Below are 144,179 nucleotides of genomic sequence, written 5' to 3' on the forward strand. Positions count from 1 at the left end.
TATATGTGAGAGGTTAAGTATAGGAAGAACTCCCAACTTCCCTTCAACTCCTGTAGGATTAAGAAATAACTCAAATGAGAATGTTCTTGTTTGATTTAATTCGATTGTTTTGAAAAAAAAAAAGAGAGAAAGAAGGGACTTTTATATCCTTGACAGGAAATAGGAACCATGAGTAGAACTATATTGTGCTGGTATATCAGGCTGGATGACATATATTGGGCACCTTGTCTAATGAAATCTAAATTGTTTGAATTACAGGTTTCCAGGATTACTTAGGCTTCTTGTGTACAACACCTGGTATTGATGCACATGAGATAAAGAACTACACAAACTCCCCCTGCAACTACACCATGGGTCACCCATCAAATTTCAACTCTCCCTCAATCACAGTATCTCATATTGTAGGAACTCGTACAGTTACACGCACAGTGACAAATGTTGCTCAAGAAGAGACCTATGCCATCACAGCCAGAATGGCTCCAGCAATTCACATTAGTGTCAGCCCTCCAGCGATGACTCTGAAACCTGGTGCTTCACGAAAATTCTCTGTGAGTCTCACAGCTCGGCGGTCGACCGGAACCTACAGTTTTGGAGAGGTTCTGTTGAAAGGTAGCCGGGGGCACAAGGTTAGGATCCCGGTGGTAGCTATGGGTTACCAACGGTAATTTTAGTTGGGTTAATTAAGAATTTTAACAATTATGGTTGTAATATTCTTTGTAATCTGTGATAATAAGTTGTGAGGCAAGGTGTATTGTCTGAAATATGTTTATCAGTGTGTGGAATAGCTGTAAAGGTAACTGGTATGGAGAGGACTACTAGTTCTTCCGCTCATAAGTTTTGCTGATTTATTGGGTACAAGGTTTTCCCTTGATCTTGTTTCAGGGTGGTAAACATTTTGTTTTCACTGTATCCAAAAGAAAGGGCAAGTTCTGAGATTGCGATTTTGTTTTTCTAATCTTAGCTAGAACAAACCCACTTTACACACACACAAAAAGAGGAACAAACCCACTCTCATGTTTTGAGTCCATTCAGCTCCTACTGCATAATCAAATATTCACCAACTTCTTTCTAGTGAGCCATGATGACCATAACTTCATACTTCAAAAAATTTCTTAGAGTAATGTTCAAAAGGTGCATCATCGAGTGATTGCAAAATACGATTAATTAGAGTGAACTTCAATGTATTATCACCTTCCCGTCAGTCTCTGCCTCATTGATATTTCTGCTTCTCTTCTGTAAGGAACCACTCTACTCCCAAAAGCAGTCTGCCTGGAGCTGTAGGCATTGTCCTCACTATGGTTTGAATGTGGCCAGACAATCGGTTTGTAATTCGAAAATACCAAATGATGTTGTCAAGCCATAATTGTAATGTTTAGTTAAGACACCATCTAAAATCTTACCGTCACATTATCACATCTGAAATCTCAGGCAACTCATCTACCTCATCTCGCGGTGTCACCCTAACCCTGCTTTTAGGGTTGCTAGTGAAATAAGCTCAGAACAGCATAAGGCACACCACATATTCAGATATTCTGAATCATCATCCTTGCATCATATCAAAGAGAGGAACAATGTAAACTGAAAAAAGATCTAAACCAATTAAAGCTGGAACACAAACAATCAAAGACATAAATCCTACATAGCACAAAAGCTTGGTTGGACGACCGATTCCCGCTTCGGAAGCGGAAGCGGGAGCAGTGGCGGATCTAGTGTCTCAAAACTAGGTGAGCAGAAAAATATTCATGGAGAAGAGACAAAAAACTAATAGGTGGACTGCTTGTAATTTACAATTTTACCCCAGTAGAATTTTTTTTTTTGAACGTGTCCCATTTTTTTCTTCCCAGCAGAAGCTGGGCTTGCCACCTGCTAGGTCCGCCTCTGAGCGGGAGCGGAAGCGCTCGGAAGTGCGATTCTGGAAAATGTGGGTTTGGGAGCGCGGCGGAAGCGTTGGCTTCCGAAATGGAAGCGCGGCAGAAGCGTTGACTTCCGAATTGGAAGCGCGGCGAAAGCGTTGACTTCGAAATTGGAAGCGCGATTCCTTCCCTACCTCTATTTCATCAATCAATGTCTTGAGACTATTTTTGTCATCTCATCTTCTTTCAATTTCGTTAAGCGATTAAAGATGAATAACATCAATCAATCTAATATGTGTCAGAAAGAAGGGGGAGAGCTGGGGGAGATATCAAGAAAATCTAGATGAGAGAGAGACAGAGAGAGAAGACGGTGAGTTGTGAATAGATGAAAAAAATCCAAATGAGAGAGAGATAGAGAGAAGATGAACTTTTTTTTAATCAATTTCATCTAGTGATGTCTCTTTGATTTGCACGTGCCCAACACCTTCACACTATGTAGTACATTCTTTTGTTTGAATTTTGAAATGAAGCTTTAATAATGCTATAATCAAAGATAATCATGGTTTAGAAAATAAGTTATTAATAGTTATCAAGTTATTTGAACACTAGATAAAATAATTAAAAAATAAAAATAGTATATAATATATATATATATATTATTTCGACGCTTTCAAAACACACCCGCTTCCTTAATTTTTGAAAAAAAAACGCTTCCGCGTTTCCAAACGCTTTGCTTCCACGTACCCGCACCCGATTCCATGCAGCCTAGCATAAATCCACGGCATAAATGCCGATTTGCACCCCAAATTTGGCTGAAATTGTCAATTTGCACCCCGAACTTGCATTTGAGTCAATTTACCTCCTAAACTTAGTAAAAATTGCCGATTTACACCCCGAACTTGTATTTGAGTCAATTTATCTCCTAAACTTGGTAAAAATTGCCGATTTGCACCCCATCCGTTAAATTTAATTGTTTTTATCCAATTTTGCGTCACATGTCATGTATTTAAGGGGTAATATTGTCGTTATATATTTATTCATATTGAATAATGAAATAAATTAATAAAATTACTTAAGAGGAACACTTGCTACAATGTTTGTTTTTTCGAAACATGTTATTGATTTATATATTTATTATTTTATGTGATATGGTATGTTAAAAGATATTAGAAAAAATATAAATAAATAAATACATTGAAAATTAAAAATAAATGTGTGTTCCGAGAGAATTACTATTCTACCATTGTGTGTGTCTTAGCCTTATTAGGTTTCCTGTTAGAGATAGATTCGCATCTCTGTAATAGATTAGGACTCCGAATCCTACGGGATTGTGGTTATGTAATGCCTATATATTGGCCTCATTATCAATCAATAAACAGTTACGTTCTGTTCTATTACGTCGTTATTATTCTCGTTTTGTTCATCCTCCAACAATGTGTACATATAAAAATATATTTATACACAACACACTATATTTGAATGGGTGTGTATATTGAATATATAATTCAAAGTAGGGTTAAGTAGGTAGAAAAAAAGATGTAAATAAATAATTTGATTAACAAAATAATCCTCATTTTAAAGAATATTTTTATTTATTTTTAAGAAAAATATAAATAGAAAATGACAACATTACCCCTCATGTGCATGACATCTGACGCAAAATTGGATAAAAACAGTTAAATTTAACGGATGTGGTGCAAATCGACAATTTTTACTAAGTTTAGGAGGTAAATTGATTCAAATACAAGTTCGGGGTGTAAATCGGCAATTTTTACCAAGTTTAGGAGGTAAATTGACTCAAATGCAAGTTCGGGGTGCAAATTGACAATTTCAGCCAAATTTAGGGTACAAATCGGCATTTATGCCTAAATTCACCAGAACAACATTACAATAAAACTCTCTGATCATCAATAACCAAATCAAACAAAGAAAAACCAAGCTAAGGTGCAACTTAAGAAAAATCACTCAAAAACCTAATTAAACCCAATTGTGATATTGAGACCACATAATACCAAGGAAACAACAAACATGACCCTTTTAAGACTTGGGGAGTTAAGAGAGGCTTGGCACGTGCGAAGACTGCGAGTAGTTTGGTGTTGGTGAAGAATCAGCAGCTCCCATCGAACTAACAGGTTTGGTTTCTCATCTCTCTTTCTCTATTCTTCACATTTCGATTGTGCTATACCAACCAAACCCAAATCAAAGAACGCAACTTTGGCCCTCTAACCATTCTCTGCAATCAAACCAACAACGGGATACCCATAATTCCCAACTCTAAGATAAAGATTCTTCTTTCTTCTTCTACGTACTGAAGGTGTTTGATGAAATGCCTGAGAGAACTTTGTTGCATTATATCTGACTGTTTTGGTTGGAAGCTTCTTGGCTAGTGTACGAAAGCCGAATGGAGGTTCAAGGGTTTATAGTGGTGACTGAATTTATACAATATTGACAACATTTGGGAGACGAGTAGATGGTCATAACTTTTGTTGGTCTTGTGTTGAGTTTTCACTTATTGATTTTACATGGTGGAAATGTGGAATATATGTTGCCTGTCTCATGCATTGGCCAATGTCTTGTTTTTTGATCTCACAATGGAAATGATATGTAGGATACTTACTTGCCGCTGTGGTGCTCTACAGAATGGGGGAGTCATCTTCATTCTTTGATACGATGATCAGTCATCTGCGTTCAACATCCAAGTATGAGCGTCTGTTTTCTCGTTGTTGACCTTACGTTGTTGTCTGTATATTCTTGTCTGTGTGAGTTGAAAACAATTTCTAATGACTCTCAACAGTATATGACTGTTGTGTCTGTTTGATTTGTTCATCTGGTTTCATAAATGACAGGCTTACAGCTGTTTATTCCTAGTAATTTGTTTTCGTGAGTTCTAGTTTCTAAAACTCACACATAGTTTTTTCTTGCCTGTAGAGTAAATATTACTTTGTAATGGAAAGTAATGAGACTTCATGTTATAGAGTGAAAGGAAGCAATTTAGCTTTACTTTTTCTTAACTCAATCAAATTACCAAATAACATAAATTGGATCCATACAGTGGGATCATGCGACGTAATTATGAACCAACCAAGGGCCTGGTTTTTGTCTCCTTTCAATCGTCTTATTTGTATTGTCTGTGCTATAAGGTATTACACTGGTTATCCAAAGGATCTCGGGCCATCAAGGGTCATCCATTTTACATCAGAACGTGAATTTGTCCAGCTCTTACATGAAGGTTATCCTGTTGTTGTGGCATTCACCATCAGGTCATTTGGAACCCTTCCATGTCACCTTGTTGTTTACTCAGTTTTAACCCTTTTCCAGTTTTTAACGTCCACACACTCATTTTAGAGTTTGGATGATGCAGGTGTAATCTAACAAAACATCTTGACAATGTATTGGAGGAAGCTGCAGCTGAGTTTTATCCACATGTGAAATTCATGCGAGTAAGTTATGTTTGAATCGTATAGTTATATGCAACGGTCCAGTGTAATAAGATATAACTAGTACCGTCATTTTTACAAAGTATAATTTTTCGTTTAAATTTTATGATGTGAAAGTGTGTGTGGTAGACTTGTCCGATCCTGCAAACATATTATAAGCACCATGTGACTCACAGTGATGCCTTTAATATTGGTGCTCATCCCAACGCATTCATGGAATCCGGATATTGAGAAAACCTATCTTGATATAATTTTGAAATCTTCATGTTCCTTAGGTTCCCTGCTGATTCATACTCTATATGGTTTACCTTTTCAGGTTGAGTGCCCCAAATATCCTGGTTTTTGTATCACGCGGCAGAAGAAGGAATATCCATTTATAGAAGTATTTCATAGTCCAGAACAAGTAAGGGGGAAATCTTTTTGTTTTGTATGCCTCTTGAAGTAGATTTAGTTGTTTGTTAATCTTCTATATAGATCTGCATATTTGTTTTTTGGGTTAGGTCAATAATTTCTTTCTTTTCTGTTTACTGTCTTTGATAATGAATGTTAGAATATGATATAGATAGACTGAGTGAGTGAGTAATGGTGAGGAGTTGTCCACTTTTAGCTTTAGAGACTCTTGGTGCCAATTGGTGAGTGCCTACTTTGAATAAGTAATTCTTTGGTCAATAATCAATATGCTGGTAGTAAGTGCTATAAATAAATGAAAAAAGTTATTGGAGTAGGAAAACAGACTTTGATTTGTTTGTGTAGTTTAAACTGGTAAATCAACAAATAAAGGGGCCTGATAGATATTGAGACAGTGTTATTTGTGAACTGTTTTTTCAAGAGATTTTTTAGGTCGATTTCCACAGAGATAAAATGGAAACTTCTTTCATGAAGGTTATCTTGTTTTCTAAGTGGAAGTTCCTGTTCCTCTTTTTTTTTTTCAGTGTTTTTCAATGTCATCAGATATGAAATAAAGCATGCATTCATTCTGAGTTTTGAATTATATTTTTAACTGGAAGTTACGAAAACATTGTGCCAGGGGTTCCATTATCTTTCCTCGTCAAAATTTTGACGTTGATATGCCTCTCAGGCACTACACCACTACTGAAATTAAATGAACATCATCTTTCTGGCAGGCATCTAACCAGGGAAAGGTTGCTGATCCTAACATTACAAAGTACTCTGTGAAGGTTCTACCTGTAAGATTTCAAGCTCGCTTATAAAATATAATGTTATCTCCTGAAAAGGTGGACTTTATCATATTCTTATCATATTTCTGTGGTCTATCACATAGAGAATCTTGAATAGCATCCTTTACGTGCATACAAACAACAATCATTATACTTTGGGATCTTGATCATGCATCAAAAGTTGAGGTTCATTGTCCTTGAAGTATTATCTGATTTGTGCGATCTTGCACTTTTCCAGTTCCATAACGACACCAGCGCCTATGGGTTTAGAGAATTTTTCAGGCGTAATGGAATACGGTCATCAAATCCACAGTAAACATCTGGTGAGGAGTGAGTTCATGTTTATCATGGTTGATCAGATTATGCTTAATTATGTATAATGAAAAAGAAAAACTTGGCACAGATGCAACAGATTGAAAATAAAGGATTAAGTTTCGCTGCTTTGTTTCAATCTGTACAGATATTTTATGTTTTAACAACTGTCATGTTTATCAGTTCTTGCGCTGGAAGTATGTCTCTCTTTAGGTTCCCTCCAACATTTCTTGTTTGAAATTCAGATCTAATTTCAGCAGTGTGAATGAAGCTTTGTATAGTTAATATCTTGACACTGGAGATTTGTGCAATTAGTTTTGGTGTCAATAGATAAAGAAGGGGCTCGTAAAATGATACCTTTGGATCCTTTGTCAAAATCCTGTTTGTTTTTGTGAAATTTGAAGGAACTCAAGGAAACTTATGAGAAGGAACTAATGAAGTCTGAAAATATATGATAAGTCTGGAAGATATAGTGAGTGGTTGATTGGCCGAAATCAAAAACTATTTCATGTTATAATCTCCAGTTTTGTCTTCCTTCACCTCATTTTGTTTTAGTTGTTCCCCTCTCCTCTCACATCCCTTCCTCATTTCCCCTTCTACCAGCCAAATCACACATTTAAAGCCATATATGTTGCTTTTTTTTTTCCTTGAGAAGGAAGTTGCCTTTCATTTCTTCTGTTTAAAGTTTAAAAAAGATACTGCCAGAAGTAAAACAGCAATACTGTCCTTGTTTTAAATGCTTGAGAAATTACATTTTAGGAATTTGATGATCACTCTCATGTAACATACTTGGAGATCTCTACTGCTAATGGCAGGAAACTTGTACTTTTGTCTAAGAATGAAAAGGTCTAAAAGAGGGTTGAAAGTGATTTAGTTGAGACCTTGAATTGGAAGAGGACAAGGAGTTTGTGAGTTCTGAATCAAAATTACATCACCGTGATATCATGTGAATCAATATTAGAACTGACCTTTTGTTGTATTTGGTTGCTGTCTATTTTATATGGTGCAAAGTACGTTTCATAAGACTCGTAAAACCAAATACTGCATAGCTATTTGTAGCACAGAAACAAAATGTCGGTGGGATGGAGGTTGGGATATGGGAATTTGGCATTGACATCCATTTTCATCTCCATCCGTATTTGCACATGTACACACAACCTGCCAGAACGCACCTTGTTCATCATGATCAGCCTAACCTCTCTACATTGTACTGCCCAGTTCTGTTATATATCAGTGTTTCTAAAACCAGTCTAAACTGGCTTCAAATCGTCGATTATTAACATCGGCTGTGAGAGCCGAATAGGGCAGTCATCTCGAACCCCCAATTTATGTACATTAGTCAGAAATCCTCTTAGTGTGTATAGTTATTTTCCACGCCCATACGATATCATGCTATGTTTGAATTTCCTAGCGAGTATGATTAAGATAGTTTAAGCTGCAATTTGTGAGGATTCAACAAAGCAGTGCATGGCAAACCTCCATATTAGACCAATATTTTGCAACTTTACGATCTTCTGTATGCTTTAATTAAGACTAAAGATCATCTCTTTTGTTCTGAACTTTACCATGTTCATACCATAAGCAGTTAAGAAGTCCGGGTTAGGTAATGACGCAGCTAAGTAAGCTAATCATCTGTCGTTTGTATCGTGACTACATTCAGACTAAGGGTAGGAAGCAAAGTCTCGTATACCTCATCACCTCTACCTCCAATATATTCGAGTTCAACGATACTTTTTATTTGAGAAATTCTTATTGATATCTTTATGATTTCTCTCAACATGTATCAATGTTTTTCTCGCCCAAACTTTGTAGCAATGATGGTGGAAACTGGAAAGAGCCCCTAGTGGAAAACTTGGACTAAAGCAACACTCCACAGTCAGGTCCTAATAGAATATCAGTGACCATGATAGCTCACTTAAAATATCAATGATCATGTCACTTGGTCTCAATTGAATATATGTGATCGCGCGAGTTAATTACACTCGGTTCTTAATTACAGTCTGTCTCTTACAGACTAGCTAAGTGTGCATTCATTATTATTTCCTAAAGCCTTCTGATCTTTTGACACTGCTAATTAAACTTCTCATAATTGATCAGAAACTTTTAAACCTTATTCCTAAAAACACATTTACAAAGAATGCAACATTGCATGGTTGGTGACTCAAGGGAGTAATTGCCAAGGAATTTTTGAGTTTGATTAAGTTCCTATTCATTGAAGTGGGGTGCATAATGCCATTGTAATACCCCCAAAATTAGTATCTAATTTCCAATGAGTTCTCGGATATTATTAAGTCGGTCGTTGTCCAATTTTATTTTACGAAGGTGAAAACGAAAGTGTTTGAACGATTAATTGCTCGGAAACGTTCAATTTAAAGGGTATAAGTGTTGTTTTTTTTATTCGTTGGGAATCTTAGAAAACTTCCTTAATAAAAGTTGTACAGCTCGTCGATACGAGTTTGTAGACACGTAGCACACGTAATTTAGAGATCATATGAAAAAGTTGTAATCAGTAGACGTTTTGAGATTCCAGAAATTTGAAGTATAAATTGAAAAATTTCTGGTTAGGGTTCATTATTGCAAGACAACAAAATTTCCTTCTCCTTCTTTCTCTTCCGCGCGCGCCTTCAGTATCTAAGTTCTTTTTCTGACCCGACCCAACTTTTCCGGCGGTCCTAGGCGGCGGCACTGGTCCAAAAATCTTCCTCTCCTCCATGCGTGCCTCCCTGTGCTAGTGGATTGTGTGGTTTTGTGCTGACATATACGCATCGAAAGCCGAAAGACGACCCGAAGACCCGGTTTTGATTCCAGCGATCTTTGACGGTGCAACAGTCCAAATCTGCGTCTCTTCTCCTTGCAATGTTCTCTGTGGTATTAGGTTGGCTCGTTTTGAGCTGAAAGTTAGAGTTTGAAGAGCATTGGTCGACGATTGCAACTCAACTGACGTTAGAGCAGCCCAATACCAGCCTTGCTACGATGTCCTCCTCCTCCTCACTTAGCCTATGTGGTAGTGAGTCACTCCAATTCAATCTCACAATTGAGATTTCGAAAATTCAAGTCACTGTTGCGGAGCAGTGCATTTTCGATGGTGAGTTGCTTCAAATTTGGCTTTCTGTTATTGCTAATGCATCCGAAATCAAATTTGCAAATGAAGGGTTGATCTTCTAGCGGCAATTTCTGACTGGATTTGTGGTCACTTCAGGTAACAAAATGAATTCATTTCCTTGTTAATGTGTTAGTTGTCTTGGATTTTCTAGGTTTGTAGTTTTGGGCAAAATGCCGCACATGCGATGGTGTCGGTGTGAGTAGCTAGTCGAGGTGGTGCGTTTAGAGCAATTTGATTACTGCATATAAGATTGGTAGCTAACTGTTATAAAAATGATACATTAGGGAGCATGATATTATTGGGCGGTCGATTCGTGTGGACCTGACCTTCACAAATATTGAGTGTGTTCGACTAAGTTTAGCTTCAGGTGGCTTAGCCTCGAGTTCTAGATTAATTGGAAGAGGACATAGAACTTATTAGTTGTTTTGTACCTCAAGAGTTATTGAGTTGTGCATTGGTATGACTAGGACGTGATGCCTTGTTTGGAGTGGATGTGGGATTTCTTTCCATATTTTGAGTAGAAGACGCAACGAGAGCTAAGGTAAGTAAACCTCATTTGTTACAAATTTAATTTGAGTTGTTAATATAGTCCATGTATCATTAACTTATAAAAAAATATTTTAAAAATATGTTTTGGTTTTAAATTACATGAACTTAATCGTCTACAGTTTATGGTAAGTAAAATGGTATTTAATAAAATGATTTTAAAAGGTTTTGGTGGTCATGCACTATGGTTTTTGTTGAGAATGAAATTGGATTATGCATGTTGTTAACTGTATATGTATATGTATATTTAATGGTAATAACAATATACATATACACGTTATATTATATTTTATAGAGTTATTGTTAAGTAATTTGTTAATGTTGGCGGATGAGACCGAAAGGAAAGAAAATGTATATTCCGGTAAATTAGTTTATTGAATGTGGTTATTTGATAATGTTGGCGGAAGGGACCGGAATTGAAGAAAATGTACATTCCGGTAAATTGGTTTATTGACATGGTTTTGTTTATATTGTGTTGTTGCGTGAGTCACTTGGATTTATGTACAATATTATCATGAAGGGATTGATATGTAGTATAAGTTGTTTTTTAACATTCGAGTTGTGTTAAAAATATTTTCTGGTCTTTAGACCTAGGTCACAGTGGCAATTAAATTGAGAACCAAGCATTTGGCCAGGTGATTGGTTACGATAAGTTAAACCTCTAATATGTCCGCCGTTACATGGTATGAAAGGTATCAAGTGGTGTTATTTGAGTCTCATGAGTGCATGTTTAAAAATAGAAATTCAAGTGTGTTATGTTTTATTTGTTGTTGAGTTGTTAAATTCCCAAGTTATGAATTTGTCATGTGTTTTTCTTTGAGAAATGAATATTGTGTTTTAAAAGAAAACAGAGTGTGAGTTATTATCTTGGTTTCCAAATGAAGGTTTCATAGTTATGGTTGAATTGTTGTTTTCTTATTTCATTCATTTGTTGTATATTTATGTGAGTTCTTAAACTATGTTTTTATGCATGAAACACTAATTTTTATCATATATTTATGCAAGTGTGTTATGTGGATAAAAATGTCGTTGCTTATATCACTACTATAAATAAGGGTTATGGAGACATTTGAACTAGTGTTCTTAAATCTCTTCATTTGGGGACATATATTAGCATGTGTGCCAAATATTTAGTAGGCACAAATCATGTGTCCCTATTTTAGCAAAAAGCATACTTATGTGTCCCAAAATTCTTATACTTGTATATAAGGACACTTATGTGTTCCTCTTTTGTATAATTTTTTTTTGATAGTATACATGCATATACCCATAGTAGAATACTTATTTTATGATTATCAACTTCGGATATTAGTAGCCGTTGGATGAGACCTTAATTGATCAAATGCCCAATAGTTATAATAGTTATAATGCCTCTTTCTCTCGACCCAGATAGATCTAGGTTTTCTCTGCCCTCTCTCTATCTCTCTTGCTCTCTCCCGACTTGAGAGTTGAGATCTATGCCATATCTATTTCTTCTTCTAACCTCATTCTAAATCGGCCGTTGATCTCTCTCCTCTCTACTATATTCTATTGTCCTCTTGCCGATTCAGATGCACAACGCCATCTTTTCCAGTGTAGACGCGAATGGCGTCAGATTATCTTCTCCCAAGTCCTAGCCCAGGTGACGATCCCAATTTCAAAACTTAATAAGGATGATACAATGGTTTTTTTTTTCAGTTTCATGTATCTATTCATTGGATTTGATTGCCTCTGATGTTATGTATTCCCCTCAATTGATGTTAATTTTGTGGGTTGGATCTTTTAGGTTGAGCTATATGCTTCAGCATTCGCTTCTTTACTGGGAATTAGATCTTCAAAAGTTAGTGGCATCACCACCGTCATTGGAGTGAAACCAAACGAAGACTGAAGGTAGCTCTCGAAAATCAAAATTTTATGAGTCTTATGCATTAGACATTTACACTTGATCGATTGTGATGGTGTATAATATATTGTCATGTAGAGAAATGTGTTCTTGTTATAATATACCTTTGGAATTGTAGGGACTCCCTACTAGGGAGATTGACTTTGTTAAGGAAACACACTCTAACCAAAGGCTCTTATTGCAAAGGGAAAGGAAGAGAATGCACTCTATTAATATTAGAACCACCTTCAATTGCAAGGTGTAAACCTTTTTTTTATTAGGAACAATGAAGAACTATAGGTGAATTATTGACTTGGATAACATTTCCATTATATTAAAGATTCTAGTTATATTATCTCCATAACCTTGAATCATTATTTAAGGCTTCTCATATTTTATTCTCGTAATCGAAGTTTTGCTGGTTATTGATAGAACGTTAATTAAAACGTCTATAATAAACTCTATAAAACATCATCGTTAGTATAAAATAAGGAGAGATCGTTCTTTCCGGGGAATTGAAGGGAACTCTAAACTTTTAGTGTTAACAAATAATTTGGGGGGGGGGGGTTTGAGATTGATTGTTACATACTAAAATAAAACCTAAATTACTATTTACATGATCGACTTCTCTTTAACAAACTTAAATCAAATTTACCATTACACCACATAATTACAAGTTCGAATCTATCATGCATTCTAATTTGACCAATTACATACTTTTTAGACACCAATACAATTAGAGCCTTAGGGGATCATCTAATCATGCAAGATTTCAATTAACATTTAGATTGACTTAGGGTCTAATTTAAATTTGCATGCAATTGAATTCAATAACACTTAGAGTAGAAATTAAACAAGATTACATTTAAGCACCAAATCTTTGTTGGAGACATGTTTCATGTATGGTGTCACCCACAATGGTTTTACATGCAAATTTCCAGAATTTTTACCACTTTTAATCTACACAAACCGAATCTACTTAGGGCATGATTCGATTTGTGTCAATATGGTTGATGAATCTAGCACTTAAACACAATTTTAGGGACTGCATCCAAGCACTAAATTCATATGCACATATTTGAAAATTATCTAAAAGTATGAGAAAGATGATTAGAACACAATAATAGAAATACAAACTCATCAATTATAGGAAACCATCAATTTGGCAAAGAACCAAAATCCAATATAACCATCTGAAAATTTTGATTCTTAATACAAAAAAATAATCTCACACAAACATCATACTACAATCTTCTTATCTTCATAGACAAAGTATTGTAAAAAATCAAAAACAAACAAACCCACGGAGAAGAGTTGCGAGAATCACACGTTGTATGAACCTTGGAGGTGTGTCTTCAATAGTGATTTTCAGTGGAGATGGAATTGCTATATGGGGGAGGATGGATTGTTGTTTTGATGAATGATGTTTGAGGTAGTATTTTGGTAGAGTTTTGGCTCTTGAATGCAAATGAGAAGTGATCTTATTTGAGAGATGAAGCCATATATATATAGAGGAAAGAATGAGGGTAGTTGCATCTTTTCTCATATTATAATGTAATGCTTTAATCCGTTAAATCATGTCATGTTTTGTTTCCTAAAACATGATATACTTTAATCCCTAAAACATGCCATGTTTTATTTCCTAAAACATGCCATGTTTTATGCCTTTAATGATCATCCTCTATTTAATTGTTGCATGACTTGGCTCCATCTCTTTTTCTTTAATTATCTCTTCAATCAAATCTGAAAATAAGAAAATAAAATCATAAGTAAGAGATAATTAGTTTCAAAACCTAACAAGGATTCATAGTCAAATTAGGACTCTAGACCAATTATGCGTTTTTAACTCATGTAAGCACAAAAATGCATCCAATACCGCCCAAGACTCTTACTACGACTTAATGACTCAATAGTACAACAATAAGGGCTAAGTAAAGTACAAATTGAGGTAAAAACATGTTAAGAACGTCGCACAAAGTGCTCCTATCAGTTATATAACTATTTTTGGTTGTTTTAGATATGACGAAGCTGTATGTTGCTGATAATGAGAGTAGTTCCATCAGGGCACTTGTTCTATAAAAAGGAGGATCAAGATTGCTAGCTGGTGGTGACTAGTTTTCTTTACACAATTTGATTAAGGTGAGATGAATAACTTATCTAGTATGTACATCATAATGATAATTCTTATATATAGTTTGGGGATCAAGATGGAATAGATTCTGAAGTACTTCAACATCTACTAGGTATCTTGTGTATAAAAGGTGGTCAACTATATGTAGCAGCTCTCCCTCAGCTTATATGGGAAGAATTAATTGTAAGGTATTTCTCATCCTTCTCTACAAACCAATTGGCTCTGCCAAAACAAATTTAGTTCTTGTAGTCTTTATTTGTACCACTATAGATTATGAAGCTTGATACTTCAATACCTTTAAGCTAACATTGCAGTTCATATATAAATTTGGTAAAGTTACATCCTTGGAAATTTGTTAAAATGATTGATGATGTCATTACCTACCATTTCTTTCATGTTAAGTGTTCTACATCAGCTTTTGCTGAGTCAATGTAACTTTTTTTAGCCTTTTGAATTCAATTAATGAAGAAAACCTCATATCAGAAACGCTATGATTTTATTCACCTTTTATTTAACATGTCATACTTATGGAAAAAAAGAAATTTTCAATTGAACCGCTTTAATTGAGCATGTACATCTGCGAGCTTACTAATTTGAGTGCGCAACGATTTTGCTTTAGGCAATTGATTCAGGAAATGGCTTTGCGTTATGACTCCACCTTAACAGGGTATAGATATGGTCCGTTCTGCTCAAAGTTTGAGATCACTAAGGTGGGTTATTACATTATTATATTCCATGTTTTGATATTGTAATTTAATGTCATTATAGGTATGTATCTGCCACCTGACTCGTAGATGTATGTTTGATAAGTCTACAGATTAAAGTGTGAGATTAAACTCGTTGAAGTTATGAAAAAAATGGCAAGTGCTCATGAGGTAATCTTTGTTGGTGTCTTTATCATTTAATAATCTGTGGCTTTTCTTATGTTCTTGCTGTTAATACTTTGTTTCAGTCTCAGTCTCAGTGCTTCTGTGGATATGAATATTCTTACTAACGTAAACCATACAACAGGCTAGGGTGCCTCTATCATTTCATAAACCAATATGTAAGTCATACTGTTAGTTTATTGAGTCTGGTGATTTTTGTTTATAAAGTTTAGAAGCATTTCTCAAAGCATTGTATTAATTATTTTTAATTTCCTTGTTTTATTTTATTGTGTATATATCAATAAGCTTATCAAGAATGTTTGGTTGTTTTAGGAGAGGCGAAGTACCACTGGACCAGGTTCTAGTATGGGAGCAAATACTTCTGGAGTGGGAGTAGTAGAGGTATGGGGCAAGTACTTCTGAAGTGGTTAGATTCAAGTATCAAAGTTTAGTTAGATTAGTTTCAAGAACATAGGCTTGTATACAATTGTGGTGGTTAATTGTATAGTTGTTTTGAGAATGTAAATATTGTGTTTCAGATTTTGTTGATGTCTTGGTGAATATCTTGTTTCAATGACAAATATATACAGTAATGAATTTTTGTGATTAATATTACAATATTATATTTATTGTTATGATATATATGTAATTTTGAGTGGCAATTACTCCACACTATAGGGACAGGATCAAAAGGTAATAAAAGTCAAGTGAAGACACATAAAAGTGTCTCTAATTGGTGGTGTATTTATACACATTCATGGTATTTGTAATCTAGTTTGTGGTTTGAGATACTATGAGACCTACTATATTTGGGGACATATAATTTATATGTCCAAGTTAGCAATAGTAACACTAGCAAAAGGCACATATGTGCTAAATGTCTCTATAGCTCAATAGAGACATATATGTGTCCCTATAGGTATCAAATGGGACATTTGTTAGTTGTCCCCTTAGACTATATTTCTTGTAGTGATATTATAAGCATGTTTATTTGGAGTCAAATTTCCTCATACGAGTTTAAAAGACTTACTGGATTCGTTGCTTATAACTCGGTGCACCAATCCATAGTATATGGTTATTTATACATGTGATAATCGTCGTGTTTGTGGTGAGAGAATTAGGGAAAGTAGTGAGATGGGTATGACGATTGTATTTTGAAAATTTTCTTGTAATTAGTTTTCATAGCTATTACATTTATCTTGTAAATCAAGTTTTGTACACGATATAAATATATTTATTTTAAATTTTATTATTTAAAATTCAGAACTTGACAGCCATAATCAATAACCGCTGGAGATGTTCGGCATGTGGTTATATACAGATAACTGTGACCTCCCTGCCTTTGACCACACTCATCCTCCTTCAATAGCCGCTGCAGAAGGTTGGTTCTGTACTTGCAGTTGGCTAAACTAGGCTCCGCACGTAACCACGTAACACTGCTTCTTCACATTTTAGTGTTGTGAAGTTCCAGGTGTCAGAGAGAGAGACAAGCGGTGGAGAGAGCCCAAACCGGCCTCCCTCTTAAATTGAGGGGGGAGGGTAGCTGGATAGGAACGGAGGAGGATAGGGCAGTATGGAACAAACGAGACGTGGGACTTTTGTACAATAAAAACTCTACTGCGAAAGAGACGTGCCTCTAATTTATCTGTTCAAGTGATTGGGAAGGAGACTAAGAGAGGTCTCTAATCATCTTTCTGTTCTTCTATTATATAATGGGGTTCATGCGTACGAGATTACGAGAAAACTAGCTAGTTTGATGAGGTGATTGATTGACCAATTCGAGAAGTGTGGTTAACAAACCGCCGATATGCCCTAAGCACAAGAAGCGTCATTTGTACATAAAAAAAAACGGAAAACAGAAAAAGAATAAGCACAGAGTTCATGAACAATGTGATTCAGTTTAGTCTTGTGGTGATCGTATATTATATATTGTTTCAAGCACACAGTAAGGACGGCCAATAAACCCGACACGTTACTACATAGTACTTTGGTTACAACTTCAGCCTTGGTGAATTACTAATTTACTATACCTAGCTAGGAATCTTTTGTACATAATACACTGTCAATTAATTAGTAGGGATCATATTATTTTCTCTAATTTTGGTGCCTCTAAATGAAAAAGGATAACGGTAAGAATGAACATTACATGTTTTGTTACAAATTAAGATGAAACGTTTAAGCGCTTGCATAAAATCACATACAATAAGACAATTTTCCTTACGAATTTTAAAAAGACCCCCTTTTAAAATGTGATTAAGATTTTTAAATTAAATGCGGTTATTGCCACCCTATGTTGATTTATTAAAAGACTATAATAATCTAATCTAAAATTACATTATAGGACAATAAATTTGATATAAATAATGACTACACGACTACACGGCTAATGCTTTATGCTGATTCTTTTCATATTTATACTCTGAGCTCTCTTAAGGCCTTGAGAGTAATTGGAAGATCAGTGTTGTAAATTAATGACCAGTGTCACTCACGAACCTAAATATGTTATAATTAAAACTTATTTCACATGTCCTGCTCTTCCTTTGTTTCCCTTGAAGAAACATATCCCTTTACCTTATAGTGATTTCCCAAAACCAGTGGTCCAAATCCTAAGAGATCAACTCAACAAATGATCATACAATGATCGAAGAAACGATGAATGCCGATTTTGTCTTGAGAAGGCCAAAATGTGATTCATAAAAATCATCTACGTGTAAAACATTTGGGTGAAGACTGAAGACATAGGATTATGAAAGAGAGATCGAGAGGAGAATTGATTGAGTTTTATGACAAAAGAATTAGATTGATGAGTGATATGTAGAGAAAGAAACTGAGTATTTAACGGGTGAACAAAACAGTATTAAAAAAAAGACTAATTTAGATACCGTAAATGAGTGAATAAAGTAAATTTGAAATTTAAAAATTATATTCAGAGTGTAAAGAGAATGTACGGTGAATAAAATGGATTGTACGGTGGTAATAGTCATGCCCTTTTAAATTTCATATCAAAATCAAGAGGATCTATACAATTTCTTTACCAATCAACTCACCATCTATTTTTCCAATTCTGCTAGCAAAAGTGAGTGGAACTCTTCAACTTTCGAATATTATGTACTTTTAAAGAATTTTCATCTTTTAACCATCATCAATGCCCAAGCTGGTGGTAAGAGATTATCTATGGAACCTCTCATACTCAGATCGAATCCCACCGAGTCGTAGAGGGAGATGAAACAGTTTAACGTGGATTTGTTGTTTGGCCTAGAAATTACCGTATTAATCATGTTAATTTCTTGTCTTTTTTATTGTGTTTTTTTTTTCATGTCTTATGTTTTAGAAATTTAAAGAAAATTTTGAAAAAAAACTAAAACTTATTTAAAAATTTCATTTGATTTAGTGGCATAAACGCTACAATCATCATATATATATATTTTTGAATAAACTACAATCATCATATTAATTAAGCAAATAGTGCTTATGAAATTGTCAAACAAATAATACCAAAAATACCCCTAGATGAAAAATTCTAAACCAAGTAAAAAGAGAACAAAATAGACAAATTGATAAAAAAAACTTTGCATATGGTTCAACAGATTAATGACCACATTTTCAGGAGAAAAAGGAGGTACTATCTCATATTCTCATTCAGTTACATTCCCAACACGCTCACTCTTTCTTTTGTATTCCATGGAAAAATTAAAAATTGGCTAAACTATCATATAGGATGAAAACTGCAGCTAAATGGTGATAAAATCTCATATTCATATATGGCACTAATGATAGTGTTTCTTGAAGCATTGATTAAATAAGTTAGTGGGTATGCGCCTGCGACAATGCTAGTTAGTCATTACCGAAATATTGATGCAATAATTAGAAGGTGTTAATTAAGTAATTTTGTAAAGTAGTATCAGCACTCGGTTTGCGGAGCCTATAAAACCCCCCGTTTAGCCCGTGAATATCTCTCTCTCTCTCTATCTCTCTCTCTCATTTTCAGACCAAATTCAACTTCACCATTCTCTTTCCTTCGATCACATATCTCCGTCTCTCTCTTCACCATCTGCTACTTTCATCATCATCAGCCTCCTCAAATGGTACACATCTCTCTCACTTTCTTTCTCTCATTCATTCTGGTTTTCCTTGTTCTGGGTTTGTTTATTTTTGTATTATAAGTATTCACTCCCCTATCTCTCTCTTTAACCCGTAAACCATTGCTGGGTTTTGTCTCGCCTATCATTCTCTCCGTCTTCGTTTTCTTTCTTCTCGCTCAAAACCAGAGTTCGAATATTTCCGACTAAACAACGAAACAACATGATGAAAACACAAATAAAAATGATTCACCATTCATTTAGCTGCTGCAAATGATATATTAACATGAATACATGATGCGTTTGATTGGAGGAGGCTCAGACTCTTTGTATTATTTTTTGTTTGAATGATTTTGTTGTGTGTGTAAGTGCAAAGAAAATTGCTTTGGGTGGTGGCATCTTTTCATTTCTTTATTTCCCTCTTCTGCCACTTCGCGTAACGCAATGACTAGAATAACATGCACCATTCTAAATTGTAGAGCCTCCTAATCTAAGTTTTCACTTCATTTCTTCACCTTCTCGCCGTTTCCTTTTATTAAGCATAACTTTTCTGAAAAGTTTCCGGAAATTTGCTTCCAACAAGAGAAAGGGAACAAACTACCGGAATATTTTGTTTATTCAAACAGCAAAGAAAGATTCTTTCTTGAAAACGACCGGATACTTTAACGTGCGACATACTTCAAATTCTCCGTCATCGACATACGTTTGTGAATTTGTTGAAAATCCATGTAACCAGTGGTTACTTCATCCATAAGCAACTCGTAAAGTCTGTTTATCCTTTCGTTGCATTTACATGAAAATGTCTGAATAATGGGATAATTAAACTACAAAGAATCCTTCTCCAAGATGATCAACAATCTATGGTGGCCCCAAATCCAATCGGCAGAACCAGGCCAGGCGGTCTCAACGCGGTTCCTCAACTTAGTTTGAATGCTTTTTCTTTACTTCATATTAAAATTAGAAGAGAAAACTCAAATTTGATTTTTAATGCTTTGTCTGAAGTTCTTTTGGAAGCTTTGTACTGCAAGCCGGCAAAGCTGCAAGCTAATGCTCTCATTGGCATTTGGCAGCAGCTTAGGTTGGCTTTAACACTGCTCTTTACTATTGGATTTCTCCTAGGAATGTAGGATATATGATGTTTTCTGCCAAAGAAAAAAGAATTTAGGTATAGAAACAGCAAAATACCTAGGATATTAGTATATCGAAAAACCAAGATGGTCAGTCTTTAAATCATGCATTTCCCATGTTTGAAAGTGTATGATTGATAGTATATTGTTGATTAAAAATTTAGAATGTTCATATTGAAACTTGAGAATACCAATGTTGTGGCAGTTGTGCCACAAATATATGTACTTTCCTTATTGCTTGTCTAGTGGTAGCTAACACCATAAGAAGTAGCTTTCTCTATAATTTCATTTTGGATATCAAAACAAGGCAATCAAAATGCACTTTTCTTAAACTTGATGGATGTTCTTGGTGAAATATAACAAGTCCCATGGTTCAAGCTATACTCTGAAAGAAAAAGAGTAACGTTTAAAACTATTGCAAATTGTTTGGTGTATGCAGGTCTCAGAAGAGGACAAGACGAGAATTGTTTTCTTCACAAAGCCATTGTCACTAGAAAGTGAAACAAATGCTGATCTCAAAGCTCCTAATATACTTAAGCGCGTCTTAAGTCTATTCAGAAATGTACGGCCAGGATCAGATCTCTCTCGCTTCCAGGTAAATTAATTATATTAACTTTGGCTCTTTATAGGCTTCTATATGTTTTACTTTGGATAAGAAAATAAATAAATATCACTTCTATAGCAATTATCAGTAACATTACTAGTCTTTTTTCAGCACAGGCATGGTTAGTGGAGGGTTTTGTGGATTTTTTTTATTTTGACTGATAAGAAACTATACTGTCAACCTATGAAGCACGGACACGCGGCCAAGGGTCCGTATTGCGTGTCCGACACGGACACGGACACGGACACGCTCGGATACGCTTGGACACGCTCGGACACGCGAACTCAATTTGGACACGGCCCGGACACGCGAGTGTCGGAATCGGACACGCGAGTATCCAAATTGGACACGCGGACACGCACCAACTCATAATAAAAGTGAAAGTGTTTATGGTGAGAATCGAACCTTGGTCATCCAAGGCACCCAACAACTCCTCAACCATTCCAACAGATTCAGTTTTTGTTATATTTATACACACTTTAATATATATAAGGAGAGAAACTCATGATAAAAATAAAAATGCTTGTGGTGGGATTCGAACCTTGGTCATCCAAATGATCCAACAAATCCTCAACCATTCCAACAGATTCAGTTTTTGTTATATTTATGCACACTTTAATATATATACACATCTAAATACTTTCAAATTTTTAAATTATTTTTTTAATAAATATATATATATTAAAATAATTTTAATTGACGTGTCCACCACGTGTCCGTGTCCAAAAAAAATTTTATATGCCGTGTCTACGTATCGAATCGTGTCCAATACGGACACTCGTGTCCGTGTCCGTGCTACATAGCTGTCAACATTATTGATTTCCTTGGTACAAATAAATATGAAGTATAGATGTGTACTATCTATTGAGACTAAGGCCATTTAGTTTAGAAAGACTAGGCTCTTGCCCCTGCATAGTATATATGTAAGAGGTAGACACTGCTGGTGTAGGTTGGTCTTTACGGTTTAAGAATTAGGACCACATCATGGAATTTTATTTATTTAACAATTTATCCCACAGTAAAGGATTCTTGATTGTAAAATAGTCAACTGTAGCTGATCTTTTATCCTCCTGCAATTTCAGCTGTCACCTCTCTTTAACACACCAAAGTCACACCTCCAATGTTTCGGCGAATCAGTATACTGCATTAACAATGATATGTTAGGGAGTTGCAACAATGGGGAAACCCCAAAGGACAGGTTCACAGCGGTTGTATCATGGAGTATTTCTACTTTGCGTCCTGTGATATTTGGAATGGCTCCATTCAACCCCATTCTTGGGGAAACTCATCATGTGTCAAGGGGAAACCTCAATGTCCTACTTGAGCAGGTACTTGTAGTCTATTTACTGCTGATTATTAAGTTTTTGCTCACATACAGTTGAGAGTACAGAATGCCACATCCAAAATTCTCAAGCTTGTACGAGAATACATAAATTCTCAGAGCTCTGAATTTATTGTGAAATGGGATTAGAGGTGGAACTTGGATATTCCAACTTTAACTTGTGACACAAGCAATTTCTCCAAGCGCAAGTTCCAGTTTAGCCTCACCACGTGGTGAAGCTTGTTAGGAAATTACAAATCCCAAGTTGTGCACCTGATATTAGCTCTACATTTGCGAGTTTGTGGAGATTTTATCCATGGCTCCACTAGGATGTGATTGAATTTTGGGTTTTATTCTTGCAGATTTCACATCATCCACCAGTCACTGCACTGCATGCAACTGATGAGAAATCCAACGTTGAAATGATATGGTGTCAGCATCCTTCCCCCAAATTCTATGGTAATTAGATATCTTAATTATAATAAAAATATATATAAGAAAAATAAAAGTGTTAATGTGAAATAGACTCCAAACTAAACATTTCTCATCATGTCTGAAGTCTTTGAAATCTGAAAATGAAATCAGAAAGAAACAACACTCCCATTTCTTCAGCTTATATAGCTTTTTGTTTCCATTGCCAGATACCAGTCAACTGCATCAATTTAGATATGTGTGAATAAAAAGTTCCTCTTATTAACACCTCAAACAGATATTTTTATCGAGTGTGAAAAACAATATGATCAATATCCATGTCCAAACTGTGTTTTTTTTTTTCCTTTACTTTGTAAATTTATCTAGTGACCCTTTGACAAGTGATCAGTGTTTAGTTCTTATGTTCTATATATCGCAATTTGCAAACCTACAAACAGTTAATAAGATCTTTTCCAAAACATAAAAGAAAATATTCTCTTAGTTTAAAATATGAAATGCACAAGTGGTCAAGGATTTCATTTTTCTACACATTTTACTGATAGTTGTTTCTTCTTTTTTCTGTTGTGTTTATATAAGTATTACTTTTAAATTTCTGATCGAGAACCATTTTGCAGGTACTTCAGTGGAAGCTGAGGTGCATGGGAAAAGAGAACTGAAGCTCCTGAATCACGGAGAAACTTATGAAATGAACTCCCCAAAACTCGTGATCAAATTCCTCCCGTTACCTTCGGTTAATTGGGTTGGTGAACATAGGATCCGCTGTCAGAAAACCGGCCTTGAAGCTGAGTTGCACTATGGAAGTAGTTCCTATTTTGGTCTTAGGGGAAATCCTAGATCAGTTAAGGGAAAGATCTTTGATTCATCATCATTGAAGCTTCTTTATGAGATAGATGGTCAGTGGGATAGGTAATTCACTATTTCAAAGATCTCCATGTATGTAACAAATACAATTAGTCTCGTCTATTGCCTTTTTATATGACAGACTCGGTTTTGCCTTATATCTCATAGATCCTTGATTTCAAAACATTTCTAGACTGCTTTTCAAATGAATCATATTTTTGACCTTTGAAGCATGTTGCGACAATTGTGTCATCTAACACACTAAAGCCTATTGAGGATTGATGTTCCTGAATATATTCCAATGCAGAACTGTCAAATTGAAGGACGTTAGCAGTGGGAAAGAAACAGTTATATACAATGCGAAAGAAGCCATCTTAGGACTCAAGGCTCCTGTTCTTACAGATCCAAAGGTAACTAATTTCTACTTCTCCAACTTTAAATGCTTTGGCTTGAAATTCTGCAGTCAATTTCTCCTTAGAGAAATTTTTATGCATTTGGATGTTTGTTTTTAGGCAAAAATCTTTCCCATTTCTTATATGTCAAGTAAATGATTTAGGATAAGCGACATGTCTAGCAATCAATGTAGAAATATTGTTAAATTCTGTATATGTTTATACATGAAAAGCTGACTAAGTTTGATTGCTCATTTCATAAATGCGATGTTACTTGTGCACGGTTATAATAATATTTATTAAAACTACTAATAACATTACATTATCCATAGTCAGCTATGAGAGAATATGCAGGCCGTCATACGTTATCTATAGTCAGCTACAGTTCCATATATTAGTACTGTATATTTTCTGCTAATTTTCTTAATAGAAAATGTTTGGCTGTTCGTGGACCGGCATAAGTAATTGAGACATTGCTAACATTATATCATTTGCAAATTATTTATTGTTCATTTCATTTGAAATATAGGGAGTCTGGCCTAGTGAGTCAGTTGTGATCTGGGGTTTGTTAAGCCAAGCTATCCTTAACAAGGACTGGGGAAGAGCAAGAGAAGAGAAGACACAAGTTGAAGAAAAACAAAGGGAGCTAACTAGACAAAGAGAATCAAGAGGTGAAACTTGGGCTCCAAAACATTTCTTTGTGAAATACAGCAAAGAAGTTGGATGGGATTGCTCACCTATTCACAAGTGGGTCTCTCCTGCTCCCATATCTGTATCCATCTCATAGGTTATAATTTGCATCAAAAATCAGAAAAAGCTTATTGGCTTCAACACTTTCTTCTCTAGATTCATGGACTTTTTGCTGTGATGGTGGGACTGTTATTAGTAGCTAGATGTTGAACAAGTGAACAACAACCCACCTGTGTCAATTAAATTGCTTTGTTTCTGAATTACAAGTACATGAAAGAAACCTACCAAACCGTGTTGGTTGAGAAAAAATGGCACCATTTAATCGTGGCTGAAGAAAGTAGTGAAGTTTCAAAATATATAGGCAACCTGATGAGGATTAAATGTTTTGCAAAATCTTGGTGCCGTTCGAGGAAAATTTCTATGCAATCTGATGCGTTATGTCAATGTTTTTGAGCTCCTTATATAAATAGGTTGCACATTGTAATGAATTTAGTCCAACTATACACTGTCCATCAAATAATATAGGCTGCTACAAGTTGCCCCCTGCATCTTTAAATATCAATGGACGAAGTGGACCTAAAGAATTCATTGCTGTATTCCTATGACAACCAAACTTCATGTACATGCACACTACCAAGTTTAAAGTACAACTGCGTTTTGATAACAATTCCAAATTGGTGTATTGACTTGAACATAATGTGCAAAGAACAGTCTACTCTTAATAATCTAATCTGGTTAATGTATCAGAAGAGAAGGAGCCTCTAACTAATCATCATCCCACAAAAGAAAGAAACAAAGAATAGTTCGGAAGTTATCCAAAGGGCCTCTTAATGTTAGTTTAGGGGAAATATTTGAAAAAAAATCCCATTAATGGTTGATTCAAGAACACTTGCAGACAGTCTTCTCCCATGAACTATCAGCAGAAATCACTTCAAAGTAAGAATTTGAAAAATCCAGTTCGTTGGCCATGATATGAAGACAGAGATTTACAAACCATCAAAACCCAAATTAAGCAAAGCTTTTCTATATGATTTTCCCATAACAAAACTCCCATTACATTCAGAATATGAAAAGTGAAAACCAAAACACCATTCATGTCTTTCTTTACCACAATTACTATACTACTTCTATATACCTGATCATCATTTCATCCAATTCACTTTAGATATTTGGCTGCCTCCACATTCTTCTCCTGCAAATCCGACTCCGTTCTCCGGTTCAGCTGTCTCTCTGATATAGTATCCAACAGTGGCTTCCATGACCTTGCTCTTGTAGACCTCTGCGCACCATACATCTCCATCCGGCTAGGGCTACCCTCCGGCTCAATAAACCGGCCCGGACTGCTTCTCCCCGGTGACGACGAGTAGTTACTCCAAACTGGACTAGAGCAATGCATAGGACTCATCTGATCACCGGACCTCGACGAACTACCAGACCTTCCCAACCCTTCATTACTCCTTTTACTACCACTTCTTCCCAAAGCCGTTAACTTCCGGGCCACGGCAGCCAAGTCCATGGGAGAAGCATCACTCTGTAGTGCAGAATAGGGCAGCAAGAAGTAGATTTGGCCTTGCTGAAGAAGAGTGTCCGGCTTCAATGGCTTGTAGCCAGTTGACAGAAGCTGAGTTGGTGTACACACAAAGTGCTTAGGGGGCTTTCCGGTGAGTTCACTGACCTGAACTGGATGCTCGAACTCTTCGACGTAGCCGTTGAGATGAACCACGCGCACATTGGTCTGGGGTTCTTCTGGCTTTGGTATGCAAGACAAGCAAGCACCCATGTTTTGATTGTTCGGGAGAATTGAAGAAGGAAGAAGGAAGAAGGAAGAAGGAAGAAGGTGTGAATTATATATATATATGGTGGCCATGTATAGATAGGAGTTGAGAAATAATAATTCAAATGACTTGAATGGAAAACCTTTAGTTAGCTGCCCAGCTACAAATATATTCATAGAAAAATCAAAAATGTAGTGTTTGCTTGTCACAGTGGAATGTGTCAATTCGTATGAACGTGGAAACTATTACCTCAAAATTACCCAGAGTACATAAGTTTCGAGTTTCATTTCCTAAACAGATCGATGATCTTTCATATTTTGGTAATTGTCATCCTTAGGCTAAAAGAAGTAGTTGTCATTGCCTGAAGAAACATGAATAAATAGGGTTGCCTTCTCCGTCGGGGAAAGTAACTGAAGCTGATCAGTTCATTTTTGTAGTTGACCTATCCCAAGTGCACGTCATTCGATCTAGTATCATATTCTCTTTTGAACGGAGTATTAGATTCTTCAGAAACATTGAAATGCAATTAATTTGTTGAATGAGAAACCATTAATTTGATAAAGTCATCCTTAGAATTTTAAACAAATTAAGTTTGCGGAAGCTAGGGGTGATCCCTCCTCTAGTATCGTTCCTATCCTCTAAGTTTATATCTTTGATTTGATATGTGAGGAGAGATTCAAATGAGAACTTTATAATGAAGACTTAATAAAAACTTTTGAATAAATAATTAGATGATATGTTTTTTTTTTACTTTACTACGATGTTAAACTCGAATTTTTGTTTAGGGCTACAAGATGATACATATGTTCATCCAAATGATGCTTCTAGCTAGTTAATTTCAATCTCTAATGCCACACCTAACACAAGACCATGTCTCAGTTTCGAATTATTGCAATTCATGATCGATGATGATACAGAAACTTGTTGACCGAGTCGTTTAATCAGTCAACAAAATGAAATCACTATCCCATCTTATTCCATGAACTTTTTTGTTGGGTCTTCAGAAAGGTGACAAAGGGCCATGAATTCTTTGCAATTTTCCGATGACTTACATGTGACTTCTTTCCAAAGCTTTTCTATAGAGGTAACCGTGGGGAAAGGGCTTTGGCACCAGGAACTTCACAAAGCACATCGAATGTGACAAAAATTGTATACAATGTTAATGGAGATCATGACCACATATTTGCTTGTTTTTTAGCCTTTAACTCGATTACTGCTCACCCTACTTAGTACTTACAATGTCACATAATTGAAGTTCAACAAGTTGGTGACAAACTGACAAATCAAAACAAGCGTCGTTTACTGAGAAAGTTGGTAGAGCTGTCATGTCAATTTGTATTATTCCTATAAGCGTACGAGCGAAGGAATTGCTTTTTTTTTTCTTTAACTTGGAATTTCAATTTTTCTTTAAAAAAAACTTGGAATTTTTTAACTTGGAATTTTATTGACTAAATCAAGCCCGAATACAAATTTCTTATCTCAAATCAGTGTTGTGTACGTCTGGCGATGATGTTTTGTCAGACGGTGTTAAGAGTCTCGGTATTGCTGTTTGAAGTTCAGCAGTGTTCTCTGAGCATGCCGTCGTTGAGGCCCGTAGTCGAAGTCTCCAGATCGTTTGGCTCATTTCTCAAAAGCGTACAGGCTGTCGAGCAAGCACCGTTGTGCAAACGTCGTTGTCCCCTTGGAAGAAATCAATCTGATTTCCATATTCTGACCTGATTTCAGTGTTAAATCAGTTTTCAGTGCATTTACACAGCCGGTGCAAGTTCACATGTTTTCTCCCTGTCAGTGCAAGTGCACCGATAGTGCAGGTTCACCTGAAACAAGTTGTTATTGTTATTTTCCGTTGCATCACTACTGATATGTTGATTGTGTTTTTTACAATGGGTTCTGGAACATAAGAAAGTTCTTAGGTCAATGATGTTCAGAAGTTTGAAGTATATGTCAAGAATTCTGAAAGTAATTCCTTTGGGGGAGGCAAACTCAATGAAACCAATTTCCGTAAATAGAAAAGAATTATGACAACTCATCTAAGACGAATGCACAAGATGAGACATGTAACTGGGGTAACTAAAGGCCCCAGTGAAGATGATGTTGATGCCTACACTAAAGGAGAAGATGATGATGGTCTTGTAATATCTGTATTATACAAAGCTATTAATGAGGATATAGTTGACTTGGTGAAGGCATGAGATACTGCACAGGCAATATGGAAGACATTGAAAGACCTATATACTAATGAATCTGATTTCATACAGGTTCACGAGTTAAGGGGCACCGCTTCAGCAATGCAACAGAATGGGCAACCCGTGGCACAATATTTCACCAAGCTGAAGAATATTTGGGCTGAGATTGATATGAAACGTCTTTGCAAGATAAAAAATCAGGAGGATATTGTTTGGTACCAAAAGGAAAAGGAGCTTGAACGAGTTCACCATTTGTTGAGAGGTCTTGATGCAAAGCATAATAGTGCTAAGGGAGAGCTGCTCAGAATGACAAAACCTCCTAGCCTAACCACAAGTTTCACATATATCTGTAAGGATGAGTCTCAGCAGGAAAGCCTTAATCAGATACAAGTTGAAGTCTCTAGCCTTACTGTTCACGCAAGATCTCCAGCACCACTTCTTCAGCAATCAAATTCAGTTCCACTTCATAAGCAAGAACCACCACCAGGCTTTGGAAATCAACTTTGTCTTCCTTACTCTTATTTCAATGATACTCGCCATACCAGTGAGACTTGTTGGAAGTTGTATCCGCATCTTAGGCCTAAAAGGCCTAATTATCGTCATAACAAAAATGCAGCCATTCAGTTGGTCCAAGAACCAGATATATATGGTATGGTCAGACATGATCATCATACAACCGGAGGAGCAACACCCACAGCATCAATAACTGGTCGTGGTAAGATTGGTATGGCTTTAAATATTTCTAGTTTTGTTAGTACTGATATATAGATTATCAATTTTGGTGCTTCAGATCATATGACTTATGACAAATCTTATTTTATCGTATTATCCTCTTCACCGGTATCCTATGTTACTAATGCTAATGGTGAGGCATTCCATGTGTTAGGAAAATGGTCAGTTCATATTACTCCAACAATAGAACTTCATAATGTGCTATATGTACCCGCTTTATCTCATCATTTGATATATATCCCACAGTTGAATATTGAAGCTAAATGCTCTGTGACCTTTTTTCCATGTATGTGATATTTCAAGATCTTCTCACCGGATAGTTAATTGGTCGGGGATATCTGAGGGGCAAGTTGCTCCATCTGGATCAGACATACGCATGGGAGAAACTAGGAGCACAGTCCCAGACTGCGTTAATCTCCACTTCTGATCAGCTAAGTTAAGTTTGGTTAAGGCACCGTCGCTTAGGGCATCTAACTTTTAGTATTATGAAAAAATCCATGCATACGTTGTTTACTGGTGTGGATGAGTCAACTTTACGTTGTGAACATGTGTTTTGAGCAAGAGTCATCGAGCTACTTATTCCCCTAGTATTTCTAATAAAAGCATTCTTCCTTTTGAATTAATTCATTCTGATGTTTGGAGACCTTCGAAAGAACCTACTGTATCGGGTATGAGGTATTATGTGTCATTTATTGATGATTGCACACGTCTTTCATGGATTTTTCTTCTTAAAACCAAAGATGAGATTTTTTCGACTTTTCACGCCTTCTATACCATTGTCCAAACACAATACCATGCCAAAATTAAAGTTCTTCGTTCTGACAATTGGCGGGGGGGGGGGGGGGAATATGTGAACCGTGTCTTTCAAAAGCTCTTTCAAACACATGAAATTGTTCATCAAACAACGTGTCCTTACACATCTGAGCAGAACGTGGTATCTGAAAGGAAAAATCGTCATTTACTTGATATGGCTAGTTATCTTCTCTTTAGTGCTCACATGCCTAAATATTTTTGGGGTAATGCTGTCATAACCTCTGCCCATCTCATTAATTGTCTTCCATCTGGTGTCCTCTAGGGAAAAGTTTCATATGAGGTGCTTGCATCTCATGTCCCCTTGCCCTCATTTCATAATCTCTCTGCTCATGTTATTAGTTGTGATGCTTTTGTTCATATTCCAAAAATTCAGAGGTCAAAGTTGGATGTTCGAGCACTTAAATGTGTGTTTGTTGGTTATGGAGGACATCATAAATGGTACATGTGATATCATCCACCTACCAGGAAATACTATGTCACTATGTTACTTTGTTTGAGGACATGAGCTATTTTACCTCTTCTGATACTGCTATTCAGGGGGACCATTCAAATATTGAAGAGCTGTATCGTGAAGAGGCTGAGATAGGTTCAATTGAGATCACTAATGCATCAGCTCTGAAGAAACCTGTAGATGATTCTGGTACAGTTGCTCAGAGATTCAGGTACTAGAAGCTGACAACGCAACTGCCCCTCCTGCCTCCCCTGTTGTTACTTGTATCTCTGACCCATGTTTCCCTGGTACAGAAGATCACTCATATGAGGTTAGTCACTCTATTGGAATTAATACTAGTGAGGCTAATAGTAGACAATATGTTTTACCAAATAGGTCTACTCGAGGTCAACCAGCAAAAAAGTATGAACATACCCTTCAGGCCAAAGCTAAGTATCTTGTGGCAAATTTTGTGTCCACCAAAAGATTATCTGAGTCATATGAATCATTTGTAAATCAAATATCCGCTGTATCAGTACCTAACAAAGTGCAGGATGCATTGGGAGACCCAAAATGGAGAAAAACAATGGAAGAAGAGATGTAAGCATTACAGAAGAACAATACTTGGGAGCTTGTATCTCCACCACATGGAAAAAAGGTTGTGGGTGTTTCAGGATGAAATAATTGTGTATTATTGAATGATATGAGGGCCTATATATAGGCATTACAAAACCACAATCCCGTAGGATTCGGAGTACTAATCTATTACGGAGATGCTAATTTATCTCCTAATAGGAAACCTATTAGGCTAAGACACACACAAGGGTAGAATAATAATTCTCCCGGAACACTCCCCCTTGTGTCGCATGCCTAGGTTGCATGGTGCACATATCGTTGCCTTGGTAAAAACCTTGTCAAACAAAATAAAAACCTCTTGGGTAAAAACAAAAGATTGATCGAAGGGAAAAAGAGCACAACGCACCATCTACATTTGATAGCATCTTGTGAGGTAGACTCCCCCTGAAGTCTACGAAACAACTCCCCCTGATTAGTGTCATAATCATGGAGTACAAAAAACAACATATACAACGTTTATTACATGCTTCTCAAACATAGTCTTGGGCCAATGATTAATCATTAATCTAGCCACACATCCTTAGATCATACATGCTATACTTAGCCAAACTTAGATCTTAGGAAACAAGATTGCATAACAACTCAAAACAGGAGTTTGCAATGAAAATCAGATTTTCGGATAGAATGACCTTCACTCACTTAAACGGCCATAACTTCTTCGTCAAAATAGATATCAGCAAACCGTAAAATGTTCTGAAATGTAGACACCCGTGGCTTTCCATTGACATAAGGTTCAAAACCTAATCCGATCGGAGCAGTTCACAATGCTCTGTCGAAGTTGACTGACTTGCACATTTCCGGACATGACTGTCCTACTTTGCTAAAACGGCCATAACTCACTCAATATAATAGCTATGAACGAAAGGTTGATGTCTCTGAAAATAGACACATAGCCCTTTCCAACGGTACAAATTTCACCATATTTCATCAAGCAAGCTGTCTTGTAGGTCTCGTTGAAGTTGACCTACGAAACTGGACAGATTCTGATTTGTCACATTCAATGTGTCTTTCACAAAAGAATGGGGGAATGGACCAATGAATAACTGATTTTGGTCTGAGACGGAACCGTACGCATCCTCTACGCTACCAGTGTCGACTGCTATACCAAGGTGTACGTTGATGTTGCTGGAGCTGCTGGCGGCGTTGGTGTGGATAGGATTTGTGTTGGTTCACTAAGTGTAGAACTAAACCCATGTCAAAGAAGCAATGCAAGTCCAATGACGATGCATAGGCGCATAGTTAATCACGTCATAATGAAAGCAGTAGTGTCCCAACAACACTTACATATATGAATCTATTGCTCATTGAATCTCTTCATCATCTATACTTAGACGGAATAGAGAATCAAGAATTAGCTTTCATATGAACACATATGGGTATGAGTTCTTGCAACCGATTGTACTACGTTCTCTCGAACGTCGCAATCTGATTACATAAGCTCTCCGTGGTCTAGAGGCATTTAAAGTCCCTCGGGCACTCTCATATCTGCGTCAAGATCCCCTTACAGATATTCTATGACCACTATCATATGCTGCAAATCAGTTTTCATGGACACTACTACTGATCAAGTAGCGGAAAGCAATTATGTCCATAACGAGAGAATATAACTCATCGTAGTCAATACTAGGATAATGAGACAATTTTTGCACCATAAGTCCTGCATATATTGCATGACTTCATCTTTCTCATTACACTTATGAACAACAACTAACATAACAAGTCTAGTTCAGCCTGTATTGATTCTTTCCACTTCGGTCAAATTGCTCATCGTTGATGCTTTACAACGGAATAAGAGCATAAGAGAATACATCATCAATCATGGGAGATCATTCCATTAAACACACGCGCGCCGCTGTATACGATCAATTCGTGAGATTTCTATTCTTCTCTAACATCAACAAAAGGAGTCTATAGCATCCCACAGAAACTTAGTTGATACACATGTTTAGAGGATATCTCTTGATGATGGGCGAAATACTTGTGCCTACTCACTTCGCTTCTTTCTAGTTTTGATTCTAGATAATAATGGTCTCCCCCTCATCTAGGCAGGAGCCAAAACCGAAGCTATGACCCTTATTAGTCCATCTTTGCGTTTGCCGCCCTTGTTTTGTGGTGCAATGCCACGGGCGCCGACAACGCCACAGCGTACGATGGTGCCATCACTGGCTTCCTTCCCACTGTCAGGGATGGTGCTAACGGTGCTAGGACCAGGTCATATGAAATTCTCCCATATTCTGAGAGTTCCAACCTTACCGGCACATCACAGCATTTATGTGCGATCTCGTCACTTTCACAATATTGGTAAAGTCATTGAGCATCGAATCTTTGACTTTCTGGAGGTCGATAATGCGTTGCATATTTACTCACTTTGAGTAGTGCGGGATCTTAATGAGACATAGTGCCACACCACGTCAATTCCTGTCGTTAAAACCAGAATGGGAGCATTCCATATCTCCCCCTAACGACGGGGAATAATATGTTCAACGACGATCCCAGTAGACATGCAAAACGAAATCATCAAATTCGTGGGGGTGAACTCTCCAATGGTATCCATTCAAATAGATTTGAGAGGATAGGAAGGGTGGTGATCCCTTAGTATGATGATCATAGCTAAAAACTTTAGCGAATGCAGCGTTTCTTGTAGAAAGCAAAGTGACGTGTGACCAACGCGTCGATGCTCTTAACCTATACGATAAAAATACCGAAAAATGTCCGCATTCGGTTGGATATGGTCCACTAATTTCACCTTAAATACTTCGTAAGAATGGAATGTTCTTGGTTGGAGCCTTAACAAATAAGGACTTCCTTGAAATCTAGCAAAAGAACAAGCTTTGTAAAATGAGCGATGGGCATCAGAGATTACCATAGAGGCATTAGAAAACACGGGAGGCATCACAAGCTCCTGTGAAGGAGGGGATGCCGCCACCGACGGCCTTAATGCCATGGAGCCGCCAAAATAGGTAGGCTCGGCCTCACCGTGCATGGCACGGATAGGCTCGGCCTCACCGTGTGGAGCATGGGTGAGGTGGTCCTCCAATCGGTTCGTGAACATGAAAAATCGATGATCATGTGAATTTCAAAGAACTCGAATCATCATATCTTATTCAAAATGACCAAAAAACGATCATGTCAAAACCGAGAAGACAGTAAAACCGAACCCATGATTCAAAGAATCTTGAGTTACATAAAGCTACTGCTGCAGGCAAGCAAAACTATGTCTGCAGGCTAACAAAGCTACTGTCGAAGCTTGAACAAGATACTGTCAATGACTGACAGATTTATTCCTCTCCATTCTTAACACAAATATCAAGATGAAAATCCATCATTGGCATGTATGGCCTTTAAAACTTAGCAAGGCACGAAGATATAGAACACAATCTCCGCACGAGATCCGTAAAACAACTACCTGCGCCGTAGGACAGTGTGGGTGGTTACGCAATTAGCAAGACACTCGATTTCACGTCGGGACATTCTCAAAATGAAGATTAAGAGAGTCAACGACGCGGTGAACTTCTCTACACAATACGCCGTAGGATATTGTAAGAGGGGGGATTGAAATAAATGTGCAATCCCATCGAGTGTATCACATGGTAATAGAACTACATTCTTCAACTTAAGAGTTGAAAAAACATGGTATTGGAGCAGTTGAATACCAAACAATTTGGGTGGTAAAGACCATCCAATTGGTGCGGGTGGTCACCAATAATAATAAAATCGTTTGAGCTATAAAACGACTTGGAGAAAACCGGAAAATTAACCGGAAAATCATGTCAAAATAACTCAAAACCGGGTGAAATTTGGACTGGGAAAATGTGGCAGTAAAAACTGCTGAAAATAGGCTGGAAAAATGACGAGAAACGACGAAAAAATCGTCGGAAAAACTCGCCGGAAACCGGCGGCACCGATTGCCGGAAAATCAGCCGGCGGCGGTCGGAAACTGATTCTCACGAGTCCATCTTGTAAACAAGAAATACGAGAAATTTTATTGAATATGCCAATATTTAATACAACACAAACAAGCTTCCAATTCCAATAGACGACTTAAGCTAAAGTCGAGCAATAATCATGGCAATGCCAACGTCATACTTGAAAAATAGTAAGCAGAAGACATAGTCAAAATAGATTGACTAATCAAAAGTCTGTAGCAACAAAATCTTGCATATCGGATTGGGCGGAGCCTTAGCCTGAGGCTCAAAAATGTGCTTACTTGATAATGGAAGAATGTTACGTTTCCATCTCCAAAATTCCCTCAAGAAATAGATACAGGTGCCAAAAATGGCATGCGTTTCTTTGATGTGGAGTATGCATCAAGGTCAACTCTGATAATACAACGTCATAGACGTTCATTAAAGCACTTTTAAGTGTGTCCCATAGAATTCGTTATTTTTGGGATCTTTTGTCAGCAAATAGTGCTGTATCAGAGTAATGAATCAACTCAAATAAATGAGTACGTAGACCTTGGGATTATCGTTTATAGACATGAGTTTAAGAAAACTCAAACATTTAAATAACAGTCGCGATGGCGACGCATCCATAAGAAACGAGGGTTGTATAGGTTTCGAATAATCGAAACTATTCAAGTATGTAACCGGAATTAGAAGGGTTGTGATGTATATGGTCACAAAATAATCGATGCATATCGGCGATTCTCATGATCGCACCCAAAACAGCGGTGCACTCAGGCGACCACACGAAATCGATATCTTCTTTTTTAAATAATAATGTGACTCCCCCAGGACCGTCACACGAAAAACGTCGACCAAGAGGGGAATCATATCCCTCTTTGGTCTCATCGGCGTTATAAGAAAGGCCGAAAAAGAAGACATGAAAAAGGCTAATAGCGCCCGATAATTTATATATATATATCTTCAAAAGCAGCAACTTTAAGAAAAACATACTTGTTGGTCTGCCAAATATACCGCATATAAGTAAATTGCTCTGCAAATCGATCGTCATGCATGAAGTTGCTTGTTGAATTCCTTTTTCGATCTTCGTCCGATGACATAAAAATCTTGGGATGATACGATCAAAATCATATGTAGATGACAAAAGTATCGTCCATCTCGGCATGAATGTCATCACCATAGTACGACGAGTGATCACTTTTCCTATGCAATCACGTGAAACATAGTTAGAAAATGAAAACGTGCAAATAAACGATTTAATAAGCAATAGGAAAAGAAAAAGGAAAAAAGATAAATAGTTTAAAGGCCCAAAATGGTCGAGAAGACGGGAGTAGCTTCTCTTGAGCGAAGAGTTTGCTTGTGCAGTTCGCGTTCCTTGCGTATATATGCGGGAGGAGCAATTTTGAATCCTCTGATGCGGGGTCTTGCGGGGCAAAAAGATATTTTTGCGGAGAGAATGCGGAGGAGACCCTGCGGTGCTACGGGACTGCGTGAAGGGGCAGCAGGGGGGTCGCAGGGGCTGCAGGGCAGCAGTGCAGGATGCAGGGGCTCCAGGGGTCGCGAGCGGGGCTGCAGGGGTCGTGAGCAGGGCCTGCAGGGGCTACGATTCGGGGGCTGCAGGTGTCGCGAGCGGGGGTTGCGCCGACGAGGAACGCCGACGGGAAGATGCCGGAGGCCGGAGACGACGGCGGTCGGGGGCGGAGAAGAGAAAAAATTTCTAGGGCTCTAAAAATTCAGGGTTTTAGGGCAACATGTTGATAACGTGTTTCAGGATGAAATAATTGTGTATTATTGAATGATATGGGGGCCTATAAATAGGCATTAGAAAACCACAATCCCGTAGGATTCGGAGTCTTAATCTATTATGGAGATGCTAATCTATCTCCTAATAGGAAACCTATTAGGCTAAGACACACAAAAGGGTAGAATAATAATTCTCCCGGAACAGTGGGATGTTTTTGGGTTTTTACAGTGAAGCATAATTCAGATGGGTCAGTAAGTCGGTATAAAGCATGCCTAGTAGCAAAGGGATTCACCCAGACATATAGCATAGACTATGATGAGACATTTGCACCTGTTGCAAAGATGAACACTATCCGGGTATTGCTTTCTTTTGCTGCTAACTTAAACTTGCCACTTAGACAGTTTGATGTCAATAATGCATTTCTTCATGGAGAACTTACAGAGGAAGTGTATATGGATCTTTTGCCAGGATATGTAGCTGGTTCTCCAGGTAACTTCATATCCAGATTGAGAAAATCTTTGTATGGTCTTAAACAATCACCTCGTGCTTGGTTTGGAAGGTTTTCACAATTCATGAGGAAGATTAGCTACAAACAAAATAACTCAGATCACACATTGTTTCTCAAACACCAACAAGGGGTAACAGCCCTAATTATATATGTTGATGATATGATAGTTACTGGTAATGAAACTGTTGAGATTGATAGATTACAGAAGCAACTAGCCACAAAGTTTGATATGAAGGATCTAGGTACACTCAAGTACTTCTTGGGCAGTGAGGTAGCCAGGGGGAGTGAGGGTATCTATCTGTGTCAGATGAAGTACATCCTTGATCTACTAGCAGAGACATGTATGTTGGACTGCACATCTGTTGACACCTCTATTGAGCAAAATCATCGTTTAGCAGAATATCCAGATCAAGTTCCTACCGATCGAGCTCATTATCAGAGATTAGTTGGGCGCTTGATATACTTGACTTATATCAGACCAGATGTTGCGTATGGAATAAGTGTGACAAGTCATTCATGCATAATCTGAGTGAGGATCACATGAATATTGTTGTGAGAATTTTAAGGTACTTGAAATAAGTTCCAGGAAGAGGAGTGATGTTTTTTAAACACAACAATGTTTTTGAAGTTTGTGGCTTCACAGATGCAGATTGGGCTGAAAGTATCACAGACAGAAGATCGACATCATGTTACTTTACCTTTGTGGGAGGTAATCTGGTTACATGGAAAAGCAAGAAACAAAAGGTGGTGGCATGGTCTATTGCGAAAGCTGAGTATAGAGATATGGCTCATGGTTTGTGTGAGTTACTATGGCTGAGAAACCTGTTATGTGATTTAGGTGTCAAACCAAACACTACCATGAAATTGTATTGTGACCATCGGGCAACAATTGATATTACACATAATTTGGTATAAAATGATCGCACTAAACATGTCGAAGTTGATTGTCACTTCATAAAAGAAAAACTTGATGCCAGAAAACCAGCTGACAGATATATTAACTAAATGTCTTTTCGAAAAAAGTATTTTATGACTCGCTTGGCAGATATGAACTTGAATGAAATATAACAAACTCATCTATTATATATGATTGTGGTACACTCTCATTCAAGGTCTCTGTATCAACAAGAAAGACCCAGATAAAGCTTTGTTGGTTTTAAGCAATGTTTTTATATACGACGCCGAGGCATCGCCGGAAAGACCCAGATAAAGCTTTGTTGGTTTTAAGCAATGTTTTTAGATGCGACGTCGAGGCGTCGCCAGTGCGGCTTCGGGTAGAGCAACGGAGAAAAGCCCCGCAGGTTCAAACCCAGGAGGCGATGGAAAAGCAACTATCGGAGCGACGGAGCGAGCGGAGGAGAAGCGGAGTGACACGAAGAAGACGATGTAAATTTTTTTTTATGGGGGCCAAAACGACGTCGTTTTGGCATCCTCTGATTTAAGTCTCTCTCTTTTTTTTTTGCAGCAATTAAGGTCCATTTTGGATCCCATGGATACTGGTCATTAGAGAAATTGAATGAACTTTCTGTTAAAACCAAGTACCTGATGATTTAAAAATATAGCATTTCAAGTTTACTGATGGCAGCTACACCATCTTACAGAAATGGTGCAGAACTAGGAATAGGAAATCACTTCTTCTGATTGGTACAAAAAATCTAATCACCAAATCATTCCTTTTCTAGATACAACAAAATCGATGTGTTACTACTACTCGCGCGCAACTTCTTTACTAATCAATTGAGTTTCAGATATGATATGATAAAAGCAAATCAAAGTGGTAGCATATTAATACTGTTGTTTAGCCTAGGTTTGAACTACGGTATCGAACTCAATCTTTGCCCCAACAAATCAAAGTGAAGTGTTAAATGGTCACTAGCACCTAAATCTAGGTGAATAAAATGAGCTTTGGGGAACTAAACATCGGGCTGGCTGTTAAAAAATCCTCGGTCCAATCGTTCGGCAATAGTTCCATGAATCTGCTAGCTTTTTCTTCAATGAGCATGCCTTTAAATCCGTTTAACTCTAACTGATCATGGCACTTCTTGGCCGGCTGCCTGGAATATACACTGTACTACAATTGCAATGAGATGCTCGCTCACTTTTTAATTTTTATACAATATGAAGAAATATATTCATAATTATCAATATCTGAGCTCTGAGTCACACCAAATTCTACCAAGATTATACAATGATTTTGAATTGTATAAGTCATTTCTGTCTGTCTCTGAATGACTAGCTATTCTTATATAACATCAGAACTTAGTCATTCACCATACCTTCTTAATTGATATAAATAGGAATCATGAACATGTGCATAATTAACCAATGCCTTCGATCATCTGTTTGGCTATAAGCTAGATGCATATAAACCATCTGTTTGGCTATAAGCTAGGTGCATATAAACTTTTGGTTGGGCTGCTTTGATACTTAGAGTACATCCTCTATTATAGTGAAAAAAAAATCATTTATATGTGTATAATGTTGTTTAAAACTAATATATTTTTTTAATTAAATTAATATTTGTTGGAAATACGATTTAAGGCGATCGCTTTTACACGCCGATGCTCTCACCTTGTGAGGCTTAACCATGTCGCCTTTGTTTTCGCTTTCCCATATGAAAACATTGGTTTTAAGAGATTGCTTGAGTAAATATATAGATGTATCCTTCTTCTTTCACTTTTTGTTCGTTAATTTATAGATTTAGCTCTATATGGGATATGAGCAAGGCAATTGAGGTTGTGGAGTTGATGAAAGATGCTAGAATCAATTACCCATTTGACAATTTTGTTTGTAGTTCTGTGATTTCTGGGTTTTGTAAGATTGGGAAGCCAGAACATGCTTTTGGGTTTTTTGAGAATGCAGTAAAGGCTGGAGCTTTGCAGCCTAATGTTGTGGTGTATACAGCACTTGTTGGTGCTCTTTGTAGAGTAGGAAGAGTTAGTGAGGTTTGTGATTTAGTTTATAAAATGGAGAAGGATTGGAGTTTGATGTTGTTTTAAATAGTAGTTGGATTTGTGGTTATATTTCAGAAGGGATGCTAATGGAGGTGTTTCAGAAGAAGAGACTGATTGTAGATAAAGGCATTAGACCGGATGCAGTTAGCTATAATATACTCATAGATGGGTTTTCGAAGCTTGGAGATGTAGAAAAGGCAAGTGGTCTTTTGGAGAAGATGAGGCAAGGTGGGTTAGAACCCAGTTTGATCACTTATACTGCCATCATGTTGGGATTTTGCAAGAAAGGAAAATTGGAGGAAGCATGTGCTATTTTGAAGCTGGTTGAAGATTTGGAAATTGAAGTTGATGAATTTATGTATGCAACTTTAATTAACGGATTTTGCATGAAAGGTGATCTTGATGGTGTTTTCCGTCTGCTAGATGAAATGGAAAAGAAGGGGATACACCCAAGCATTGTTACATTTAATACGGTAATTAATGGATTATGCAAATTTGGGAGGACTGCTGAGGCTGAGAAGATCTCAAGGGGCGTATCTGGAGATACCATTACATATAGTACGTTGCTACGTGGGTATATTGAGGAAGAAGATATATCTGGGATGTTAGAAACCCAGAGGAGATTGGAGGAAGCTGGAGTGTATATAGATGTTGTTATGTGTAATATACTTATTAAAGCACTATTCATGGTGGGGGCAATTGAGGATGCTTACACACTGTACAAGGGAATGCCAGAGAGGGTTTGACTGCATATTCCATTACATACTGTACAATGATTGATGTATACTGTAAAATTGGTAGAATTGATGACGGATTAGAGATATTTGATGACTTTAGAGTGACACCACTTTCCTCAGTTGCGTGTTATAATTGTATTATAAATTGGCTGTGCAAGCAGGGAATGGCTGATATGGCCACAGAGGTGTTTATTGAACTTGATCAGAAGAGCTTGACTTTGGATGAAGGTATCTCCAAAATGCTTTCAAAGGCAACTTGTAAACAAACAAGTGCAACTAGAGTTCTAAACTTGGTTCACAGAGTGAGAAATTTGAGGCCAGGTATGTATGCTGTTATCAGCAATGGTGTGATCAGTTTCTTGTGCAAGAGAGGGTTTCATAAGTCTGCATTTGAAGTGTATGCAGTGATGAGGAGGAAGGGTCGGTGGCTACAAGAAACATTTACTATCTAATCTTGGAAGGGTTAATAAATGATGGAAAAGAGTGGCTAACTCTCCCTCTTTTAAGTATCTTTATTAAAGAATACGGACTAGTTGAACCTAAAGTAAGCCAGATTCTTGCTTACCACATGTGCCTGAAGGATGCCAATGATGCTCTCTGGTTTTTAGAAAAGATCACGGGCAGAACTACAGCCATTACTTTGCCTGTTTCTCTTTTTAAGACACTTATGATGAAGGGTAAACCTTTGGTTGCATATCAGCTTTTTATGGAGGCTGAAGATAGTGTTCCTATTCTGGATGCATTTGATTTATGCGCTCATGGTTGATGGCCTTTGCAAGGGAGGATATATTAGTGAGGCGCTAGATCTCTGTGGTGTCGCTAAAACTGAGGGAATCACTCTGAATATTATCACTTATAATTCTGTTATGAATGGATTGTGCCGTCAAGTTCATCTTGTTGATGCATTTCGGCTGTTTGATTCGTTAGAAAGAATTAATTTGGTACCCTCAGAAATCACATATGCTACATTGATTGATGCCCTTTGTAAGAGAGGGGTTTCTGCTTGATGCAAAGCAATTATTTGAAAGAATGATGCTTCCATTACCTTTAGCGAGGCACCAGATATCGTGCGTGCACCTGCAGGTATTTACTCTTTCATTGCTTTTAAAGATATTTCTTAACCTATCAGATTGAACTATTAGACATAGCTTATGACTGTATTAATTGTAGGTGTTCACTGTTTATTTATCTATGTTGTTCACCATTAATTTGCAAGTTGGAAATGCTGGTATTGTTGATCCGCAAGTCTTAGTTGAGTACATCCAAATATCCAATTGATAACAGGAATGTGTGTATGTTTAACATCGATGTATGATTTCAATCTTCTCACATCTCTCTCAACATGTCCTTAGTCTAGAAGTGACTTCTCCATACTGTAATATTAATTATCTTTTCAAATGTGTTGCATTGAACCATAATGGGCTATAACTAACTGTCTAAATCTTAGGTTCTATTTACCTTTTTTTTTCTGTTCAAATAGCAACAATTTGTTTGCTTGTACTTTTGTCTCTAACTCACCTGGTTGTTGATGTAATATTTAAAAGTTTATAGCGTTTCTTTGAATTTAGTAGAATTGGACATATGATGTAATTCATCTAGTCAAACTAGTGCTTGCCATGTCTTGAATTGTGTTTCCTTGAACTTTTTTTTTTTTGGCTATCACACAATCTCTCAGCTGCAATGCTTTATTTAGAAGTCCAGAAACAGAAAGTACTGAAATATAGAACTGTATATGATTAAAATTAGTTAGGCTGCGTTTGGTAGGGCTTATCACCTCTGGTGATTATAAGCTAAGCTCCCCATCATGTTTGGTAACTTGGCTTCTCCCTTCCAACTTCCAAAAGCTATGGGTTTTTATTCATATAAGCAGAAACTGCTCCCCACACCCTTTTAGAAGCAGAAGCCGAGCTTACACGCGGTATACTGTAGCGAAACTTAAATGAAATTTTCAAAATTCCTTTGGGTACCCTCAGCAACGTGATAGAATTACATGATGTACCAATCTCGAAACTCTTTCTCTTCCTCCACTAGAGTCGTATGTGATGAAACTCTGAAGCCATAACCAAGCATCTCTCTCTGTATTTCTCTATCGTTCACCTCTGTGATCCGCCGCTCTGACGACGCATTTGCCGGAATCGAGGATCCGAAATCCCACCGGAATTAGATCCATACCAGGAACTGATAGTCCGGCCGACCCGATCAGATCTTGTTTGGTATAGACCTCCCTCTCACATTTCCAGATTTCTCTCTTCTCTCTTCTCCGATCACTCATCGAACTATTGTTGTTTCTATTACGCAATTGCGCAACCTTTGACCGGAGCACTCGTCGATTTCCGGCGTCTGCATCCAAACAACCACCGGTGCGTTTTTGATTCTAAGCTTCTGATAGTTGATCATGTATTGATATGGTGTCTTTGATAGTGGGTTGTTCTTGTTTATTCATTTTCTTTGACTCAGGGTTTGAAAATTTGATTTTATTTCCTGTTGGATTATATGCTCATGTATGAATCTGATGGAAACATTAGATATGAACCGATTATTATGTTTTGAATTGGACAAGTGAAGTGCTTGATTAAATATGGTATGGGAAAATCATACTCAGTAGACTAGTTGACAATCAGGTTGGTTCTATGTGATTAGATATGGAATGATTGATTACCCAGTTATCATAAGTTTAAAGAACATGTAAGTGAGTATTTATATGCTTGCACTAATGTTTCTTGCTTGAGTGAGTGTTGCTTGCCTTCTTGCTGGGAATTCACTTGAATGAGTATTTATTTGCTTGGACTAATGTTTTTGGCTTGAGTATTAGTTGTTGCGTGATGGAGTTTTGTTTGCATGTAAAAAAGTTTGACTTGAGTGAATAATAATGTTTGTAGCTTAATTGAATATTGCTTGTTGGTTATTTAAGCATGATTGCTTGCTTTAATGATTTCCTATATGACATGTTTAGCCTGATTAAATAATAATGCTTGCAGCTTGATCGCATACTGTTATGGTTTCCTATATGACCTGTTTAGTATTTGAAATCGAGATTAGTTGGGGTAGTGATGTTTGGGCATGGTTACCAAAGTGAACTCTGGTAAAGAACTTCAATAGTTTTACTAGCTCTTTATTTTTCAGGGTTGCAAATATTTTCTTTTAACTGCTTGAGGAGATTTCTGAACTACAACTGATAATGTGATTGTGAAAGTTAGTAGCTTGCTCTCAGTGGTGGATATGGTTGTATAGGTGAAAAGTTGGGTTATTGAAAGGTATTGGAACTTGAGTGCTTGGTACATTTATGTTTTGTTTCTGGTTAGGACAAAATAGCTTGACATGGTAGTATACATTGGGTTAGTTGAACTGTGGCACTTTTACTGCTGCAGTGTTAACCTTTTGGAATCACACATATGACTGCCGTGTAAAAAGAAAGTCTTTGCATATTGTGTAAGAGGGTGCTTGAATGCTTGTACTCTTATTTAGCATATCTTTGAAATGTGTGTGTCTGTAGCTAGCGAAATCAAAGCCTGAAATTATACATTGCTTGCTTTGAGCAAGGCTAAAGTTGCATCATGTTTGAACTTCTTGCATTGAGTTGGCCTTTTGTAGTACCAAGAATAATCTTTTTTTTCTTTTGTATCAGTTTTTTCTTCTGTATCAGAGATCTTGAGAGCATCACAGTACTGATTTGGTGATTTGCTATCATGACGAATTCGGTGCTAGTAAAAGCATCAAGCAGATCTGTGAAATTATTGAAGGGAAAAGGGCAGACGTGAGCTACTTTTTTTTACAGATTGAGTTTCTATCATACTAGTGCTTCTTTTGGCTCATATCTAGTAGAATAACACAATAATGGAGCTGCATCGAGGAACTAATCATTTGTGATTTTTCTATTTATTTATAATTTTCTTACAGGGAGGATGATTGCAGAATATCTGTTGATCTTAATCAATTATTTTGATTCATTGCATGATGAAGTTCTTAATGGAAATTGATTGTTTCTTTTGTCACATACTGCAATTTCTGTAACAAGAACATTTCAACTCTGAGCTGTTACCATAGAAATGGGGAGTGTCGATGCCAACAAGCTCAAATTTTGCATTGACAGAGGGGGAACATTCACTGATGTTTATGCTCAGATCCTGGGTCAGCCTGATGGTTGTGTTTTGAAACTTAATATTTCACTGATCTTCTTTTTGTTAAAATGTTTGTGGTTTTTGTTTTAATATTTAGTGAGCATATGAATTGGCTTCTCAATTTGCATTTTGCAATCAAGGACAATGAATATTTTGTATTTTATGTGTTGGGAAAGAAATGACACTTGCAACCTCTGGTGTTACAAATGTATATAGCAGAAGTGGTTGTATTTTAGTTTGAGACCAATGATTATGTCCAGATTCATATTTACATTTATGTATTGAAAATATATACTAATCTTGAATCAATATCATTTATGTATTTGAAAGCTAAAAGAGAATATCATATATGTATTCTTATATTCTTCATTGTGGATAAGAATATAATCAATGCAAGTTTGTAAAATTTCTGAATATCTCTCTCTCATATGTATAACATGAGTCCCAAAACTCTTGTGGCAAGATCAAAGTACACAAACGGATTATTATGTAGTTACATGATCAAAATCAACTTGTAATGTTAAGAATATATCAAATTAATAAATTTTAAAACCATCCAATATTAATAATATGAAACATTTTACAATAAATTCATTTATCTTACAAGTCCAAAATTGTCATTTGAAAAATTAAAGCATAAGCCCGTTTGAGTTTAACAAAGCTCTGGTATGACTTCTTCCACTAACAGTCACTTATATAAGTCAGTTTATCAAACAGTCAGCTACTTCACTCATCAGCCACTTATTTTCAAAAATCAGCATAAATCAACTTTTTTTTATAAGCTGAGCTGTACCAAACACAGCCTTAGACTACCAGTTGGCTGACTAGCAACTTGTCATGATTTTCTTTGTCCAAAGCTCTGGAGTGTGGACAGTTATACCCTAGAGTACAAGTTATGGCTTGCAATAGAATACTGTCAAACGCCTTTATAATCGAACTTCAAGCCAGACAACTGCAATTGGTACTATGATGGTTGAGGACCTGTTACACGCTTGAACATCTGTAGCATTATAAAGATGGTATGGTAACCCTTCATATGCTTATTTTATTGTTGTTCAAGTATGTGAGCTTGTTGCTTAACAACATAGTTACTGCAAAAGTATGGTGTTGAACAATTATAATGCTTCTGTTGAAGGTCTGAAGCATTTGTTGGAAACACGCGAAATCAACGCTCAGGTAATTTAGCATCTTATTGTGCCTCTAGATTAGTGATCAAATCTATTCCCAGAACTTTGACGGGGAACTGCATACTTCTTTTCTTTTATTCCAATGCAAAAGGTATTATTATAATCAAGGTTATTAAATTATCGAGGTGAATATTGCCCAAATTGCTTATTTGGGACCGACAAACAGTATCAGATATTGAGGTTTCATCTGCTTTTTTGTATAATATAATTTCACTTGCTTGTTGATACTTGTTTAAATTTTTCTCTCTATTTTTTTTTTCAAACTCTCATTTCTGTTACTAGTCACTTCATTGTCACTATCTTGGTTCATATCTCCTCAGATTCCTGAATAAACTTGAGTAGTCCATATATGTAGAACACCTTTGCACATTGTCTATAAGGAAGCAATTATAAAATGTCTGGAATTCTTTTGGGGTCAGAGAAATTTCATAGAATTATTTGCTCCTGTTGTCTAACTGAGTAGTGCGATTGATTAAGCTACTCATGCTTTCTTCATCAAAATCATGACATGGTTTTCTGTCGGTGGTTTAGTATTCGGCAGAAAGATATCAACTCGGAATGCAGATGTGCTTCACTCATCATCATGTAATACTTGATATATTTATCTTTGCCAGCCATCCTTTTGTTTTACTTGCGTTAAGTTTGATTTTATAGATTTTAACCTATTTGTACATGATGTATGTTATCTTGATAGTAGTTCTATTGAATTTATCTTGATTAGTCAACATGTTGTTAGCGTGAATGACGGAGGAATCAAAGGCGTGATTCAAGAGCAAATCAAGGAGTAATTTGTGGTTGTTAGACTAAATATAGAACAAATCTGTGTATGAATAAATAAGAGCAATATATACAATTCAACTTGTATTAATTCAATTTGGTATCAAAGCCAATTTTTTCTTTTTTCTTTCTTGCTCTGTTTTTTTCTGAGTTTCTTTTTTTCTTCACAGCCGGTCGCCGCTGCCCTCCACCTCCTCCCGTCCGGCTCTAGTCTACGCGTCTACGTCGCCGCTTCCCCCCGACCGTCTTCGTGTCGCCGTCACTCCTCCGATGATTTCCGCTGTCTTCCAACGTCGTCGTAAACCATTTCTGTCCACAGTCGACGTCGCCACTACCCTCCTCTTTCCGGTTTTGCGCGTCGACATCGCCACTGCCCTCCGCCAGTCTTCCTGCGACCTCGACGTCACCACCTGCCCTACGATGTTGCCGTCACTCCTCCGCATTGCCGCTACCCTCCGAAGTCGCCGTAGCACTCCTCTGACGTCACCGCTGCCCCTCTGGTGTTGCCACTGCCCTCCGACGTCGCCATCACTCCTCTCCAACGCCATCATTCCCGACATACGGCCCTCTGACGCCGCTGCCCCTCTCCGACCCATTTTTTCGGCTCTTCCGGTTACTCTCCGCACCGCCCGACCCAGCCCGGCCACGATTCGACCCGACCCGACCTGGCCCATATTCGACCCGGCCCGGCCCGACCCAGATTCAACCCGAGTTGGCCCGGCCCAAATTCTACAGCCTTGGATATCAGTGGAGGTTCACCAACAGTGCAAGTGCACCTAAGACATATTCTTATCAGTTTTTTGTGTTTTTTCTGCATAATTCCTGATTTTTTAAATTGTTTTTCAATGGGTTCTATACACGAAGGAGAGAGTTCTCAGATCACTGATGTTCCGAAATTTGAAGTATTTGTCAAGAGTTCTGACAGTGGTTCATTTGGGGGCGCCAAACTCAATGGGACCAATTTCCGTAAATGGAAGAAAATTATGGCGGCTCATCTTCGAGGCATGCACAAGATAGGACATGTCACCGGAGTCACTAAGGTTCCTAGTCATGATGATGTTGTTGCCTACACTAAATGGGACGACGACGATGGTCTTGTCATGTCCATCTTGTGGAAAGCTATGAATGACGAGATAATTGATCTAGTGGAGGCATGTGCCACTGCGTAGGCAATATGGGAGACACTGGAAGGCTTATATACTAATGACTCTGATTTCATACAGGTTCATGAGTTAATGTGCATAGCTTTGGCAATACAACAGGATGGGCAACTGGTGGCGCACTATTTCACCAAACTGAAAAATATTTGGACTGAGATTGATGTGAAAAGTCCTTCCATGATAAAAAAAATTAGGAGGATATTATTTGGTGCCACAAGAAAAAGGAGCTTGAACGAGTTCACCATTTCTTGAAAGGTCTTGATGCAAAGCATGACAGTGCGAAAGACGAATTGCTTAGAAAGACCGAACCCTTTAGCATAATCACTGATTTTACATATATCTGTAAGGATGAATCTCAACAAGAGAGTCTTCATCAAGCACCGGCTGTCTTTTCCAGCCTTACTGTTCATGCTAAATCTCCAGCACCACCCCTTCCGCAAGCAACTTCAGCTCCACTTCATCAACAATATCCACCACGAGGCTTCGGGAATCAGCCCCGCCCTCCTTATGTAACGACCCCAAAATTGCGAGCCTAAAAACTCAAAATTCTAAAGTCGTTAAACACAAATAATCTCAAATAAATCGAAATCATTTAAGTGTAACAGCGGATCAATTCTGAGTTCTCAATACAACTCAGACAACCAATTATTACAACCCAATTTATAATCCATACACAAATGGAAATGTAATAATTCTCACAAATCACTCACAAATCTCACAAATGAAACTACACAATCCTCACACACGAATCCATGCTAAAATCTCACCACAAGTAGGATCCGAACGACTCCGAGCCTCTGTAGTCGTCACTCAACCTCCACTAATCAGCACCTGCAGAATTATCCCCTACACCATCGAATTGGTGCACCGGGATTGTAAACACAAACCCGGTAAGCTTATAGCTCGTATGAGTAAAATCACAATACAGTTCGCATATCAATATATACGAAAGATCACAAAACAACAAATATAAATGCCCCCATGAGCCAATGGTCAGCCCATCTGGTTGACCCAAGAAATATGAAATAAAAAGCTCATGAGGAAATTAAGTAACCCTTCTGGTTACCCAATGCATTTATAATACGGGTACCAAGAACGCTGGTACACATCTGTTACCCCTCTCGTAATACACCGTTGATATTGGATAGCCACCCGCTACCCAACATCCAAAATACACCGAGTACCCATGAGCAGATAACCACCCGTTACCTCGCATGCAGTACTAAGGCAGACAGACTAGAGCTCTAACTGTATCGTAACTTTCGCCCGGCCAAAGGCTAGGTTCCGACTTGCCAAACGCGCACAATAATCTCACATCATATTGTGCCAAAAATCAGGTCCGAAGACAATTCACATTTTAACAATCTCAATGTTAAAAATCACGTACAATAATCACACATCATATTGTACCACACATCACGTCCGAAGACAAATCACAATTTTTTTTTAACATTCTCCGTGATAAAATCATGTACAATAATCACTCATCATATTGTACGTTTTAAAACTTTCACGATATCACCACAATAAAAATCATAACAGTATATTATATAGCAAACTATATATATTCGTATTTATTACCATTTATACAATATATACATAGTCCATTATATCCTATACATGTCATATTTCATAAACACCTGAAGAATTACGTACAATATTCTCACATACTCATGCTCAATTTTCCGTCACCGAAATGACTATTTTTAATGCATTAATAACAGTACGTAATTTAATGAACTATATATATATTATGTACCTATTACCATTATACTATATATATGTAGTCCACTAAATTATATACATGTTATAATTCATTTGATAAACACACTTGCCAAAATGTCGAATCACCACGAGGGTAGATTCGTAAATTCAGTGAGATTTTACTCACCTTATTGACTTGAGCGTAATTCCACAATTCGCGATGCTAATTCCTTTCCTCGATTTAACGATCACCTTAAAAGAATAAGAAAAGAATTTAGAATCGTTTCGTAAACCTTTAAATGCCAAAACAGTAATATACGGTTACTGTTCAGCAATTTTGGTTTATACGAAGTTACTGTTCACTGTTCACTATTCACGGTTACTGTACAAATATACGATTTATACGTATTTCTGTACGTATAAATAGCATATAAGTAATTCTGTACGTATAAAAATTAATACGTATTTCTGTACGTATAAATATTAATACGTATTTCTGTACGTATAAGTATTAATACGTATTTCTGTACGTATAAATATTAATACGTATTTCTGTACGTATAAGTATTAATACGTATTTCTGTACGTATAAATATTAATACGTATTTCTGTACGTATAAATATTAATACGTATTTCTGTACGTATACGTACGATTTAAATGTAAATACTACTCGGTAAATAAAATTTACTAAATTACCCTTTTACAAATTACTTTTTACATTTACTGAAAGTAATTTATAATTACATTTTACCGAAGGTAAAAATTAATTACATTTACCGTAGTAAATAAAATTTACATTTACTTTTACCGTTACACAGTAAATTACCAAAATACCCCTTCAGTCCAAACTTATTACACCGCCTCACCCGGCGGCGCGTGTGGCACACGCGCCACCTCCGGCCGGCCGCGCGTGGGGCCCACGCGCCGACGCCAACCAAGGCGCGTGTGATGCCACCGCCGAGCCTAAATTCTCCCCCTCCTCCCCCTCTTCCTTCCTACGGCCTCCAACTACCCCTAGGCTACCCCTAGCACCCTCACGCGCCGCCTAGAGGCGGCGGTATCTCCCACCCTCCTTCACTGCCGATTCTTCCCCAATTCGAATCCAAATCCTCCCAATCACCCCCAAATCACCATACAAGCACACACACATCAAATCAACAATCATACCTAGCTCAAATGGAGGTTTCGATTCGTCGGTGATGACGTTAGGGAGGCCGACGCAGTCGATGCGAGTGGGGGTGAGGCCGTGTGGAGGTGAATCGGGGTTCAACCCTTATCGTGGAGGCTCCGGAGGCAAGAGGAGGATGGTGTCGGCGAAGGAGCTCGGGGAAAGAGTGATGCTCTCGGCGGTGAGGTTGAGCGCCGCAAGCTCAGGGGTTGGAGAGGGGAGCGGCGCGGTGCTTCCCAGCTAGGTGGTGACGATCACGTCTCCCTGTGAAGGGAGATCGGTGGTGAGGCCGAGAGTGAGAGGGAGAGGGATCGAGGAGAAGGAGAGAGGAAGAGAGAGAGAGAGAGAGAGAGAGAGAGAGAATGCGGCGGAAAAGAAAAGGGTTTCCTGTTATGGAAACCCTAGTTACAAAAATTTCCTTTTTATACTAGTTTCCAAATCGGAAACTAACTTCCGACGTGAATAACTTTTACGTACGATGTCCGTTTCGAACGCGTCACATATCCACGAACTCGTATCAACGAGCTCTACAACTTTCGTGAAGAAAGTTTTCGAAATCGAGCAACGGATTAAAAGTCGATATAAACGTTCGGAAACGTAACGTTTTTCGAATTAAACGTTACGATAACGTATCCGTTACTCGTTTCCTATCGTCGTAACCCATCACATCAATTCTAATTAAATTCCACAATTTTTAAAGAATTCAAATCCACTCAAATGTTGTTTGAAATTTAGGGTTATTACACCTTACTCTTATTGTCATGATACTAACCATGCTCGTGTGACCTGTTGAAAGTTGTATCCACATCTTAGGCCTAAGAGGCCTAATTATCGTCCAAATGCGAAATCAACTATTCAATTAATTCATGAACCAGATATCTATGGTGTGGTTGGACATGATCATCATACAGCAGGAAGAGCCACACCTACCGCCTCCATAGCTAGTCGTGGTAAAATTGGTATGACTTTCAATATTTATAACTTTGTTAGTTTTGATACATGCATTATTGATTCTGGTGCGTCTGATCATATGACTTATGACAAATCTTATTTTACTGTATTGTCCCCTCCACCAGTACCCTATGTTACTAATGCTAATGGTGAGGCATTCCCCATGTTAGGGAAAGGGTTCATTCGTATTATTCCCACAATAGAGCTTCACAATGTGCTCTATATACTTGTTTTATCTCATCATTTGATATTTGTTTCCCAATTGAATACTAACGCTAAGTGTTCTGTGTCTTTTTTTCCTATGTATGTGATATTTCAGGATCTTCTCACCGGATGGTTAATTGGTCGGGGGTATCTGAGAGGCCGGTTGTTTCATCTGGATTTGACATATGCAGGGGAGAAACCAGGGGGAGAGTCTCAGACCGCTTTACTCTCCACTTCTGACAAGCTAAGTGAAGTTTGGTTATGACATCGTTGCTTAAGGCATCCATCTTCTAGTGTTATGAAAAAATCCATGTCTACTTTGTTTAGTAGTGTAAATGAGTATTTTTTACGTTGTGAGATATGTGTTTTGGGTAAGAGTCATCGATCTACTTATTTCACTAGTACTTCTACTAAAAGTATTTTTCATTTTGAATTAATTCATTCTGATGTTTCAAGACCCTCCAAAGAGTCTACTGTATCAGGAATGCGGTATTATATGTCATTTATTGATGATTGCACACGTCTTTCCTGGATCGTTCTTCTTAAAACTAAAGATGAGGTTTTTCCAGCTTTTCACGCCTTCTATACCTCTGTCCAAACACAATATAATGCTACAATTAGAGTTCTTTATTCTGATAATTGGGGGGGGGAATATGTAAATCATGTCTTTCAGGAGTTCTTTAACACACACAGAATTATTCATTAAATAACGTGTCTTACACACCTGAGCAAATGGGGTTTCTGAAAGGAAAAATCGTCATTTACTTGATATGGCTCGGTGTATTCTTTTTTGTGCACATATGCCTAAATACCTTTGGGGTGATGTTGTCATCACTTCCGCCCAACTCATTAATCGTCTTCCATCTCGTGTCCTTCAGGAGAAAGTTCCTTATGAGGTGCTTGCATCTCATGTCTCATTACCCTCTTTTCATAATCTTCCTGCATGTGTTTTCGGGTTGTGTTGCTTTTGTCCATCTTCCACAACATCAGAGGTCTAAGTTGAATGTCCGGGCAGTTAAATGTGTGTTTGTTGGGTACGGAGGACATCAGAAAGGGTACCGATGCTATCATCCACCTACCAGGAAGTACTATGTCACTATGGATGTTACCTTTTTTGAGGACATGAGCTATTTTACCTCTTCTGATACTGCTCTTTAGGAGGAGAATTCATATCTTGAAGAGTTGTATCATGGAAAGGGGGAGACTAATGAGCTAGTAGATATGGTGATAGGTTCCGTTGAGATTACCAATGTGTCAGCTACACAGGCACCACCGGATGATTCCGGTGTAGTCACTCCGGAGATTCAGGTACCAGAAGATGATAACACAACTGCCCCTCATGTCTCCCGTACTGTTATTTATACACCTAACCAATGCTCTCCTAGTACAGAAGATCACTCATATGAGGTTAGTCATTCTATTGTGGCTAATACTATTGAGGCTAATAGTCGACAATATGTCTTGCCAAATAGGTCCACTCGGGGTCAGCCAACAAAAAAATATGAACCTACCCTTCAGGCTAAAGCTAAGTATATTGTGGCAAATTTTATATCTACCAAAAAATTGTCTAAGTCATATGAGTCATTTGTGAATCAAATATCTACTGTATCAGTACCTAACAAAGTGCATGATGCATTGGGAGATCCAAAATGGAGGAAAGCAATGGAGGAAGAGATGGAAGCATTACAAAAGAACAATACTTAGGAGCTTGTATCTCCACCATATGGCAAGAAGGTTGTGGGATGTCGTTGGATGTTTACAGTAAAGCATAATCCAGGTGGGTCAATGAGCCGGTATAAAGCACGCCTAGTAGCAAAGGGGTTCACTCAGACATATGTCATAGACTATGATGAGACATTTGCACATGTTGCAAAGATAAACACTATTCGGGTATTGCTCTCTTTTGCTGCTAGCTTAAACTGACCACTTAGGCAGTTTGATGTTAAAAATGCATTCTTTCATGGAGAACTAACAGATGAAGTGTACATGGATCTTCCGCCTGGATATGTGGCTGCTTCTCCAAGTAACTTTGTATGCAGATTGAGAAAGTGTTTGTATGGTCTTAAACAGTCACCTCGTGCTTGGTTTGGAAGATTCTCACAATTCATGAGGAAAATTGGCTCAGGCAAAGTAATTCAGACCACACATTATTTCTCAAACATCAACAAGGGAATGTAACAGCCCTAATTATATATGTTTAGGGTATGGTAGTTACTGGGAATGATACTGTTGAGGTGGATAGATTACAGAAATAGCTAGCTATAGAGTTTGAGATAAAGGACATAGGTACACTCAAATACTTCTTAGGCATTGAGATAGCTGGGGAAGTGATGGTATCTATCTGTGTCAGAGGAAGTACATCCTTGATCTACTAACAAAGACATGTATGTTGGATTGCACTCATATTGATACTCCTATTGAGCAGAACCATCAGTTAGCAGAGTATCCAGATCAAGTGCCTACTGAAAAATCTCGTTATCAGAGGCTAGTTAGTTGGACGCCTAATTTATTTATCACATACCAGACCAGATATTGTGTATGCAGTAAGTGTAGTGAGTCAGTTCATGCATAATCCCAGTGTGGACCACATTGATGCTGTTGTAAAGATTTTGAGGTACTTGAAATCAGCTCTAGGGAGATGAGTAATGTTCACTAATCACAATAATATCTTTAAGGTTTGTGGCTTCACAGATGCAAATTGGGCTGAAAATATTACAGATCGGAGATCCACATCAGGGTACTTTACCTTTGTTGTGGGTAATCTTGTTGCATGGAAGAGTAAGAAATAAAAAGTGGTAGTTCGATCTAGTGCTGAAGCAGAGTACAAATGTATGGCTCAGGGAGTGTGCGAATTGTTATAGCTTAGAAATTTGCTACAAGATTTGGGTATTAAGCCTAAGAGTGTTATGCAGCTGTACTATGACAACAAGGCAGCTGTACTGTGACAACAAGGCAACTATTGATATTTTACATAATCATATGCAACATGATCGTACAAAACATGTGGAGGTTAATCGTCACTTTATAAAGGAGAAGTTAGACGCGAAGATCATTAGTTTTGCTTTTGTTCCTTCAAAAGAGCAACTTGCCGATATGCTCACAAAATGAGTGTCTAAAAAGGCCTTTTATGACTCACTTAACAAGTTTGGCATGGTTGATATGTATGCGCCAACTTGAGGGGGAGTGTTAGCGTGAATGACGGACGTGCATGATAGAGGAATCATGGGCGTGATTCAATGAGCAAATCAAAGAGTAATTTGTGGTTGTTAGACTATATATTGAACAAATCTGTGTATGAATAAATAAGAGCAATATATACAATTCAACTTGTATAATTCCACTCATGTTTCCTTCAATCTCTTGCAGGAAACTGGCATGTCTTTTCACTTCACTTTCTTTGCACCAAATCTTAACCGATATTGGATATTCTACATGCTTAGGCTCTGCATTTTTATGGTGAGATTCTGAACTTTTTCATTATTGTTTCTTTTCTCCCATTACATTTACATTGCTTGATATAAAGGTCATGGCTTTGCTAGCATGTAATGGACATGGAGTTTGATAGTTTGGATTGTGCTTACTACACAGGACCAGAGGGCAAGAGACCAAATGCTGGTAAATTTAATCCAGTATGACAGTGGAATTTAGGTACGAGATTGGGGTCTACTAGTGCAACATGGCATCGTCTCGATTGTACATAAACTGCAAAATCCATATTTGGCAGGTAGGATAAGACAAAAAGACTGAAGTCATCCAATACAGTGTTTGGTAGTATAATTACCGAAAATTCTTCTATTCACTTTTATACTGTTTGAAAAGTCATTCTGTATCATCAACTTTTGTAGGATAAATTGTCCAACCAAAGGATGTTTGGACTTGCGCGTCCTGTGTTAGGGTCAGGTCCTGAGCTTGGATTCGATGTTCAGTCTGAGGAGGAAAGTTGAGCTCTGATTAGAAAGGTGATTTTGAATTTTCCAAAGGTCAGTCACTTTCCTGGAGGCAGATACTGATTTGCTCATTACCTTGAATTTAATTATCCACTGCTGATTTGATGAGAATGATTTGGGCAAGATTAATGTAGCAAGAATTCCAGCATGAATTACGGAGCTGAAGAGAAGTCTCTACCAGTTCTGTGGAAGGCGGGGTTGTAGACTTGTAGAGCTGCATGATGGAATACACAAAGTTATATGCACAATATGTGCATCTAACCTTGAACATCTTGGTCATGTTGCTTGTTTTGTATGTCAGATTGGGACTGTAGGTTATCAAATCTTCCTCCTCCTTTTATTTTAACTTCTTGTTTTCTTAGAGCTTTTCTGTCAGTTGTTCAATGATTGTTGGTTGAGCCGTGTGGCTGGGTCTGCTGCTGATTTATGATCTTGATTGTTATATGGGCAGACATAGTGTTTTCTGGTACTATCTAGTATCTAATCGAGTAACCTTTTACTGAAGATTGAAACCAAATAAAACCTTTTACTGAAGACAATGCTTATTTAGCATACATTCTATATTTCTCATAATATATAGCTGAGTTTGTACAATGGCATGACCTGAGGATCGAATATATTTCTTCCGGTATGAACAATGTATATAGTCCAACCTCTGTTTCAACTGTCTGCACTTGTAATCTCTAAAAGCAGATGTTATTGCAAATTCTTGAGCTCCAAGAGTCTTGACCATCTTTTATCAATCGAAGCCTTTCTTTCTCCACCAATAACTGCATATTATTGGAAATAGCCTTCCTTAGTTTTAAATTTCTTGTAAATTTCTGATGGAAGAGCGAAAAAGAATACTTACACTGCACAGTTGGATATGATTTTTCACACAGCTCTGAACAAGTATCCTGCAAAGCAAAAGATTTCTCAATTCATCAACACTGGTGTTCAAGAAGTATAGCAGCATGTAGGCATTGAGTATAGTTTTCACTAACTTTTATGGAGGTGGCGAGCCGTATTGAGTCTTGTACCAGTGAATCAAGTTCAGCTTCATTTCCAGGCTTCACATAGATCACCTGTTGAAGCAGCTGTGTTAAGATACTATATTTGTTGGCGTGGAAGATGAAGAGAACAAGTTTAGAAACTTAATGATGGATCATCGCCACCGATTTCAGGCAGTTGCATCGTGTTGTCGTCTCTGCTTGACGACAGAACCCACACATTAAACTGTGTGTCAATCTGCGCGATCACAAAAGATTAGTTCTGCAGAGTATGAAGTTCTATAATGGTGACTAGGGTCAAATCCTAGTTTGAGTCAAAGATCGATGATAATTCATGACCAACTCGAATTGAAACTATTAGAAAATTGCAGGTCATTACGGAAACTATTGCCAAGAATACCTTTCTGCGGTATGGAGAAGAGCAGTTGCTACATTTTCTGGTGAATGATGTTAATATCCTTCCATCAACAGAGAAGCCAAAACTAGCATGCTGGTGAACACAAGGGAAATTTAGTTATAATGCATGTCCTTACTCCTACTCTAACTGTCTTCTTATGGAATTGGTTAAAGCTAGATAGGAAGATTTGCATTATTCAGTTGGGATTTGCATCGCAAACTGATAACAAAGAGAAGGTTTAGGAAATTAATGTTTGTAGTTTCAAATACTTCAGTAACCTATCCTCTTAATTATTATATGCATAGTCGCATAGTACTGCTAAACAATACACAAGTGCCTTAGTACGTAGAGAAACATGCAATGGTAGTCTACATTCATGTATTGGTGCATTAATGTTCTGAAGTAGATCGCCTAGTAGTTTTGCCCCCACTATTTGCATATTTGTAATTAGTTGTTGGATTTCAATCCATCTAGAAGATTTTTTTTTTTTTTGTGGTCTGAATCCATCTATAAGATGATGCATATCTTGCAAGCTAACTAATCAATCTTATTTATATTAATCTGAACAGTCTTGATGACTTTAACGTACTCTTTTGTTTCTTTTGTTGCTATATAGCTAGGTTGTGAATCTTCGAATTAGAATAATTCTGTAAACCATGTACTTCTAATTTCTTTGGTATGAATAATTTGTACAAGTGGCAAATAGATCAAGTATGGTCATAGTAATGGGAGTGACCTTGTGGACAGAGAGGTTGACTGAAACTTGAGCATCCTTGGTAGTTCCATCATCATCTTCGATCAAATCTCCCAAACGCAGGTCTTGGAGGGACAGAAGGTAATCACATCCCCAATTTCCATGCCATCTCCCATCTGCTGTTGATATTCTGATCACACTGCGCCTACTGTTCTTTTTGTTAATCTGTGTTTTACCCCAAGTATAAGATATTGTAAGCTCATAAATACTGAAATACATATATATTGATGCCAAAAACATTGACTAGGTAAATTTGCACATCTGCAAAGTGCAACGGACTAGGCAACATGGCTATGACTGGACTTACTATCCCGTACGTTCTATGGTGGACTTGTGGACTTTGTACAGTTGAAACGGCTCCTGCATTTCAGCAAATGTCCGCAAGTCCATCTAGAACGGCAATCAGAGCAGTTGTATATAGAGTTATTGACCATCTTACACTTGAACAAATATGCAACGTGGACGTGTTGGGTACACATATACATTCAAGAATGAAGAACAAGTTTGTTCAGCACCATAGGAAAGCATGAAGGCAATCACAAAAGATGAAAGAGAAGAAGATGGAGACTTTAATTTGTTAGGAGTGGCAACATGAGGATGGTGTTGATAAGTAGTTTACCAGAGAGTAGTCGTTTCTTTTCGAAGAAGCTCGGATTGTGAAACTCTGAGAATACACCACTTTGGAGGATTTGGGATTTGCAGGAGTTTTACAAGGAAGCTTAATATTTCTGGCTGATACTAAATTAGCAACTTCTGCCATTTCTGTGAGAAGCATACAAGGTAGCTGGTGTAGGTCTGTAGGACATGCTTTTCTATGTAACCTTATCATCAGGAAGGGGCTGGCAGCTGTCAGTAAGACTTAAAAGTGATGACATATATTCATATAAACATGATTGGGATAATGAAGGTATATATTTATGACGCATACTGCAGTAACTGCACAAGTTATCAACAATTCTAAGTAACTGCACAAGTTATCAACAATTCTAAGTAACTGCACAAGTTATCAACAATTCTAAGTAACTGCACAAGTTAACGTGGGTTTTAGCCCGGTTAGGTTATGGTCTAAGTTACTAAATATTTGGAGTCACTAGAGAAGATTGAGAATTTGCCTCACTGAGTATAATTTTAATTTGTAGTACGACTTCACCCTAGACTGCGCATGTCGGACGTGGGATATCAGACAATGTCCATGTAGACATGGAAAATCCCGTGACAAATAACAGAAAGACGCGTGTACAAAATAATATAATTTATTTATGAATTTGAGGGTTACAATCTCTATGGGTATTCTTTTACATAAATGTCATCTGATTCAATCTCCGACAATGATTTAATTCAAGGGTGACTAACACTTGATCTTGAAGTAAATGGATTTAATTTGAACTTCTCGTCTTGTTGACGACTTGTAGAAGAAAGTTGACCAAGGGTCGTATAGACTTGATCTTGGTCGGACTTGAACCACAAGCAGTGTCACGTGGTGAACTTTCTTCGGCTTTGATAGCAGATGGATCGACACGTACCCTCCACGAGCTTGTTGACCCTTCATGAGCTTGTTCAAGCACTTGATTTTGGTTTGTTGCAGACTTGGAGATGAAGGTCGATCAATGGCCGTTAAGGCTTGATGTTGATAAGATTTGGGCCACGAGCGATGCCGCATGGGGATTTGTACTCCGTGTCGTCTAAAGTTGGTGAAGAGACCGACTATTTGGCAGTTTGATGGCTCTTCGAGAGTCTGATGAGTTTTTGACTTGAGGTTGGTGAAGAAATCGGCTATTTCGGAGCATGTTGATTCTTTAAGAATTTGACGACTTCATACCTTGCTTTGGTGAAGGAATCGGCTACTTGAGAGTTTGTTGATTCTTCTAAATTTGACGACTTCAGAGCTTGATTTGGTGAAGCAAATCGGCTATTTGGCAAGCTTGTTGATTCTTCAGGTGTTTGCTGACTACAAGGCTCGAAACTTGTGAAATAATCGACTATTTGACAGCTTGTTGATTCTTCGTGGGTTTGGAAGGCTCCTGGGCTTTAGAATGATTTCTTCGGTTTCTTCGTCGTCTCCGTCTATGCCTCAAGTCTTCCTCATTTTCTACTCCTCTATTTGGCCGAAATATCTTTCTTGATTTTGGAGAGGGTATTTATAGTGTCAATGTTTCTCCACATATGGAATGAATTTATGACACCGAATTAACTTTATTTCCTTAATCGTATAATTAAATCAATCATAATTACTCAATTAATTTAAATATAGTTATTTTCATAATTAAATCAATCAGATTTAAATAATTAATTTAATTACGACCATTAAGAAATTTTGCCAATTTAATTAAATGTCCGACTTCCATTTTGATGATCAATCTATTTTAATTGACACTGAATTGTTGAAGAATTTTAATACTTGATTTTAGTCAGAATTAAGGTATTTTATTCTCGACTATTTATTTACTTATTGTCGCGTGTCCCTCTCGGAACGTTGTCGACTGTCGAGCCACGTATGCAATTTGTTGGGCACATAGTTAATTTAATCATTTAATGAATATTTTATTCTATTAAATTTTATGTGTCTATAGTCTTGTAGCTAAAAATGAGTCTGTTGTTCTTATTAGATAAAAAAAATGGTGGTTAATTGAGTAAGTGATGTAAGTTATAAGTTATGTACAAGTAAATTTTTACATATATAGTACCTAGGATTGGGCATGGGACGGGACAAAATGGGGCTAATCATTTGGCCCACACGGTGGCGGATGCAGGAAAAAAATTATGTATGGGTGAAAAAAAAATTTGGAAGAAACAAATAAAACTTAACTGAGATAGAAGCTAGGCTAAGTGATATTAGTACTTCTACATGATGAAAATAAATATTCAAATCCATACATTTCAACCAAAAAAAGGGAAAATGCATGTTTGAGCTATGCCTCAGTGATTACAAATAGAAGAGAGTTTTGTACGATGATCGTGAGCAAGCAAATGAAGTCTTTTACTATAAATGTTATGGGGTGAAATACTTTTACAGGTCTTCAACCTCCTCCACCTACGGCCTCCTTACCCTCGACCCTCCCCCTTCCTCCACTCCGACCATTCTCCTCACCCCACCTTCTCGGTTCACATTCGGGCCGGACTAGAATAATCTAGGCTCGGATGGGTACTACGTTGATAGCGAATTGTGAGTTTGGGTACTACATTGGTACAACTCAGAATATGGGTACTGCATTGACCTTACCACAAAAGTTTTGGTACTAAATACTCTTTTTTGTGGTCACATGTCAGCCGTGACGGAAATTGGCCTCAGACTCATTATTGATAGCGAATTGCGAGTTTAGGTACTACACTGGTACAACTTTGAGGTTAGATACTGCACTGACCTTGTCACAATAGTTTAGGACCTGATGCGAAACTTTTTTCTTATAAGAATAGTTCACTGTCTTAGGTCCGCCACTAGGCTCACAGCTTTGTATTTTTAAATTTTATCCCATAAGAATAGAGATTGGGACGGGTCTAATCTCACCATCTCAGATTTTGAATTAAAACATGTAATTCTAAATTCCTAAAAAGCATTATGCTAAAGAATAAATAACCTCCAAATTGACAGAGCATGAAAATTATGAAAAACACGTATATAATTAGGTGACATATTTCTATCACCAATCGAGTTTCTTCTCCTAACTATGATACTAATTAGGTCCGCCCTTGATACCTAGGTCTAAAATATTGAAATTAATATCATTTTCCTATGGATCATTGATATATCTTTAACATTATGCTTTTTGAAATCTAACAAAATTAAAAGTAAACCGATTTCAATTTTTCATGCTAATATAGACATAAAATTATCGAGGATATTGGAAATTTCGACCTTTAAAAATGAATATTTTGATGGAAACATTGAGGAAATATCGATCTTAATATAATTTTCATAAGAATAATTGAAATTATGACGACCTATTATATATAATAATTATTAAAATATGCACGTATTTGCCTCAATTTTATTTCAAATTTCAAAAGTTGAGGTGAGAATTTGGCCTTTAAATCACTAATATCTTGATAAATTCATGATTATTGCAAAATTTCTCAAGATTCTAAATATTTCGCCCGAGATTATGCTGGTATGTTAAAGATATATCAATGATCCATAGGAAAATGATATTAATTTCAATATTTTAAACCTAGGTATCAGGGGCGGACCTAATTAGTATCATAGTATCCACCCAAATTTGTGGGAGGAAAAGAAACTAACTTTTGTACTTCAAAAATCTAAATATAACCCTACTTAATTAACATATATATATATATATTAACATTAATCCATTACTTGATATCTATGAAAGTTTGTCATACCATATTGAAAGACATTGAAACTATATGGAAGGCTTGAGTTGGAAGAATGAAGACAAAAATTGAGTTAGTCCATAAGTTTGTTATCCAAAAGAAAGTCTAAATTGCCGGTAGTTTCAGCTGCATAACAATCTGCTCTCTAGCAGTCTCACACATTTGGCACACACTCTAATTCCTCAAAAGATAATGTCCTAAAAACTGTGTTTAGAGCTAATCTTTGAATATATCAAGCCCAGTTGTTGTTTCTTGACTTGTTACTCTTTGGTGATTCTGGTGCAGTTGCCACATTAGTCTTTATGTCCAATCCTCAGGAACAATGAGCCCTTGTGGCTCACCATCATTGCCTCATTAGTCTTTTCTTCTATCCTATTTTGTGCTCTCACTCAGATTCCTAAGTTGCTCAATCTTTTCTCATCATCCATGTTTAAGTTATAGTTCATCCTCGCCTCTCCACCTCTATTGTTATGCCTATGTACTTCAGTTTTAGTTTCATTTTCACAATCTCTACTACTTTCTTGTCTTCTTGTTCATAAATCATTAAAAAAAACTAAAGAATTCCCCTCCATTGGATATGAAATCACAAAAAATAAAATAAAAAATAATGTACCTTTGATATGTAAAAGATTTTGATAGCGCACTACTGGATATTCATTAATGTCCTGCAATTAAGACTTAAAATTACTGCCACACCATCACCTCGATTTTGTGTCATTTATGGTAATAGAAGTTGGTGATGTTTTATATGAAATAAAAACAAACATAACAACTCTTGAATTTGAATGCCTTGAAGAAGGGAAAATAGTGTTTGTTTAAGTGAAAGAATCAAAAAGTAGGGCGTAACATTCAAATTATGTAGGGATAAGCACAACAAACCTTCACATCGTAGCTAAAATTTAAGTGTTGTCTCTAGCAATAGTTGTCGATGAAGAGTAAGGACACACATGTTTTCAAGACAATTATGATCTACCAAATAGGTGCAACATTGGTTCAAAAGGTGGACATAACTCAAGTTGGAAAAACGTCACAAAAGTTTATACTATAAACATTTGGTGGCTCAAAATGCATTAAGCCAACAGAAAACAAGAAGATGGTCAATATCTGCAGTATGCGTTGCCGTGGATATGCATTAAGCCAACATATAACAATCACAACATACAGACTGCATTATGCAACACTTTTCTTAGTGAATTTTTTTTAAGTATAATATAGACACATGCACATGTAAAATTTACCTTAACATATTAAGAAGTCATTAGAATTTAGTTCAAAATGACCAAAATCTTTCTCAAGTTTGGACAGGATTGAAGGTGTAGGCCTCCAGAGTTTCCAATCCACCGCACCATCTAAAGATTTCTTAACACAACTAAAAGCTTTTTTATGCTCTTTATCACAAAAAACCACAGCCCTCACAATACCTTTCTTGGTTTCGTCCACCTCAACACATGCAGTGACTAATAATATACCATTTGATACAAGGTTTTTTTTCCAATTATCTTCTCCCACTTCTCCTCATTAATGTGGTCATATACCACATCACTACTAAGCATTAGTAAACACATATCCATATATTTCTTAAGCTCCCCATAAAAGACACTTAATTCTTTCATTACATGAGATAATTTAAAAAATAGAGATTTAAATTATCTCCATTACTTGATATCTATGAAGATTTGTCATTAGATGGAAACCTTTAGTTGGGAGAGTGAAGACAAAAATGGAGTTAGCCTATCAATCTGTTATTCAAAAAGAAAGTCTATATTGCCAGTAGTTTTAGCTTCATAACAATCTGCTTTCCAGTACTCCCCACATTTGTCTCCCACTCTAATTCATCAAAATATAGTGGAGTAAGACATGATCTTAGAGCTAATATATATATATATATATATATATATCAAGCCTTATTTTTTGGTGATTCAGGTGTAGTTGCCACATTAGTCATCCATGTCCAGTTCTCTAGAACAATGAGCCCTTGTGGCCTCACCACCATCATTGTCTCATTAGTCTTTTCTTCTATCCAATCATTGGCTCTCTCGAATCCTAAGTACTTGTTTAATCTTTTCTCGTCATCCACATTTCTTTTTCCCAAAAGTGATAGTTCAACCTTACATCTACAAGCTTTTTTGTTATAGTAATCAAGCCGACAGCTCAACCTCTATTGATATGCCTATGTTTTTTTTTCTTTTTAATCAGAAAGTGAAATTAATTTAAAACCAAAACGTAGATAGTCATATTACATAATCATAAAAAAAAAGTCTTAAGTCATACATAAAACATAATTATAGGAGGATTCGAGGATATTAAATAATCTAATAAGAAATAAATAAATTATAATTATTACATAAACCAATAGTAGATAGTTAAGTCATGATGACTTAATATTGACCTAAAATACATCTTCAATTAGGTTTTAACCAATTCCCCAACTGTGGCTTGTGAACGATTTTCTGAGCTTTTGCCTCCTTCAGAAATTTTTAGTCATTCTCCTCTTTCACCTCTTTGTTTTTCTTATTTTTCTTTGCGATAAATAGTCCAACTTTGTTGCATGAGTAATTTGCAAGCTATGAGAAAAGTAGCCACGCTTATCATCATTGCACCGATCATGGATGAAATCCATATCCATAATTACCATAGTTGTTGGTGTGCTTTTATTCCTACCATTTTACATGTTCTCTCAAATACTTTCTGGTTTGGTGAACTTGTGTGCAACAATGTTGAATTTTGCATGAAGAAATGCAACATAACCATTTGGGCCACTTTTCTCACCAATGAAGTCAATGATCGTTAGGAGTTTCGGGACATTAGAGGAGGAGGAGGAGGAACTGACCATTTGCTATGTATATGTTCTTCCGTTTCATTTTCACAATTCTACTAATTTCTTGTCTCCTCGTTCTTAAATCATAAAAAACAAAACCTTAAGATTTTCCCTCGTCTTTTCCCGGTTTGGTGAATTTGTGGGCAACAATGTTGAATTTTGCATGAAGAAAAGCAACATATCCATTTGGGCCACTTTTCTCACCAATGAAATCAATGATCATTGTAGGAGTTTTGGGACATTAGAGGAGGATGAGGAGGAACTGACAATTTTCTATGCCTATGTTCTTCAGTTTTATTTTCACAATTTATACAAATTTCTTGTCTCCTCGTTCTTAGATCATTAAAAAAACATTAAGATTTTCCCTCTATTATATATGGAATTACAAATAAAACTTTTTTGGTAACTAATTTGTCTTTGATATTCATAATATCCTTCAACTTTTATATACAACGACTCATTGATATTGATTTGAAATTCACATAACCTGCATTGTTGGAAACTTGTTGACATAGGCTTATACCCAGCCATAATTAGCATATTTAATCGCTCACTTAACACCCACAATGATATAGGAGAACCAAACACGTGGCAAAGACAACAGCCCTAGCTGCCGAACGAGCCCTCACACACTACCATCAGAGTAAGAAATCCAAGTAACATCTAGTTGTCGACGGTTCATGAGGTTTGGCCGGTTTTGGGATGAGCAACCTTTAAACATATCTTGAGTGCGTGCTAAATCCTCCCTTACCTCGCTTGTGCTCTCTCTGCATTCTAGATCGAAAGATTTCCCAAAAGAACAACTACCAATGACTCTTATTGAGAATTGAATCATCTTACACCTTGACAAGAAACTAAACGGAGTTGGAATGAATTCAATGATTCATATGTAGTTGTATCTTGTAATCTAACCTAGTTTTTATGTACAATTTAGTGTATATCTTGAGAAACTAACCATAACTACAAATCAATGAACAAATTTGGAATGGCCTTTAAAGGTAGCAAGCATAGTAAACTAGAGTGTCTCTCAATGCATCAAGTTTTCCCAAAGGAGTGAGATCTTGCAACCATCAGTTAATGCCGACATTCCATGGAGAGAATTTTGAGAACCTCAGCGGCACCTCAAGCAGGTTGCAACCATCTGTGCAAGCTTGGCTCCTCCTTACATTGACATGGAACTTATGAGACTCAAGACTTTTTCCTATACCATATAAGGTAATGCTAATCAGTGGTTCTTCTCTCTTCTTGAGGGAATGATCATTTCTTGGAACTCCCTCATAGATTCATTATTGAATAAGTACAAGAACCAGATTTAGAAAAGTGCAAACATCAGAGCTATTGAGTCATTGAGGCAAAAAAAAGAATGAAACATTGGGAGAGTACCTAGTATGATTTAACGAACCAGTGCTAACATATTCTGCTCATGAAAATGCATGAAACCATTATGTTCCAATGCCTTTATGATGGATTACTTCAAGAGGAACGAGAATTCATGGACAAGATTTTGGGGGGGGGGGGATAATTTGTGGAACTTTATGTGGAGGAAGCACAAGATTTTATTAAAAGGACAACTCGGGCTTCTGCTATGTTGGCCAAGGACTTCAATGATGAAAGGATAGTTCGTAGCAACAATGGAGCTAATGGAATTTTCCCTTACACCGCTGGAGTTGCAAGATCAAAGCTCACCCCCATATTCAAAGAAGATCAAAAAAGCAGATAGGGAAGAAGAGATCAACTCCCTTACCCCATCACGCTCTTGCAACAAAAGTGGTAGTGACCCAGAAAAAAAAAGTGATGGCCCTGCTCCTCAAGCGGCTGAAAGAAGTAGAAAAGAATATGAAGGACCTCCCATCGGCAAACAAACATTCTTTGCTGCTAGGACATGACTGTTCACTAGCCGTATCCAAAACACGACCGAACTTTCGCAGTCAAAGAGTGTAAAGATTATACCATACACTAGCGATTGATACCCGTTTCGGCACATCAATGACTGCAAGAAAGTAACCGCTAGCAGGAGTTCGACGATGCCACTCTATGTCACTTGTTCAGTGAAACGCTGGATGGCGACGCAATGAATTGGTTCTTTGAGCAACCCTAAACACCATGGACTCTTACGCGCAATTGACGATAACATTTCGGAACAGATTCATCCCCATGACAAAGGAAACAAACACAACAGATAGTTTGTTCCAAGTTAATCAAGAAGAGAATGAAACGTTGTTGACCCTTGTAACAAGGTGGTAGACAACCACATTGAAATGCAGAAATTTTGGATGGGGTAATCTTGTTTTGATGGAAATTTTATTTTGATGGGAATTCTATGTTCAATAATTCTTATTGAGAATTCTATTGTTTGAATAATATTCCTATAATTTCAAAATAATTGAAATTCAGTTAAAAAATGATTAGAATTAAATAGAGAAGATTGAGAATTTAAGAATGATGACACCTCTTTTTAATGAAAAATAAATAGTGAAAACATGTATGAAGTTCCCATAATCTTTTTCCATAGAATTTGAACTTTTGTAGGAATTTTACTTCAAACAAGATATTTTTACATAAGGAATATATCAAATTTCTAGAATTTAATTAAATTCGTTGTTTGTTTTCCTTTATCCAAACACATAATTATATATTCTTGTTTCTCCTTTGTTGGGCTGATTTGTGTCTTTAGCAGATAATCTCTCTTGCTTCTAGTGTCCTTTAGAAATAAATCAAGGTCGAGGCTAGGTTGTCTCCGGTATCTTCTACAATAGCGTCGTTTAGTTTCGGTTTAGTAGTTTTGGTGTTAGTTAGACTTATGGATTAAAGTTCATCGTTGTAGTAAAATAAACTAGCCTTCCACACTCACGTTGAAATAAAAGTAGTTATAATTAAACGCCATCTCTTTGCTCTCCCACGTCTCCATATTTCATTTGTTCTAATTGTTATGTTTCTTCTTGTTATTTACATTATTGACCCAAGTAAATATATTTTTTTCTCCATTTGTTTTATCTCAGATCATGCACATTTTATAGAGAGTTCAAAAAATTAGTAAAGTTGTTGACACCACAAATAAGGGTTTTCAATTATAGTAGTGGAGATTCGGCTCTTCTAAGTTTGGAAGTATATCACATATTTTTTTTGATTGAGTCAATAACTAAATGCTATAATGAGTCGAACTCACGACAAATGAGAGATTTTTTTTTTTGGGTCAAGAACGACAAATGGCAGATTATGTGACTAAATGAAATGGAACCGGCTAATATATGATATTTTTTTATTTTTTTTACTCGGTTTTATGAGTTTATGGAATAATATTGACAGATTAGTCCTCTTAGTCATTGATATTCTCTTTCTTCCCCTATTTCTTTAGGCAAAAGTAAAACACATCTCTCTCCTTTTATTTCTTTTTCAATGAGACTTGTATAAATAATTATCCTCTACTCTCCCACACACGGTGGCGCTCTGAAAACCCTAAAACCAGGTGCCTTCGTCGTCGAATTGGATCCCCTAAGGTACTTTCTCTTCTCTCTCTCTCTCTCTCTCTCTCTCTCTCTCTCTCCCCTATTCAAACTTCACACGACGCTTAGGCCTTTATATCACCGCGCTTCGTTCTCTGCTTCTCCAATTTCTAGGGTTTCTTTCGATTAGATTCATGAAATTCAAATTCTATTTTACTTTCGATTTCGAATTTTCTGAAAGACTCGCGTATTAGATTTTGATGTGAAACCGTTGGTGAAAATCTCTAGGTTAGTTTGAAGTATTATTCAAGTAGATTTTGATTTCAGTTCAATTTTAATGAAGACTGTAAGTGTTCGCAGTTGAAATCTCCGAATAACTAATCTCTGTGTGCTTCGAATTTGTTATTGTCAGGTTCTGATAAGCACCAAGAGTTTGATTTCATGCCATTTTGCTTGCTATAAGTGTTTGTGTTTCTCCGAATCGAAAAATGATAGGTTCCATATTGACCTTGCCAGCTCCTCCCACCGATGGAAACCTGGGGCCGCTGCCGCTTACGCAGCTGACGGAAGTGAAGTCCGAAGAGACGGAATTGAATGAGGAGCTGGACAGAGCCGATGCCCCACCGGCTTCAGTTGCGACGCATACTAGGACGATCGGTATCATACACCCTCCTCCTGATATCAGGAGCATTGTCGACAAGACTTCCCAATTTGTGGCAAAGAACGGGCCGGACTTTGAGAAGAGGATTATAGCTAGTAATGAGAACAATCCAAAGTTCAAGTTTTTGAAATCCTCAGATCCCTACCATGCTTATTATCAGCACCGCTTGTCCGAGTTTCGTGCGCAAGCTCAGTCCTCGGGGCAGCAGCCTTCTACAGAGGGTGATGATTCCGCGGCACCTGAATCAGCAGTCATGGCAGCTCCTGCGGCTGATGGGGAAGAAGGAACACCTAAGCCGGATCCATCTGCGCCGTTTAGAGTGGCGCGGAAAGTTCTTGAACCACCAGAGGCTGAGCAGTATACTGTTAGGCTTCCGGAAGGAATTACTGGAGAAGAGTTGGATATTATTAAGCTTACGGCCCAATTTGTAGCTCGAAATGGGAAATCGTTTTTGAATGGATTGTCAAACAGAGAGAGCAATAACCCCCAATTCCATTTTCTGAAGCCTACTCATAGTATGTTCATGTTTTTCACCTCTCTGGCTGATGCATATTCTAAGGTCCTGATGCCTCCAAAAGGTTTGACAGATAAGCTTAAGAATAGTGTTGCAGACATGACAACTGTGCTTGAACGCTGTGTGCATCGGCTTGAGTGGGAGAGATCTCAGGAGCAGGCAAGGCAGAAGGCTGAAGATGAGATAGAACAGGAAAGGATACAAATGGCGATGATTGATTGGCATGATTTTGTTGTGGTGGAAACAATCGACTTTGCTGACGATGAGGATGAGGATTTACCTCCTCCAATGACACTTGAAGAAGTTATAAGAAGAAGCAAGGTTACAGATATTGAAGAAGATAATGTTGAGCCTGGAAAGGAGGTGGAAATGGAAATGGATGAAGAAGAAATGCAGCTTGTTGAAGAGGGTATGAGGCAAGCAAGACTTGAAGAGATCAATGAAAGGAAGAATGATAATATGGTAACTGATGATCCTGAACCGCCGATGAGAATTGTGAAGAACTGGAAGAGACCTGAGGAGAGGATTCCTGCCGAAAGAGATCCAACAAAGGTTGTCATTTCCCCGATTACTGGAGAACTTATCCCTATTAATGAGATGTCTGAGCACATGAGGATATCCCTCATTGATCCAAAATACAAAGAGCAAAAAGAAAGGATGTTTGCTAAGATTAGGGAGACTACTCTTGCTCAGGATGATGAAATCTCAAGGAACATTGTGGGCCTTGCACGAACTCGTCCGGATATTTTTGGTACTACAGAGGAAGAAGTGTCTAATGCTGTCAAGGCTGAGATTGAGAAAAAGAAAGATGAGCAACCAAAGCAGGTCATATGGGATGGTCACACAGGAAGCATTGGCCGCACAGCGAATCAAGCCATGTCACAGAATATCAATGGAGAGGATCAGAATGATGTTAACAATCTTCCTGGTCCAGCAGCACCTCCTCCAAGGCCTGGTGTGCCTTTGATTCGTCCTCTTCCCCCACCACCTGGTCTTGCCTTGAACCTTCCTCGTGTACCTCCAAACACAATCCAGTATCCTGCTCCATCTAGTGGTGGCCTCCCAGTACCTCAACTAAGGCCCCCTGTCCAATATGCATCAGTCCGACCACCTGGACCTCCAATGCCCATGAATTCTGGCCAGCAGTCGCTTATGGTGAATCGGCCACCTCCTATGCATCCGTCAATGTCTATGAATGCTCCCAGTAATCCTGTACCTCCTCCACCTGGTTCTCAGTATACACCTATGCAAGTTCCCCGGCCTTATATGCATCATCCTGTTCCGCCACCTACAATGCAAATGATGCCTCCACCACCTATGCCTCATGGAATGATGCCTCCACCACCGCCACCTGAGGAAGCTCCTCCACCGCTTCCAGAGGAACCTGAGCCAAAACGGCAGAAGCTTGATGACTCCATGCTTATTGCAGAAGATAAGTTTTTAGCTCAGCATCCGGTATGAACACCTTCCGTATACTTGTCTTTTCACTACTGAAAATCCTTTGAATACTTAAATTCTTATTTACTCCATTTTTCTGACTGAATTGTTTCTTTTTCAATATTTGTTTTTTTTAAACAGGGGCCTGTTCGTATCACTGTGTCTGTTCCTAATGTTGATGAAGGCAATCTTAAGGGACAACTTTTGGAGATCACGGTGCAGTCTTTATCTGAAACTGTTGGAAGTCTGAAAGAAAAAATATCTGGGGAGATCCAGCTTCCTGCAAACAAACAGAAATTGAGTGCAAAGCCTGGCTTTCTCAAGGATAATTTGTCTCTTGCATATTACAATATCGGAGCAGGAGATACACTTGCTCTTTCATTGAGAGAACGTGGTGGTAGAAAGCGATGAACAGATACTTTCACAAGGCTGATTAAGGTTGTTGCTGGACATTCTTGCTACAATGAGAATATATCATGTTGGACTTTGTTAGTTTAACTTCTTTTGATGTTATATTGCAAAGTTTATGTCGGCCATGTATTAATAAGATAATTTTTTGCACTTATTATTTCTGTCTTTCCACTGATGGTAAGTCTCATATTTACTACAGATCTGATGTTTCGGCGAATTTCTATTGGTGAAAGGGAAGTATCAGTTCCTTTTGCTTAGCCAGAGCAAGTGATTTGCTTTTCATTTAATTATTGCTCCTTTTCTTAATGCAGTTTTTTTTTCCTATGGAAAGTATGTGCTCATAGTGGTATTATGATTTTGATATTCCTGGCAGCATTGGTATCAGAATACCTTTATTTATTATGAACTAATTTCAGTGTTCACTTCCGATTTGTTGCTGAAAGATTCTCTCGGTGGATGTTGGTATTTTAGGTCTTTTTCTTACATTTAGTTTCATGTTATTTAGTGAGTTTAACTGGACCTTGAGCAAAACACATTCCACAAACCCATGTATTCTTATTCTTAGTTATCACTGAAACAGCCGGTGGCAAAGCATTGGCCGGTAGAGTTGGTGTTTTCTGATTATGATTGTTAACTACAGGTTTGGACTATGGTATGTGGAACAGTTAGATGTGTATACTTTATGCATCTAAACCAGGTAAGATGTCATTCTATACCATCTGTTTCGTAAAATTTCTTATGTTTCCAACTCAGAAGATGGCAGTTCTTATGCATGCCATTTCTTTTTGCAGCCTGGATTTGGACCACTGGGTTTGATTGCAACACCATGTTAAAGGAACAAGCAGGATTATTTATTAAATTTTTTCTAGGATTATTACAGCAGCCTGAGATAGTAACTATATGAAGACAATCTGTGTTAAGCTAGCTATTGAGTTTGAATATTTTTCAACTGTTTCAGACCCACTGTTGTGTTCTACCCTTATATTTGTTTAGGATTGCCAGATAAGATTTTAATGATAGAGAATGTTGCCCTTAGGGGTTTGTGGATGAATTGGTCCAGTTGGCTTAACAAGTCACTTACCTGTGAGGGTGGCAATATAGTTTGTCTTTGTTTTAGTCTGTCTATGCTTAAGTTCGTTGGTCTTGTCTTTGTCACCTTTCTATTCTAGCTTCTTATATAGGCAGTTTAACTGTTACTTGTGATGGTAGTATTATCAAGAGAAGCCAATCTTCCAAAGAGCCTGCATTAGAACTTCAATTGGATTGTTGCCAAACAAACCTCTGGCAGTTCATAGGTCATTCACCCATTTCACCGTTTATGTTTGCAGAATGCCCTAGTTATAGGATCGATTCCTTTTCACTTCTCAGATATGATTATATATCCTCGCATGTTTATTTGAATCCTAAAAGACATTATACGTAAAGTTATGGACATTCCGTTTGTTTTTTTTTTTTGGCATAAAGGAAACATTACATTTGGTTGATGAGTGAGGATGCTCACCATTATTCTTTCTTGAAACTGAGAATGATAAAATCTTTTATCTAGTGGATTTCTGGGTTGTTTAGGCGCTTGGATTGAGATATATAAGAACTTCAGATATGTATTTTCTGGGACATATTAAATTTCTGTGGTCGCTGTTTCATATATGGGTTATCGTATTTGATGATGATGCTATTGCCTGGTACGTGGTTTTAGATTGCGTAGACAGGTCTCATTCTCGTGCATAAATCTTCGATTATGTATCCAGAGTTTGAGGCTTCGTTCTCTTCCTCCCTTGTTTCGAAGTTTGTCAAAGAGCCTCAGAAAATGTGATACTGTGATAGAATCATAGAAGTGCCCACTGCGATCTGGCCTGCATATTCCTTTCTTGGAAAACATGTGGGGCGATAATAAAAATTCGCGCAACCAAATCAATACCTCACTTCTCATAGAGACAAGGAGTCCGACTCTAAATTGTCTTTTGAAACCTGCCCACTCCATTTTGAATCAACACTACGTCTTTTCAGTACAATTCCTGAGAGGACAACATTGCCAATGAGAAGTGTTAATTGTATACTGTATTTAGGGGTCTTATTCTCACACTTGTTTTGCTTTAGTGTTGCCATCTTCTTGATAAGTACTTTATTCGTTGGCGGAAAATCTCTTCCCACTTGGTGCATATAAGATGTACTACCACCATTTTCTCATCAAATGTCACTCTTGACTGCAAGTCCCATGCTTTTATGTCTAGACCGAACTCTGACATTAAGAAGCGCTACACATAGAGAAGAAACGAAATGACATATGGCTATGATCCAAATGTAAGTTTAGACTCGCTTCCAAACCTTGAGAACCGATCCCTGAACTTTAGCCTAAAACCATATTCAATCAGAAGTCATTGGAATACCAAACACAGTACACTAGCTATAAAAATTCAATTCTAAATTTCCAATCAATCATGTCAAGTCTTGTATTATTATTGCCAGAACATGCACACAGTAGATGACATTTAGTCATCAAGATTCAAGAAGCTCACAGTCAATACTTTGGAGATAAACCTTCTTTGCTGCTATGTCATATGCAACATTATAATTTTGCTGTGCCAGAATTCCAATAACATTCAAACTATCTCCCTCACCCACCGCCATTTGCACAGCCATACAGACTTCATTTTCACTTACTACTTCGAAGAAGCTTGCTTTGTCCATAACCAAATCAACCCCTCCTGCCAAGTGAAAGGTCGCAACTGGAAATCCAACAAGGTCTTGGTCGATTGTTCCCTTGTAGCAAAGAGCTGTGGGAGAGTCAGGATCTTGGACACGTTCTAATTTTCCGTCCAGTAGTTTTTGCACTTCAGCACTTAGTACATCGTATGCAGCTTTAACCAAGTAGCTTACTGTTGTTCCGGAGTCGATGATTGTTCCACCAGTAAATCCAGTTCTGCTGAAAACTTTTGGATCAATTTGGAGGCGGGACTGGCCTAAGCTGATGCCCTCCAGGGTTAGATAGTAAAGTTCATCAATCATTTCAAGAGGGGTTGCTGACCCTTCTGTCTTTGTACCCTCACCCAAGATCAATTGGTTGTGAGGGTAGTTAGGGTCCCTTATGCTTCCAATGCAATAAGAAAATTTGGAGCCTAGCTTGGTTGTCAGAGATATTTGTGAAGCGCCAAGACCTAGCACTCCACTTATCTGTCCTTCGTAGGCAGCAACATTGATGTGTCCACAGCCGATAACAGCATCGGAGATGACGCTAAGCCCTTCGTCTGATGTCTGGAATGTGAGTTTTTCAGTTGCGATGAGTCCTTCAGCAGACGAGTTGTCGAAGTATTTTTGATTGAACCTGCATTGGTTTAAGAAATTGCACTTATCAGCAGGCTTTTCAAGAACGCAATCGGGAGATCCGCAAGGCAAGATTTTGTATGTGGAGGACTTGGAAGGATCAAATATGGGACTGGATTGTTTAAAACACTGTGTGCAAGGCAGGCATTGAATCCACAATAAGTCGCTGCCTGTATCTATCGTTACAAGCTGTGGAACTGGAGGTTCTCCAAATGAAAAATTTGCCATAAACTGTGCTGCAGTGTTCTCCGGAACAAGATGGGCACGGGTATCATCTACCACGAAAGCATTAGTACTCTTTGCTTTTAGGTATGCATAGCGTGCCGCAGAGCTCTTCACTGAGCGTGAAACAAGATCTCTAATGCTCGCGTTAGGGTTATAATAAGGAGACAAAACTGAATCATGGTGAATGAGTTTTGTGATAATGCCTTTTGGTTTTGTGATGGTGGAGACTGTTGCAGTGTTGGCTGGTACGTATAAAGTATGGAAGATTAAAAAGAAGGTGATAAGAGAGAGCTTAACAAGTTGTGCAACTGTGGCTGCCATAGCTACCTGCTGGAAGGTATTCTATGGAACAGGTGCATCTATATAGGTCTCGCGATTGGATTCTAAGGAAAGCATATCGTCTTAATTACTAATTAGGAAATCAGAAAATGGTAATCTCGATCGTGTGTTGTTCAAATTAAGGCAGCACTAATGGCTAATTGATGTAAATATGGAGAACAATCTGCATATATAGAAAGAAGCTTTTGTGGAGATCGAATCTGCATAGTTAACGCCATAACCTAAATTAAAACAATAATTGATCATTTCCAAAACATATTAAGATTTCTTTTATAAGTTTCTTGAATGTATTCATTCCGCTACTTTAGGGCTGAAATAATCACCCCAGTTCATTTCCTATATATGATGAAGGAAAATAAAGAAGTTCATGTATCTAATAATCGTCCAGAGATCTTTAGTCATCATGATTCAGGATTCCGAATTAACCTAAATTGGTGTGGACTGTAACAAGTTAGTTTTCAGACTCATCTCTTTAGGTGGGTTAAACCTAAAAAGTGCTCGAGCAGGGGAGGTTGCTTCTCTGGAATTCAATTTATTTAATTTGCAATCATGTCAATCTTTTTCGATCTAGAAACAACCCGCTCGAGCAAGCTAGTCCCTTTATAGTTGTATAACAAGGCGTCATACGATTACGAGTCCCTACCCGTCGAGCCTATTTACAAGGACAAGTTAAAGACCGTGACTCCTGAAAATGTAAAACACATAATGTTGTCTCCTGCAAAAGAAAGTTCGAGTATAAATATAGAAACTGGCCCGCACTGTGAGCTTAGATCTTTGCGTACTCCCTAGCTCTGGTACTATGTAGTTTCTATTTAATTTAACATATTTTGTTATCACAAAGACACAATCCACATATATATATATATATATCCAGAGTGAATTTTCACCATGAAATTACAGAGTAAAGTTCCAATTTTAGCACACTTTTTGGTCAAATATTTTCATCAAAAGTGATTCAATATTTATGTATGATATTCAAGATCATCTCTACAAAGTTTCATCCAATTCGGTTATCGTTAAGGTATTGAAATTATATTAAATCAATGAACGAATTAAAACTGTTCAACGTAAACCGTTTATGTAAATCTCAATTTTGAAAGCTCAAACCATTGTCAAATTGGATGAAACTTTGTAGAGATTATCTTGAATAACATACCTAAATATTGAATCACTTGTGATGAAAAAATTTAACCGAAAATTGTGCTCAAATTAGAACTTCACTCTGTAATTTCAGAGTGAACCTTCACTCTGGATAGAGACTATATATATATATAGTTGCCATTCTATATATGTCGACCATCGACGTCTTCGATTCTTACACAAAAGGTCACAGACAAGCTAACTAGGGTTTAAATTTGTTGGAAAAGTCACTCGTATATCAAATGGTTGGTGCCCTACGTACGCTTAACATGCAGAAACAAAGAGTTTGAAATCGGTTGGTGCTGCATGGCTACTATTAACAGACCATTCAAGTATTGATTTACTGTTAGCTATTTCCCCATACTAATATTTCTTAGACTGTTAATATATTGTAAATTTAGTAATACCTTGTCAAATATAGTACTGTATGAGAGATTAAAATTGGAGATCTGACTGGATTTAATCACCCATTTCATATCATTTCTTGTTAATAAACCCATGCAAGGTCGCAAACAAATACATATGCTCTTAAAAAATTGATGTATGTTGATCACGCCAAGCATCAAAACACGCAGAATATGAATATGAATAGATGACATTTAGTCATCAAGATTCAAAAAGCTCACAGTCAATGTCTCGAGATAAACCTTCTCTGCGGCTACGTCATATGCCACGTACATTATATTTTTTCTGTGCTAGAATTCCAATAACATTCATATTCCCAGCCACACCGCCCTCCCCATTCGCCCAGCCATACAAAACACGTCCTCAGTCCTCACTCATGACTTGGAAGAGGCTCGTTTTGTATCCAGAACCAAATCAACCCCTCATGCCAAGTGAAATATTGTTCCAACCGGAAAACCAACAAGGGTCTTGCTCTATTATTTTCTGATAGCAAAGAGCTGTGCCGTGGGAACATTAGGATTTGGCCATTTGGGGGGGGGGGGACACCTTCTAATATTTTGTTTGCTAGTTTTTGCACTTCAGCACTCAGCATCATATAAATCTTTAACCACGTAGCCTAGTGTTGTTCTGGATCGGAGTCGATGATCATTCCGAATCTGTTATATACTTCTGGATCAAATTGGAGGAGGGACTGCCGAGGCTCATGCCCTCTAGAGAGTAAGATAGTATAGTCCATTAACGATTTCAAGAGGGGTTGCTGCCCCTTCTATGTTTATACCCTCACCCAAGATCAATTGGTTGTGAGGGTAGTTAGGGTCCCTTATGCTTCCGATGCAATAAGAAAACTTGGAGCCAAACTTGGTTGTCAAAGATATTGTTGAAGAGCCAAGACCAAGTACACTCCACTTATTTGTCCATCGTAGCGAAGAACATTGTCATGAGCACAGCCGAGAAATTCATCGGAGATGGTCTTCGTCAGATGTCTCCAAGGTGAGCTTTTCAGCTGCGACAAGTCCTGAAGCCTTCGTGCCATCAAGGTATTCTAGATTGAATTTGCAGTTGTTTGAGGGATCACACTTGACAGTATTATGAGGCAATACAGTACAGTATGGAGATGTGCATGGCAAGGTTTTGTACGTGGAGGACTTGGAAGGATCAAACATGGGACTGGATTGTCTAAAAACACTTGGTGCAAGGTAGGCATTGAACCCACAAGACGTCGTCAAAAGTTGTCGAACTTGTGGCTTTCCAAATGAGAAATTTGCCATAAACTCTGCTTCACAGTTCTCCGGAGTCCGGAACAAGAGGGGCATGGCCATCACAAAAGCATTAGTGCTCTGTGCGTTATGTATGCGTACCGTGTCACGGAGCGTTTCACTGATTGTGAAACAAGATCTGTAATGCTTGCATTAGGATTATAGTAAGGAGACAGAGCGGAATCTCGATGGATGAGTTTTAAGACAAAACGCTTTGGTGTTATGATGGTGGAGGCTGTGGCTGCAGGGTTGGCGATGAAGCATGATGTATGTAAACTGAAATAAGAAATAGTGATGAAGGAGAGCCAAACAAGTTGTGTAACAAGGAGAGCCCATGGCTACGAACCAGAAGGATTTCTATTGAAGTAAAGGGGCCCTAGGCCTAGCTAGGATTATTTCCCTACTTTGCTTGCTTTCCTAATTAATTAAGATTGATCACCTTATAAGAACAAGTCCATCCACATCACCCCAAGACCCGAGTAGAAAAATCAAGTTTCCACGCATAAAAAAAAAGAAGACCTCGGTCTTGCTAGGCTTCTCTTGGGTCAAACCCAGGATCAGACCACCATTTTTGTGACCCAGGTCTTTTCTACCATGTCAACCCGAGCCCACAAATGTTTTTAATCAAGATTATTCAATTCAGCTTATATTTGAATCTAAATGTCATGAATTAATAATCAGTTTATTTATAATGGTAATGAAATAAATATAAAAAAAATATGAAACAACATAGATTTTTTTCTAAATTTTTACCAAGGACCAAAAATAAGATTATAGACAACTTTGGATTATTCTCTATATATATAAAAATTCAATACTTACTATTTATTATATATATCATAGTTTATTTATAACCCCTTATTAATAACAAGGAAAAAAGTAATACAAAATTTAATAATTTATAAATACCACGTGGTGATCCAAGTCATTAACCAAACTAGTGGAAACTGTTGTCCAGTGGCAGTGACCTAGAGTGACCCAGGTCACACTTGTGACCCAAGTCTTCACCCACGATGACCTAACCGGTGGATTTGCTCTAAAAATCCAAAATGAAAATTAAGGAACACAATTATTTTCAAGGGAGAATAATCTGCCTTCATTGGTACGTGCATTGCTTTTCCTCATAATGTGGATTGGCTTTGTTTGCGACCTCACAGACTCATAGTCCTTTCCCTTCTAATTATCTTGGACCCTAAAGCCAAAATAGGAATATTATTCCGAAGGAGCTTGGTGCATTGGTACGTGTTAAGTGTGTAACTTGAATCCCATTTAAAAGCTAGAATCATTTTATTTTTACTGATGTTGGATGAAGTTTACAGGGGTATTTGACGCATTTACAAGATGAGCTCAGCACCGTAGACCATACTACGATCATGTTGGTATTTTGAGTATTACAAGATTTGATTGTTTGATCATGGCGGAATCAGAGTTTCAGATTTTCGGGGTTTGATTAGTTTGATCAGCTGATCAGCATTTGCGTTTTTTGAGTTAGAGTATTGAAATTGATCAACTGCACTCCCAAGGTTTCAAGACGAAAGTGTCAATAAGCTTCCTTAAACAGAGTCGCTACCAAATTAATAACTCCACCTAAATAAAAATGTTACAAGTTTCTGATTTCAAAATAAGTTTGGAAATCACCCAAATTGGTGAATTTTTCTTTTTTGTATAGAAACAGTGACAAAGAGTTTCGAGCATATATCGACTTTATATTTCATCGTTTACGATTCACCACTGCAATCCCTACACACTGCTCCAGAAATTTTACGTACGCACAGATAGAAGCACAAACATTTGTTAAAGCTTGAAATTCACATAACTATTGTATTTTGTATTTGCCACTTCAAAGTTTAGACTTCATCTTGTACAGGATAAACCACAAAGTGCAGCGAAAGGGACCCCAAAAAGAATTTCTGTACTAGAAATATAACACTGAGCACAAAATGAAGGGTTCAAAGAGAAACCATATACCCATACCATCCCTGTGGAAGCAACACTAGCTTGTTAGCTTCCAACTCTAGTTACCCTAACTGCTCTGCCGGCCTCCCCTCCCTTGCACTCAAGAACTGTGGTCGGGAACAATCGAGCCTTAAGAATTTGGCAATTTACAACTTCGTCAGCTATACTGGAACAAGATGAAGTGAAAGGGTCGATACCATCCAACCAAAGAATAGAGTAAAAAAATCAGGCTCAAACTGTTGTATAATTGGCAAAAAGGTGCAACAAGTTATTGAGACTCTCTGGATGAAACTTCCTTGCAAACAAGTAACATGGTCGTTGTATACCATTCCATAAGCACGGCCATCTTTGCACTACTTTCTGCAAAACCAAAATATAAAGGAGATTGAGTTATACCGGTTTAACCAAGCTATACAATTCCACAGCGATGAATTCAGAATCTACTGGATTAATACCTTTGCATCACTGGTTACATGGACGCTCACATCAACAGACTGCAGAAAACAAAACACTCAGTCAAATAACAAGATTACAAAGAAAACAGTACCCAGATGTCTTACTTTATGATGTAGTGAACCCAGATGTAAATCATGTAATGATAAACCAGAAATGCAAGCAACCACAATTACTACAAGAGAGAATTAATATGACATATCCACTCTGTCATAGCAAGCCACCAATGAGATCAGACGAGATCATTATTTAAACGAAGACTAAATTTTACTAGCAAGACGCATGCACCACAAGGATATCCAAAACTTTCTTCTTGGACTGTTGCATGAAATTGAACAGATGACACTATTGGCTGTAATGTCATGCAACATGGTACATGTATTAGGTGAAAAGAAGAACCAAGGATCAACTGTAACTGGCAGTCAATTTCATATAGCTTTGCACTACATAAGCAAACTATCATGTATGCATGCAATTGAATGTCTGTAATGAAGAAAAAACAAAAATATATGGAAGAAATGTACCGTAATATTTCTCAGAAGCTCGTAACTAATATCCTCAGCCTTGTATAACTTTGGGTGCCACTTTCTTTCAGACCAATCAACGTGTGTTACAGACCAGTTTGCAATTCCACCAGGATCAATTATCTAAAGGTAAAACAAACTTCCAATCACACAGATGCTAAAACAACATAACATGGAAGATGAAAATATTAGAGCAAAGATCCTCACATTAAAAAAGGTTGGCAAGTAATGTTCATCAGCAATGCAATTGCGCCCCTCCAAACCTGGCTGTAATCAGGAAGAACAATAGTACAATACATATCAGTGACTTATTATGGCCTCAAATAATACAATCTTATCTTTTAAGAACCAACCAAGCCTATAAGATACTTGCATGTCCCGCTGTGTGAAAGGGTGACTCATAACCATTACCAATGAAGCAATTAAAAATAGTAGCGGACAACTCATGCGTGAAGGTATTCTACTAGTGTACGATCGACTTTTAGAGGCAATTTGAAAATAGAAGAATATCAAGAGATAGAACCAGAGCGGGTATAATCTTTGGTCAAGAAATTATTCATCACCTTGCAGTAATCCCGAAACTTTGAGTAGTAAAGATTATCAGCCATTATAATAACAGCATGCTGACGCTTGACTGAGAACCACTGCAAATTTTTATGGAAACAGCACATTAGTACAATAATAATAAATAAAAAAAGAGAGATAAAGTTCACCAAACCAAGCTAAAGCGTATCTCAGAAGAAAAAGGAGAAAACTAATCCCCTTGCCACCACCAAACCAAGCTATAACGTAGGGAAAACTGTCTTACATCACGATCAATGGTCTAAATAGCGGTTATCGGCATCGTATCGGTTTTGTAAAATAAAAATATAACGGGGATATATCGAGATATATCGGATTATATCGGATTTATCGTTTTTGCTAATTTTTAATTAAATTTAATATATTTATAAACATATTCATCAAAATATACCAAATAAACTTGAGAAATTAAAACTTATAGAAGTAAATGTACTAAATAAACTTCATAAAAATATTTTTGATTGTTGACAATTAAAATACATAAATAGTTTTAATTAATAAAAATAGAGGTGATTGATCTCTCTTCATTGAATGCTATCGACGAAACTTTCATTTTCTTTAAAAAAAAATAATAAAAAGCACCGATATATCGTCATTTGACTTAATTTCTCGGGTTGACCGATATAATAGACGATAAGCAACTTATCGTATCGTTTTCTTAATATCAGGGATATATCGAGGATATATCGGGATATTTAGAACATTGATCACGATAACAGCACACATGATATATGTAAAGCACTACGACCTCAGAGAAAATCTATTTCTCATTAGCCACCACCTAACCAAGCTAAAACATAGAGAAAACACTCAAAACAGAAGTCTTACATGGATAACAGCATATATGCTCTATGGAAAGCACTATAACCTCACTGAAAATCTATTTCTCATTAGCCTACATCAAAATCCTTCAATTTGGTTTATACCACAGAATCAAAATTATTTTTCAGGAAGGTCCTATTGCACTACAATTAACATGTGCTAACAAGACCTCCTGGCAAGGCATAAAAACAGGCTAGTAAATCAACAAAAGGAAAACTATTCTTAATGATCCAAAACATAGGAACAATATCTGGAGCCTCAGTAGTATGGAAAATTACCTGTGCACCCTTTCTGAAGTCTTTCATCTCAATTTCAGGTAACATGTGTTCTGAGTACCTGCCATTTCCATGCGGACCAGGATCTTCAAAGCTGAAAACCAAATGACAAAGTTTATTAATTTGACAACTACGAGCAACAAGTTGTCTTGAAATCAACTGGAAGTAACTTATTCAAATTTTTAAATATACTGTTACAGAACAAATGTCATAACTACACTACTTCAGAATAATTTATTGTTCTAATCGAAATGCATTCATATAGTGGCTACCCCAAGAGGTAGACTAAGACATAAGCCCAAACAAGAGGATTTCACGTACCAGTCAACGTAGCTTATATTTGTATTCATCAGATAGTGATAGATATAGTCAAACGTATACAATGGTACGCAACTGCATTAAAAAAAAGAATTAATAAGAAATTAATAATAATAGAACTATAAGAGCTCGACAGAAAAAGAATAGCTAAAGCTACCTATAATTTGATCACCTTTCAGAAAGTAACACAAAGTGCTGGTTATCAGGATCTTGAAGAGCTGCTGCCAATAATCGTCTCTCTGCATCTACCATGGAAATTTTTCCCCAAATCACCTGCAAGCATGATCAATCATACATCTAATTTACTAGATGATACAAGACATTTATGATCAAACCACCATCAATACTTGTACAGTAAGTGATTATGCAGCAGAAAAATGCAGACATGAGTAGCAATCATATAAAATTGACCTAAGATTCTACTTATAATTGTTTTGTAGTTCTGTTGGTAGTTGGTACCAAATCTGATCTGATTTCCAGAAAAAGACTGATGTAAAAGGATTTTATGCAGTATGTAATCCCACTTTTCTTCTACATGTTACTGTAGTCTTACTATATGCATGACTAAATCTAACTCTTTACATGGTATTAACGCTAAAATTTCATGGATCCTAGATTAAAATTTATCAGGTATTAGATTGTCTGACGCACTTGTTTTATTATTTTAGGATTTAAACCAAAAGGCAAATCTTGCACACTACGTATTAAGAAATTGAAACTATTGATGTAATGTATGGGGTAGGATCTGTTGTTTAAACATATTCATCTGGCCCGAAGGTTACATGAGTGGCTATTGGTATTCAGTTGACATTGCATGTAAATAAAACATTTTGCAAAGAATGCAGTGATGGTGAGAAAATAAAGCAGGTTTTACCTGGTCACTGCGTATCTCTCTATTAGCAAAGTAACGGCTCAGATGAACTGCCTTTTCTTTAGATGCATGCACATAAACAGAGAACTTTCCCTCATGACCCTGTAAATAAAAGATGTATAAGCTCAAGTATACAACCAGCAGGGAGATGGGTCGAAGCAGGAAAAATATGAAGGGAAAGAAAAAGAGTCAACATTATTTGTCTGGTCAATAACTCGATAATGATTAAACCTTACATGGAAGAATTTATCCCAGAGCTTCTCAAAAGGCACAGCGCTAGGTGTGAGGAACATGAATGCTAGTTTCGGGTTTTTCGATTGAACAGGAGGTGCACTAAGAATTTCTTTTATCACTACCTGGGATGCAATCTCATCATCATTATATTCCCTTGCCGGAACAGGTGGAAGCCAATCCGAAATAGCCTTACAACCCCTAGAAGAAAATATGTAACAGGCGGCGCTGCTCTGTGGCGGGTAGAGAAAAGCACAAATGACAAAGATGCTAACCAACGACACCAAGACAATGATCCACAATGGCCTCTTCAAAGGTGGCCGATGGCGAGCACCAGAAAATATAGGAATATCACCCATGCCTATGCGCCAGGGATGGCCCGTCTTCATAGCCTACTGATGCATCTTTTGTCTATTGTTCCCATCTACCATTGCACAGTCAGACACAGATTTCGCACTACTCTAGCAACAACCCTTCAATTGAAGGGTGCAAATATTCCGCAATCTGCAATTACAATTACAGCATAAGGCTTACAATAGATTAGCAAGTCCGACGTAATTGCAAAGAATGTTAGATTTAAATTCAGCTAAATTCAAAGTGAGCAGAATCAAAAACCAAATCGAATTGAAAATAGTCAAACAATATACAAAAGGCTTAGGAAAATCATGCTAGCATTCCCACAAAACCAATGCTGAGATGGTGCCAAGTCCAATACAAATCTAATACCTTATCTATGCAACAATCAGAGCCGAAATCCACCAACAAAACAAAACATAACAAGAGCAACAAATCAATTCATTCTGGGCAAGGAGATGAAATTTGGACAAGGAAAAAGTCTAGTTTGAGGCTAGAACGCTGAGAAGTAGCCCACCAACCAAAACCAAACACTATCGATTTATGTAGGTCAACAATCGCAGTAAATAAAAGTCAAACCAACACCCAGATTTCAATCTCACTCCCAGTAAAAATAAAAACCATCAAAATCAGAACCCCGAAACCAAACACTGCTCCGCTCCAATCTCAAAACCCAAACAAACGGAACAGTACATTAGTTTGAAAAAAGTAGAACTAAAATCTGGCATTGGAGTTACCTGAGGGGACTAAGGATCTGAAAATCACATGAAGCTGTCGGAACCGAGTGTCGGAGATCTGGAAATCTGAAGGTGTTTTTGAATTGTGTTTGACTGTGTAAGATCTAGGGGAGATGAAAAAAAAAACAGACACAGTCGAACTCAAGTAGCCGAGAAACAGGGAGAGACAAGGAGGTAAGAGATGAGTTAAAAGGAAGAAGGAAGGAAGAGAGAGAGAAAGAGAAGTGGGATGTGTTTGTTTGATTCCTTAAGACGATTCTATGTTTCTGGTTCCAAAATTCTCTTCTTCTTCTTCTATTTATTCTCTTCTTCCCACAGAGAGAGAGAGAGAGAGAGAGAGAGAGAGAGAGAGGGGGGGGCCGAGGGGGAGGGAGTCTTAAACAGTCGTTTGCCTTTCTTCCAAACACACAAACAAAGCCGGCGATTCAATCACCCTTTTCTCTATTTTCTTTTTCTTTTTTTTCAATAGTTATAATTCAAGTGGAAGACTACTTTGTGCGTTCTCTGCTTACCTCCACTCCGCAGTCCGCACTCTCGGCGCGTGCCTTACGCGACTGTACCATTTTCTTTTTCTTTTTTCTTTTTAAGGGAACGGCCATTTTTTTCAGGGTTAATTCCTCTAATGATACATGATGTATAATTACTTGGATGTTTTGGTAATTAATGTATGAAAACGGACAATTTGATACTTGAAGTTCTCGTTTGAAAACCATTTTGGTACCTCCATCAATTTTGATAATATTTTTAGGGTTAATTTCGTCATTCTAGCTCAAAACTCATTAAATTCATTTCTTTCTATAATTGCCTTTTTGAAGATAATTAAATTGATATATTTACTCCACTTGACATCTACTTTGCATATATTGAAAATACAATCTTGTTCTTACTATATTTATTGCATCCTAATTATTTTCCGCAAAGGAAATAAATTGCCTTTATGCAATTTTAATTTTTTATTCATAACAATATTTTTTTAATTACTTATAACTAAAATTAATTTAGATTGATAGCTACATTATGAAAATTTATATACGTAAATTATCACAGGTGCTAAGTGGATGAGTTATCAAATTTTTGGTGATAATTTAGAAACAATTTGGAGGTAATATAAAAATAATGAAGTAAATTAGAGCTAGGATGACGGAAATAACCCTGAAAATATGATCAAAATTGACATAAGTACCAAAATGGCCTAGATTTGAAAACTTCAGGTATCAAATTGTCAATTTTCATATATCAGGTACCAAATTGTCCAAATAGCCAAACATTAAGTATTATATGAGGAGTTTATCCTTCTTTTAAACCTGCGGGTTGCAAAATCTAAGAAAAAAAATAAAAAAGGATCATTGTGTTTTCCTTTAAACTTACTTCCTTTCAATTTTTCTCTTGATACATGGTAGTCAATACTCACAATACGCAGATTATGTAATGTAATCAATAAGAGGCTTCTATGTAATATATATATATATATATATATATATATATATTTGTGTTACTGGAATAATAAAAAAATCATAGGCGTTGTCATGGTCGCATGTAGGCAGCCTTGTGCCACCTTGTATCGTAGCTTCATGTTGAAAGACAACATCCATTAAAATTGATGGGACTCCGAGTCTCTAGAAGATACCAAGCAAGAGAACCTAAGATGGCATCGCTTTTTCACCAAGGATGTCGATCATGTTGGAGGACCAGCGACTGTGCAGGAGCATCGCTTAGTCATTCATGCAAAGGCTAGGTTTGGAGGTGGCCGGAGAGGTCGGCGTCGAATAAATTTGGGTTTGAGGATGACTGCTTGGCTTGCTGGCAAAGCGCGAGGGATTAATGGATCCTCTTTTAGATGCGGCATTGGGCTCTCGACCGTACTCTCCAGTCAGGCGGATCTAGGCTTGACGGCATGGAGGTTTTCTCTGGGGTTATGTGTCATGCTCAATTGTTTGGTAACATGAACAAGGTCGGGTAGGGAGAGTGGAGTCATGATGCAGGCCAGCGTTGCTTGGCAGAGGCGGATCTGCGATGTGACCGAGACTGGGCCTAGGTCTAGGCCTTTGTCTCCTGGCCCTATGAAGCTTCTGGTGGTTGGACTGAGGCCTTCACCGTTGTTGCTTTTGTTTTTCCATTTTGTTTTTATTCTATTTTGTTTGCTTTGAACTTTAGTTTTTGGTTTTTTTCTTTTGCTTGGTTTGATTCTTGTATTCCCATGTTGATTATGTCATTCCTTGTGCATGGTGCTTACTACTTAGATAGGTGGGCGAGATATATGTCATTTGGCTTTTTGCCATGAATCTTTGTATATCATGAAAAGATGGTAGCATGTGACATGTAGAGGTATTCCCTTGACTTTTGTTTGATCTCTGAATGAAAGTATTCATCTTAAAAAAAAACTCACAATATGTGGGACAATAGAAAGTAATTTGCTTGAATGTCATTAACTAAATAAGAAATGACTGAAATGATGATGAAATGAACATGGGTTTAAGTAAGGTTGGAGAATATTTCCACTCTCTTATTCGGGTCGGCACTGTAACCAGCACAACCCCGAGACTGTTCAATTCTAATTATTTTTATACGTCTCCTGGGCACATCATTCCCCACTCCTTCCTATAATACTGGAAATCGTCTCTCTTTCTTCACTGAGAATGTGGGGCAACATGAATGACGATTTAGTTGTCTAAATCTATAGCAAGGTCAGTGAGGATGAAGATAGGAAATCATTCTCGGAGGTGTGCAAGCAATGGCCATAAGTAGAGCATCTTACTCGAACATCACTTGGGGCGCTGATGCATCGTCCCGCTAAATAAGCTTAAAAAATTCTCAAGCTTAGTCGATATAAGATTAGGGGAGGTTATCAAAATAAGGAAGATGAATAATAAAAAAGTATGGTATCATCTGATAGAGCGTTGGTTAGAACGTCTATAAAATACCCTGAAAAACATCATCGTTAGTATAGAATAAGCAGAGATCGTTCAGTCCGGGGAATCAAAAGGGCCTAAACACTTATCATGTTATTGGGGGATTTGATTTGGATTCTAAAACTACAACTTAAAATCAATCCTAAATTACTTATATACAATTGATCAACCATTCATCACCTAACCAAAACACGAATTCTACTCAAGAAACATGTATGACATGCATAGAACAACATATAGGCAGCGAATTATTTTGATTTTTTCTAAGTGCATTTCAATTCCAATTCTAATCAGAGTCTGAAGCGGTTCATCTAATCATTAAGACTTCTTAATTATTTAGAATCAACGAAGCGTTTAATCCTAAACATATGCTAAAAAGAGTTCAACATAACGAAGCGTACTAGTTAAACAACAAAGTAGCACATAAGCACAATAAGTCGAATTGGAAACATGTTACACAAGCATGGCGTCACTCATCTTGATTAAGCATGCAAATTCCTAGAACTATCACAACCCTAAACAAGTATCAATAATTGAAACACGAAGCGCATATTCAATCAATGAACACTTTGGTGAATGAAATCGCAACCTTAGGAGAACTATGGCCTTGACTTCCTCAAGCATTGATTTAGATGCACAAGTTCATGGAATTAATTGAAATAAAACCTAAATTATTTCGAAAATCCTACTACCCTAAGCTATTACACACGGCATACACACATGATCAAGAGTTCATACAATCAAAACATAAAACCAAATAAGTCTGAATTTATGTTCTTCATATATAAAACCGAAAATAACATCCAAGAATTGATACAATAAAATCGAAAATTGCAGAAAACCTAAATAAAAATTACAAGCCATGGATGAATCACACATTAGAAACCTTGAAGGATGAAGCAAAGATGAATTCGATTATGGAGAGACAAGAGGGGGAGCATGGCTTGGTGGAGAATGGATGAAGTTTTTGGCTCGAATTTTCTGGGTATTTTGGCAGGGTTTCGGCTTGGATTTATAGAGAATGGAGATAATATTTGTGAAGGGAGGCCGTGCTTTTTATAGAGGAATGAGGAGATGAGAGGTTGCTAGGGTTTTGGTGGGCTGATCCATGTATGCACGGCTGAGATCTTCAAGGCTCCCATGGATCGAATGGCTCTCATTGTTTCCTTGATTTAATTCAGCCTTTATCTCATATTTCTTCTAGGGTTACACGGCATGGGCTGGACTCTTTTTCCTTGGTTGATTGTTTGGCATGGCAAGACTCCTTAAATGCATAGATAAATTCCCTTCTTTTCCTCAATGAACTTGGACGGAATCATGTCCTTCTTTTCCTCTAATCTGTGTATGTGTGACTCCTTGTAGCTCACGGCTCCTTATTTCTCTCATGTGAAGATAGCACGGCTGGACTCTCCTTTTTCTTCTTGGATATGGGCTGAAAACATGAGTAGCTTCATCTTCAAGCTCCTTGCCGTGCTCTACTCTTTTCCAACATGGAATAGGACTCCTTGAAATTCTCCAATTCGTGCCTCTTTCTTTTCCCATGAATTATCTCTTTTATCTGAAAATAAAAACCAAAATTAATGAGAAGAAGATAATTCATTCGAAAATAATGTCTTAATCTAGACATTGTTGTCTTAAAAAAACACATGTAATAGATGAGCTCAACTAGATTAGGAAAGTTTCTAATTTGCAAAAAGGAAACTTACTAGAACAAGAAAGTTCATTTAGGAAAGTTTCGTAATAAGAGTTTGAGTTCAAGTAGGACTTTCCAAAATGATACGCTTCCTAGTCTAACAAGGATTCCTAATGCAAAAAGGACTCTCAAGATATCGCCAATGCGACCAAAACGTAGAAAGATGAATACTCATAATCCAACTAGGTTTCCTAGTCCTATAAGGATTCCTACTCAGACTAGGACTCTAGACCCATTCTTCGTTTTTAACTCGTTTAAGCACAAATACACATCCATAACCGTCCTAGACTCCTATTGTGACTCAATGACTCGATATTACAACAATAAGGGCTAAGCAAAGTACAAATGGAGGTAAAAACATATTAAGAACGTCGCACAAAGTGCTCTTATCATCATCCAAGTAACAACCGACTCAAAGTCATAGTTGGACATTTTTCCAAGCTCGAGACCTTGATGATTTGCTATGAAGCAGTTTCAAATGCCCAAAAAAATAGTATTTTGGGGACAAAAGGTATACAAGCTTTGCGAATAGTGTCCTAAGTTATCCACATTTATGTTTCAAGGGATGATGTTGGTAGGGAATGTTGAAATTGTTGTGCTTTCGAACTTGGTACATAACTTGAGGTCTTTGCATTTGAGTGGTAATAGTATAATCTCTAACAATACATTTAGAGTATCGATCAGGTCATCTTCGATTAGCACATTAGAGTTGAAAGACTTTAGTAAGTTCACTGATAACATGGATTGAGATTCTGAACAGATGGGTTTACCTCTGAAACCCTAAAATAATTGATCCTTTAGAGTTACCATTACATTACCAATAATGGGATCCAGCTTTTGGTCAAAATGTAGCTTGGAGCACATGTAGTTGAGCAATTTGTAATTCCAAATTACTGATGTTGGAGACGTGGCAATCTCTACAATCTAAACCCTCAAGGAACTAAAACTGAGTTATGTCCGGGGAATATCATATCGTATGATTATTACTCTTGCATGGTACTATTGTAACTTGGAAGCATTTTCATTATATCAAAAATTCACGATCCTATAACATAATCTAGTATTGAAGAATTTGCAGGTCATGAAAGCATCAAACACTTTGCATTGTTTGGTGTCTTTTTAGATGCCCATGATGTGCAAGAACTAGCATTTGAATGCCCCTTATTGGAGTCTTTGGTGTTAGACGAGGATGATGTTGACTACCTCGAATATCCACACAAGAATGATTTTAGGAAAGTGCTCACATTTGAAAAATCTCATCTTCCCTTTCCCCATATTATGCCCACAAGGTGGTGGTCGAACATCTCTATGTTTTAATCATTATTTTTTGTGATGTCAAATTTCAAATGTTTGCATTTTTTTCAAATAAATTGTCTGCGTATGCTTATGGTTATATGGATGATGTCAAGGAATTATTTTTCTATTTGTTTCTTTATAATTGAAAGCCGTTGTTATTAATGGGTGTTTTTATGTAAAAAAAATTAATAAAGACAAAAAAAAACAGGTAAGATAAGTCTACCACTCGGCATAGTTGCAACATATTGACTTGCACGTAATTTATTACCTGGACATTCCAAGTGTACATAGTGTTCCCACCATAAATGTGTTTTGACGGAATTTTCTCTTGCAACAAGATTTGCATATCAAATGTTCCCTAGATCATCTCACCAACCGCATGGATGCGGTTGATTGTAGCCTTCTTCTCTACTTCCATGGAGCACAAGAAGTATTCAGTTGTTCTTTATCTTGAAAATAGGTGATTACAATACAAACTATTGTCTGGTTCCTTCACCAAAACTCAATGTGTACAAGAAAAATTAGATTCTAAGGATATTGATATAAATTTAATGCGATGAAATTCTATTAGAAAGAGACTTACTCTATCAATCTATGAGGTCTTGCAGTATGACTTTATTCTTTTCATAAACCGAAAACAACAACTTGTTGTTTTTTCGCTTTTAGAATATCAAAATAGTCCACCATGCACTGTTTGAATGATCTTCCCTGATCCACACACTCCTCAACTTCTTGTCCTTTCTAAAGCTCCACATTCTGATACGACCACCGGTTGAGGGGGGAAGGGAGGAAGAGGGGGAAAACTATAGTGATTAGAGTTAAATGCTTCAATTGTTCATAGGTAACAAGAAAGGATTACCCATTTATTTGACAAGAAAGAACATATTTTGAGTACTAATGAGATATATGTATTATGTTGTTGTTGTTGTTTTTCCTGGAGCTGGTGCAGCTGTTTTCAAGCCTTCATTAATGATATAAATTATTATTTTTATCAAACAAATAATTTAAATATTACAACGAGTCTGTTGTGAGTGGAACTCACGACTTCCTACCTACAAAAATAAGACTAGTGCCGTTAGACAAAATGATATTAGACATATATATTATGTTGTTTGTAATAAATTTTTTTGTTTTTTTTTTAATAAACTCATAAAAAGCACATCATGTTTAGTAGGATTGACAGTGTTGGTATCATCATTCTAACATAATTTGTCCCTGCTAATGGTTTTGTCTGCAAACTCCAAAGATGTCATGTACAGATTTGTATCTCCTACCACATAATGCCTTTCTAATCATCCTCTCTGAAAAAGATCACATATAACAATCAAACAAGACCTTGAGGTCAAACTCACCATGTGTATCATCATCCGAATCAGAGCCTGCCTGCCTGCCTAGTTGAAGGTGCATCAAATTTCAGGGACCAATCGTCATTAAATCCAACTAAGGAAGATTGAGAGTCATTGTATAGAAGAACGTTTGGGACAAGGACATGGTCAGCACAGGGTTAGCATACACAAGTATGTCATTGTAGAGCTGAATACCTGCCAATTCCATTTCAAAGTTGTCAATGCACTTATTTGTTACCAACAACTCAGCCTCTAAGATAGAGACTTGATTTCTTAACGCCACAAATCATGTTTCATGCAATCCATTTTATCTTTGTTCACACTTTAGTAGCTTCATCAGATCATTATGTCGATGAATCACATCCTCCTTGTCGTTGTCGACTGTCAAGCCTTGATTGGTAGGAACGACTTACGGCAAAATCTACAAACCTTCAGCGGCGTCGCCGATCACCTTGATCATCTTGTTGTCGTCTAGATTTTGCTAAAGGTTTAAAACAAATTTTTATCTTTTTAGACGCATTTATAAAAATTATTTTTTATTTATATGGTCAAGCCTTGATCGGCCGGAACGACCGACAACAGATTTTGCAAGCCTTTAGCGGTGTCACACCAAGTTATCTAATTAGATTCTCAATGTAATACTGCATCTAAATATTTCTTGTAGATTCCCGATCACCTTGTTCATCTTAACAAAGCGAACCCTCGTAGATATTTATTCCTTTCTCAATCTCAAAAAAAAGGTATGTTGTTTGTAATAAGTTTTTAGCTTTGTTTTAAACTTTGGTGGAACCTTTTATCCATAAGACAGGCCCCAAAACCTTGCCAATTTTTTTTTGTGATATATGGGAATACATATATATACTATATGTTAAAATAATCACTCATCCTCCTCCTTCAATCAAGTCTTGGAATCAAGTCATTAAATGTATATTGCTAATCACATAGATCTTTTACATTTGTTATGCAAATCATTTGGATCTTGTAATTTTCATTTAATGTAAGAAGAGTCATATTTTACATAATATCCGAGATTTCTAAATGGTTTTAACTCTCTCTCCCAATGCAATTGATTATTGATGCATATAAATAATTATCATGACCTTTGAATTTAGATAAATAATTAATTCAATACTAGATTATCTATAAATGTTTTTATACTAAAACACGAGGGCACTATTTTTGGATCTCGCCTCAAGTCTTAAAATCTTATGTCTGGCCCTGACCCCTATTCAAAACAAAATGGACATTATTAAAAGGGCAAAGTCTACGTTTCAAGGGCAACAAATTCGGCATAGAAGCATTACTTTTAGGGGCAAGACACCATTATGTTCACTTTGGTAGATATAACAAACGAAGAAGAGGTCTAGGATGAATTATTCATCATATTTTACAACAATAAGAGCAAATAATTCATAAAGATTGAACATACTTTTGTACTCTTTGGTAGTTTGCCTCGTGCTTTTTGTAGTTGAAATAAATAGGCTTAGATATCTAAATGAAGCCAAGAGACAAAATGTTCAGTTAATCTCACTAATTTTTTTTTATCATAGGAATCTCACTAATTTGGTTTAGAAATTCACAGGTCAGATTTAGTAATTGCCTTGGGTAATGGGGCCAACAAACTTGCAAACGCATGTAGACACTCGATGGAAGCGCGTAGGGTGTGGCTTGGTGAGTGTCAGGCCTTCTTGTATTTACATACGGAGCACATACGGTTTCAGAATGTAGGTTTACTACATTACCCTTGTTGGGGATTTATCGCTCAATCGAGGTACAAGTCCAAGCAGCGGTCAACTTGTCAATTCATAGTACGCGCAGCTTACTAAGAAAGATCAAACATGACGTGGCGGGAGCTTATTGGGTAGTCTTCTTCTGCTTCTACATTGAAGTATTTCCAAATTCCTCAACAACAAACTTTTTTTCCAGGACGAAGCAAACTTTTTATTTCTTTGGAGAAAGGAAAACCTGATTTGCATATTGTGTTTGGATAAGGCAAAAAAAGAAAGAGAGAATTTAATTAAAAGTGAAGATTTTATAATTGCAAAAGACAATTTCCTCATTTGTCAACTATAAATTGAAATTTTAAATTTATGTAGAAAATTTAAAAAAATATTCGTTGTGTTGTAGGGAAAATGGAATGGTCTACTCATCTCATTGATAATCCTCTTTATATAGGGGTCAAGATTACAATAGAAATAAATGGTAATTACAATGGTAATTAAGACTACATAATGGTGATTGATCCGTTACATCCGTTTACCATAAACGTCATTAACTTATTCCTTTATTTGCATTAACGAAAGCACACTAATAATGTTTTTCCTTCAACACTCCCCCTTGTGCCGAGTTTAAAAATATAATGGTACATAAGATGTTGCCTCATTAAAAATATTGCCAAGTAACAAAACCCAATGGGAGAAAATAAAACCTTGGTCGAAGGAGAAAAGAGCACAACACACCTATTACATTTAAGATTAACATATATGTGCTAGACTCCCCGTGATGTCTGCACCTCCCTCTGATCTTTACAGTAATCATGAGAGTTATGATAACTTTTGCATATTTAATGATGCATCTTATTTGGTACGTATTTCTTTACGCCAAATGTGTAACGACGTGAATATAATTCATCTTTATTATGTCGTTTTATCTTTTCTTTATAGGGACTATAAACCTAAACCTTTAGGAATTGTTGTTTGCGTGGGCGCTAAGGTATACAATGAATGAGAGGTCGAGTCAAGTATATTGTGTTAAGTGCAATAATGTGTCTTTGCACTTGTATAGGGAATCTCATTTCCCAACACTTATTCGTCATCTTTCAATTAGACGAAAACAGATCTATCTTTAAAGATTTCGACTGATCATGGGAGCTATGGAAGCCTCACTTTTAACCTTTAGAGTACTTAAAAGCCGATTGATGGTTTAATCATCAATATTACAGTCCTCAAGATCCATTTTGAGACTGTGTCTTCCCAATGATCTTTTTCATTCTTGACTTAGGATTTGTAATGGCGACATCTTTTTAGTTCATCAAAAGACTTTGCAAATCCATATTGAATATGCAATGACATAACACATCTGATCCCTATTCATAATCAATATTTTACTTCGTGAACGTTTCAATTCCTTTTGTAACGCTACGTGATCTAGAACCATTTCTTGGGTGGATAAAGTTTGTTCTATGACTTTCATGTATATCTATTAATTTCGATCCCCATAGAGAAACCTTATTTCACCATTTATAAGCTGCATTTGTCAGTTTTTCGGAAACTACCAAACTGATAAGGTAGTGGAGTGCAATGACTTCCATTACGAGAATATCTTTTTATAGTCCATTACAAAAGAATATTTTCTTGTAGTCGATTCCAGTGCGTTTGTGAGAGACCTTGCGCCATAAGGTGAGTCTATACTCTTAATTCTCATACGCATCCTAACCAAGATATATGATAGGGTTTACACTTGCGGTGTCGGCTTCACCTGCCCAAACACCTATCTCTTTGTTAGTGAACTTTAGTTCATGCTGGATCGCTTCTTTCCATTGGGCCAAAATTACTACGTTGTTATTTCTCAACGAAGTATGGTTCGATATGAAGACTCAATATCCTACATCCTCATGTGGTTTGTATTTGGTAGAGATCTCTATATATTCAAGGATTTGTTCTAACATCTGAGGCGTCCCCCAGTGATAACCAAAATCCAGGAATTCTTATGAGGCGGATTTGAGATTATGGATCAATGGATCCAATTTTGCCAAACTCGGTTTCTTCCTTTAATCGAGTATATATCGAACATAAGGTGGTCTCCCCCTCTTCCTTGGAGAGCCATGGCCTATGACACTATTTATGCCACTTTATGGTGTCAACACGCCACTATCTATGGTGACAACGCAATGCCCAATTCCTTTTAGGTGGCGTCATGTCCTCTTCTTAGGACCTTGAACTTTGCAAGCCTATTTGATCTCATCACTTGTGCAATAGTGGGGATCAAGATGAGACACAGTGGGGACAAACCACGACAATTCCTGTCGTTCCACTTGAACATTTTTTGTTCTTATCTCCCCCGAACGACAAGGAGACTGTCTCATCAAAGTGATATTCCACATATCTAGCGGAAAAAGAGATCACTTGTCAAAGTTGCTATATAGCGGACTATCTGGATGCTCGTCTCCAATAAGAACATTTACTCACATTAGTTGGCTTCACCATTATGCGATGTGGCATCGCAATTTGACACGTAGGTTAATCTAGTTAAGCTCAAGGATTCTAGATCCGTGTCAATCCTGGCGAGCTCAAGTGTTTCGATTCTTCGATGTTATCGATTGTAATTCCTTTTACAATGATTAAGGTGATAGCCGAAAACTAGTCAGTAATAAGTTGTTTACGCAAAAATTACATTACCATAAATGGAAAGATTGGTGCGCATTACAATTTACAAATATCAAGACTAGTACTTTAGTCATTTTCTGTGAGACCAAGTGTGTTTGTAATTAGCATAAGTGTAACGACCCTAAAATTTCGAGCCTAAAAACTCAAAATTCAAAGTCGTTAGAACACCAAAAACAATCTCAATGAAATTGAAATCATTTAACGTGCACAGCGGATCATAATGAGTTCTCAATACAACTCAGAAAAACCAATTATTACAACCCAAATTTATAATTCAACATTACATAAGATGGAAATGTAATATCCTCACAATCTCTCACAAAACTCACAAATAAAACCACACCAATTCTCACACACAAATCCACGCTAGAAACCTCACCACAAGCAGGATACGAACGACTTCGAGCCTCCGGAGTCGTCACTCAATCTCCACTAATCAATACCTGCGGAATTATCCCCTACACCATCGAATTGGTGCACCGGGATTGTAAACACACACCCGGTAAGCTTATAGCTCATATGAGTAAAATGAAAATATAATTCGCATATCAATATATGCGAAAAATCACAAATCAACAAATATAAATGCACTCATGAGTCAATGGACGGCCCATCTGGTCGTCCCAAAGAAATATGAAATAAAACGCTCATGAGAAATTAAGTAACCCTTCTGGTTACCCAAATGCATTTATATTACGGGTACCAAGAACGCTGGTACACATCTGTTACCCCTCTCGTAATACACCGCCGATATTGGATAGCCACCCGCTACCCAACATCCAAAACAATCTGAGTACCCATGAGCAGATAACCACCCGTTACCTCACATGCAGTACTACGGCAGACAGACTAGAGCTCTAACTGTATCGTAACTTTCGCCCGGCCAAAGGCTAGGTTCCGACTTGCCAAACACGTACAATAATCTCACATCATATTGTACCAAACATCAGGTCCGAAGACAAATCACATTTTAACAATCTCCATGTTAAATCACGTACAATAATCTCACATCATATTGTACAAATCAAAACCACATGCTCGATAAAATCTTGTCATCAATATGACATCATCACGATAAAATTATAACAGTATATTATATACTATATATATATATATGTATTTATTTACCATTATTACAATACATATATACTCCACTATATCATATACACGTCATAATTTATAAACACGTCCGAATACAAAACGTTTAACAAACTTCATATTAAAGTCATGTACAAACTAATTCACATGCTCCTCATCGAAATGACTAATTTCAAATGAATTCATAACAGTATATAATATAGCAAACTATATATATATATGTACTTATTACCATTTATACAATATATATGTAATCCACTATATCGTATACATGTCGTATTTCAATATTTAATCTCTTGCAAAAATCTTGAAATCACCGCAAGGGTGGATTCATAAATATGTGAGATTTTACTCACCTTATCGACTCGAGCGTAATTCCACAATTTCCGAAGATAATTCATTTTCTTGATTTATCGCTCACCTTGAAAAGATAAGAAAAGAATTTAGAAACGTTTCGTAAACCTTTAAATGCCGAAACAGTTATAATCGGTTACTGTTCAGCAATTTTCGGTTTTACGAATTTACTGTCCAATACGTATCTTTGTACGAGTACATACTGTTTACGTACTTTTGTACGTATAAATACTATTTAAATGTACGTACGGTTTCAGTAAATAATAATTACCGAATTACTCTTCCAAAATTACTTTTTACCTTTACTAAAAGTAATTTAAATTTACAATTACCGTACGTAAATAAAATTTACATTTACCGTACGTAAATAAAATTTACATTTACATTTACCGTACGTAAATAAATTACAAAATTACCCTTCCGGAAATACTGTTCACGCGTGCGGTACACGTGTCACCTCCGGCAGGCCGCGCGTGGGGCCCACACGCCGACACCCCAAACGGCGCGTATGACGCCACCGCCACCCCATTTCTCTCATTTTCTTCCTCCTCTTCCTCCCCCCGGCCTCACGCCGCCCCTAGACCCTCCCACGCCCTCACACGCGCCGCCTAAGGCGGCGGTACCTCTCCATCATCTCCAACCTCCAATCTCCACCAAAACATCACAACTCCACACAAAAATTCAACAACAACATCACAACAAAAAACCTAGGCTATCCTCACCTCGATTGGAGCTCGAAAACCACCGGAGGCGAGCTTAGATGCGGCGGTGAGAAAAACAGAAACTTGGAGACGTACGAGCGGCTTCGCGACGGCGGGGCACGGGCTGGCGAGCTGGAGGGTGGCTGTGGGAGTCCTTGCGACGACGTTTGGCTGGGTGGTGCACGTCACGGCGGCTCGGAGGGAGGCAGATCGGCGAGAGAATTTTCGGAGGGTGAGAGAAGGAGAATCGGGGAGAGAGAAAGAGGGAGGGAGGCGGATGGAAGAGTGAGAGAAGGGTTTCCTGAAATGGAAACCCTAATCACAAAAATACCCTTTTATACTCGTTTTCAAAATCGGAAACTAACTTCCGACGTCAATAACTTTCACCTCTGACGTCCGATTCGAATGCGTCACATGTCCACGCACTCGTATCGATGAGCTTTACAACTTTCATGAAGGAAGTTTTCGCAACCGAGCGACGAAATAAAAGTCGATATATACGTTGCGGAAACGTAACGTTTTTCTAATTAAACGTTCCGAGAACGTTTCTGTTTCTCGTTTCAAAACGTCGCAACCGATCACATTCATTCTAATTAAATTTCACAACTTTATAGAATTTATATCAAACCAAAATATTGTTTGAAAAATAGGGTTATTACAATAAGTAACATTAGTTTTAATAGTGAATGGTGTGATGACACGTGACTAGCGTGTCAACACATCAACCAACAGTATAAATTATTTAAAGTGTCCGCAAGTTGGTTGAATTAATCCACATAATTTTCGTTGGATTCAATCCTTGAACACAATGAGAATACATGTCCTTTGCATAGGATGATCTCAATCCAAATTTCTTTAAGAAATTGATAAGATTGGAATGATTAGTTTTACATACCTAATCACAATGAATATAAGAAGCATAATATGATGTTAGTGCATATACTTATGCATCAAAAATATCATTGTTCCGTCTTAGGGGAGCGACGAAATCTGGGGATGAACTTACATCTTCAATTCCTCCATAAAAATAAATTTAAGGATTTTGACAGTACTTTGTTTCCTTAGTTCTTACTTCTATTTTATCCAAAAAATATGAGTGTCCTGGTGTAACTCCTTTCATATACAAACACATATAGCACGGCCTGGATATTCCAATAAATCGTGTCAAAGCCCAAATATGCCAAACTCCTGAAGGTTAATTTCTTTTGACGTTGTTGGATTTATTAAGCAGTTTCATATATACTTGCTAAATAGACATATGAACTTCTCTAATACTCGGTTAAATCCACATTCATTAGAGATAGTGCAAAAGAAGTAAACTGTAATCTCACTTATTCATTTTACATGAAAAAATCGTTGACATAAATATTTAAAACGTATGAGGCTTCGATTATCTCAGGTTGATCCTTGTTACATAAAGTGCCAATGAAGTATATATGTAAGACATGAAAATAGAATATAAACCCAAATTCTTTAGAGTAATTTGATAGAATCGTAAAATGATATCTCCATATCATAATGCATGTATATTTTGAATCCCGAAGGATTATATATTAGTGATCATTATTAATATTATTATTTATATCCACGGATATAGTACGATTATTCTTCAGTACTAATGTGGGGATCGCATGATGCATTTCTTTTCAGTTATTCATGTCATACTAATATTTTGTGAAGTTGCTTTACTTTATGCGGTACTTCGCAAAGTTAAATATTAAAAATCGAACCCAAAAACCGAACCGCGTATATCTCCGACGCGGCAAGAAGAACTTTATCGTCGCATATAACATAGGTAAATGGTATCTTTATTGAGAAAAATTCATAACCTTGGTTGTATGTCAACAATTGCATCAAGGTCTTGTCCAATCCAAAGGTACTTCAATACCGAAATTTTAGGCATATATAATAGTCATTACAATTATATCTTGAAAAATTAGTGACAGACTGTGATCAAAGTCTGAAACATTTTGAATTGACATCGATTTATGTCGCTCTTAAAATTGAGGACGTTTCTCCTCGTACTTTGATATTGAATATACTTTTTCAAATTGTCGTACTCTCATTACCCATATGCATTTTTTAAATGGTACATTGTTATAATGGCCATGAATCGGATTGTATGAATCTACATGTTCATAATAGTTGCCCTTTGCTTTAGGGTTATTTCTTCATTATTATCCATAGTTCGTTCTGAGAATTATTCTCTTTTTTTTCTCTTTCTAAAATACATTTATTTGTCTTGAGAGACATTTTTTTGTCATTCAAGATTTTAAATATGCTTCCAAGTTACGTGCATAGAAACATGTTTGCATAATTCGATCATGGTTGAGCCTTGGTTGGCTTGTAGGGAAGGTTGGTACTCAAATTCTTTAGAGTCCAATATATGTTGTGTTGGTTTAACCAACTGTAAATAGAGTACGAGACTTATTAGTTTCGCAGTCTAAAAGTCTAAATAGACTTACACGAAAATTAAACATATCAAAATACATTATGGTCACTTTGGAGCTTTTGAAGATGCTTTATCACAGTAAAGATATACAATATAATTAATTTCCAAGAAATACAAATCGGATTGCAAGACTAAGAATTGAAATGGTCGTATTTTTCGATACTTCATGAAAATACTTTATCACAAGAATATGTTTGTCCTCTCTTTGTTTTTGAATTATAAAATTCTCATGAAATTTCGTTATCATGACAATGCTCATATCATATGCTAAATAACAGATTTATAAAAATTATATAAACATAGCATATGCAACAAATAGAGCATATTATTTAACATAGTTAAGTAATTTACAAAACTTAGGAAATTTTCGTATTCATGATACATGCCAATGACCATGTATAAATATATAATGTTTTAAAAATGTAAATCATAACATCACGATTTAATGACATGCTAAGTAATTAAATTTTAATAATAAGCATAGCATGCAACATGGTTACACAATACACAAGGCTAAGGCAATTATTGTACTCATGCCAAAAACCATGTATAAGTATAATGCGTAAAACGTAAATCATAAAATTACGATGCAATTACATGCTAGCAATCAAATTTAAAAATAAATTTAAATCTGTATAGCATATAACATGTAACGATATTCTGAGAGTACTTTACTCATGTAACATATATAATTTCATTTATATGAATGAAATTCAATAAAAGCATCAACACTAATTTAGATCTTACTTGTAAGTTTACCAAATAAACTGCATATTTAAGCGATTCTTGATCTCATGATTCCACATTGCTTCATTGTCGATTAGATCATCACATTTCTCGCATTAATCGTTGTAGTGTAAGTGATACGTTACATACAAAACAATTAGAATTATATGATTAGGTCACATTTAATCATATATATATATATATTTAACTTACCATAACAATAAGTGGAAAGTTAATAATTAAATGGTAAATTGCATAATTAACGTATAATATTTTGGTAAAACAGAAATAATGAAATAGTGAATTAAAAAATCACTTTGTGGTAATTTTTTAAAATTACCTTTTAGTTTACCATCTCAGTAAATTCTGATTTACCAGAAAAGTAAAAAAATATTCCTTTTTTTTTTTTTTTCTGTGGATCGGATCGAGTAGATCCGGGTCGGGCGTGTGGGTGGGATTGACAAATCCGGGTCGATGCAATGAGAAGGAGAGTGGCATGTGACGCCGATCTGCGGTGGAACGGGGGGCGAGGCAGGCCGGCTTTTGGGCAAGACCCTCGCGTCGTCCTATCTAGGACGATCGGACCGTTGGGGCTACAGGGTACCGGTTGAATCGTCGTCGATGCTGGGCCTTCGCTGCTAATTTTGCCGTCGTTCTGGGTTGGACGACCAAGGTTGGGTCGCGCACAACCGGGTCGGAGCTGGGCTGGATCGCCAGTGCAGGTCGTCGTTGCAGCTTCAAGTCGCAAGTCGCCATTGTTTTCAGATTTGCCCTTGCTGGTACTTGCGCAAGCGAGGCGGAGGCAGATCGACGCCGACTAGGTTTGGTGCCCATAGTGGAAATCTGGGTGTCCAAAGCACAAATCGGTTTCTGCATATTTTTCTTCTTCTGTTGGTTTTGTTCTTTTTTTTTCTTCAGCAATGGTTGTGAAAATAAAAGGTGGGTTGTGGCAGAATTTTGCTAGGGTTTTGATCTCTCTCCTTTTCTTAAAAAAAAAACTCAATGGTTAAAGCCTCGTGCCGATAATGTGTTGTAGGGAAAATGGAATGGTCTACTCATCTCATTCATAATCCTCTTTATATAGGGGTCAAGATTACAATAGAAATAAATGGTAATTACAATGGTAATTAAGGCTACATAATGGTGATTGATCCGTTACATCCGTTGACCATAAACGTCATTAACTTATTCCTTTATTTGCATTAACGAATGCACACTAATGGTGTTTTTCCTTCAACACGTTGCTTAAATTCTCTACTTGAATTCCTTATAAAATATGTGTTATTTACAAATTCATTCTAGTGTTCAATTATCTTTCCAAAAAAAAAAACTTTTTTTATATTTCATCTCTTTAAGTTATTTCAAACTTTCTTAATCTATCACAAACTTCAAATTTCACATAAATATAACCAAATTAAACAGTAAAATTCATAATTAACGAATTTCAGATTGATGAATTTTAAGATGTCATCATTTATAAACTCATATCGATTTTACAATTTCCTCATCCAAACACATCATCAAAGTCAAATGTTAATATGTCAAAGTTGTTATTTTCTGAGAAGAGCTAATGTGTCAAAGTTATGACCAAACTTTTTGTGAAAGTTTATAAATACAATGAAAAATTCGTAAGTTTTAACTTGCGTTGAAATTTGTATCGGACTTCTTGGTCAAATTGATGAAATGAATGATTTAGCGAATAATCAAATATTCATCATAAATTTTTGAGCATATCGCAACCATAAATATATGACTTAGTGAGTACTCAGAACCTGATCGATTAGACCATACCATTAATGGAAACCGGATCAGCTATTTAATTCGTTGACTGAATCTTTTCACCAAACTAGCTATCGGTAGTCTTTTAAAGTTATAATTTTGGCAGCCAATGGCAAATCAATTGGAGTGGTTTGATCACTTTAATTGATGTGCCTATGGTTCTTTGTTGTTTTTTCTTTCTGGTAATTACCTAACTGGCAATAAGAAACTAATAACAGACAGTCAAGGGACTGCTTTTGCAACTTTGCGTGATAATGAAAATATAAAAATGGCGCAAATTAAGGGGTTTGCAAATTAAGGTAGCAAATTGAAACAGAAGCTATTGTAATTTGGTGATTTGCAAAGGTATAAATGGATTTTGATTGGGATCCATGTTCGACACAAAGCCTAGCTAGCTATCTAAAGGCACGTTGGTTCATGTGAGAGGTGAGCTGTGTTGATCAGCAACTGCGACCTGAACCCATGCCACAACGTTTCCTCTTCTGGGAATTATGGTCGATCATGTCTGATGAGACCTCTCCTTAGTCTCTTGGCCAATTGGCCATGCATGCCTGCTTCTGCCTGACTCATTCAGCAACGTCGCAGCTCCCTACTAGTGCTGCCGGGCGGTTGCTTGTTTTATTAGAGAAAAATGGGATCATATCTCACATTAATATTCCACATTTATAAAGAAATTAAGCAGGGAATGATCAACAAACACCGAAGTAAATTCCTACATTTTTCTCTGATAACTTCAGCAACTTGTATAAGAGCCCCAACGAGCACCAAAATCAACAAACACTAGCTTGTCGTGAAAATCGAGCGATGAGCGAGGTAGCTAGCTATTGAAAAGTATATTAATATCGATGTTAATCATGTTATGATACATTATCAATATGTTGTAGGATAATGAAACGAGAATAATAACAACGTAAAAGAACATAACCGAATCATTTATTGGTTGATAATGTGACATATATATAGACATTACATACGGAGTATCATAAAGAATTAGAGATTCATATCTATTACATTAAATCATAATCTACTCTAATAAAGAAACTTAAATAAGCTAAGACACACACAAATGTAGAATAATAATTCTCCCGAAACACTCCCCATTGTGTCACATGCCTAGGTTGCATGGTGCACATAACATTGCCTCGGTAAAAGCCTTGTCAAGCAAAATAAAAACCTTTTGAGTGAAAAACAAAAACTTGATCGAAGGAGAAAAAGAGCATAACACACCATTTACATTTCATAACATCATGTGAGGTAGACTCCCCCTGGTGTCTACGAAACTACTCCCTATGATTAGTGTCATAATCATGGAATACAACCAACAACGTATACAATGTCCATTACATGCTTCTCAAAAGTAGTCTTGGGTCAATGATTAATTATTAATCTCACCAAATATCCTTAGATCATACATGCTATACTTAGTCAAACTTAGATCTTAGAAAACAAGATTGCATAACAACTCAAAATAAGAGTTTGCAATGAAAATCAGATTCTTGGGTAGAATGACATTCACTCACTTAGACGAACATAACTTCTTCGTTACAATAGGTATGAGTGAACCGTAAAATTTTCTGGAAAGTAGACACCCGTGACTTTTCAGTGACATAAAGTTCATAACCTACTTCGACTGGAGCTATTCATAGTGCTTTGTCGAAGTTGACTGACTTGCAAATTCTCGGACGAAACTGTCATACTTTGCTAAGACGGCCATAACTCACTGAATATGATAGATATAATGGTTGGTGTTTTAGGAAAATAGACACATAGACCTTTTCAACGGTACTAAATTCACCATATGTCATTAAATGAGCTGTCATGTAGGTCTCGTTGAAGTTGACCTATGAAACTGAACAGATTCTGATTTGTCACATTCAATGTGTCTTTCATAATTGAATGAGAGAATGGACCAATGAATGAATGATTTTGGTCTGAGATGGAACTGTACGCTTCCTCAACGCTGCCAGTGTCGATTTCTACACCAAGACGTACGTTGATGTTGTTGGAATTGCTGGCGGCATTGCTGTGGAGAGGATTAGTGTTGGTTCACGAAGTGTGGAACTAGACCCATATCAATAGAACAAATTAAGTTCAATGACGATGTATAGGCGCATAGTTAATCACATCATAATGAAAGCAATAGTGTCCTAACAGCACTAACATATATGAATCTATAGTTCATTGAGCTCTTCATCATCTTAACATAGGTGGAATAGAGAGTCTAGAATTGGTTTTCATATGAACACGTATGTGTGTAAGTTTTCGCAATCGATTTTACTACGTTTTTTTCGAACATCGCAATCCAACTGCATAAGCTCTCCGTGGTCTATATGCATTTAAGGTCCCTCGGGCACTTTCGTATCTGCGTCAAGATCCCTTTACAGATATGTTATGACCATTATCATATGTTGTAAATTAGTTTTCATGGACACTACTACTAATCAAGTACTAAAAATCAATTATATCAATAATGAGAGAATATAACTCATCGTAGATAATACTTAGGATAATGAGATAATCTTTGTGTCATAAGTCTTGCAAATATCGCATGACTTCATCATTCTCATTATATTTATAAACAAAGACTAACATAACAAGTCTAGTTCAGCCTGCATTGATTTTTTCCACTTTGGCCAAGTTGTTCATTATTGATATTTTACAACGAAATAAGAGCATAAGTGAATACATCATCAAACATGGGAGATCAGTCCAATTAACACACACGTACATTTATACAATCAATTGAGAGATTGCTTTTGTTGTCTAACATCAACAAAATGAGTCTGTAATGTCCCACAGAAACTTAGTTGATCGACATGTTTAGAGAAGATCTCGATGATGGGTGAATTATATGTGCATACGCACCTCGCTTCTTTCTGGTTTTTGATTCCATAAAATTTGATGGTTTCCCCCTCTTCTGAATAGGAACTAAGACTGAAGCTATGATCCTTATTAGTCCATCATTGCGTTTGTCGCCCTTATTTTATGGTGCAATACCATGGGCGCTGACAACACCGCAGCGTACAATGGTGTCATCGCTGGCTTCCTTCCTAATGTCTGGGTCGGTGCCAACGGTGCTAGAACCAGGTCATATGAAATTCTCCCATATTTTGGGAGTTCCAACCTTATCGGCACATCACAACATTTATGTGCGATCTCATCACTTTCGCAATATCGGTAAAGTCCTTGAGCATCAAATCTTTGACTTTCTAGAGGTTGATAATGCGTTGCACTTTTGCTCACTTTGAATAGTGTAGGATCTTAGTGAGACATAGTGTCACACCATGTCAATTCCTGACGTTACAACTGGAATGAGAGCATTCCATATCTCCTCCTCACGACGGGAAATATGTCTCATCAAAGTGACCGTATGCAAATATCACATGATAGAGATCCATGGTTGTAGATTGGAAATAGTGGACAAGTGTTGGTGATCCATAATTAACCAAAATACAAAAGCGTTTCAAGTAGACCCATTGAGATTACTACAAGTGAGGCACATAACCAACTTAACCAAATAAACGTTAGTAAAAAGAACGTTGGGATCGTATCCAAGAACCATCTAGTACTTACTAATTGCTTGGTTAGTTGTGAGTCTGAAACGAATAAGTGTCGATGCATACAACATTGGATATCTTCATGCAAAGGCCAGCATGTTAGTACCCATAACCAAGTTTGAGCCTATACTAGATTGTTTAGTGAATGAACATGAGGGACAATATGTTCAACATCATCAAAGGTCTTGGAGATAAACTCTCCAACATGAACCAATCGAATAGACTTGAGAGGATGGGAATGGTGGTGAGCCTTAGTATGATGAACATAGCTAAAAACTTAGCAAATGCAACATTCCTTGTGGATAGCAAAGCAACGTGTGACCAACACGTCGATGTTTCAACCTATACAATAAATACTTACAATGTCTGCATTCTTAGTTGAATAGGTCCACGAATGCCACCTTAGATACGTTGTAAGAATGTAATATTTTCTTATATATCTTTAGCGTAAGAGGATTTTTCTCATATTTAGCTAAAGGAATAGGCTTTATAGAACGAGTGATAACATTGAGAATTGCCAATGAAGCATTGAGGGAAATTTTGGTGTGTCACATTGCCTGTAATGGACGACCTAGAGCCTCAAAAACACGTTGGAGTCGTGTTCAGTTCAAACTTATGCAAATCGAACACTTTAAAGTCGTGGCACACCCATACGTATCATATACACATGATTAGAAGATCACAATTAGTGGTTAATTATGAATAATACATATTCAATTAATTTGGGTGAGAAAGCCACTAGAGCCTTTCTAATATCAAAACCTTAATTGATAAGGATGCCATGCCATGCATGACAACGGCCAAATCAATATTGTTTGAACAAGAATATCGGTAATAACCATTGTTTGGTTATCAAGATGCTTGTGGTCAGCCATGTATATATGCAAATGTGTAATATGTACACTTTAGACGAACAATTTTGGCTTCCAAATAAACCAAGTGCATGTAACATGAAGAGGACTCTGACCGACTTTGATCAAATTAACTTAATTGATGCCAAAATAATTTGGCTTGACTGTGCACTTCAAATCTTGCTATGTCCAATGACATGATAACCTTAATATTATAGGTCATGAAGATGAACTATAAGGTCATGTGACGTGCAAGTCACCGAAGGTATGCAAGTGGAGTTTGTATGGCGTCACCACAATGCTCCATTCATATGTTTTTTCCAATTTATTTCTTTTCCTGAAAGAATGGATGTCCTAAGTGAATTTCAAAGAATTTGGATTATCAATCTCGTTCATAATGACCAAAATGATCATGTCAAAACCAATAAGGTAGCGAAACCGAACCCATGATCTAAAGAATCTCGGGTTACATAAAGCTACTGCTGCAGACAAGTAGAGCTACGTCTGCAGGCTAACAAAGCTATTGTCGAAGCTTGAAAAAGCTACTGTCAAAAATGAAACCTGATAGATTTATTCCTCTCCATTCTCAACACAAGTATCAAGATGAAAATTTATCATTGGCATATATGGCATTTTAAAACTTAGCAAGGCACGAAGATATATAATACACAATCTCCACACGAGATCCGTAAAACAACTACCTGTGCCGTAGAATAATGTGGGTAGTTGCGCAATCAGCAAGACACTCGATTTCGCTGTGGTACATTCTCAAAATAAAACTAAGAGAGTCAACGACACAATGAACTACTCTAGATAATACATCGTAGAATATTGTAAGATGAGAGATCGAAACAAAGTGCAAATGTACCACATTCTGCAACTTATATGTTGGAAATAAAACATCCAAATGGTGCGGGTGGTCACCAATAATAAAGTTAGTTGAGCTAGAATAACGACGTAGAGAAAACCAAAAAAGATAACTGGAAAACCATGTCAAAATAAGCTCAAACTAAATGAAACTTTGGCAGGAAAACGCTTCAATAAAGAATATTAGAAATATGCAGGAAAATGGCCGGATTAGATCCGGACTTGTCGGAAAACTTGTCGTACATGGTATGGATCAAAACAACGTCAAAATTTAAGAATGGTTGTGTTGATTTCGAATGAATGAAATTATTCAAGTATGTAACAGAAATTAGAAGAGTTGTGATTTATATGGTCACAAAATAAACGATGCATAACATCGATCCTCATGATCGCACTCAAAACAATAGTGCATTCAGGCAACCACACAAAATCGATTTCTTCCCTTTGAATAATAACGTGACTCCCCTATGACTGTCACATGAAAAACATCGACCAAGAGGGGAATCATATCTATCTTTGGTCTCATCGGCGTTATAAGAATGGCCAGAAAAGAGACATGAAGAATGCTAATAGCGCCCGATAATTTATATGTGTGTGTGTGTGTGTGTGTTCAAAAGCAGCAACTTTAAGAAAAACATACTTGTTGGTCTGCCAAATAGACCGCATTTAATTAAATTGCTCTGCAAATCGATCGTCATGTAGGAAAGCTGCTTGATGAATTCCTTTTTTGATCTTCATAATGATGGCATAAAAATATGCAATCCTTTCTGAATGTATGTGAATGCGAAGCTTGCGTAATTCCAATACAATGTGTAGCGCGGTAGATTACATGAAAAAGATAAGAGTATGATTAAATACGTATTACCATTGATAAATCTACCGTAAAACAGTAACAATAAGTAGGAGTTACAACTATAAATAACTGTTTTACCAAAAGTAACTTTTACCATGGTAAAACACCTTTTTACCTTGAGGGCTAATTTGCCAGTGTGCCCCTCAGTCTATCGAGTACGTCTCAAACGTTGGCTGCTACAACACCGGAGAGGAAAAAAATCGAGTCGATACGTGTTAGATTGAAGCAGAGACTGGGTCAGCGGGTCCAATTTTCTTCGAAATTGGGTCGACGATGGAGGAAACCTTCATGGTCGCCGAACGGAAAAGCTCAACTGAGCCGGGGCTGAGCAACGTTGATCTAGGCAGAGGGTGCTAGGTATGTAGGCTCGAGGAGGCGTTGAACTCGAATCGGTCTGAAACTGAAACCAATATAGGGTTTTTTCTAGCTTGGAGCGACGCCAAGAGAAGTTGTTGATTGCCGAAGTTGGAAAGGAGAACGACACAGGGATCTGGATCGAGGGAGAGTTACGATCCAGAGCTCTCGATCTGCAACTCAGGGTCATTGATTGATGACAGAAGCTAAGATCGGGATGGCGCTAGGATTGGCGATGGAAGAGGTCGTGCGACGCTGCTGGGTTGTCGTCGATGGAGGAGCTCGTCGGAAGCAGGTCGGAGAAGAAGACCATGATCGAAGGGGATGACACTAGGGGTGCCCAAAACAAATTTATGGGTGCCCTTAGAACCATGTGAATTTGAGTTTTTTTTCTTTCTTTTCCAACAACAAATTGTCGGTATGGAGGTTAGTTTTCCGACGGTGCCAAAAATAGGAGGTTGACAGAGGAAAAGAGGTCAGGGCTAGGGCTTATTTTTCTGGTGGTGGCCTGATCACTCAGACACTTTAAAGTGATGGTAACATGTTGTAGGATAATGAAACGAGAATAATAACAACATAAAAGAACATAACCGAACCCTTTATTGATTGATAATGAGATCTATATATAAGCATTACATACGGAGTATCCCGAAGAATAAGAGATTCACATCTATTATATTAAAGCATAATATACTCTAATAAGGAAACCTAAATAGGCTAAGATACACACAATGATAGAATAATAATTCTCCCGGAACACAATATTCATTTTCAAGTAAAAAAACACTCTTGATAGGGTATACATATGTATAACTATGTGATCAATCGATCGTGGAAGAAAAACACGATCATGTATATATCTGGAGTAGATTTTCTATTTATGTAACTTGCCACGTACGATTATTTGTTGAATTTCAAATGATATTTTTGCTAGTCAATTCTACCTATATATGTTCTTGAAAAGTAAATCATATGATTCCAATGGATCCAGATCCCTCCTAATACTACCTAATGAATCAATCTCGACCCTCTATTATTATTTGACGGCTTTGATCAGTCCTCCTTTTTTCTCTTTCTCACTTCATTTTTCTCTTATACGTGACTCTCTCCTCTCTCCCCATTTTTTTTGTCTTTTCTTCTCTCTCTGATAGAAGTTAATCTCTGTCATTTGCGAATTTGTCTTCCGTCTTTCTTGCCCGGTCTCAATTAGCCTGGCATCTACACATACTCCGCTGATTTTGATTGCAGACCTCTGTCAACAGTGATCTGGGTTTGGTTACACCTTTACCTATGTATTTTCTTTCTCAAAGACAACTGAATTAATAATCCTTTACAATATTTAATTTGGGTGTTAGTGTTTTGTTCTCGACTTCTTGTTTTAGTTGGGTTATTGTTAATTACTTTTGGGTTATTATTACGAAGATCATTGTTGATTTTTCTTTTGTGGTATTTGTTAAATATAGATTTTGACAATGGAAGAGTTTGTGGAAGAAGATTTGTCATGGAAACCTAAATATGAGATGGAGTTTGATACTGAGCAAGATATCATATGACTTTTATAATGGCTATGCAAGTAGAAAAGGTTTTAGTATTAGGAGAGAGGCTTTGGCCATAGATAAATTCAACAAAATGACTTCAAGGACTTTTGTTTGTTGCAAGCAAGGTAAGATAGACGATTTAACTAAAACCCCAAGAGATGAGACAAGGACTGAATGTGAAGTACATATGGGCATTAAGTTGGTTCGGTATAAAGGCAAGTACTGTGTTTACCGGTTCTCTGAAGAGCATAATCATGTTCTTGTTAAGAAAGACTATGTGCATTTGTTGCCATCTCAACATAACGTCACAACTTTGGATAATGTGTTTTTAGACTTGACTGCAAGTTCCAGAGTTTCGCCAAAGGCTGCATTTGATTTAATGGGTAAGCAAGCTAGTGGTAGGGAGTCATTTGGATTTACAAAGCTAGACCAAAAGAATTATCTCCGAACTGTCTGACAAAAAAAATGAAATTTGGAGCTACTTATTTGATAGAATATTTTGCAAAGCAAATGTTGGAAAATCCATCGTTTTACTATGAAATGTAGTTGGACAATGAGGAGAAGATTACTAACATTTTCTGGGCATATGCTAAAATGATAATGGATTATGGTATGTTTGGAGATGTTGTAAGTTTTGATACGACTTACAAAATTAATGAAGCAAATCGACCATTTGCAGTGTTTGTTGGGCTAAATCACCACAGGCAGATGGTTATATTTGGTGCTGCTCTAATGTATGACGAGACTGCGACATCTTTCATATGATTATTTGAAACCTTTTTGAAGGCAATGTGTGGGAAGCCTCTACAAACATATTTCATTGACCAATGTGCAACGATAGCCAAGGCTGTATTAGGTCACACGCACCACCGACTTTGTGTATGGCATTTGATGAAAAATACTATCAAGAAAGTAGGTTTCTTATTCGGAAATTGTGAAATTGGTGGTGCAAATGGTGCTGAAAACTTGTGATGTTGATGGCGATACATGTAAAGGAAATGTATTTAATAAGTTTCTTTATCAAATTGAGGAAGAAGATGAGTTCTTACTTGCTTGGGAGTCCATGCTTGATGAACACAATGCACATGATAAAACTTGGTTGGCTGCAACCTTTCCAATAAGAGAAAAATGGGTGCATGCATATGTTAAATGGCCATGGTCAACTGGAATGCAAAGCACCCAATTGAGTGAAATAATTAATGCTTGTTTGAAGGGCTATTTGAAATATGATATCCAACTGCCAGACTTTTTTACTCACTTTGAGAGAAATGATATATGATAAGAGGGAGAATGAAAAAAACGCTGAATGTGGTATCTTGTTTCAAATTGTTTACTACAAAATATAAGACGTTATCTTGACACATGCAAGAGAAATGTATACCAAGAGGATATTTAAAGAATTTCAAGTCAAAATTTGAAGCCTCCTTAAAATCTTCCATAACCAGTTGTGTGTCTGATAGTCAAAATTATATCTCACAGTTGTTAGGGATGAGTTCACTAAGGAGCGGCTATGTTTGAGACTAAAGGTGTCATGTGTAGGCATGCCATCAAAGTGATGTTAGAAGGTATAGAAGCTAAACTAATAAAGAAGATTCATGAGCTGTATATCTTTGAAAGGTGGACTAAACATGCAAGTTGATAATTTTGTGAAAGACATGCATGGGCACGAGATTATAGAGTATCCAAAACTGGAACTAAATTCTCGAAATAGAATCTTGTGTTCTAACCCTGTCCGACTGGCATCAAGAGCATCTGAGAGTAAAAAGACCTATGCGCTAGTAATTACGGAAGCTGATAAACCACCAAAGATTTTTGAAGACATGTTACGTTTAGAAATAAACGATGATAAATATGTGGAACACCAAGACCAAAATGTATTGGTTGATTGCTCTAATAGTGTGAATGCTAAGAGATTTAAAAAGAAAGAAGCCACCCATCGTGGAAAACGCAGAGTTAAGGGGGACTTTGAATCTAAAATAAGCAATAGTAGAAAGAAACCTACACATGTTAGTTGTTATTACTTTGATTAATTTATTGTGTATTCTAACTATTTTTTCCTTTCATATAAGTACATTTTAAATAATTGATCAATGATAAGCTGCTAAAGTTCCAAAACATAGTGTTGCACAGAACCAATCTCCAGTACCTTCAATACATCAATCTAAAGTATAATCTTGTATTAGGTACTATTTTCAAGTACTAATATTGTAAGTATAGTTTCTTATCCTTTTAAATTATTGGTATTTTGATAGGTTATTGGAAATTCAAACAATACTATTGGCGGCTTATGTAGTCAATCTTCATTACCTCCGTCAAATTTATCTTAGGTATATTGTCCATTGCGTATAATTACTTTTTAAATGATAATGCAATTATATGATTAAGTAAGAAACCTTATAGGTACCTATTCACTCTCCTCTGAGGGCTGGTAATGGTAGATATATGACAATGTTGTATCATCCTTATAATGTGAGTCCTTGTTTGTATTACTGAGATTGTTTTGAAATATTTCTGCGTGTGTGGGTTTTTTTTTTTGCAATTTGATTATATTACTAAGAGTTAATATAGTTTCATGAGTTGAATATGTCGAATCAAATATCTTAGATGCTTTCTCAAGAATCCTCTAGACCAAGTTCACAAGCATTTTTTCAATCAAATATCATGAGATTTCCATCTAATGTGCAAGATCATAGAATATCTAATTGTGAGGAAAACTAAAGAATCTAGTAGTGCGGGACAATGACATTTTGATTTTGATTATGTAGGAAAACTAAAGAATTTGGAGAGTAGTCTTGCTCTACCAATTGCTCTAATTTTGATGTTAACATTGTTAACACAATGATTTCTTTTTGTTGGACATCTATCTTGATTGTTATGAAGGAAATAGTTATATGTGTGTGTGTGTGTCTTGATGAGTTCTTTGAGTTAATGAGTATTGGAGCATTGAGGTTTTTATGAGCTGCAGGGTTATGTAGGCAGTGATGCAGGGGTGCTTGAATGGTTGTGTTCAACCAAAGTAGTTAGTTCAAATCCTTGTAAAAGGTTGTATTCAACCATTGTAAATCTCATTGAAATAATAGATTGAAAATTCAATCATTCATGTTCTTATTCAGTTTCATTACATTCCATATTTCCTCAATGAGTTCAGTTCAATTATGTCTTCAATTGATCATTTTAAACACAAATTTGGGTAAAAATTAATTCTTCAAAAGCATGTTCTCCAAGGAATAAGAAACACCAAAATCATTCAAATTTGAAAAGAGACACAATTGCAAAGTGTGATTCGTCATATTTAGACTCCATATCAGAAATCTTAAACACACATATTTTCTTGTTGGTCAGAGTTAGAACAACAAGAATACAAACAAGTAATTCATATATAAAAGGGCAAACGAAAAGGACAGATCAATGGCAGCGACGCGGGCTTGTAGGCGGCGGCGGCTACTGGATTATATAGGTGGTGGGGAGCTTGGGGATGGAAGACCGATCTGCATTCATGAAAAAGAAAAAAATTAATTAAACAACCGGAGGGTGGAAGAGTTTGGGATGAGAGAGAGAGAGAGGGAATTGTGTGAGACAATGGTAGGAGAAATTTTTAATAGTTGGGCTCATCTTGACTGTTGATTGGTAATGGATGGCTAGGATTCGTTTATTAGGCAATATTAGGAACACTCTCATTAGAAGAGGATCCGGATCCGATTCCTATCCATGCCAACTTTTAGCAAGACCAAGCTATGATGTTCCGCTAAAGTCCTCCACCCACAGTCAACTAGCAAGTTACAATTTCAATCATTGACGGTAGCATGTGGTTGATTGAGATGGGTGATTCATATTTCTCATGCCTTCAAAATGGAATATATCAGCAAAAAATGGGATATAGTTTCGCTAATCCATGTGCCCCGGCCCATATCAATCAATATTTGCCTACTTATGAACCGGCGATATATGAAACGTACATGGAGGAAATTATCATTTGCACGTTGAGAGTTGGCAATTTACTAGTCAAATACTCGATCGAGGAAAGGGGTAATGGTGCAACCTCCCATTCCAGCTCCAGTATAATTCTAAAGAAGAAGAATCAATAATATTAATAATGGTCTTCACGTCTCTCAGCCAAACCCTTCATTTCACAAACAAATGCATGCATTTATCAATGTTAATTTATTAACTAATGAACCAAGAAATGAAACAACACAATGGACCTCGATATATAAATTGAAGATATGGGTAGAATATGTATATGATATGAAGAAGATGACTAATCATTCTGCAACCCTCATATTCTTCATTGCTGCTCTCATAGTGTACTCAGGTCTAAATTACTCGATCTACTACGTACAGCAAGCAAAGCTTAATTATATTATATATGATGCATTATTTACATGTCAAACGTTATTATTTCTGTATTAGATCAGTTTTTGTGGGTAATTCATATCTGTATGCACTGCATGATCGAACAACAAATTCAGAACGACTCTTTACAACGTACGAGTCAAGCTACACAGCTAGTTATCCTGGCTTGCATTGTCAATTTAAAAATCAAAACTAACTAGTGCTTATATGACAATTTGACAGGAATATTTGTGCGGCTTTCAATGTGCAAATTTTGCACTGATGGTTTGGGTGAATGTGACAACGATAAAGGTTGCAGTTCAGCTTGCGCCGCGAAATATCCCAGTGGCGAGGGATCTTGCGAGGTCGTAGAAGGTAATCTAAAGCTGTGTTATTGCTACTACAACTGTGAAGGACGTCAGCCACCGGCCACAATATGCAATGACAGCAGTTTGGGTGTGTGCGAGTGCGACTGTGACCAAGATTGCAGTGCAAAGTGTGCAGCCAAACATCCTGGTGGGCAGGGATCTTGTAGCGGCTTGCCCTTAAATAATGCGTGCCAGTGCTTCTACTTGTGCTAATTAGCATCATTTCTTACATACGTGAGCACAAGTACGATTCGAAGTTCAGAGGCATAATCTGTGTGTTTGATTTGAAGTAAGAAAAGAAATCATGGAAATTAATCTGCACGTTGAATTCGATCGAAGTTTGTTAATTTAGCGTAAGAGTTTAAGAAAACATGGGTTGATCATCTAGCTATGTCTTTCAGTAAAGATCGATCGACTTCTCTGTTGTGTCGATCATTACGTTGTCAGACTTGAACACCACCCGTTTGAGATTTAAGCAAACATTTAGGAATATCATCAACTAGTTGATACTTCAGTTTTACAAATTAACTCTGCGTAACACAAGCCTAAAAGTCTAGTCCCTGAACATGAACTCAACTGCATGCTTCACAGTTTACAACCACATTTTCTTACGTACAAATGATTGGTTTAATAGAAGAAGAAAATAAACCAACAGTTTCAAATGCATGAACTCGGAGTCATCATGAGGAGTAATTAAGTCAATTTAAGTGACTAACCATCTATCAATTTAAATACTAAGAACAAATATTCCTTTCATCATTATTTATCAATTTTCCTCAATTTGAACAAATAACAAACATTGCTTTCGTTTCAGCTGTGTGTTGCCTTTGCATGGGTTTCGAGTACATTGATCGACCTGCTCTTTCTCTTTTTCCGCATGACAGCTACTAATCCAAAGTAGACTCTTTGTGCATGTTTGGTACCTTGGACTAATGTGGACCTCCTTATTTCTTAAGACTATCCATACTCTCATGTGGGATGCCTTAAGTTGCACTAACTTTGTCTCATGTTTGGTGTTGTCAAGGATTATGGAGTATTACTTAAAAAATAGTGATGTCCAATGTTTAGTGTTGCATTGCACTGGACTACCGTAAACATCAATCCCCGGAACTAGAGCTGCTGGTGGAGTCAATCCTTGCATTATCCATTTTATCTCTAAGTCTTCCTTGTTCATGTCGAAACATTCAGCTTCGACGGACAAACAAATCAGTGGGGCCATGCCGGTACGACTTCCTGTTGTATATAATTTTTGTTACAAGGTTAGTTATCAATATGTTTGAGTGATCTAGGAAAATTTATCTTCTCTACTCTCAATTCATTAAACACTTGATAATTTAAGTGCTTCATTTCCAACCTCAACATAAAAAATAAAATTAAAAATAGAAGAGTTACACTTGAAATATACATAACATAAAGCACATAGAAGAGGTACAATCCCTTAAAAAAAAAAACAACAAGAAGAAGAGGTACAACAACAACATGCATTCAATAATATTTCAAGCAAGAAAGAATGGATCAGAGCCAAGCCATTCTTGCTGATATGGAATGCCTTAGTCATGTTGTGAACCAGAGCCAAGACATATGCCTTACCTAAGAGCTCTTACACTGTTGTTCTTGATATTTTGGTGCTTCAGTTTCTTGCCTTTTTTTACATTCTGAAAAATCTTAAAGATAGAGATGACAGACTAGGAAGGAAACCATACTTGGAAAATTTAATAGCTTATCTTCCCTCCCACTACAGCTTATCATTGTTGTCAGTGAAGTTACGGGCAAACTATATTACTGCATCTGCTTCAACACTTGTATTTTACCACAGTTAATTTTGTGTTCACATGTCACTGACTCTTTGTAAAAAATGAAGAAGTTAAAATCACTATGAATCAGGATCAAGATAAGTTTGAGAAGTTAAAAGCTTGCGTTGCAAAAAATAATATCGCGTCCAGTAGCAGCCTTGATCCTCCCAGATTCTAAAATTCCAAAATTAAACTACAAAAATTATTTTCTGAGCCTAAAAACCGCACAAGTCAATATGTCTGTTAGTCGTGTGAAAGCGGTAAAAAGCCCTAAAAAATGTAGCAAGCTAGGATTCAGAGTGTGAAGTCATGAAGCAGGTGGATCACGAAGACATACTGAGGACAAGAATCCAACTACAAAACTATGATCTAAAAAAGCCCAATTGCAAAAGACATAATTTAAGAAATGGAATTTGTAAACCACAAATTCAATTAAGGAAAACAAATAAGTATTTCAATCATGATATTGTTGTGTAAACACCATTTATCAGTACACCCATACAAAATCCTTAGAAAACCCAGAGACTCTAAACCAATTTTTAGGTTTTCTTTTTCTTTAACTAGATCAAACATCTATGTATATATCGGAGAAGAGAAAGAATGAATCAAGAACTGCAGAGAGAGATGTAGAGATCAATAGATTTACCTACGGTGTTGAGCGAAGTGCTGGTGTGGAGGCAATGGAGCGGCGAGGTGTACATCGACGAAAGAATCAGAGTGAGTCTATGTAGGTTAAGGAGCTCATTATGTAAGGGAGAGAAAAATGAGTACCTTATTTAACATTGTCTAAGGAGGTGAATTGAGAAGCACGGCCTTACCTAAGGCCATTTAAGTTTATACTTGTTGGCACCAAACATAGGACTGCTTACTTTTTAGGCCTTATCTAAGGCAATTTTGGTTTATACCAACCAAATGTGCACTTCATATTTAATCTTACTGACGGTCTCTGAACTTTTGTGACATGGTCAGTTTGATCCATGACCTTTAAAATTGATCAAAATGATCTCTCAACTCCTGCTTTGCTATCAACTAGATCCATCCAACCAAATTTCATTATTGTTTCGTTAATTTCATGTGTGAGCCCCTATAAATAGGCAAATGATGTTTGTAACATTCAGTCTCGATCGAAATCAACTTTTCGCCAAATTTAGAGTTGACAAGACGAGTTTAGGATTAAGAAAATGAGGACTCGATTATGAGAGATATTGAGTGGAAATAAGTTTAAGCCTTCACTTTAAGTAATATGTCTCATTTGTCTTTTTTTTTGTCCACGCATGATCCACATCATGAAAATAATGAAACAGTGACGAAATTTGGTTAGATGGATATAGTTGATAGCAAACCAGGAGTTGAGTGATCATTTTGATCAATTTTAAAGGTCAGATATCAAACTGACCATGTCATAAGAGTTCAGGAGTCGTTAGTGATTTCTCTTTTATGAATCAAAGGTTTAATTATCCCCTTAACAATATATATCCCAAACCTCTCGCCTTGTTTATGATCAATCTTAAAACAACACGAACTCCTCGCCAGTCCGAGTTGCAGCAACTGTACGAGTCTCCAGAATCAAGCAATCACCGTAATACGAGAGCAACTCAAGGGGATCGTAGAATGAACTTCAAGCTATAGAGCATTATCCACGACTCACTGACGCCAGAATCTCTCGTGACCCAAAAATCAGTAGAGTCACAAACACCCTTGATATAACGTGACACACATGTGACACATGAACCTTCCTTGCAAACCCCAACATTGCTGAATCTCTTGCCATCATCGTCGAAATCAGGCAGGAGAATTATCCTAAACTCCTGCTCTACGAAGTCAAAAGAAACCACTTCATCCGGTTCAAACATGTTTAGCCAATGAAGAGCATTATTCGGAAAGGTCCCCGAACAACCGAGCTCAAAACCGTAGCCGAATGGGTACTCAATCGTCTGCCAATGATAAGTCCTCAATGAGAAGATCTTCACCTTCGACTGATGATTATGAAATCATAAGTGGCTACCAAAACTTTGATGTCATCAATGGCTGACAGATAGCCCCCACCATAAAAGAGAGGCATTCTATCAGTTTATTTAAAACCAGGGTCAGGTAATTGCTTGAAGAATCCAAGCGATGGATTCCTGTCTTCCAAATATAGAAGGATTTACTATGACCTAATTGCTAATTTACTACCTTAGGATTCACCTTAGTGTCAATTTGCTACCAAATAAAGCTATTAATTTGCTACCATAGCTTTACATAACTTGACAATTTGCTACTCTAAGTATTAGTTTTGTCAATTTGCTAACCTTAAGCAAAATTTACTTCTCTGGGCTTTTTAAGATTATCTAATTTGTTTATTTGGAGTTCCAAATTAAGTCACTTATAAGGAGAACTGAGAATTTGATATGAAAAAATGATAACAAAATAGTTAACATGGGGTAGAAAATTGGCAAAATTAATACTTTAGGTAGTAAATTGGCTAATTATGAAAACTTAGAGTAGCAAATTCAGAATCGCAAATTAGCTAATAAGCAATTTACTATTAAAGGCCACAAATACCAAACGGTTGCAGCAGCCTAGTGGAACGTGTCGTTCTTCCGGCTGTGGCTGAAAAGGGAAAGTGATCTTTCTAACGGAGGAACGTTCTCCAAACGACGATGTATCATCCAATTGTAGGCATTCAACGACCTTCTTCTGTAATTAATGGTGACGAGGAGTCTGGGGGTGAGGATTTTGTGGTGATGAGCTGCTGTAAGTTGGGATTGGGCGGATTAAGGATTGGAGATTATGATGGAATGCAGGCTTTTTTTTGAAACAGAAGAAGTTCACTGGTAATCTAGACAAGATGTTCAGTATGATATCCTCGGATAGCTCTTCTGATTCCGCCATTTCGCACAGAATCGGTTGTGACCCGCTATTTTTAAGAAAATTTTAGTATAAATCAATGTATGTCATCCTATCATAATCTCCGATCATTAATTCCGTCATAATCCAGTCTCTAAAAAAAAGGCCAACAGTTTTCTAAACCAATGAACCTAGCTTCTTTATTTTATACACTCTGACACTCAGGTTCGTGTAACAAATCTTTCACTAGAATCTGAGACCAAATAACTTGAGAAAAGCTATATCATCAATGTTAATTAGCTTTAAAAATGGCATGCTAGCTTAATTTTACTAATTGTAATTAACTTGACTAAAAGAAGTCTCCTTGTAGGCACAAGCTAATTAGCCGTGATTGATATTCGATTCTTCGACAAGAATAGTGCATTATATTCAGAATCAATTTCGAATTAATGTCCATATGAATGAAGATTTCACATATTCTGGAGTTTTGGGGAGTAATTATTTTGTGTAGCCGTCACACCAGATAACACTATTATGTGGTGTACTAAACCAATCATATTACGTCATTATATAATTAACATATAAGAACCAATCAACAACAATCACAGTAAAAAATGAACCAATAACATTAAGAGGGTACACCACGTGGGATATGTGACGAGTATATATAATAACTTCGCACGTTTGGGTTACAAACTAAGCATAAGTTCCAATCTGATTCTCTTAATCAGGAAACAAATAATTATTAATGTTCTCTGATGTAGAAATGTTGTAAAATCACAAACAAGATTAATTATCAATGAAGAAAAAAAGGAATAAATAATTAAAGGAACAAATCAGACCACTAATGGCACGTTTACTTACTTGGAATGGAATTCATCTGGAATAGGAATCGGAAGGAATGAGAAACAGAATGGAATAATCGGGAGGAATAGGAATGAACCTAATTACGATTGTTGTTTACTTACGATAAGGAATTTGAATTAAATTTAAGTCAATTACCAAAATATCTTTTTTACAAATCAGATAAAAACTCTCTCTCATCACTATTTCCTTCATTTTCAGTGTCACATTATAATCATTTGTGTACTTTATGAACACTGTGACATTATCTAATTCTATATGGGAGCTTGGTTTGGTACATGTGTGTGATTTTAGTTACATAGATCATTATAATTTATAAAATTTGTTACGTAGATCACTTGATGATGCCATCTTTATTAGTTATTTTGTCAAATATCTATTCTGGTACTTAAGGTTACAATCAAATAAATGCTGCACTACTCAAGTTTCAGAGAAAAGTGAAAATTTAGCAAAATAACATCCATAGAACCATAGACTTCCGAATTTACAAAGAGTGAAATTCAGCAAAATAACATCCTAACATAAAGCACAAATGATAAACTAGTAGAGGCATCCATTCACTCCAACCCATATTCCAAAAGATAGATAATGTGATCTTTCTTTTCCTCAGCTGTACTGCTAAAAAACACCCTAAGCATGTCATGATCTTTAGCTAGTTTGTTGGTGATATGAAATACCTGCACCGGAGTTAAGAAGTCCATTTTCCTAATCTCACCACGAAGTTTGCTTTGCATATCAGCAATCTCCTTATCAGTTGAGAGAACCTCAATCAAACCTTCAAACTTTGGAGCCATGGCTGCAATGGATTCAGTAATCAGACTTTGGAGCCATGGCTGCAATGGATTCAGTAATCAGTCCGAATTTCTTTGTCATATCATCCAAAGCCCTTGCCTTTCTACGAGTGTTATTTGGAGCATTTGCTACATCTTCAGCTGATCTCTGATGTTTAGCACGTTGCTTAACACTTGGTGGCTGTGGTGGTGGTTGGGGAGGACTTGGTTGTGCAAGAGACACATATTCATTTTCAGTTTCATCACTTGTTGAAACATGTGAACCCTCATATTGAGAAAAATCTATATGCATTTCCATTTGCTCAAAGAAGTCATCGACACATACACCCTCTTGATTCACCCTTGCATCTTGCCCCCTAATTTCTTCTTCATCATCTTCAGCATTTCCAGCATTTGTTCCAAGTGCACGATCTTTTCCATATATTTCTCCAAGTGAATAATAATGTTCAAATGGTTTACCATACAAAGCTTTTGCATCTCTCTTGTTCTACAACAGTTGAAACATAGGATACTATTATTCAATGCACATATAAAAGTAAAATCACAAAATATACTAAGGAGAAAATTTACCTTTGCCCACTCATCAAATACATCTCTATCACACTCCAACATCATTTTTTCTACATTCCATCCAAAACCACTCTGAGATAATGCATCTGATAATACGATATATTGTTTCTTCAGTGTATTTATCCGTGATTCAATGTGTGGGTTTGCCAATATCCCACTGCCTAGTATCTTGGCTTCTATCATGCCTTGCAACTTTTGCAAGTAACCATTTTTGAAGCCAGTATCCGCACGCCACTTGTTATCATGGTAAAGTTCCAACAAAGAATTTACCAACACCTCATCTTCCTCTTTTGTCCAAAAACGTTTATTCTGACCACTTCCTCCTTTTTTTGATTGGCTTGAAGTAGCTTGAGAACTCATATTCAGTCGACTACATATTAAATAATAAACATAAACTATTTAGCAGCAATTTTGAAAAAATCATAGTTAAACCTAGAAAATTAATTTAGCAGAGATTAATTTTGAAATGGACATTAGGTTGTCTACTATAACTTTATGAAGACACCATAGTCAAATAACCAACCAATATTTGCAAGTTAAGCTAAAAGTCAGTTGGGTCAAACTTTGGAAAATCACAGTCAAATCTAGAAAATTCATTTGAAAAAGGAGATAGATGAAGTTGTCATACCTAACTGATTAACAAATGAGTACTTGTCTTCCTGGACTGACTAGACCTGGGAAGTAAAACAATAATCATTAATTTTAAGTGAGTACATCACAACCTCATAGATCAACATTGATAATTTGACATCTTGAACATAAGGAACACAATGAAGCCCAATACAAAGACAACTCATAATTCAAATTCCATGATTCAGTTGAAAGATCAGAATGATTAAAACAAGTACAACAACATTGAAACAAGCTCAATAGATTCAATCTATATTCATACATAATACATAACTATATAACTATGTCGACCTCCTATTTCCACGCCATATATTCCACATTTCATTTGCAAGATTTTGTCTCCACATCGTCCACTCATTTGAGGTCTCAATTGTATCAACATAGTCATCATCTTCATCATCTTGCACAGGCGGTTGCCTATCATATTCCTCTTCTATAGGATCTACAGCCATCTCTCTTCTTATAAAGTTATGAATCATGCAACACACATATATTATACGACGTTGTGTTACTATATCATAAAATGATGGACTCCTAAGAATTGCCCAACGCATTTTTAGTAGACCAAAGCTCCTCTCGATAACATTCCTAGCACTTGAGTGTTTCATATTAAAAAATTCTTGTGGCGAATCATGTCTGTTTCCATTCCTCCACTCATTGAGATGATAATGTTGCCCTCTAAAAGGTGCAAGAAAGCCATTTGCATTACTGTAGCCAACATCTACTAAGTAGTAATAACCTGGTTACAAAAAAATGTTATTTTTCTCTATAATATTATTTTAAGCACTGAATATTGTAATAAGTAGCATTTTGGTTTTGATAATTACCGTTAGGAACTTTTAATCCATTTCTCCTGCTCAAAGCATCTCTAAGAACACGAGTATCATGTGCAGATCTCTCCCATCCCGATAAAACATATATAAACATCAAGTCTTGAGAGCAAACTCCTAAAACATTTGTTGCTATCTCACATTTCCTTGTTATGTATCTTGGTTTGTCTTGTTTTGGAACTTTCACCCTAATATGTGTTCCATCTAATGCTCCTAAACAAGTCTACATTAAGGTATATGTAATAACAGTTTTAGTCTTAAGAACATAAAGCATATATTACTAAATAATTTTGTAAAATAAAATCATATGTACCTTAAACCACTTCCACCTAATATCTGTTGAGTCCTCAGGCACAGGTAATGGTGTTTTCCAGAAGTCCTTTTGGCATCGAATCATGGCTTTCAAACACTCGTGAAAGTACTTACTAATTGTTCGCCCTGACCTCATAAAGTATAGAGATATGCTACGATTCTTCTTATGGTGTGCAAGAATATTTAAAAACATGGCTATCATCTCCTCTATTGACATATTTTTGGTTGCTCTTAGTTGGCCTTTACTAGCTAGAATTTGACACAACTTATGAAAGGATTGTCTATCCATTCGCAGCTGATCAATACATATAGCATCACTCCAATAAACTAGAGAATACATGTACTCTACTTGTTTATAGAGTATAATGGATGATGATTGACTTGGTTGACGATGTTTTTTTACAGCTAAGTTGATATAAGCATAAGCAGCAACACACACAGTAAATAGTATTCGAAGGTGGGCAAACAATGCATTAATGGTGATAAGTATTTTCCTCTTTCTGGATAAACTTAGACGAGCCATATATATCTACATCACATAAAACCAATTATTCAATCAAGTATCCAAGCTATATAACAGATGATAATCAAGGAAAAACATTTAATAAAAGATTCAAAATCAAACATGGCTTGGAACAGCAGAGACAATCTTCATATTGTAATTTTCAATGCAAGGAAAGAACTTTCAATCGGACAAGTAATACCATTTACAAAATTAACAGATCCCAAATCTGATTTTTTTTAAAGTCTGATTATTATATAGGTGGAAAATGCTAGAGATCACAAATTATTACAGAGAAGCAATACCTTGTGAAGATGGTCAGCTCAAATTTGCACAATTCACCAAACCTAGCAATTTCAGTACCTAAAAATGGAGGTATAAGTATTCAAGCTTTCTCATCATAATATTAGCATAAGTAGTCATCAAATGGGTAATACACGATTGAGACATGCCCAAGTTCCTCACAAGCTCAATATTGGGTATCAAATTCTTAGATATATTTCCAATATTAAAAAAAGATTTGTGCTTCAAAATATACAAGACATGGTCATCAGAGAGCACCACACTCTTGAGGAAGCTACAAGTGGGCACAATAAGGTCTTTCAAGCTTTCTCTCAATATCCATGGGTTGTAGGACAATGTTCTTGTGCAGAAATTTTGATGTGCATAATTAGGACATTATTTTACATTGACCACTCAACATAAATATTTATTTTCCTAAAATTGGATGAGTGATCATAAAAGTGATAACAGATGGTATAAACTTGGTATGGATACAATACCAGGACATAAATTCACCAAATATGCAAAGTCATATACCATAGAAACCTACCTAACGTGTTCTAATAAATATGTACATCACAAAAACAAGAAATGTCATCTCCATCACTATACCAGATACCAAACCAACTGAGAAAATGGACGGAAGAACATAAATTTCAAAGATAATAGTAATTTTTTAAATTTTTGTTTATGTATCTTATGATCCTAAGTATTAACTGGATGATATAGAGAGGATAGTATAGGCATCAAAGAATGGAGGGATAATCTAGTGTATCGTCTACACGTGAAATTGGGACTAGACTCTCTGGAAATATCAGCATAAGCCTACAATAGACTAACAAAAGAATCTCCATTACTGTTGTAACTTTAAAATTTCTGAAACCATCCTTTCTTCTATACAAGTTGTTCAACATGATTTGAGTCTGTTCATACTTCATAGTGAGACAAATAACTTCCTATTTGTAGAGGCATTTACAGACCATATTACAGGACATAAATGCTACAGACCTTCCTCCCTAGCCCTTTCCCTAAAATTATTAGATCTTTTAGCATCTACCTTTTCTAATCAAGTTTTCATTGCTATTTTCTTTACTGTAATGGTGACAAAGGCATGGCTTATCAGCCTCACAGAGATGCAAGTATGTAACAATTATCAACAAGCTAACCATGTTTGACAAAGATATATGGCTGAGCTAATCTCCTATTTCTGATAGGAGCACTTTGTGTTACGTTCGTAATATGTTTTTACCTCCATTTGTACTTTGCTTAACCCTTATTGTTGTAATATCGAGTCATTGAGTCACAATAGGAGTCTTGGATGGTTATGGATGTGTTTTTGTGCTTAAACTAGTTAAAAACGAAGAATTAGTCTAGAGTCCTAGTTTGAGTGAAAATCCTTATAGGACTAGGAAACCTAGTTGAATTAGGAGTCTTCATCTTTCTACGTTTTGGTCGCATTGGCGATATCTTGAGAGTCATGTTTGCATTAGGAATCCTTGTTAGACTAGGAAACGTACTATTTTGGAAAGTCCTACTTGAACTCAAACTCTTATTACGAAACTTTCCTAAATGAACTTTCCTATTCTAGTAACTTACTTATTCTAGTAAGTTTCCTTTTTGCAAATTAGAAACTTTCCTAATCTAGTTGAGCTCATCTATTACATATGTCTTTTTAAGACAACTAATGTCTAGATTAGAACATGATTTTCGAAATACATTATCTCTTACTATTGATTTTCTTTTCTTATTTTCAGATTGAAGAGATAATTCAAAGAGATAAAGAAGGAGTTCAAATCCGAGTTACACAAGAGGAAGAAGAGTCCATGCCGTGCATATACAATCAGCTGAAGATAAAACTCACGGCTTGAGGAAAACAAGGAGGTTGTGTGCAACAAGGAAGCTTTCATGCCGTCCATATTCATTAAGGAGAAGAAGTCCAATTCGTGTGAAGCTTTAAGAGAATAACTAGGAGATGACGTGCCTTATCAATTCAGCAAATAAAAAGGAGTCCAGACGTGTGTAACCCTATAGAAACAAGGGGATAAGAGCTGAATTAATCCAAGGAAAAAGGAGAGCCATTCAATCTCATCATGGCAGCAACATCACAGTCGTGCATCCTCCATGGATCAGCCCAAAACCCTAGCAGCCTCCTCTCCTCCTTCCTCTATATATAGCTCGGCCTCCCTTCAGAAAATGCATCTCCATTCTCTCATAAAGCTAGCCGAATTGCTGCCTAAATCCATCCAGAAATTTCAAGCCAAAAACCTTCATCCATCACCACCAAGCCGTGCTCCCCCTCTTGCCTCTCCAAATCCGAATTCTTCTTGCTCCATCCTTCAAGGTTTCTAATGTGTGATTCATCCATGGCTTGTAATTTTTATTTAGGTTTTCTGCAATTTTCGATTTCATTGTATGAATCATTAGATGTTATTTTCGGTTTTATATATGAAGAACATAAATTCAGACTTCTTTGGTTTTATGTTTTGATCGTATGAACTCATTGAAATATGTATGTATGCCGTGCTAGATGAATAGGGGCAGTAGGTTTTCGAATTGTTTTTAGGTTTTATTTTGATTTATTCCTTGAACTTGTGCATCTAAATCAATGCTTCAGGAAGCCAAGGCCATGGTTCTCCTAAGGTTGCGATTTCATTCACCAAACTATTCTTTGATTGAATATGCGCTTCGTGTTTCAATAATTGATAATTGTTTAGGGTTGTGATAGTTCTAGGAATTTGCATGTTTAATCAAGATGAGTGACGCCATGCTTGTGTAACATGTTTTCAATTCGACTTAATGTGCTTATGTGCTACTTTATTGTTTAACTAGTACGCTTCGTTATGTTGAACTCTTTTTAGCATATGTTTAGGATTGAACGTTTCGTTGATTCTAAATAATTAAGAAGTCTTAACGATTAGATGAACCGCTTCGGGCTCTAATTAGAATTGGAATTGAAATGGACTTAAGAAGAATCGAAAATACTTGCTGCCTATATGTTGTTCTATACGTGTTATACATGTTTCTTGAGTAGAATTCGTGTTTTAGTTATGTGATGAGTGGTTGATCAATTTTATATAAGTAATTTAGGATTTATTTTAAGTTGTAGTTTTATAATCCAAATCAAATCCTCCAATAACATGATAAGTGTTGAGGCCCTTTTGATTCCCCGGACTGAACGATCCCTGCTTATTCTATACTAACGATGATGTTTTTCAGGGTATTTTATAGACGTTCTAACAAAACGTTCTATCAATTTCCACACAAGAGTTGAGATCTGGGTTTCTAAGAATTCATACCCTTTCAAAAGTGTTAAAATTGAGTTCAATTTCAATAAAGATTGAAACTGTATCTTGCGAAGATTTCAACAAAGTTCATGCCAACTTGTGATGTAGTCTAGAGAATATAAGAGAGATGATGATTGAAGAACAAAGGATAAGAACACAAACCTAGCAACCACATCGTTTCTTCAGTTCTTGTTTTTTCTCTTGTTGTGAAAATGAGATGGCTGCTGAGATTAAACATGCCATTACTCTAGGGTTGGGCTTTTTTGGGAAATCATGAGGATATTTTCGGAAGTAATTTTCCATTGCCTCACATTCCGAACTCTTCCCTTGTTATTACAATTCAGGGTCCTTTTCGGAATTCATTCAGGATTTTAGAGGTGGGCCCCACCACAAATCCCATTCCACTTTACAAGTAAACACCAGAATGGAATTGATTCCGGAGGAATACAACTCCATTCCGGGTAAGTAAACATGCCATAAAAAAAATTGATTTGGGCACAGTCAACGGTTTCCTCCTCATGCAATAAAGTTTGGGTTCGGGCTTCTCTTTTGGGCCCAACCCTATATGTATTTATTATTTTGGTTTTCTTTAGTTTATGTTGTGTGTTGAAGTTAATAAGTTCCTACATTAGTTGTGTAGGAGATGTCGGGATTCGTGTTCGTGTGTGCACTCTTTGTGCCTTGTCTACTCTAGGTAGGCGGCAATTTTCTTACTTTGTCAAATAGTCGTTGCCGCCTAGTGGCAGGGTGAAACTAATTGTCGTCGGATCTATTTTCCAGCGACAACATAATGGGAAAGTTGTTCAATTGGTACTTATGCTTTGCAATAGTCGAGTTGTCTTTCTGGTATGTCACCGCTACATTAAAGCAAATAGAATAGTCATCAGCGCGCTCTTTGCTAATTGGTGTCTCGTTGAGTACTTGTTTGTAAGGATTTCTGATATTATTTCAGATCTTTGTAATCATAGGTTCAGGCTTTATGTCCCTCCTTGTATTTAACAATATCATTTATTAAGGCTTGAGGGTAGCCGCATAAGCCCTCTATTAAAAAAAATTGATTTGGAAAATGATTGATATAAGTATGATATCGTTTCTTAACGAGGCTTGCAATAATTACATTACAAATGGCAATCGAGAAGATTTGTACGTAGAAGGCTTTTTTCTTTGTCTGTGATGCATTACAGTTTGGAGAGTTCATGGTAAAACCGTAAAAGAAAAGGGATAACTTTAGCTTCTATCACATTTTTTTAAGAAATAAATTCACAATCGGTACCCCAACTATTGTGGCAATGTCAAGTAGTATTCAAATTCTGAGTTGTACCAATGTAGTACCCAAATTTGTAATTCGCTATCAACGAAGGGTCTGAGCCCAATTTCCGTTACGGCTCCATTATCTCCGTCACGTGTTCAGCACGTGACCACAAAAAAAAATTCAACAGTGGTACCCAAACTCTTGTGGTAAGGTCAATGTAGTATCCCAATTTCTGAGTTGTACCAATGTAGTACCCAAACTCGTTTTTCGCTATCAATGAGGGGTACGTATGAGGCCAATTTACGTCACAACTTCGTCTTATGAGACAAAATAAAACAACTTAAATTGGAAACTCTTACATGTAAATATCTAGAATTCATAAACAACTTACAAATTGGGCAAAACACCAACCCATTCTCATTATACTTCGAACACCTCACTACCACGGTGCATCATCGAGGAGCTCTACCTCCTCTCATCCCCACCACCTCCTCTTTCACCACCAACATCATCTTTGAGCTCCTCCACCTCTCATTGGAACCCCCGATCTATCGACACGTCACGATTGCAGACCTTCACTCTGGGATTCTCGACCGCCGACTGCACAGCTTTACTCGCCTTGAATGTCATAGATGGAGGGAGAGAATGTCGTAGGTGGAGGAGATGAGGGAGACGATGTGGTGGCTCAATGCAGAGCTACCGAGATGGGAGAAGTCATCGTCATAGTTAAAGATATTGGAAGAAACTCAACCCGTACTGTTGCTTTGCCTCAAAATCTAAGCTCAGGAATAAAGTGTGGAAGGAGTGAGAGTGAAGTATTATGAGAAGAAAGGGAGAAAAGACAAGAAGTTACGATACGTGACCCAGAAGATGGAGCTGTGATAGAAATTTGGCTTCAGACCCCTCGTTGATAGAGAAAAACGAGTTTGGGTACTATATTGGTACAACTCAGAGTTGGGGTACTATATTGACTTACCACAAGAGTTTGGGTACATATGTTGAATTTTTTTTGTAATCACGTGCGGGACATATGACCGAGATAACGGAGTCGTAACGAAAATTGGGCTCAAATTCTTTTTCTAAATGAAAATCTGTTAACTCTTTATGGTAAATAAAAAATGATGGATTCTAAAAGTATCTTATATAATCTCCTTGAATAAATAGGGACCTCCATTTCCATATATTGTACTTCTTATTTTTATACGTAGTGAGTGTTCATATATTTAGTCCAGAATGCAACTGATAGCTTAGTTACTAGTTGATTCTCCAAATTATAAGCTGGTTATTTCCATGTGAGAAGGATTTTGTTTGTTAAGTAATAATAAAATAGAAACAATTTTGCGAGAAAGTTGTCATTACATGCAATACATTTTTCATTTTGATTAATTGATTTGATGATGATAAAGTTTGACATCGATGCTCTTTAATTTGATATTGTGATCTTAATGTTTCAAATAACACTTCTATTGAGGATTTTAGTGTGAATGGAGCCCTCATAATGAGGCCAGGATGTTAATTAGTAATTAGTCAGTTAGTAATTAGTTAGTTCCGATCGTGTAGTTGGGGTTATGTACCCAGAGATGGCAACCAAGCTACTCATAAGTCGCTAGACCTACTTTGTCCTATCCTTTTCCCACATTTTGGTGACATATGATTCCAGGGTGGTTAGTTCCTATTGTGAATCCTTATTCTTTTTTGTAAGGTTTTAATAAAGTTCTTTCAATGGAGTGTGGTACGACGATTGTTTGTTGGGTTTAATGAGACTATTATACACTAAGTCATGTCTTCTCTTTCCTTGGAATGAAATTTCAGCTTGATCAAAAAGAAAAGAATGTTGAAGGCGAAGAAGCCACTCTAGATCTACCTGATTAGCTTAATATTAAGATTTTACTAATACAATTGCTTATATAAGAGTAATTGTAATACTTCACTAATTCGTATAACCGAGCAAAATCTTAGAAATCATATTACCCATCTTACACCAATTCATGCGTCCATCTTCTGACAAGTGAACTGGCTTTGGATCAGTAGAAAGGGGTGGAGAGTGAGAGGAAGGAAATAATTTTAATGATGATAAAAAGAATTTATATCTATTTGGTTCATACCAAATAGAATCACAGATCTAGGTTCGGGTGGTAAAGTTGCTTGGACAGCTAGGGTTGATGTGGATATTTTTGGGACGGTGGTTGCCTGATGGGCCGGGGGAGGCGCAGATTTGTTGCCGGAGTTATGCTGGTTGATGTCAAGAAAATTGGGTGCCCGAGATACTTGTGTTTAAGGACAGATTTGTGGGCTTGGATCAAGCCATTATGCTAATGCGTCTCAAGATCGGGTCGAATTTTTTCTTGGTGTAGAACGCCGGTAAAATGTAGATATTCGGGTTGTCGAACGCTTTTTTTATATGTTTTGAGTTAAATTTGGACATTTGGTTCCTTTTTGTTATGAAACTAAGAGCTTGACTTGATTACTATTACTTATAAGTTCATGTTAGGATACAACCTATTTTACTGCTTTACCTTGATCATATCTATCCCTCAAGATATTCCCTAGTCTTAGTGACAGGTGTCAGTTGATATACTTGTGAGGACCAGCTGATAAATATATGATTTGTATCCATTTCCATTTGGAAGTACGAATGAACAAGAACAAACTTTAGTATTATCATTCTCTCTACATTTATGCCTATTTCATTTTTCCTGCACTGTTACTTTCAAGCTTCAATTCCTGCGTTTCCAATTTTGATCTTAACAATTTGGTATTCAGAGCCTAGGTCATGACCATTCGTGGATTACAAAACCCAACCCCATCCCTCCCTCTTCCAAACTCCACTATCCCTCCATTACCTCCACACTCCTCACCACCAGATCCGCCACCATCCCCTCCTCCGCCTCGGTTATCACTAGAGCTGTTGTAGGCTCAACATGAAGATCTCATCCAGTCTCAGTCCGATATCCAGATTCATATGAGTGCTAACTTTGAAGCCCTCAAAAACACTGTGATTCAGTGTTTGGCCAACCATCAGCCCCCTCCTGTTTCAGCAAGCCACATCCCCCACCACACTCTTCTCTGCCATACTCCTCTGTACTCATCTATGGTGCGTCTCCATCTTCCTCCCACCCCTCACCTGTCTCTGGTCCTCCTTCAAGTTTTGGGTCTACTTCCATCTCTACAACTTCTGCATCTACATACCCTCATTGCTCTAGCCTTTCCACCACCACTTACCTACCTACTCAGCAGCTACACAGCTTCACCACCTCTTCACCAGGAGTGGGACAGACTTCAACACACCATCATCCTACAAACCAAAACCATTATTTCACCACTGGTCCAGTTTATTCTACCCACACCACCCTACCCAATTTCTCAAACCATCTTCCTACATCTTACAGCTACCAAAATCATTACTCTCTCATCCGCCAAACACCACTCACACCACCTATTCAGGAACCATACAGACCGCCGAAGATAGATCTACCCAGATTCAACAGGGAAGATCCTATTGGTTGGCTTGCCATGGCTGAAAGGTACTTGAAGGTTCAGTGCATTCCCCAGAATGATCGAATCTCGCTCATTGGCTCCAATTTTGGTCCAGATGCCTCTATTTGGATGAATTACTTCGAGAACCGCAATTCTACGGCGTCTTGGGAAAGCTTTGTGGCGGCTTTCCTCGACCATTTTGGTGGAGGAAACACTAGAGATATCAAAGCTGCATTATTCCACCTTCAACAAACTGGTACTGTCGATGAATTCATCAGTGAATTCACCAAATTGTCATGTCGTGCCTCGGACTGGCTCGATAGTGAGCTGTTACCAATGTTCATCGGTGGTCTCCAACCCGATATCCGGTTTGATGTCGATGCCTTGGATCCCCAGACATTAGCCTTAGCCCAACGCCTTGCACTGCGGATGGAGGCCAAACTGCTACACAGTAAGGCGGTGCGTCATAAAAATTACGCGTGGTCCAGCAGCACCCACTCCACTAGTGGTCCTTTTACCCCTACTCCAGGACAAACAACCCAACGGCCCACGTATGCTGGCATTGTGATGAAAGGTGGCATGACAAACACGTATGCAAAACTCCAATTTTGGCTGTCCTTGAGTGTCCCCCCACAACACAAAACGCGGAACCGGTGCCAATTGAGACCCATGACCCTGCACCCAAGCCCGTTGAAACTTACCCACTGCATTCAATAACCACAACAAGCTTAGGGGACATGATGCGCCTTAAGGGTCGTATTAAAGATAGGGAAATTACAATATTTGTGGACTGTGGCGCAGCCACTTGTTGCTTGAACCCTGCAGTGGCGAAAGATTTGCACATTCCAATCAGTAAGGACAGCCCTTTGCGTTTCAAATCAGCTTCGGGTCACCCAATTCTGCCATCGGGTCAAGTAAATGATACCACTGTGCACATCCAAGGCTACTCATTCACATCATCGTTCTTATTGATACCGGTGGATAACTGTGATTTATTGCTCGGTGTGCCATGGCTGGACACACTTGGATTTATCGGCTGGCATTTCGCCGATCGAGTTATGATGTTTTTTGATGAAGGGAAGTTACAAATATTATATGGGCTACGTTCCCACCCTACCCCAGCATTGCAGATTGATGAGAGCACCCTTATGGGCCTTTTCTCTATTGAGATTGGTGACCCAAGCCCACCAGATCCCACCACCACTCCAAAAAACCAGCCCAATCCTCTGCACACAGTCTTGGATGAGTTTCAGCTCCTTTTTCAGCCCATTACCACCCTTCCACCCTAACGTCACATTGATCACAGAATTACCTTATTGGAGGGTACTAATCCAGTAAACGTGAGACCTTACCATTATGCCCATTCCCAAAAAACTGAAATTGAATCACACGTGCAAGAGATGCTAAGACAAGGCTTGATACGGCCTAGCACTAGTCCTTTCTCCTCACCGGTCTTACTTGTCCGCAAAAAGAAAGGAACTTGGCGATTTTGTGTAGACTATCGTGAACTCAATTCGGTTACGGTTAAAAACCGTTTTCCGATACCTCTTGTTGACGAACTATTGGACGAATTATATGGGGCCACAATCTTTTCTAAATTGGGCTTAAGATCGGGGTATCACCAAATTCGCATGCACTCGATTGATGTCGAGAAAACGGCTTTTAGAACTCACGAAGGTCACTACGAGTTCCTTGTCATGCCATTCGGTTTGTCTAACGCCCCTTCTACTTTTCAAGCTCTCATGAACGATATTTTCAAGCCTTTACTCCGAAAATGTGTGTTGGTATTCTTTGATGACATTTTGATCTATAGTATGAATATAGCATCACATATTACACATGTTCGGCAAGTATTTGCTATATTGCAGGCCAATAATCTCAAGCTGAAACCGTCTAAGTGTGCATGGGCCCAGTGCTCAATCGATTATTTGGGCCACACAATTTCAACTGAGGGAGTTTCTATGGACAAGTTCAAGGTCCAATACTTGTTAGATTGGCCGAAGCCTAAGAATATCAAGACACTGAGGGGCTTTCTCGGACTAGCAGGTTACTACAGGCGCTTCATCCAACATTTTGGAATCATAGCGCGGCCTTTGAATGATATGCTGAAGAGGGACAACTTTCAATGGTCACCAAAGGCAGAAGAGCCTTTTCGTGATTTAAAGCATGTAATGACTACAACACCTGTCTTGGCTCTCCCTAACTTCAATCTTCCCTTCACTATTGCAGAAGATGCTAGTGGAATTGGCATTGGGACAGTTCTCTCTCAACAACAACACCCTATCGCATTCTTGAGCAAAACACTATCTGCAAGGAACCAATTACTGTCCATTTATGAAAAGAAAATGCTGGCTATCCTATATGCAGTTGAAAAATGGAGGGCATATGTCTTAGGCAGGCACTTCACCATACTCACTGATCATCAAACAATCAAGCACATGCTTGATCAACGCATTACTACTCCAGCTCAAGAAAAGTGGATCACAAAGCTCCTGGGATATGATTTCAAGATTGACTACAAACCGGGCAAGTTCAACACAGTGCCGGATATCCTCTCTAGGAGTCATGAATTTTTGGCCGTGCTAAATTACAACAACCCCATCTTTGACTGCCTAGCACATGTGGAATCAGCTTGCTCAAGAGACTCTGAGGCTCAGACAATAATCAGTGCTCTCAAAGCTGGTTTGCCTACAAGAAAAAATTTCACATTAATGGGAGACAGACTGTGCTACAAGAACCGCACGTTTGTGCCAGCAACATCGGAGTGGAGAGAAAAGTTACTGACTGAGTTTCATTCTTCTCTAAGTGCTGGCCACTCGGGTTTTCTCAGAACTTACCACCGTATCTCAAGGAACTTCTCTTGGCCTGGAATTCGGAAGGATGTCAAGCGATTTGTGGCTCAATGCGATCAGTGCCAACGCCAATCATATGAAACCATCAACCTACCCGGCCTCCTTGATCCTCTGCCCATCCCAACCAATGTGTGGCTCGATATCTCCCTTGATTTTGTGGATGGCCTGCCAGAATCCGATGGAAAAAAATCGATAATGGTTGTAGTCGATCGTCTGACAAAGTACATCCATTTTATTGGCATCAAACACCCTTACACTGCTGCAACAGTGGCCGAATCCTTCACCAAGGAGATTTTCCGCCTTCATGGCATGCCACGAACGATTGTGTCGGACCGAGATCCAATTTTTTTGAGCAATTTCTGGAAAGAGTTCTTTAAACTTCAAGGAACTCAACTGTGTCGTTCATCGGCTTACCATCCCCAATCCGACGGCCAAACAGAGGTAGTTAATCGATCCTTGGAGCACTACCTGAGATGCTTTGTGGCTAACAAACTAGAGGATTGGTCCAACCTTCTCCACTGGGCTGAATGGTGGTTTAACACCACATACCACTCCACCATCAATATGACTCCCTATGAAGCCTTGTATGGCTCTCCACCACCCACTGTGACATCAAATTTGCTCGGATCGACCTCGGTTCAAACTGTAGACAAGCAACTGCGTACAAGGGATGAGTTATTGACTCTTCTAAAAGCCAACATGAACCTAGCACAGAACAGAATGCGTCAGCACGCCGATTTACACAGAACAGAGAGGGAATTTGCAATTGGGGACTGGGTCTACCTGAAACTTCACCCGTATCGGCAACAATCGGTGGTGAAATGACCGAGCAACAAGCTGGCACCAAGGTACTACGGTCCTTTCAAGGTCCTAGCAAGAATTGGAAAAGTAGCTTACCGTTTGGATCTACCTCAGCACTCTCGGATTCACCCTATTTTCCATGTTTCCCTTCTGAAGAAACGAGTGGGCGATTCAGCTTACATCTCACAAACCCTTCCTCCTTACTCACCTGATGGAACTCTGCAATGGGAGCCTGAATCTGTTCTTGACATGCGAGTACAGCGTGTGAAGAAGAAAAATCAAACCCAATGGCTGCTTAGATGGAGCGGCTTGCCTGTAGAAGATGCCACATGGGAGCCGGCCCAGTCTATTATGTCCAAGTTTCCACATTTTGCCAACTGAGGACAGTTGAATTTGCAAGGGGGAAGGACTGTTAGGATACAACCTATTTTTACTGCTTTACCTTGATCATATCTATCCCTCAAGATATTCCCTAGTCTTAGTGACAGGTGTCAGTTGACATACTTGATACTTGTGAGGACCAGCTGATAGATATATGATATGTATCCATTTCCATTTGGAAGTACGAATGAACAAGAACAAACTTCAGTAATATCATTCTCTCTACATTTCTACCTATTTTATTTTTCCTGCACTGTTACTTTCAAGCTTCAATTCCTGCGTTTCCAATTTTGATCTTAATAATTCAATTCGAAAGCATTTGATAATTGTTATGGAAGGTGGAACGCCGTTATGCTTACCGGCGCTTTAAAGAGATCTCAATCCAATAATAACAAGATTGATAACCTCTTACATTATTTACAAATTTATCGGTACATAACTCTATTAATTTTCTTTGTTTATTGCCTTGTCTTATCTGTGTTGTGTACACATTTATTAAAATCAAATATATTTTATAGAAGCGAATTTGCCTACCAACCTAAATTTGACTGGTTGTTCGTCATACATATCCTTTTGTATACTTACAATCATAGTGGGCGTTTGGCTACCCTTGATACATTGCAATGGTACCCAAGGGTATAGGGGAGTCTGATCGATTGATGTTCTACATTTTTTTTTGAGAATATTTTATTGATGTTCTACTTGAAAGAGAAAAAGACTGAAAATAAGAAAGATATTGCAAATTGTTACATTATTCAAAATTGGTACAGAGAGTGACTCTCTTTACTACTTTATATAAATCAATACCCTCTCTAGCTATCACTCTATTTGTGTGGTGTACATTTTATCCAGACGAAGGCCCTGAAGCACAGTTTCGTACTTTTTTACAGTCACACTTTTCATTCGACAAACAATGGCATTGTAATAACGTATTCTGCACACATTGAGCTGGTCTGCACCAATTGGATGTGCATTTTGGAGGTCCTATAGGACCCCTGGCCTCCACAGCTAACTGAATACCTACACAAAATAAGTTGCTAGCTTTTATGGGAAATATCTCTCTCTTAAGAAATTATATTTTTTCAGTGTTAAACCTAGATATTGATCGAGTAACCTAACATGCATGGTCTAAACGTGAAGCTTACAAAGTTTTCTAACCTAGCGCAATGACAAAGAGTAGAACCACAACCACAATGCTTGAAGAGAATTTGCCCATGTTTTGTCGGACTTGTAAGAGAGCAAGGATGTATAATGCTTCTTAGTTTTGTTGGAGTTTAATGGATATCATGTAGGCCAATTTATAGCACTGAAGGTGAAGCTCTTAGAGTAAATTACTAAATTTTGCATATTCAAACAATGTGGCCTAATACATTGACATGACCGAAGTCAACCCAATATTGATAATATGGTGCAATGTGCATAATTTGGTTCCATATATAGTATTCAAAATGCATGTTGTAGTAGATTTACTCTCCATATACTTTCTTTATATATCGTATCCTAATTAGTATAGTCTATCTAGATAAGGATTTGAGAGAGAGAAAACAAATATGGAGAAGAAATCTCTAATTATAGTGGAGTGTGTTACAAAAGAATGTAATACGTATCAAAATATGGAGAAACATCATATTTATTCTTTGATAAAAATGTCTTATATATATGCATTACATTGAGTATCCCGTAGGTTCATGGATTATATATCCTTCCTTATCTAGACTAACATATATTAATTAGGACAAGATACACATGAAAATTACAGAGAGTAATTCTCCTACAACACTCCCCCTTGTATCGCGATCCTAATGTGTCATGGTGCATAACCATTGCCTTGGTAAAAACCTTGCCAAACAAAACAAAAACCTCTTGGGTAAAATAAAAAGCTTGGTTGAAGGAAAAAACAACACAATGCACCAACTACAATGGAAAATAACATGCGGTATAGACTCCCACTGAAGTATGCAAAACAACTCCCCTGATCAGTAACTTAATCTCAGAGTTTAGATAAATAGTGTATACGAACGCTCTTCACATTCTTCAAAAGTAGCAATGGGTCAATGATTTGAATATCAAATCTCGCCAAACTTTCCTAAATCAAACATGTACACTTATTCGTACATGGATCAAAAGATTGAGAATTACATAACAATTCAAAACAAGAGTTTGCAATAAAAAACAGATTCACGCGTGGTATGACTTTCACGCACATAAACAATCACATTCTTCGATACAATAGGTATTGATTAACTGTAAAAAGTTCTGGAAAGTAGACACCCATGGTTTTCCATTGATATATGGTTTACAACCTAGTTCGTTATGATATGATCACAATGCTCAGTCGAAGTTGACTCGGTTGCAGGTTTTTGGACAGATTTGTCTTATTTTACTAAAATAGCTATACCTCACTCAATATAACAGATATGGTTAAATGGTAGGTGTCCCTGGAAAGTAGACACATAAAGCTTTCTAATGGTACCACATGCACCATTTTCCAACAAGTGTGTTGCCATATAGGTCCCGTGGAAGTTAACCTACGAATCTGGGCAGATTCTGACATCGCTTTATTAAAGTGTCTTTGTGTTAGGATATAGGAATTGATGTCATAACGTGTTGTGAACAAGAATTGACATATGTGTGGGTGCACTCAGCCATCATCCTGGCCTTATGAGTTTAAACCGAATGAGATGTCGAGTCAGATATATTACAATAAGTACATGCATACACATATCATACTAAAATATAAAGAGTTTCATCTCTTAAGACTTATCGTCGCTCAAACGACGAAAACATGTATTCTCCTGACTTCGACTGATTCAAGGAATACTTGTAGGCATTGGTTTAATATCCTTACTGCCTTTAGCCAACCGATGAATAACATCATCAATAACGGTCATCACTTTCGAGACCTAGTATTCTCAATATCATTTCATTATAAGTACAACTGCATGCAATATTGCATATCTCCATATAGTTATGGGTAAATTACTTATGTGTAATGAGGACCCTAGCTATAAGCTATAACTGCTTAATTGTCGCTCCTCCTCGTCCATTCTGCATAATGAACATAGGGTTACGGGATGTTCAACATCTATCCTAGCTATGCAATAAAAAGTCTTCGAAGTGAATTCTCCTGCATTATCCAGTCAAAAAGATTTGATTAGATGGTCAAGAAGGTGAGCCTTGAGTTTTAAGCAAGGAGCTTCAGAATTGCAACATTTGGCTCTTAGTTCATCAAGAGTCAATCACACTTCATTTTAATATCTCTACCTTTATCAAGTTAACGCGCTCTATGGTCTGGAGGCACTTGAATTAGGTTAAAACAAATCAATTCAAGATCTTTCTCTACGTCTCTTAACTTAGTCCCAATAGAGATGATATGTGACCACAAGCTACAAATTCAGTTGTTTTGGAAACCACCTAACTGACAATGTATTATGAGAACAAACCGTCTCATATTTGATTCCAGGGCGTTTTGTCAAAGAGTTTGCGCCATAAGGTGAGTTTAAATCTTCTCTTTCTCACTACACCTAACAAAGGTATAACCGATAGGATTTACATGTGCGGTGTTGGCATTACCTGACCAATGTCCTATCTCCTTGTTAAAACTGGATCCTACAGCTTTTTAGGAGGTTGTGGCGGCGACGTAGGTCGATTATCACCATCAATTCCTGTCGGATAGCACTTTCCATGTAGGCCGATCTACAATGTTGGAATTTTTCTTCAACAGAGTATGTATGGTTCGACATCAAACTCATTCAACATCATCATTCTTCGAGAGCTCTCATTTTTGGATTAGTATTGACATTGAGGCGTCCCCCAATGATAACCATAATCCAAAAAAACAGACGATTGAGTATTATTGATCATAGATCAAGTTGTGCCCTAACTCGCATTCAACAAGCATTATCGAACTAATTGGTCTCTCCACACTTATGTGAGAGTCATGGCCTAGTGACACAATCTACCACATTTGTGGAGTCACCATGTTACCAATAAAGAGTGACTACATGTTCATTCGTCGAACATTAATCCTTACAGGCATATTTGCAGCATGTATCTTTAATCTCGTCACTTCCATTTATAGGAATATTAGGAAGATGATAAGGCACAGTGGGACAATCCACGACAAAACCAAGTCGTTGAGCTTGAACAAACTTGTTCTTCTCTCCCCTTAACGAAGGGGGACATGCTCATCAAAAGTGACTAAACAAGATCGCATGTTAAGGTCTTTATAAACGAACATAGGTGGAAGTTCATGTCTTATTCAAAAACAAATTTCAACATCAAATAACCCATCATTATGCGCTTGTGGAGGCGCAATTTGGCACATAAAATATGTGGACGATAAACCGTTAACATAATTCGTTAACAAACATGCATATTGTTAGACTTGAAACACTAACATGTGAATCGTTACAACCATAACGTCAATCATGGAGGTATGATTCGAATTGTTGATTCGTTGGAAGCCTAGGCACATCAACAACCAATACTGAACATCTATTTTACACTTCCTTGAATAGTTCACTAACTTTCCGAACCCTGAATGCTACGAAATTTTAGGAGTGAGTAAACATGGGTGTTAGGAATCCAATGCCACCGGCCTCACTGCCGGAACTGGTCGAAAATGTATCGAACCAACCGGAATACTCGCCAGAGGTGGTGACTACTTGTGTCGAGCGGTTCACCATGTTCTAGGTCTCCAAATGAGGTCCAATTTGTGAGTAGTTACCCTTGGATGTTAGGAATCAGTGGCTGCAAGTAGCACCCCAATATCCCACTTAAAAGTAGGTAAATCGGTCCGCACAATGACACGTCTGCGATATGTAAATCCTGAAATGTTAGGTTTTTTCAACTTTTGTCATTGTCTGGGTGCTCTATAACATCTAAGTATTATGGTTTGAGTTGAACCATGATATATGTATTACCACAATATATTTTATCCCTAAAAGTGAATCATGATAAGCCAATTTCGGCTTCCATCTTATGTTTTATTCTCTTTAGTGTAGGAGGGTGTATGTCACTCATAAATTTTAATTTTGCTAAAGAATAGGCTTGGAGATTGAGCATAATCAAAGAAGGATCATAGAGAGGGCTTATGCACTTATTAACGCATAGATAACATCTCCATTACTTTGGAGGAATTTTATTAATCCATTTAACTTTTTTTCTCAAAAGAATAGCATATACGAGTCATCGATTCATTATTCCGAGTCATAGCATCGTAAGAGAATACAATTCACACTTTTTCAACTCATGAGATGCGCTACATCATTAGAAGTGATACATAAGAACTCTTTC

The 144,179-nt window shown here is 37.2% G+C and overlaps 12 protein-coding genes and 2 pseudogenes across 17 annotated transcripts in view; 7 read left to right on the forward strand and 7 right to left on the reverse strand.

Annotated features, from left to right (window-relative positions):
* Positions 1 to 871, forward strand: part of LOC126790858 (subtilisin-like protease SBT2.5) — a 7,599-nt gene extending 6,728 nt beyond the window's left edge. For all 3 annotated transcript variants that reach the window (XM_050517213.1, XM_050517214.1, XM_050517215.1), the window contains one exon: positions 259 to 871. In XM_050517213.1, coding sequence (XP_050373170.1) covers positions 259 to 665 — 407 coding nt within the window. In that variant the 3' untranslated portion in view covers positions 666 to 871. The remainder of the gene's footprint in view (positions 1 to 258) is intronic.
* Positions 872 to 3,826: 2,955 nt separating this feature from the next.
* Positions 3,827 to 7,070, forward strand: LOC126791547 (uncharacterized). Its single transcript, XM_050518008.1, has 8 exons — positions 3,827 to 3,985; positions 4,462 to 4,552; positions 4,994 to 5,113; positions 5,215 to 5,293; positions 5,607 to 5,693; positions 6,415 to 6,477; positions 6,707 to 6,824; positions 6,869 to 7,070. Exons 2-7 carry the CDS (start codon positions 4,494 to 4,496, stop codon positions 6,782 to 6,784), a joined length of 486 nt encoding a protein of 161 aa, XP_050373965.1. The 5' UTR covers positions 3,827 to 3,985; positions 4,462 to 4,493; the 3' UTR covers positions 6,785 to 6,824; positions 6,869 to 7,070.
* Positions 7,071 to 19,263: 12,193 nt separating this feature from the next.
* On the forward strand, positions 19,264 to 25,097 carry LOC126791354 (oxysterol-binding protein-related protein 4B). Its single transcript, XM_050517793.1, has 7 exons — positions 19,264 to 19,372; positions 20,933 to 21,088; positions 22,180 to 22,425; positions 22,781 to 22,877; positions 23,465 to 23,756; positions 23,998 to 24,100; positions 24,612 to 25,097. Exons 1-7 carry the CDS (start codon positions 19,370 to 19,372, stop codon positions 24,867 to 24,869), a joined length of 1,155 nt encoding a protein of 384 aa, XP_050373750.1. The 5' UTR covers positions 19,264 to 19,369; the 3' UTR covers positions 24,870 to 25,097.
* An 831-nt stretch (positions 25,098 to 25,928) lies between these two features.
* Positions 25,929 to 26,552, reverse strand: LOC126792075 (uncharacterized). The gene has a single exon (XM_050518573.1). It carries the CDS (start codon positions 26,550 to 26,552, stop codon positions 25,929 to 25,931), a length of 624 nt encoding a protein of 207 aa, XP_050374530.1.
* A 10,893-nt stretch (positions 26,553 to 37,445) lies between these two features.
* On the forward strand, positions 37,446 to 42,470 carry LOC126792077 (pentatricopeptide repeat-containing protein At5g57250, mitochondrial). Its single transcript, XM_050518574.1, is given in 12 exon segments — positions 37,446 to 37,482; positions 37,669 to 37,791; positions 38,145 to 38,294; positions 38,596 to 38,666; positions 38,742 to 38,756; positions 40,159 to 40,468; positions 40,471 to 41,190; positions 41,193 to 41,603; positions 41,606 to 41,940; positions 41,942 to 42,175; positions 42,177 to 42,275; positions 42,363 to 42,470. Coding segments are annotated over 12 exon segments (2,613 nt in total).
* Positions 42,471 to 56,946: 14,476 nt separating this feature from the next.
* On the reverse strand, positions 56,947 to 59,325 carry LOC126791650 (large ribosomal RNA subunit accumulation protein YCED homolog 2, chloroplastic). Its single transcript, XM_050518125.1, has 7 exons — positions 59,170 to 59,325; positions 58,533 to 58,715; positions 57,800 to 57,889; positions 57,548 to 57,637; positions 57,394 to 57,474; positions 57,261 to 57,306; positions 56,947 to 57,180 (listed from the first exon to the last, which is right to left on the reverse strand). The coding sequence occupies exons 1-7, from the start codon at positions 59,323 to 59,325 to the stop codon at positions 57,107 to 57,109; spliced, it is 720 nt and encodes a 239-aa protein (XP_050374082.1). The 3' UTR covers positions 56,947 to 57,106.
* A 9,759-nt stretch (positions 59,326 to 69,084) lies between these two features.
* LOC126790796 (probable splicing factor 3A subunit 1) lies at positions 69,085 to 73,273 on the forward strand. 3 transcript variants are annotated; one of them, XM_050517145.1, is made up of 5 exons: positions 69,085 to 69,194; positions 69,553 to 71,770; positions 71,894 to 72,190; positions 72,363 to 72,860; positions 72,955 to 73,273. In XM_050517145.1, the coding sequence occupies exons 2-3, from the start codon at positions 69,629 to 69,631 to the stop codon at positions 72,161 to 72,163; spliced, it is 2,412 nt and encodes an 803-aa protein (XP_050373102.1). In that variant the 5' UTR covers positions 69,085 to 69,194; positions 69,553 to 69,628; the 3' UTR covers positions 72,164 to 72,190; positions 72,363 to 72,860; positions 72,955 to 73,273. The 3 variants fall into 3 exon arrangements, with proteins under 3 accessions (XP_050373102.1, XP_050373103.1, XP_050373101.1); XM_050517146.1 differs by having other exon boundaries at positions 72,804 to 72,860; XM_050517144.1 differs by having other exon boundaries at positions 71,894 to 72,860.
* Positions 73,274 to 74,659: 1,386 nt separating this feature from the next.
* Positions 74,660 to 76,030, reverse strand: LOC126792078 (aspartic proteinase CDR1-like). Its single transcript, XM_050518575.1, has one exon. The coding sequence runs from the start codon at positions 76,028 to 76,030 to the stop codon at positions 74,660 to 74,662; it is 1,371 nt and encodes a 456-aa protein (XP_050374532.1).
* Positions 76,031 to 78,303: 2,273 nt separating this feature from the next.
* On the reverse strand, positions 78,304 to 79,353 carry LOC126792079 (probable aspartic protease At2g35615; annotated as a pseudogene).
* Positions 79,354 to 80,656: 1,303 nt separating this feature from the next.
* Positions 80,657 to 86,323, reverse strand: LOC126790247 (glycosyltransferase BC10). Of its 2 annotated transcripts, none has more exons than XM_050516414.1 (11): positions 85,973 to 86,323; positions 84,887 to 85,385; positions 84,654 to 84,752; positions 83,952 to 84,052; positions 83,783 to 83,854; positions 83,465 to 83,555; positions 82,346 to 82,426; positions 81,990 to 82,049; positions 81,783 to 81,905; positions 81,261 to 81,299; positions 80,657 to 81,165 (listed from the first exon to the last, which is right to left on the reverse strand). In XM_050516414.1, exons 2-11 carry the CDS (start codon positions 85,268 to 85,270, stop codon positions 81,037 to 81,039), a joined length of 1,179 nt encoding a protein of 392 aa, XP_050372371.1. In that variant the 5' UTR covers positions 85,271 to 85,385; positions 85,973 to 86,323; the 3' UTR covers positions 80,657 to 81,036. The 2 variants fall into 2 exon arrangements, with proteins under 2 accessions (XP_050372371.1, XP_050372372.1); XM_050516415.1 differs by lacking the exon at positions 85,973 to 86,323 and adding an exon at positions 85,608 to 85,736.
* Positions 86,324 to 112,918: 26,595 nt separating this feature from the next.
* Positions 112,919 to 113,496, forward strand: LOC126792080 (protein FAR1-RELATED SEQUENCE 5-like). Its single transcript, XM_050518576.1, has 2 exons — positions 112,919 to 113,182; positions 113,278 to 113,496. Exons 1-2 carry the CDS (start codon positions 112,919 to 112,921, stop codon positions 113,494 to 113,496), a joined length of 483 nt encoding a protein of 160 aa, XP_050374533.1.
* A 3,489-nt stretch (positions 113,497 to 116,985) lies between these two features.
* LOC126792081 (defensin-like protein 182) lies at positions 116,986 to 117,644 on the forward strand. Its single transcript, XM_050518577.1, has 2 exons — positions 116,986 to 117,043; positions 117,307 to 117,644. Exons 1-2 carry the CDS (start codon positions 116,986 to 116,988, stop codon positions 117,642 to 117,644), a joined length of 396 nt encoding a protein of 131 aa, XP_050374534.1.
* Positions 117,645 to 118,467: 823 nt separating this feature from the next.
* LOC126792082 (uncharacterized) lies at positions 118,468 to 123,711 on the reverse strand (annotated as a pseudogene).
* A 13-nt stretch (positions 123,712 to 123,724) lies between these two features.
* Positions 123,725 to 126,243, reverse strand: LOC126792083 (uncharacterized). Its single transcript, XM_050518578.1, has 5 exons — positions 126,052 to 126,243; positions 125,736 to 125,961; positions 125,200 to 125,647; positions 124,279 to 124,648; positions 123,725 to 124,195 (listed from the first exon to the last, which is right to left on the reverse strand). The coding sequence occupies exons 1-5, from the start codon at positions 126,241 to 126,243 to the stop codon at positions 123,725 to 123,727; spliced, it is 1,707 nt and encodes a 568-aa protein (XP_050374535.1).
* Positions 126,244 to 144,179: the final 17,936 nt, after the last annotated feature.

This window comes from Argentina anserina, chromosome 4, assembly GCF_933775445.1.
Source record: "Argentina anserina chromosome 4, drPotAnse1.1, whole genome shotgun sequence".
NCBI lineage: Eukaryota > Viridiplantae > Streptophyta > Magnoliopsida > Rosales > Rosaceae > Argentina > Argentina anserina.

Excerpts from the sequence above, each read along its gene's own strand:
- LOC126792081 (XM_050518577.1), top strand. The coding sequence starts at position 116,986 with ATGACTAATCATTCTGCAACCCTCATATTCTTCATTGCTGCTCTCATA. Across the intron at positions 117,044-117,306 it reads TGCTCTCATAGTGTACTCAG|GAATATTTGTGCGGCTTTCA; the intron begins GTCTAAATTACT and ends ACAATTTGACAG.
- LOC126792075 (XM_050518573.1), bottom strand. The coding sequence starts at position 26,552 with ATGGGTGCTTGCTTGTCTTGCATACCAAAGCCAGAAGAACCCCAGACC.
- LOC126791650 (XM_050518125.1), bottom strand. The coding sequence starts at position 59,325 with ATGCTTCTCACAGAAATGGCAGAAGTTGCTAATTTAGTATCAGCCAGA. Across the intron at positions 58,716-59,169 it reads AAAGAAACGACTACTCTCTG|ATTAACAAAAAGAACAGTAG; the intron begins GTAAACTACTTA and ends GGTAAAACACAG. Across the intron at positions 57,638-57,799 it reads CTTCTCCATACCGCAGAAAG|ATTGACACACAGTTTAATGT; the intron begins GTATTCTTGGCA and ends GTGATCGCGCAG.
- LOC126791547 (XM_050518008.1), top strand. The coding sequence starts at position 4,494 with ATGGGGGAGTCATCTTCATTCTTTGATACGATGATCAGTCATCTGCGT. Across the intron at positions 4,553-4,993 it reads CATCTGCGTTCAACATCCAA|GTATTACACTGGTTATCCAA; the intron begins GTATGAGCGTCT and ends CTGTGCTATAAG. Across the intron at positions 5,114-5,214 it reads GTTGTGGCATTCACCATCAG|GTGTAATCTAACAAAACATC; the intron begins GTCATTTGGAAC and ends TGGATGATGCAG.
- LOC126791354 (XM_050517793.1), top strand. Across the intron at positions 22,878-23,464 it reads TCCTTCCCCCAAATTCTATG|GTACTTCAGTGGAAGCTGAG; the intron begins GTAATTAGATAT and ends ACCATTTTGCAG. Across the intron at positions 23,757-23,997 it reads ATAGATGGTCAGTGGGATAG|AACTGTCAAATTGAAGGACG; the intron begins GTAATTCACTAT and ends ATTCCAATGCAG.
- LOC126792078 (XM_050518575.1), bottom strand. The coding sequence starts at position 76,030 with ATGGCAGCCACAGTTGCACAACTTGTTAAGCTCTCTCTTATCACCTTC.
- LOC126790796 (XM_050517144.1), top strand. The coding sequence starts at position 69,629 with ATGATAGGTTCCATATTGACCTTGCCAGCTCCTCCCACCGATGGAAAC. Across the intron at positions 71,771-71,893 it reads AGTTTTTAGCTCAGCATCCG|GGGCCTGTTCGTATCACTGT; the intron begins GTATGAACACCT and ends TTTTTTAAACAG.
- LOC126792083 (XM_050518578.1), bottom strand. The coding sequence starts at position 126,243 with ATGTTTTTAAATATTCTTGCACACCATAAGAAGAATCGTAGCATATCT. Across the intron at positions 125,648-125,735 it reads TGGATTAAAAGTTCCTAACG|GTTATTACTACTTAGTAGAT; the intron begins GTAATTATCAAA and ends TTTTGTAACCAG. Across the intron at positions 124,649-125,199 it reads ATATGGCGTGGAAATAGGAG|TCGACTGAATATGAGTTCTC; the intron begins GTCGACATAGTT and ends TTTAATATGTAG.
- LOC126790247 (XM_050516414.1), bottom strand. The coding sequence starts at position 85,270 with ATGAAGACGGGCCATCCCTGGCGCATAGGCATGGGTGATATTCCTATA. Across the intron at positions 84,753-84,886 it reads TCTGGGATAAATTCTTCCAT|GGTCATGAGGGAAAGTTCTC; the intron begins GTAAGGTTTAAT and ends TTTTATTTACAG. Across the intron at positions 81,906-81,989 it reads ACTTGCCAACCTTTTTTAAT|ATAATTGATCCTGGTGGAAT; the intron begins GTGAGGATCTTT and ends TTTTACCTTTAG.
- LOC126792080 (XM_050518576.1), top strand. The coding sequence starts at position 112,919 with ATGGGCATTAAGTTGGTTCGGTATAAAGGCAAGTACTGTGTTTACCGG. Across the intron at positions 113,183-113,277 it reads AAAAGAATTATCTCCGAACT|TTGGACAATGAGGAGAAGAT; the intron begins GTCTGACAAAAA and ends TATGAAATGTAG.